This window comes from Labrus mixtus, chromosome 19 (genome assembly GCF_963584025.1).
Source record: "Labrus mixtus chromosome 19, fLabMix1.1, whole genome shotgun sequence".
Lineage (NCBI taxonomy): Eukaryota > Metazoa > Chordata > Actinopteri > Labriformes > Labridae > Labrus > Labrus mixtus.
In genome coordinates, this window is record NC_083630.1 from 13,855,408 (window position 1) to 13,999,586 (window position 144,179).

General features: G+C 40.9%; 3 protein-coding genes across 4 annotated transcripts in view; 1 reads left to right on the plus strand and 2 right to left on the minus strand.

Annotated features, from left to right (window-relative positions):
• The first annotated feature begins 562 nt into the window (after nucleotides 1-562).
• LOC132994572 (solute carrier organic anion transporter family member 5A1) lies at nucleotides 563-39,960 on the plus strand. The gene is made up of 10 exons (XM_061065009.1): nucleotides 563-635; nucleotides 1,126-2,558; nucleotides 22,010-22,142; nucleotides 22,261-22,478; nucleotides 27,880-28,044; nucleotides 31,666-31,864; nucleotides 35,199-35,358; nucleotides 36,178-36,419; nucleotides 36,560-36,624; nucleotides 38,046-39,960. Exons 2-10 carry the CDS (start codon nucleotides 1,601-1,603, stop codon nucleotides 38,501-38,503), a joined length of 2,598 nt encoding a protein of 865 aa, XP_060920992.1. The 5' UTR covers nucleotides 563-635; nucleotides 1,126-1,600; the 3' UTR covers nucleotides 38,504-39,960.
• Nucleotides 39,961-41,352: 1,392 nt separating this feature from the next.
• sulf1 (sulfatase 1) lies at nucleotides 41,353-76,178 on the minus strand. The gene is made up of 19 exons (XM_061065010.1): nucleotides 75,742-76,178; nucleotides 62,755-63,044; nucleotides 62,079-62,318; nucleotides 61,272-61,423; nucleotides 58,471-58,640; nucleotides 55,534-55,684; nucleotides 55,259-55,434; nucleotides 54,928-55,056; nucleotides 54,434-54,490; nucleotides 52,197-52,323; nucleotides 50,116-50,329; nucleotides 49,426-49,672; nucleotides 49,240-49,336; nucleotides 49,051-49,145; nucleotides 48,812-48,880; nucleotides 47,817-47,986; nucleotides 47,430-47,572; nucleotides 47,164-47,287; nucleotides 41,353-43,571 (listed from the first exon to the last, which is right to left on the minus strand). Exons 2-19 carry the CDS (start codon nucleotides 62,927-62,929, stop codon nucleotides 42,625-42,627), a joined length of 3,483 nt encoding a protein of 1,160 aa, XP_060920993.1. The 5' UTR covers nucleotides 62,930-63,044; nucleotides 75,742-76,178; the 3' UTR covers nucleotides 41,353-42,624.
• Nucleotides 76,179-119,727: 43,549 nt separating this feature from the next.
• Nucleotides 119,728-144,179, minus strand: part of c19h8orf34 (chromosome 19 C8orf34 homolog) — a 53,983-nt gene continuing 29,531 nt past the window's right edge. Inside the window, exons 8-15 of one of the 2 annotated variants that reach the window (XM_061064548.1) lie at nucleotides 143,183-143,309; nucleotides 139,415-139,500; nucleotides 139,220-139,293; nucleotides 130,597-130,723; nucleotides 125,972-126,462; nucleotides 123,760-123,856; nucleotides 121,127-121,165; nucleotides 119,728-120,305 (exon numbers count right to left, since the gene is read on the minus strand). In XM_061064548.1, coding sequence (XP_060920531.1) covers nucleotides 120,298-120,305; nucleotides 121,127-121,165; nucleotides 123,760-123,856; nucleotides 125,972-126,462; nucleotides 130,597-130,723; nucleotides 139,220-139,293; nucleotides 139,415-139,500; nucleotides 143,183-143,309 — 1,049 coding nt within the window. In that variant the 3' untranslated portion in view covers nucleotides 119,728-120,297. Of the gene's footprint in view, nucleotides 120,306-121,126; nucleotides 121,166-123,759; nucleotides 123,857-125,971; nucleotides 126,463-130,596; nucleotides 130,724-139,219; nucleotides 139,294-139,414; nucleotides 139,501-143,173; nucleotides 143,310-144,179 lie in introns of both variants that reach the window. The other variant, XM_061064547.1, reaches the window with a different exon arrangement.

The following is a 144,179-nucleotide window of genomic DNA, read 5'->3' on the forward strand; positions in this document are numbered from 1 at the left end:
TCTGTTCTCGCGTTAAGCCTCTGTGAACCATCACAGTTTTACATGTTGCAATTAGAAAGCTTAATAAACAGCTGATGCATGAAATGAACTACAAATCCCAACGTTATTTCCGTGAAAAACAAGTCCCCCCACGATATGCTGCGTTCGCGTTACCTTCTCCTTGTTGGGTTTTGTCTAGCAGCTGTAAAGTTGTGTTGAAGTGTTGGCGTATGTTTCTCTGTCGGTGAAAATACCTCCAAGGACCACCAAGACATATTTATTAACTTATTTAGGATTTTATACGTTCAAAAAATGAAATGGCACAGACCTACTTTGATTGACAGACGTTTACAGAGGGTGTTAAGCCTTGCTCTGTAATGCCATCAAGTATTTAAGGTATCGATTAAATTGCTTTATGCAATGCTTAATTGAATATTATGACACATGATTTCATATCATCGATGGATGTGACAAAATGACACACCGCAACTGCTCTTTTCCTACTTTATTTCAGCTGCGAACACATAATGTCGCAAATTTCCGACCGTTCCTGAACGCAGCGTTTGCCCACCAGCAGCAGCCATCCGCATCAAACAGATTTCATTCACTGAGTGGCCGCTCCGTAGAGAACAACAGGCTACCTCCCTCTGTCCTGTGTGAGTATGACAGCCCTCTGAACCTCCAGCCTTTCCTAGAAGTTATGTCAAATCACATTTGTTGCCGTTGTTAGTCGTTGCCGATACTTACTGTCGCTTAATTTGCGAAATGTCTCGAGCAGAACCGCTTTTATTGTTTTTTTTTTTCTAAACTCATGTCTGAGACGTTTGTGGACAGCGTGGTCTTTTGTTCTCTTGGTATAATTTTTCGTTTTGACAAAGGAGAGCTGGTTTTACTGTAGCATTATCCGCCGCGACAGTTTGACACCGGTGTGTTTGCTTTTCCGTGCAGGTTATATTTCTGTTGTGTTTTCTTTTGACTTGTAATTAAGCGACATTGAGTGAGCTGTTTAATTCAGGCTGGACATACATGGAATACCAGGAGTGAACATAATTACATTTGAATAAAGACATGGTCATTTTGAGAGTTGCTAGTTAGCGTTTAAACTTTCTAGTGGTTTAAATCATGTTTCCCTTTTTTTTCTCCTAGGATGCTGCACAGCTATGGGACAAAGGAAACCTTATGAATGAAGGTTGCTATCTAACAAAGAGCCATAAAATCTACTTAGGATCCTAAAATGATGCAGCACTGTATAGACAGCACCTCTTTGTTTTACGTCACCTGTTTTTAAGACATCTATTCTGTTTTTTAACTAACTCCACAGACATTAATCTGAAGCATTTCTTCTCGAAAGGCGTCACTATTCTGTATTCAGTTAAGTGTACTCAGTGGCTTGTAATCATAAGCTGATGAGTGTTGAGCTTTTAGAGATGCTTTTTCCGACAGAGCCAAGCTTCTGTTTATATGTGGAATAAAACATGCCCATAGCTAGAGGGGTTCAGTCCGCCCTGGTCCTACTTGCAGGGCAGAGTCTTTTCTCCACTCAGTCCTCATGTGGCACTAGTTTCTGACAGACCCCTCAGCACAGTCAGGAGTCGACAGGAGCTGCATCCTCAGCTTCACCATGACCTCCTCGGACAACTACGAAACGGGGAGCGACCTGTCCGAGTCTCTGGAGATCTGTGAACTCCAGGACCAGTACACGGATCCAGAAAACGGCTTCAAGTCCAAAAGCTTACCCATCCTCAACGGACCCTGTCAGCCGGATCAAAAGACTGCAGAACTCAGGCTCGTCGACACTGTCCACAGCAGTGTGGCCGTGCAGGAGAGCAGTGAGCTCCGGCCAAAAACCCCAGACTTCAGCCAGGCAGAGTCCCCCTCCTCCGGGACGGACTTCTCTCCGTCTGCCTCAAGCATAGTGGGGCTCAGCAGCTCTCTGCCTGTGGAGGGCCACAGAGCGTCTGGCTCTGGTGGCAAGAAACTGGGTTTCTCTCTCACCCGCCTTATCCGCATCCCAGCCAGAAAGTATGTGCGGGTTATCCTTAGCGACTCCCGCTGCTTTCTATTCTGCATGTGCTACCTGACTTTCATCCAGTCACTGATGGTTTCGGGCTACCTGAGCAGCGTCATCACCACCATTGAGAAGCGTTATAGCCTGCGCAGCTCTGAGTCTGGCCTTCTGGTCAGCTGCTTTGACATCGGCAGCTTGCTGGTGGTGGTCTTCATTTCGTACTTCGGCGGGAGAGGTCAGAGACCGCGGTGGCTGGCCGTCGGTGGCGTGATCATCGCTGTAGGGGCAGCGCTGTTTTCCCTACCACACTTCATCTCACCCCCATACCAGATCCAGGAGATGAACTCATCAGCGGGCCATGAAGGCCTCTGTCAAAGCGGTAACAGCAGCGGCCGAGATCTTGATGTAGCATCTTGCCCTCGAGATCAGGAGGGGAACGAGCACAACCTGTATGTGACTCTGTTCATCTGCGCCCAGATACTTGTGGGCATGGGGTCTACGCCAATCTACACCCTGGGGCCCACATACCTGGATGACAATGTGAAGAAAGAAAATGCATCCCTCTACCTGGGTAAGGCAATCTGTTTGCACTCATAGTTAAACAGAAGGCTAGGTAAAGGCAGGTGTAAACACTGTATTCAGATAATAATTGTGTTTTCCCCCCCGATGACAGACATTTCCAAAAATTGAAGGAATTATGTTACATCCTGAAAACAGTAGGGTGATTTAAAACAGTCCAGACACGCTGAATTAATTTGAATAAACACAAGACTGGCTGCTTAGCGTTGCATTAGTGTTTGACTGATACAGAGCTCTTGTGTTATTCTCTTAGTGGTGTCTAATGCAACGATGAATCCTTGCAGATTTGATTTAAATTAGAAATAGTGAATATTTTTGCACTTTATCAGAATTAGATGCATGTTTTGAGCCGGTTTGATCTTGCTGATATTTTTCTAGAAGGGTATTTGCACAAGTGTATACCCCACTTAGTTCAACAATGCACTCATCCCGTCCTGCTCTCTGTCCTTTTGATTTAATCTTCATGGCATGCAACCTCTGCACTCCATTGAAGTAAATACAGAGACTGCAAAGTCAACCGTGGGCCTGAAGCACATGTGAGGAGTGGGGGGGGGGGGGGCAGAAGCAGAACTGGGTTGCCGATGATTAATGGTCCTGTACTGTGTGTGTGTGTGTGTGTGTGTGTGTGTGTGTGTGTGTGTGTTAATACTGCTTTGTGTGTGTGTGATAATACTGCTTTGTGTGTGTGTGTGTGTGTGTGTGTGTGTGTGTAAGATAATACTGCTTTGTGTGTGTGTGCAGAAGGCTGGCAGCAGTACTGAAACTTGCTCTCATGTTAAGCCAGAAAAGCAGGTGTCTGTTGTGTTTGAGCGGTACCAGATTTTCCGTTTTATTCTGTCATAAATCATTTAAACTTTTCGGCACAGGTATCCTGTGATTAATGTGGTATGCCGGGGCTCTTCTGGCTTTAGTGTGATCGACTGGACATGCATACCACAAACTCTACATAGCTTGTAGAGGACTTCATGATTGCAGAAGTAATCCTGCCATCAGCATGTGGACTGAAGTTGGCGTATTGAGACACTGGGCACCCTTCAATATGGTGCAATGTCTTTCACAGGGGGTCAAATCAGTGTCCCTAAAAAAGAAAAGTGTCCCACTGATCTTCTTGTAGGTGACAGCTGATGATTATTTGCATCATAAAAAAAAGTCTATTGAGTGGTTAACTCATTGTTTACAGTATGAAATTAGAAAAGAAAACCAATCACTGTACCCGGGATTATCTTCACCTCGCCCTCTCTCTCTCTTTGTCCATATACCTTCATTTGAAGAGCAATGCACTATTTTGGACAATAAACAAAACAAAACATAGAGATGCTGACACCTGCCCTTGACCACACCATTACACAACCTATGGAGCATATTAGCTGCTTAGTCCTTTTGCTCTGAGCTCTGCTGCTCCTGAGACCCAGTATTGATCGGATCCCTGCGTCACAGGGAGCCAATGCAGCATAGCTATTGAACCTGCAAAAACAAGGCAATAACAGCAGTGTTTCCCCTAGATTTACAGCTTTGGGGTGTGTGGAGGGGGGGGACACGCCGACACAAACACTTGAAAGAATCTTGGTGTTCATGCGTTACTTTTAATGACAGCTGTCCTTTTCTATTGGAAAGGTATCCTTAAATGACTTCTTCCCCTGATTTCCCGACTCTATCCACTATCCTATCTCTACAATAAAGGCACAAAAAGCCCCCCAAAAAATCTAAGTTTTACTTGACCTTCAAGGGGGGCGGGCCTCCCCCCTAATATAATGGTAGAGGAAACACTGAACAGCCTTTAAAAAAAGACTTGCTGGGCCCTCACCGTGGAAAAGAACTCACAACCATCACTAGTGCTCTAAAGGCTCATTGAGTCATCACAGTCAAGACATCCACTTGTCCCGATATCCATCAGAAACTGTGTTTACCAGGCTGACCTTGATGGCTACTTTCAGAGGATTATCAGTTTCGTTCCAGCAGAGCACAGTTCGGGAAAACAGGAGACATGTTCAGACATGTCGGAGGCAGCAGATAAGTAGGAGAGGAAAGTCTTTGATTTACATTTCAGATAACCATGGTAACTGCACTTCATCTTTATTATCTACACGTTGGGGGACATTTTATCCGTGACATTCTCTGATGCAAGTTTAGGTACATGGTGCAAGAAACACATCTAAGTGAAGAAGTTGAGGTGGTGCTGGCCTTTTATGTTAGTTTAAAGGGATTCAGTCCTCAGGCATCAGGATTTGTTATTATTTAAGCAAGTGTAAGAATGAACATAGAAATGATTATTTTCATCTCATCCATAACCTCCTTCTTCTCTACAAGGACACAGATTGAGGCTATCACTGCACCCATTCACCCAGAAATCGTCAAAGCCATTTCCATCTATTCAAAAAAATAATTTGCTGAATATAGGCTACCTATTTCTCGAGGAGGTTTTCCCCCTACTCTTACCTTGAGGTGCCCCTCCCCCCATGAATCCATTAATGTAAACCCCATTTCAATTTAAATGGTCTCAGAAGGGAGGAGCTGCTATTGTTGGACAATGCAGTTTACACTGGGGTACTTCTGGTGCCCTTGGAGGGAGAGAAAGTGTGTGTGTATCTTTTTGTCAGGATGTTATGTTTGTGTATGCATGCATACACACAGTGGGCCATTCCCTCTGACCTGTCGCCCCATTTCCCAACTCTGGCCTCATGTCTCTATGGTAATGTAATGACAATGGCATCTAAAGTTTTACTCCCCTTGGGGTAAGGAAATTGTTAGATTAGGGTATACCCAATTTGGCTTTCAGGGTCTTTTTGAAGGTTTTTGTGGATTTGTATAACTTCTCCAGAGAGTTTTAAGACAAGAGCTGGCCCTCCAGAGCCCTAGTATCCAATGTGTGCACATTTCTCTCTAATTTTTCAGTCTTCCCACTCTTTCTGCTCTGACAGATTTACAGCATACCATTCTTGTCGTCTCTATGGTGAACGTTTGTCTGTGTCCTTCTCTGAAAGGCCTCTCCATCATATAAGGAGGTGGCTCATTGTTGCATCAAGTAACAATTAAGTGAAGGTTGACCTTTTTTTTGAAACTCTGCTAAGCTTATATCCTTTTTGTTGTCTCTGCTGGTTTCAAATGTCTCTAATAACTAACAATCTGTAACCATATCAGTCTGTTTTGGCAGCACAATGACCCACAGATCAAAATGATCAATAATTAGCATTCTCTTCGTTGAATTGTTGATCCATTCAAAGCTGTGGGCTGTTGACCTCTGTTTTATTTTTCTCTGATGGCCTCTGTGATTTACAGGCTAATGATGTTGAGAAGCTGTTATTGATGTGGGACGAATGTGGAGGTCAGCTCTGATTAGATCGCCGTCTGCTTGTCAACATTAGCTTCAAAAAATCCTGTGTTTTGCAAAAATACCTACATGGCATCTCTACTGCTATTATAATGACCTTTTTTTTTGTTCTGCTGGTATCAACAATACATCAGTCGGGGTCTATCATTGTAGTAAAGGTTCATTGATTCCTCCTGGCCTTCAGTCTCTTTCCTCTGCTTGAACCAGCTTTAAGTTCAAATGATTTGAAAACGAACATACTGCTCTGGTCTGTGTTATTAGTACTCAGGCATTATTAATATTTTGTTAAGAAACTTGTGAATCCTAAGAAATATAATACAGTTCCAAGTTGACACAGCGGCACTGTAGAGGACTGTTTATTTACCAGAGAGGAGGAATAGAGGAGGTGCTCAGTTCAGAAAGAGAGGAGCTTTAACACCCGCCGGGACAGATTGAACACTGGTCTTTTCTCCACACGCACATACACACACACACACACAGACACACACATTCATATGCTCGTGTAAGCACAAGGGTGTGCTCTCTGCTCTCTCCCCTTGACAAATTTAGAAAGAACAGTTGCTCTCAGTCTCTCGCCTAAATCGTGTTGGAAAAACACAGAAGTGAACAGAGTTCACAGTCCTCCCTCACTCTGTTTTTTATTTGTTGTGACCCGAGCAGCCGAGGCACGTCCTTTTCTATGCACGCTCAGTCTTATAATGTGTGTCCTCCTGCTCTGAAAGCCAATGTAGATTGTGCACACACAGACACAAACGTGCAAGGCCCCAGAGAACCCGCTCTCTATGCACGTCCAAGCTGCTAGATCATATTCCCCCCCCCCCCCCCCCACCCCCCCATCAGAGCCTGGCAAACGTATAGAAAGAAGACCTGTGCTGTTTCATCACTGTCCCCTTGGCTTGTTCTCAAGGAGGTTTTAGATATCGCGGCCCACTTTCCCAGTCGATCCTGTTGGCCACACAGACCCTCGGGGTTACTCAACAGCAGGTGACCTTTTTAGCAGTGGACTGCTCGGCTGCCAGCTCTTACTACTACTATTACTACTATGACTCCCCCTGTAAATAGCTGACCCCTCTGAGGATGTTCTTGTGCCACTAATGACTTATAACTCATTAGTTTTACAAAGCTGCACTCCTTATAGAAAAGTATCTCTTCCTTCACTATATGTAGAATGAGAAAGCTTGGTTGGTTGGTAAAATCATCAGGCAAACATTTGTTTCCTAAGGCAGAGGTCTCAACCACAGCAACTGTAGTTTAGTCATTGTTTTGACCTCAATGGCGATGGTCCGTGGCCATTTTTCAGAGTTGGGGCTTAGTTGTTTTGACAGTGTGGGAAGGTTCCTGGGGAAATGCCACAAGATGTTTTTGTGATACAGGAATGCTGAGAAATCTTTTGTTTCCAGCTATGTTGGGAAGGAATGGATATTTCCTTTGTCCTTGCAGGGTCTTTGGTCCACCAAATCCTCCTTGATCCCTGGCTCTTGTTTGTTTAGGACACAATTAAATAATGGCCTGAGATGGCTTTGAAGTTATTTAATTGTCCCGACATATAAATAATGTGGGGGGGGGGGGTTGTTACTTCTTATGTGTTTTGTATATTTAAACATTAATAATTGGCTAGGAGAATGTCTTTCTGATATTCTCACTGAGTGGGTCCGGTTGCATATTTGGCTACAAACAATGAATCATAATTATTGAACATCTTAAAGGTTTGCATGATTACCTGAGCAGTTTGTGCCGATTTGGAAAAATGACACCCATAAATGAATCAGTCACATCTTATTGATAATGTTTTGGTGTCACATCTTTATCTGCAAACAGCGTGGCATTTTCTCTGTCTAGATGGAAAGCTTCGAATACTTCTCATATCTATGCTGTAAAATCAGATGTTTCCCTGAAATGTTTGTGTGGCCAGTAACAAAAAAACATGAGGCCAATTTGTTCCAAATGTCCGTTGCCTTCATCTCAGCTGGCTGAAAGCACTTGAAAACCTGCAGCCTCTCTGTGCATTATCCCTGATTAAGCTAATCAACATTGTGGAAAAACATGCCCTTCCTTTTTTCCTGTTGTGTCCTGTCAGGAAATGAGCCGTCAATGATTATCAAATGTTTATCTGTTGCCAGGGGTACAGTATGTCCTGTGATGGCTATCAGCACTGGATGGATTCCTCAAAATGTAGGAAAGAGTTTCATTGGAATATCATTTCTGACCTGCGTCAATTCTGTTAATTCAGCATGTAACACACGTCAAGCTAAATAACATTCCCTTCTGTTCTTGTGTATATTATCTGCTCAGCACAGTGAGACCTTCAGATTTATTCTGCCTTAAGCTAGGAGTGTTTGCTTTAGAGATGAATAAATATCGCCCCTCATTCTAATTGCCCTCGGAGTAACGGACAGGCTATTGTTCTCCTTGACCCGTGTGCAGTAGACGGAGAACAAGGGAGGAAAGGCTGCTGGTGGGAGAAAAAGCTATTGGTATTTATTTAAATGTAAGAAATGTGTATCACAAAAAAGCTGTTTTATTGAGGACAGTTTTTTTGGTTGTGGTTATAAATACAACAATTAGGAAAGCAAATGCTGGACATCCAGACAATTAGGACATCAGAGAAACATTTGTTAGACAGCACCAGCCTTTTATGACAGTTTGTATCTGGTTTATTGCCATTTTTATCCCCTGAATTGTCCTTTCCTTACATTGCCCTTTTCCCTATCTGACCTTCAGTTGTTATTGCACTGTCCTGGCTGCACATATATAGCAGACCCATCTGTGTTGAGCCTCCAGGAGGAACAGGAGCACCCACTCTGAGGGAGATGGATGGCACTGAACATTTTCTGACCTCTCAGCTGCACACACATTTATGCACACAGGCCTGCAGATTGGGGCAAATTCTTGCTGTACCCATTCATCTGTGGGTCTTAGCGGGCTCTGTCATTCCAGTAAATGTAGCATTAAGCTGGTCGTACATTATATAATGCAGGCTAATAGGCATGTAACTGTAATACAGCTGATGGGGAGACAGATTTTGTTTCTTATATTTTTGGGTGGACTAAGCTGTCTAACAAATTGTTAGAAGTCCACAGCAGTATGAAGGTTATTCATAATAAAAGAAAAGTCTGCTGCTCCAGGGTAATTTTATAAGGCTTTGTTCAAACATCAGTTTATTTTGCACATTAGGGGCCCTAGTTGTTGCCAGCCCCTTTTAGGGTGTGTGAATGGTGACAGAGCAGCTGTTGAGATCCGGCTGGGTGCTTGCATTTGTGGCTGTCGCTGAGCATATGTGTGTATGTTTTGTGAGCACCTGCGGTTGGGGGTGGGTGAGAGTTGGGGCTCTGGGAGCTGTTGGCAGCAAGGAGAAGGCGGGGTTTCACGTTGCAGAAGCTGTAGTTAGTTTTCCTGCATGCATGCGGCGGTGGTATTAAAACATGTGCTTGTGTGAAGAGACTGCAGAGAAGTCTGACCCATTCACGTACAGAGTGACATCATACACTTCTGTCACAGTGTGTAGGAGGCGCCTCTGCTGCAGCACACTGAGTTCTTTTCTTACCTGCTACTAGAATGGTGTGAATGAAAGCTGGGCCCTCCATCCATGGTGTCCTGCCACAGTTATTATATTTTCATGAACTGTCATCTACATTAACTGTTTAGTTCACATAACGCTCAGCTTTTAAAATATATTACTTTAGCCTTTTATCCTTTCATCCATTTTTGCAGGTGCAAGCTTGTGGGAAAATAATACCGAAGCCCCATACTTCTGTCTCTAATGCATACACAGACATGCACACAGTCCCTAAGCATTATGTGGTTATACACCCAGCCCAGATGCTCCATTCATGACCACTTAGCAGCTGAAAGATTGTATACCAGCCTCTTGCATGCTGGAACATTATGCATAGACAAACACACTGACTTTGTGTGTTCGGGGCTACATTTAGGAGCGCTTCACTTGTGTGTATGTGTTTTGGCAAGAAGGAATGAAAGCAGCAAATACAAGGATTTCCATAGGATAGGTTTGGTAAAGTCAGAACTCCTTAATCAAAAATAGAAACATGGATACTCTGTTAATCCTTAACAAAAAACTATTTTCGATCAGCTATAATCACAGTCCAGACACCATATCTACACTGAGCATTGAAACATTAAGGCAAACTAAACTAGACACACATGAGAGCATGTGAACAGTGTGTTGTAGTTTCTACCGCTAACTAACTCTAAAAGGCGCTGGATATATTTGTTACATTCTGAATGTATATTCCTCATCTTCCTACACAAAATAACTTGCTTTGTTTGACAGTTGTTTGATAACAGAGTGCTCAATTTCTTACCTGGAAAGTCCTTTTCTTTGTCTGCCTTCTTAATCTCATGACTAATTCAAACAGCAATATGCTAACTTAACACAGGCCACAAAGTTGAGGGAAAACAGCAGAGACCACCTGTCCCTGCATGTTTCCCTTCTCTCTCAATCACTTTTTGCACACTTGCAAGTTAGGTAATTACCTGCACCTTTTCCCTCAATGTCTCAAGAGGTTTCACTGCCATAAATTACTAAGCAAAGCCCATTTCAATTATACATTTTAAGCATTTACTCTTGGATGTAGTATTAATTATATATTAACTCCTTTTATGTAGTGTGAATAGGAGTAAAAGTCACAAAGAAAGTTGGATTAGGAAGAAAATCCACACAAATATGATGAATAAGTCATTTAAGTAGAGAGCTAAAGGATTTACTTAATGTTATAGTGTGTGAAAGACTTCCGGGGAATATTAAAAAGTCTATTATGTGAAAGAGAAGAAGCACAAAGGAATTAGCACATTTCTCTTAGGCGCTGCCTTTGAATGACATCCCATCACTGAGCCAGTCAAAGAGAACTGTGTTGCTTTGATTGGCTTGTCACAAGGGGAGATTGCAAAGAGGACTCAGTGAAATAGATTTCAAACTGTCTAATAAATAACATTTTATAACACTGGAAAAGATGGCCAGAACTTCTCTCGTCCTTCTCCAACAAACTTGACTGACAACAAAGTGGGATTGCTTTGTGCACAGAAATACCTCCTGGGTTTTGGTGAAAGCCAAATTTAATAGAGCAATAACGTCAAATGTGAATCATCACTCATATCAACAGCCTTCAGTTTGAGTTCATTAAATAAAAAGTGGGAACTACGAACAGGGCTGTTAGCTGCAGGCTTTATCAGGTTTGCCTTATGATAGACTTTTACTGAGAACAATAAATGAGCCTTGGCTGAGCCTACAAGCAGTTCATTCACATACAGGCATTCAGACTTTAATGGAACAGTCTGAATAGGAGTTATAATAGGAGAATTTAAAAATGCAACTGAATGCAAACTTCAGGATGCAACGAGATCAAATGTGGAATGAATAAAGGTCAGCATCAAACAGAATGCCAAAATATTAAAAAACAAAACATTTTCAACATACAGTAAATTTGATTACAGTAGCCTTTTAATAAAGAACCCACACACAAGCCTATTTGATAACCTCTGCTTTTCTCTTAGCTCAGACTTTATGTTTTTTTATACCAGAGTGTTTGCCCACCTGACAGTGATGGATTTAGAGGCCTAGTTGCATTATAAAATTCAGCATTTGAAGAGCGAGCAGCTGAATAGTGACCCGATACGTTTCGCTGGCTGGGTTCTCCTTCCATCTCCGTTTTCCCAGTTGATTTTTTTTGTGACTTTGCTATTAAGATTTCTTTGAAGTCAGCCATACTCCCCAGTCCTTTTACCCTTGAAGTTCATCAGCAACAGCAGATATGCATTCTTTTGCTGTCAGTGCAGGCCCAGAAGCCTTAGGCCAGCATCGGAATCAGCGAAAAAAAAATGCTTGTTTGGTGTTGGCGTTAGGAACTGTGAGTCCTCTGACAATCACAAAGTTTTATATTAGGCCGCCCCCCTAATATAATGGTAGGGGAAACACTAAGCTTTAATAAAAATGTTATTGTGGTAAAAAAAACGTCATTACAAAACAGGACAAAAGTCCTTCCTTTTTGTTGTTACATGATGACAGAATTCATCTTAATTCTATGCAGCATCTTTACAAGATTTATGAATGGGATCTTCACCTGCCCTTTTTGTATCTCAACCCAGCATCATCAATCATGCACCACATCAGCAGCACATGATGCACATTATTTGGAGAGACAGAGGTCACTCTGCTGTACTGTAGGAGAGGGGGAGGGATGGGAAAGTCAGAGCTTGCTGATCAAATTCTTGGCACCCCTTGTGACCAGTCAGGTCGTTGCTTAAGGGGCTTATAACATGAATGCAAGAAGTTAAAGTGCTACCAAAGCCTGATGGGTGGCCTGAGGATTGATTTCAAAGTAAGAAATGCTTTGATGTAGCTGTTCGTTCGGTTCTCAGAAGTCACTTCTGTCTGATAAGTCCTTGTACCAGCCTGTACTGTCTGCACACAAGGATCAAAGTTGTGTTCTTAATCCATTAAGATATTCACCACATCCTGCATCTCTCTGTGTCTTGTACTCCACTGCATGATCTGAATTTCATTCCTATCGTAGCCTTTTACCACCCACTGTTCTGCCTGTGGGATGCCTGAACTGCATGTGCTCTCAAAGACTGCTACTGTACTCTTAAATCTTTTATGAATATGAGCATAGCAGACAGAGTACATGTCTGAGTAAATGGAACTCTTATCTCTCTGGTCCGTTGTGGTCTTTTTATTTTTTTTTAAATTGATCAATTGATTATTGATTGGAAATTATTTTATTGATAAATAATTTATCTTACTGAAAAACCATCTGTTAGAATATAGAGTTTGAACTTTGTCTACAACGAAGTTAAACTCTGAAGCTTTTTAGCTCTTATAAATTGAATTAAACTAAATATCTCAACTGATTTTAAAGTGTGATGGGGTGATATAGCGAAGCACGTGATTGAGGACGCCTAACTGTCAGCATGCTCAAAGACATGTTACTATGATGTATAGCAGTGGTCTGCTATAGAAGAATTGCCATATCTGACCAATCAGAATCAGGTGTTCAACCCAGCCTTGTAATAATCCAGTATGATTAAGCTGTTCTACAAAGTCAATCAAAATGAACACGCAAGAACAAGTTATTTATTTGTGAAATGCAACTAAATGTTATTCTTTTGAACTATTTTACATCAATATAGAGTAATAGAAGAGTAGTGTTTTTCTCCTTTGCAGTCTATCATGTTCACGCACAGTTTACTGCCAATTGTATGCAAACACATGCAGTGGCATATTTATAGACCTGCTGCTGAGGCTTTGCTCTGTTTGGGTGGCCAAACAGACTGGTATCGCTACACCAACTGCTGTGCCCCTGCAAAGTAAAATCTGCATGTTATTATCAAAGAGACAATATCTGCCAGCTCAAACACATGGCAGAAGAATCACTTCCTGACCTGTTTGTAACAGTTTGGCGCTGGACAGCTACCCAGTTTGTGTTGTGTTAACTAGCATGGTTGTTAAAGTAGACTTTATTTTGAGCTTGTTTGCAAATGGCTTCATAGGGATGAGTTGATATTTTAATTCAAATTACCAATCTCACAGATCTAATCATTAATCCCAATCCAACTGGCACAAATTATGTGTCTCACTGACTTGAACAGAGTTCAAACTACTGAGCGAGTTTGGTGAAGTCAATTTGGCCTCTGCAACATTTATGAATGTTTCAACCTGGTTCAATTCCTCCATCTCTGCTACCAACCAGTTTGTTGACTTTCCATTGCTTTTTTTTCTGCTTATGCCCCTTCACATCCTCTCTCTTGTTTTCACATCACTTCCTTCCAAAATTCTGTTCTTACTGTAGACGAAGCCATGGCACCAATAAAGACATTTGTTCCATTACTTACCTGAAGGTTATTGTAGGAACACGTCTAATCAATGCTTTTCTATGAACTGACTTTAGTGTTGGAATAAGTTGCTGTAACACTTTGCAGTGGGAGAAAAGATGATGACAGGCTGAACAATCATTTACCTAAGACTGCACAAAGGGGAATCGTTGGTACTTGAAAGAAAATGGTCTAACGTCTTTGCAATGAGAAAAGATAAAATTCTGGCCATGTAATACATATCACGGTGCGAGGGTTAGGATCTTGTTTAATGGCAATATATTACGATATTGTAAACAATGGCATACATGGTGTCCTTTGGCTTTTGAGGCTTCATAGGCCATAGTTCTTTGTGCTTTCCTTCAATTTGTGCTTACTTCTACAAAGTGAGAACTCAATCAATCATAATTTAAAGAGGCCCAATCACAATTTAAGTGATCTCTTTATGCTTTACATAAAGATATATACTGCACTGTACTACTACTTACAGTCTAAAGAGATTCCTCTGTCATTCACCTTTACATGTGAAATACTATTAAAAAAACGTAATGTTATTGAAAATCCATAAACTTAATCTGATAATACTCAAGTCAATCTGTATTTCTGTCCAAGTCAAATCGTGGCCATGTCTTTCTTTGACCCTGTGTTATGTATTGCACATCTCTTGCCAATCTGTTAGTTCAGTTAACTAGAGCAAACTAAATGCTCAAAGCAAATATAAAAACAATTGTTTTAAATCTGCAAAAACAATACAATTTAATGTGTGCTGGAAAACCAGTCTTTGAAATTATAGACGTTTTTCTTACAGGTTGTGTTGTGCACAGCTGCTCGTGTGTAAAGCTTCTCTTTCAGTTCATTAAATCCTTTCAGATAGATGATGGCAGCAGGACAGATATGTGGATAAATCTGTGCCGTGCCCGATTGCTTTAGCATTTTGCACGACCATCCTGTTTGTTTACCTTCATCAAATCAAATGGAAATAAAACCAAGCTGCTGCAGAATAACCCCACAAAACTGCAAACACATCAGGCTAGTCTGTTCTCTGCACGTTTATGCAAGAAACATTAGATAACTAGAATTCATTAATCCCCCTTTCTAAGTAAAATAATACATCTAAGTAACTCCTGTTTCATGATTAAAATGCATTACATGATACTGCTGCTGTACCACATTTACAGTTCTGACATTTTAAATTGTGAAATAAAGACGTTTTTCGGCTTTGCTTAGAAATGACGTGATACAATCTCTTCCGCAAATGTTTTTAATTGAATCTATATATGATTTGAATGTTAGAATCCAAAGTTATTCCCATGTCTGGTGCTGCATTTCACATCCAGCTGACCTCAATCACCAAACATCTTTAGGATTTCCTCAAGAAGGGCTCTTAACTTGTCAAGCTGTTGTTGCTTGTGTCACTGTGATTGGCTCGGCTATTTTAAGAGCTGAGAGACCAGCGATCTGACTGTTTAAATTTGTAATAATTAATCAACACAGTCGGGTCTGTATTCAAGCTCAACTTGCCCTTTTGCACTCTGCATTGCGACACATTAATATGATGCACCACAGCTTTGAGAATGAGAACATGATGCCACATGAAGGAGAGCTTTCCGCTGCGAATTGATTCAGAGAAAACATTCCTTTTGAAATAAAATGTAGCATTCTCATAGTGTGTGGCTTTTGCCTCAAACTCATGCATGTAAATGCAGTTTGTCTCACTGTCTGACACTCTGCTCGAGTCTGTATATATTTGTGAGTGTGTGTATGTGAGATAGAGAGAGAGGCCACAGTCCCCCTGCATGCCCTCGGGGTAAAACTGTAAGGTTAGGACTTGTAAGAAGACACTGCTTTGTCAGCAAGTCAACATGACAATGCCGTCATTCCCATGTTTCATTGTCTTTTTTTCTCCTCTTGTCTCTGGACGGGGGAAGGTCACATGATTGAATTGATCCCTCATACCACAGGGATACACCGAGTGCTGTCCCTCTCTATTTGTTCTCTTTCTAACTGCAGCAACCACATGGATCACCTGTCATACAGCTGTCACCTGAAGCCACTATTCCCAAAGCTCGTAAGACATTGAGCTTGACTGTATCATGCAGTAAATGTGATTGGGGAAAAAAAGCAGAAAAGCTTATTTTGATTATTTTCTGACATAAAACTGGTGTGGAAATCAGTTATTATTTCAAGTGAGAGTGTAGTGTGATGTCTTCTGCTGCATAATCTAACATGACAACATGGCTCTGGAGTTACACTGAAAAGAGAACCTGGAGGTGTCTTTTTAGAAATTAGACAGACAGCGTAACACATTGAATACAAATCCAATGTCGTTGTGGAGCTGCCTGCCATCCATTTCCAGCCTTGTTTGGAGGCTGATCGAGCTCTGTAGGCAAATAGCCAGGTGGAGAGCTACATAATTTATTGAAAGTAAGTCTCCAGCCAGAGAGCGGGAGCCAGGCCCATACCTCAGCAGCCTTTATTGCAAGACAGTGACAAAGAGAAACAAATCCCCAAATGAATAAAGGTTCATATGGGTGTGCACGTAAACATAACCAGCCTCGCACACACACATTTTGCACACATTTTAAATTATGTAGTTTGACTTTGCACATGTGATTACAGGATAGCCTGATTGTGATGATTCTTCTGTTGTGAGAGTAACAACGCCAACCTTTTCACCTCGCAGTGTTTTGACAAGGCGATGAAAGTGCTGCCCTGTGTTTTGTCCACGTAATTAAATCAAATCATTAATCTGTGGTAATGAGTTTGGCCACAGGGGAGCTGCTTCATTAGGGGCAATGTGCTTCCTCATCAGGTCCATTTTGCTGCGACTTCTCCTCCTCCATCCTCTGCAGCTCTGGATGCATCTCAGGGGTGAGGGGTGAGGAGAACAGAAGGTCAGAGGAGGGGGATGGGGATTGCAGATTCCATTTTATTGTTATGCTAGAATTTCCATTCACAGCCAAGGCAACTATGGAAGCAGCTCAGTGCTTTATATCACAGATGTGCATTTCTTCCATCAACTGAAAACATTTGGCTTTTATTCTACATTTTAAGTAATTATTGACCTTAAATGCTGCTTCAATGGGTCTTTTTCTTTTTTTACATGATAGGGTGTGGAATATCGTTGAGTTTTGGACTACTGGTCCAACTGTTAATCAATCAGACTTTATTTGTAGCACTTTTCATTGTAACACAAAGATCTGAGAACAAACAGCGTATATAAAACAATGTGATTAATTCCACATCACTATCCATGAAAAAACATATTTTCTTATGAATAAAGGACTTGATAAAAACGAGTGCTGAGGAACAGAAGAAACACACATCTGTGATGAGGAAACACAGGAGGTAGTATTAAAATGGTAAACTTCAGGAAAGAAAAATATAACACTTGAAGACAGTAGATTAAGATGATACACTGTAATATAAAAATAAAGAAATTAGTCAAACGGATTCTAAAACACAAACAGAAATCCAGAGGAAATGGAATAAGACATAATATAAATCAAATGTGCAGTAAATAAATGAGGTTATATAGAAGATACAATTACATTTAATTAAAGTTGGACTAAAAAAAGAAGGTCTTGAGTTTGCTTCAAAATGTTGGCATTTAATCTCTTAATTAATCTAAAGGCCTGTAGAAAGAGAAAAGGATCATTGACAATTATTTTAACATGAAAAAGAATAACACAATTTTCTCAAATACCTGTACAACAAAAAAAGTCACAAGTTGCAGCTATGAAATAAAGAAACAAGAAACAATACAAACCTCTCTAATAAAATGGGAGTATTAATCTTCTTGTAGTCATGTTTCTGTCACAAACCTTATCTGCTCTGTGCTCCCCTTCTTCGCTTTCACCCTCATTCATGTCTACTGATTGAGTCAGTGCAGCTCGTGAACACAGAGACTCTTACAGAGTGTGGAGGATGCAAAGTGGAGACAACAGTGCTGCACTGGTCCCTGAAGGTTAGATGTGAGAAGGGATGTTGCTGAGCAAGCTTTATCCCTGTGTTTCACAGCAGGATCAGTCACCACAGACTGCATCCTGCCTCCTCTCTTATCCCATCTCTCTGATTTTTTTTTCTTCTGTTCAATAACTCTCTCTCCCCCACCCCTCTGATGTTATTATGTTTCTTCCTACCTGATCTGTTTTTCTTGTCACCACTGCCTCTTTCACCCACTTTGTACGTTTGTTTCTGTCTTATGTGCCACCATATTGCCTTTTGTGTCCCGGATTATGTCCTAGTAAATCTCTCTCTTCCTCTGCCTGACATCGCTGCATTCATCCATCACAACTCCCTGTAGCTGAAAACGCTAAAGTAGGGTCAATGATGTACCGTTAACTCTCTCACCTTATCCATCCCTCATTGTTACCTTTGATGCCCTTGGACTTCCCCTGCCTCGTTATCACATGCAGGAATGTAAGTGTTCATGTGCGTTTACAAGAAGCAGTGCAGAGTGACCTTGGTTGACATTAAAGCCACCAAGCTTTAATTGATCCTTCTGATGCTTCTTGATTGGTTCTTTTTTTTTACCTCCTGGCTTGTGCAATCAACTTTTTCTCAAACCTCATTTATACATTATTGAAGATATTAGATTCTGATTGTAAAATGGTATCTTGCCCGCTCTGACTTCATCCTTAATTTAAATCTCCTCATGCATGTCTAATGCATATAACAAAGTCAGCACAAAATCACCACAACATATTGAAAGTCAGGCTGGATGGTTATGTAGCTGGTTGATTTGCTGACTTTGTATAACATAAGACGCAAAAGCCAATAACTGTAATAGAGAGCTCCTGATCCATTACCTCGGCACGTGTCGACGGCCATATGAGCCCTACAATGTTTCGTCCTTCACGTGCTGCTGGTAGAGGTCTATCGCGTAATTGAGAATAGTGAGCCTGTGGTGCGCCATGCGTTCCACATAGGCGTGCACCTCCTGTGCTCCGCTGACGTGTATCACCACAGCATGTTTGTTAGTGTGTGTGATGGAGCGCTGATGCTGTGCCAGCATATTCCTCAATCCGACAGCTCTTCCCCTGCCGCCCTTCAGCCCAGCCACAAGCCCTCCAATCCCCTCATCTCTGACTACCACGGCTTGGTGCCAAGCGGGCAGTGTAGGGCATTGAATCAGGCTCAGTTTATGACCCCCACTATGTCCTCCAACCAGGCAGAACGCTGTTAATGTGATGGATGGAGTGGCAAGGCTGGCGCTTACACAATCACCCAAGGGGGATAAAATATGGCCATTATTGCCTGGGTGCCTGGACAGAGGGGAGGATGGAGATTGGAGGGCAATCAAAGGACCAAACTTGATGGCCAACCTTTAGATTAGAAACTTTATTAATCCCCAGCAGGGAAACTCATTTGCCAGTGGTCAATTGGTACACAAAAACCAACAATATGGACAGTACAATTACAATTCACAACAAGTAAATAAATAACAAAGACCATTGAAACAGGACATCATTTCCAGCCATAAGAGGCTCTCTCTTGCCTTAAGAGAGAGCTGGATGCCCATGAGGTATCAAAGTGTGTTTAAATGATGGTGGGTTATGAGTGGGGCAAAGAAAGGGTCAGCAGTATTCAAAGTGAGGGGATGAGAATGATTCACGAATATATTTTCTTCATGTTGCAAAATGTCAATCTTTAATTTAGTTATAATTTGAGCTGGAAATCCTCTTGAAATAATGCAAAGGCTGACTCACAACTGATTCACACACTTGTCACGTCCATTCTTTTTTAGTGAATTATAAAGAACTCAAAGGTGCAGAACAATCTTTGGGTTACTCAACATTTCATTTGTAAGCTCAGTTCGAGTCAGACAGGTCTAAAGCTCAGTCAGGCAGGAGATGTGAATCTATAAACTCAGTCATCAAGGTCTAATTGCTGCTATGGCCATTCTTTATATTGCTGTCTATGTTCTGTACTTTATACATGCAGTGTATTCTGTTGTATATTATGTTGCAGTGTAGCACAAAGGTGTGATTCACTGTGAGATGTTTTTATTTTTGAGATGGAGATGGTAAGATAAGACCTCTCACTGTCCTTGCCAACTGAGTGTTTGTTTATGGTTTTATCCAGTTACATTGTGTTAACAGTTAGCCTGCTGTGTTGAATTGACTCTGTGGCAGGTAGGTTATGAGAAACGACGCAGGGAAAGAGATTAAAAAGATGAAATATGATACGCAAGGGAATGAGAGAAAGGCTGGAGAAGTGAAAGAAGGAAGGACACCTGCTTTAGGTGCTTAGAAAAGTGATTCATGTCTACTGCCAACGTTGAGTTATAGCTAAGAAATTGCCACAGACTTCAGGCTCATATACGTTTTATTTACATATCCAATTGCATTGCTCGATCTTAACAAATGCACGTGTGTGCAAAATCTTGCATGAAAAGTCCTTTAGCCGGAGTATTTGGAGCCAAGAGAATGGTCCATTGTGGTCTTGCATTTTGGTTTCATCTGTGTAAGCTTATGTGTGTGTGTGTGTGTGTCTGCATTAGGCTGATAAGAGGATTTATGAAGGGCCTTTTTTTTTCTCAAAGCAATATTTTTCACCCCTACCCACAATAGTTTTTCATTAAATGCCGTGATTTAATAAAGTATAGAAGTGAACATGCATATTTGTGCTGTATTGGCTGCATCCAGGGTGGAGGGGATGTGCAGACTCGCTCAAAGTGTTGTTGAGATGAAAATAAGAGGGCAGGAGAAGATGAGAGCCTCCCGGGATGTACAAATGCTAAATGCAAATTTTGGCTGAGTTGCTGAAACATTTGGTCGAACAGACGAAATGACTTTTTCAGCTTCCATTCTGACAAAACATACTTTGTTGACAGCGTGTGTGTGCATGGTGCATTTGTTATTTAACCTTGCAGAGTGTAAGTGTTCCTCTGAAATATCTCATATCTCCCCTGAGACCAATGTCATTTGGGAAACATAGCACACATGCTTCTGAACACAGACACATTCACACAAATGAACACACACTGCTTCTCATGGGTCTTAGGTCAGTCAAGAAACGGGACGCTTTACAATCTCAAATAGAGGAGCATGGTCTTGTTTCTCTACTGATTTGTTTTAGAAGAAGTTGATTCATTTCTTGGTTGAGGTAGTATCAGTCCGACCTACAAGTCCCTCTTTGTTTGATTTATCCCTGAAGGGCTAAGTAAAGATGACCTCTATCTCTTAAAGATCTTGCTGGCGGCAAAAAGATAACACTGGCTTTCCATAAAACGGCTTCACAGCTGGCAGCTTTCATATGTAAAAAAGACCAACAACTTCATGAACCAATAATCTTCACCATGACTCCTAAAAGTTTAGATTAAAAAACGCGGGGAAAATGGCATCTTCATTCGGGCCAATGCAGCTTTCATTTCAAAATTTCTGCTTCTTCCAAGTTTCTTATTACTTGGTATCCTTTTGTGTCATAAAAGTGGACTCAAAGGAAAATGAACAAAAGAGCACCCATTTTGCTGGGTGTCTCATTTGTGGGTGAAAAGTTTGTCATTCATGGAAACAATTGGATGCATATGCACACACACACAGACACACACACAACCATAATAAAGAGCTAATCCCTCCCCTCAGTCACACACACCCATGCACACACAAACCCTGGCAGCTTGCGGCAATGTTCCAGGTGTAATTATAGAAAGTTTTGGCCTCTGATTACAGCTGTAAAATGGCTTTGACTTGCGTCGCTGCTGGATGTCCGCGGGAGGTTTTTCCACTTGTCCAACTAAGGTTATCTAACTTTAATGAGTTTTTCCCTTCCTGTGGGGAAGTGACGGAGTGTGATTGGCTCACCTTTGTGACTGTCTGAGAGTCCCCAAGGGTTAATGTTTTGCACCCCTCACTCACTCTGAGGTTGGGCGAGTTGCAGACGTGCCCTCAGGTCAACGTGAGACCTTTTTTAAGGTCGAGTGTTACAGATGCTTCAAAAGCTGTGAGGAATGACCTCTGGGCTGCTGGAGAGTTACCACTGGTCTCAGTGCAGGTGTTGTGAATAAGGTGGGCGATGCATCAGTGGTAATGAACAGCTCCCTCAGGTCTCATTTAAACAGTCACAGGTTGTTACCTATGGGTTATTAACAGCTGTAATGAAGAAGGTGGAAAAGCTAACACTGTGAAACAAAGTGCAGCCTTCCTGTTTTTAAAATGAGCTAATAAAGGTGATATGCTCCAAAAACCCTGCAGTTTATTTCAAGTATTTGCAGTTAGAGCAGTTTTTAGACTGTTTGATGTTAGGAAGGTTTCTGAATGTTTCTCTCTCTGTGTCTCTTCCAGCCATCATGTATGTGATGGGAGCTCTGGGACCTGCAGCTGGCTATCTGCTGGGAGGCGTCCTCATTGGCTTCTACGTCGACCCCAAAACTGTAGTCAACATTGACCAGAGTGACCCTCGCTTTGTTGGGAACTGGTAAATATGCATTGTGTGACTTTATGACTGCCTGAGTCTTTCATGAATGTGTTCCTTCCTGTGAAGATCAATCTGTTCTGTTTTTACAGTTGTTTTGTTTGTTTTGTCTTCCTATCAGGTGGAGCGGCTTTCTCTTGTGCTCCGTAGCCATGCTCCTGGTCATCTTTCCCATGTTTGCCTTTCCCAAAAAGCTGCCTCCTCGCCACAAAAAGAGGAAAAAGAAAAAGATCGGCTCGCCTGGGGACGTGTCCAGTGACGATGAAATGATGAAGGAAAAGTCCAGTAGCAAAGGCCAGAATGTCTCCTCCTCCATGGGCTTCGGAAAGGACATCAAAGGTGAGGAAAAGTTCATATCTAGTGTGGACTCTTACATATTAGCTACATAAAGGAAATTGAGCAATTGATGTACAAATGGCTCTTAATCCAATCAATTAGCAGGATTAGTCATTGTATCTAATAGTGGGAGCTCCATTGAGATCTCCTTTAAAGATGTTATTGATTTGTGATGGAGGACTCTGTCCACACAGATGACTAATGAAGATGACAGTTCAGTGCAAACTTTGGCTGTTTGAGGGAATGTTAGGTTGTATTTACTTTTGTAAATGAAAAGCAAACATGGGCAAAGATCACACATTACTGCGGTCTTTTGAAAACTTAATTTTAGTAACTTTTACAAGGACACTTTATTTTTCATGCATGCTTGATGTCAAGCTGCTGTCTGTTGTACACCGGTGTCCATTTTCAGTGTCCTCTCTGAGCCAGGTTTATCAGGAAACTCCGGGTATTCCCTGGGAGAGCCCCCTGATTTCTGCTCCAGTATATCCTAGTTTCCTCTTTTCTGACTGAGAGAAAAATATCAGACAGCTCTCTCTCCCTCTCCCCCTCTCTTAAATGAGCTCTTGAGGGAACTCAGTCACGTTTCCACACACAGGAGTAGACAGACTCTGCAGTAGAGCAAATCTATAACAGACAGGGTAGCTCTCACTCGCTTAATTTTATGCAACATAACCAAAGTGAATTCTAAAATGGATTCAAATGAATGCATACTCATCGATGCGTGCTGATGTGCGTTCCCCAGACACGATTTTGTCTCAGACAGCAGAAAAAAAACCACTGTAACCATGAATGCAGTACAGCTTCTTCAGATCAATGGTAGCGCTCCTGCTGTTCTGCGTGTCCCAGCAGGATGTTTCAGGCTGTTGTGCAAACTCTGGCGAACTCTTCTTCAGTGTTTTTATCTGGGATGTGTTGTTGTTGCTGTGTGTGTCCTTCTATTGAGGAGGGTGCATTTGTCTGTAGCACAAATTCAGCACTTCCTGAAAGCATCACTGAAGTGGCTGTTTTCACTGAGCGTTTTGTTTCGCCTTTGAGATCATCAGCAAACAGAGAAATATGCTAACACACAATATCGTCAGTAATGGAATCAGACTAAAGCACTTTTCATTATGAAATGTTCCAGACCTCGGCCAACTGCTGTCGACTGCAATTCATGACTTTTTTTAGATTTAGCATTTTATCGAATTTAAAGTATAATAGATGATTAACTGCAGCCATATACTGTTTATCACTTGAATACTTCCCCAAAATATACAGAAAATTTAAACTTAATATATGGTGTCCTCAAAAGCAGGAAAAAAGTATTCACAGTTAAGATGACACAATACTCACTTCACAGTTTAATCCAAAACCAATGTTTAAATTTCAGAGAGTGATAGAAAGCACATTTAACACAAACATCAGGAAAGCAAAGGGCAGTGATTATTGACCAACCTTTACACTAGTGAATCTATAAATAACTTATTCACAAGGGGAATAAATTGGTGAAAAATATGTAAAGAAAATGCATTCTAAGGCAATCAATAACTGAACAGCCAAAGCCCCAAAGATATTCAGGTTACAGAAAAGATATAATATATCGAATAAGCAACTCCTCATACTGTGGATGAAAACCGATTTTTAAGATTTGTGAGTTTAAGTTTGTGATTAATTAAAATGTTCCATGGATGGACTTATTATTCAGCTCAATTTGAATGCTTTAATGTTTAAGGCTTGCTAGCTTTCACACTTCAGTGTTAGAAATACAGATTATTCCAGTTATTATGATATTATTACATGAAAATAAAAAAAGTATAAGCTCACAATGATCCCCTGGACACAAGTATTAACCATCTTCATGTATTTAAACACTGCTTGAAGCAGCTTTATCTATTTTGAAGATTTTACAAATACTATGCTGTTATCACCTCTCTGTGCTAAAAGATCGATGTTTCACTAAAGCAGATGGATGAAAGAATTTCTCCCAGTCATCAGCTAATCCCTCACAGCAAAAAAAATATAGCAAATGCAGCAACTAATGCAAGTCATTGGTCTGGTTGATTTAGGGAGCAGCTGCTGTAGATGCCAACAGGACCTCGCCATCTGTCCCCCCTCCAGACAAGATTACAGCCCACTCCCCAGGAATGAAACAATTAGCTTCACCTTTTTATTCATACCTTTGATCTCAGGTAACACTGGCAGATGCTAACAGTTTTCCCCACCCACAACAGGATCAGTTGAATTAGTACAGAAATGGCTATCCCCACGCCGAGGCGCTGGGTCATCCAATTAGGCTGACCGGCTTCATATTGAACTCCCCGTCAAAAGTCTGCGTAATCCACAGTTTCTGCCTTTTCTTTTGTTCTCTCTTTTTGTCTTTGGGATGCCTTTGTTTGAATCAAGTGAGACAAAAGAAGCCCAGACCCAGCCTGGAAAAGAACACTCCGGACCCAAACATATTAAACTCTGAGATGATGTGCTCAGTTAGACCAAATGTCCCTAGCAAATGTTAGATGTCTTAATTTTCAGCCAAATATGGACCTTTAACAGACCACACTGGCATGCAAAGAGAGTCAGACTGGACGATAAGAACAAAGAAAAGTCAAACTGATTTATAATGTTAGAGTTTAAGTGTCTTCAACACGAGCTTTGGTCACTCTTTCATTCCTTCATCCCACCGGTAGTGAAGGTCAAATGTAGCAATACTCTTTCAGTTTTTCTGAGACTAACTAGTCCCCAAAGTTCAAATTCATTAAATTTGAGATGTTTGATGGTTTTTCTGCACATCAATGACCTCACTCTTTAAGTCACTGATCATTATTTTAAATGGTAGGACCTTTGCAGAAGACAATGTTTAAAGTCTCATTTGGAGCTGGGTATGGTCAAGAACTCAATTCCATTTTGATTCTTTCTGCCACGATTCAATTCAATATTGATTAATATGCTTCTATGTTGATTCAATAATACACATAGATGACACTACCAGATGATTCATTAGAGTACCTTCTGATGTTTGTTAGATAATAATGTAACAGTTCAGAGATGTCGTTCCTGCAGCATGTCCACTGGTTCTCTTTAGGACATCATTAAAGCTGCCATAACTACATCAGCTGATCTTTAAAGGTAAACAATCAGCAGCTTGAATCGTTGGTCCCTGTGGACTGTGGAGAACCCCATTCTGTCAAACATGCACCTGGAATTTTACAGCCTCAGTGATTTGTGGTATGAAGGCTCTTGTGTGTTAAAACAACCCAGAGAACTGTGTTCTGCGGCTCAACCTTGCAAACTTTTAATGCAAACTTTTCAAGTGTAAGGACAATTAACAAAAACATTTCTACACTCATGTTTCATGTTTCTGCAATTGGCTGGATGATGGGAAAGGGCTTAAAGTTGAGATGTACATAATTGGGTGTCTAAATTTAGAAGATGAAAGCCGACCGATGGTGGGTTTTTAATATCTAATTCATTCTCAATTAACACCTCAGTTAGTCCTAGCCCTGTGTTCATACTTGTGCAGTTGGGATTATTAGCTCGGCAGACCCGCAGGTGTTTTATATCCCATTGTGGCAGTCTCTTTCAAACTTTGAGATTTCATATTATTGGTTGACATTTTATTCAGTACCCACAGTGCATGATGGGGGTCAGAAAGCTTGATGGTTTGGATTCTGTTGTAGAACATGGAAACATGGTTTTAGAATACATTTGGCACAGTAAAGCCTCCATGTGGTATTCACTTCTACCAGGTGTGATGGCAAAGTATCGAGGGATAAAGCTTTTTGTCTCTGCAAAACCCTTTAAATGTTTTACCAACAGTTTACATGTGGTACTTACAGATAGCCAGCTAAAGGTGTGATATTTGTGCCCCTGTTACGGCTCGTATAATATATGTGACGCACAGAGGTGGGACAAAGTTGTTCCATCAATGATCTGTCGGAGGTAGACGCAGAGTCGATGGGGCTGTGTGTGAATGTGAGTTTGAGTTTGTGTGTATGTGGAAGCTCGGGTTGTGTGTTTAAACACCGTTCCTCTTGCGCTTCTGCAACGCACTGTGAAACCTTTATTACGCGGTCGCAGAGGCATCATGTCAGTGTAAAGGTGTAATGACGTATTGTAATGACGTATGGTAATGACGCTGAAACTACATTTTGATGCTGTTGTGGAATCGCAGCGTGTGAACGGCAATGCAAAAGTAGTGCTATAACGTTGGCAGTTATTGGGACTGTGATAAATACAAATATAGATCCATCTGTTCAGATTTAATTAAAAACAAGTTTTAAATAATTTTATCCATAATATAGTGTTTTTTTCTTAATACTATAACACTTTTTTGTGCTCATATGATGAGTATGATTTAAATGTAATATATGTTGATACATATTGTCTTGTTTAAGATATCGCACATATAGGATCATAAACCCATGCTGTAATCACATACACTTTATTAAATCACAGTTTTGACAATACATAGACCCAAATTCCCAAAGTTTCTAATGGGTGAAAATGTAAAGGCAAATGGCCATGCAAAAGAGGCTGTTAAGCAGACATTGTTTGGTGTGAGTCATGATTCAGGACATAGTCTCAAGAGTTGCCATGACGGCAAGCATCTGTCCTGTTGATGTGCCTGTACGTGAAAAGCTTAGCTCTTAGTTGGAAAGCGTTCTTTACTGCATCTGACACCATTTAGTTACATCTGGGTTTTTATCTGTGGGGATTAATAAAGTTAAAAAGCTTCCGCAGACATATGCAAACTAAGTGCTGGAGTATAGAGATCTAACCGTTTCAGTTTGCCTAGTAACAGTTATGTACTTATAATCTCTTGAGCGTCAGGACGAGGTGGTGAACTGTATGATAATGAAACCACATGGAAAGCATCCTGAGGCCGAAAAACTTTTAGAGCATGTTCGATCTTGCTGTGATGAACTGAGGATGACATCATTCAAGCTGGCTTTACAGAGTTGCATTTGTTTCGGTCTCACATCAGAGACTCACATGATGCTCATACTTTACTGTACAGAAAACTTGCTGTTAGCTACAGGATTTTCTTGGTTTGTTTTCAGGCTACATTACAGGAGCATCTGTGTGTTTATGTTTTGTTGTTTGCTTCTGCATAGTTGCGTGAAACAATGTACTTGTTGTACTTATCCAAATCTAATGAGTCGAGGCTGAAGGCATGTTTGAGGGTGTTTGAGTGTACATGTGTTTCTGAGACACTTGAAGGTGGTGTTAAAAGTTCTCTTTTCTCACCTTTGGTTTTCATTCAACCGAACCAAAAGGTTTCTGTTGTTTCACATATTAAGCTTTTTCGAAATGATCGTTCTTCAAGTGAATCAGTCGAGTTCAGTTTGTGTTGGAGTCTGATTGTTTGTTAATTACAGCACACAGTAATAAAGATCTCTGTCATGTCTTTTTTCCCCCTCTTCAGACCTCCCTAAGGCAGCGCTGAGGATCCTCAGCAACATGACCTTCTTGTTTGTCAGTCTGTCCTACACGGCAGAGTGCGCCATCGTCACCGCCTTCATCACCTTCATCCCCAAGTTTATTGAGTCACAGTTTGGTATCCCCGCCTCAAATGCCAGCATTTACACCGGTAAGTCTTTGGATATTTTTGCGTTTGTCCTCTTTTATCGACCCTTTTGGTACTTCAGTATTTCCTTTTCTACGCAGGCATGTTTTTGCATTCTCTTGTGAAATGTGAAATGCAGTGATAAAGCTGTCATTTTACAAGATGATTGAACAGTGCAAAGATCTGTGATTACTGAGATCAATGAGGCACAACGGCCCACAGAAGAGACTCATTCAAATGTATTTCCCCAAACTGCAGCATTTATTGAAATATTATTTTGATCATATCAGACATTTACACACAAGTGAATAATGGTTTATTCGTCAATCTTTTTCTTCATTCTTTGGTTTTATTCTCTGGGACCTAGTCCTGAAATAAGACACATCCATGTGTACAATATGCACCATTGTTGTGCACCAGTTAAAGCTGCCGTGTAGTCTCACCTCTCCATGTGCTCACACGGTGATTCACAGTTGCAGAGCAGCGCGGTGATTCATGGAGAGTAGCTGACTTTCATTCAGTGATGATCTTTCATTACATCCTTGACTCTAACACACATGTCTCTGTGGACTGCTGGAAACACACTTCACCACATATGAAGGATGTACAATGAAAATGTCTGAGTCAGAACTACAAATACACAATACATAATCTAAAATGAGGAGTATTATTATATCAAGGGTACATGTTTTAACTCACTACATGTTGTGAAAGGGAAAAAAAGGTGTTGCATTATTGTGTGTCCAATTATTTCCAAGCTAACATATGGTCATCTCTAGACACACAAACACACACCCACACACACAATACCCTTGCCTCATCTCATCTGCCTGTTGCCAGGATACAAGGGTTAACGGCAAACGGGTGGTGCTGTTGCCATAGCTACCCAAAGGATGCCAAGCTGTTGGGATGTGATGATGGTTGGAGAGGAGCAGGAGAAGGAGCACAGAGCCTCCGACCTCAGGCAGACAGATGGACCATGTCAGTCAGTACATGTGACATTGTACGGACAGACTTCTGTCTTAATGAGTGCATGATTTTAGTTCAGATGTTTTCATTTTAGAAAGCATTTTTATCTCTTTGTTAGCATTTACTGATACAAATCAACTGGGAAGTGGTTTATCAAACCTAAAGTAAAGCAGAAAAAGATCAACTTACCTTACATTTAAATAACATTTTAAACAGAAAATTTAAAGATTTGCAGTCAGAGAAATTAAAAAAACAACACCCACATTTTCTGTTATTAAGCAGAAATAATGATCAACTGCTTTTGTGTGTGAAATGCTCCTAGCTAATTAAAAAAAGAGTAAAAACCAAAATATTTTAAATTTAGAATCATGTTATTATCTCTGTGAGGCTTGACTTTAAAACAGTATTCTTTGGATAAAATGTTAACATCATGCTTGTATATTAAACAGAAAGTACACACAAAAGACATCAGCTTCTGAAGTAGTATCTTTGTATGTATGACTATGTATGTCACTTTCCCAAAAGACAAAGTAATGCTTAAACTGCGCTCTGCTTTCTTAAACCTTCTCTTACCAGCCAGCAGTGACGGGTGATAACAGTTTGTTTTTAAGGTTCCAGCGCTGTTTGATACTCAAATCTCTTTAATATATATTACAGGTCCTTCCCTAACTTCCTGTTGTAAATGTGTGGAATTAAAAGCAATCTGCTAGCCAATTAATGAGAAATTCAAAACTATATTGACTATTTAACAATTAGCAAAATGACTGGTGTTAGGTTACTAGTAGGAGAATTATAGCACTACTGTGCTTTTCTCTTCAGCTCTATAGAACCTTGTAGCATTTTGCAGCAGCTTTGTTTTGTTCAGTCTCTTTTTTTGTATGCACCAGGAGACTGATCGTATAAAGCCCACAGTGCATTACCCCCAGCAGCAACTTCAACAAGACAGGCAGAAAAGTGGTCAAGCAGCTGGTGATCCCAGTAGAGCATTTAGTGGTTCAGTACTCCCCTCAGTCTTTGTATATAATGTTAGTGTTAAGCAACAGTATTAAAACAGGTTCACCTTAAAATATTGTGTCCACTGCTCCTATGGCCAAAAATCAGTTAAAGCAACTTCAAGTTATTTACCAGGTTTATACAAAAACAATAACAATGAAGCCCAGCCCTTATTACCAGTGGACCAGCTATGATAAACTTTGTGTTGAGATTGCAGAGGGAAAATGTGCTGTACAGTCGCTCAGAAAGAGATACATTTAATACTTATGGAAGTCACAAACGTGTAATGGATTAAACAATTATTCTGAAAATAGACATACTATATATATATATATATATATATATATATATATAAATGTAGAATAATTTAGGAAATGCAGCAATGAATGGTGGCTTTGTCTAACTGAATGGCAGCTGATTTTCAGAACAAAACATAAGCAAACAGCGTGCAAGTGTGTGTCAGGACCGGTTAAAGAGCCATCGCTGCTACATGCTCATTAGATGTTGATACAGAAATAGCACTGTAACATATCTCACACACCTCCCTCAGCTGGCACTTTCCCTGTGCTGCTGCTGCTGCTGCTCTCTGCCTGTGTGTCTGATTATTCAGTGGCTTTTCCAACCTCAGATACTACTCCTTTCAAACATGCACTCTCAAATTTTGTGTTTGTCCAAGGCTTTTCTCTACAAGCGGCAAGAGACAAACATTTTTAGAACAACTTTTACTTCCATTGCAGCTTCTCTCATTTAAGAGCTGTGCTGTAACAGATTAGCAATGACATGTGTCCATGCACATATTTATCCTATAAAAGAAATACTCCCTCACATTTATGCCAGCATTGCAATCCAGAAAAGATATGTGTAAATAATTTGTGTAGCATGAAATAGAGTGTGTGTGTATGTCACTTTGATATGATATCTGCTTTGGCAGTGTACATGTTTAATCCTGCAGAAAGCTCAAGGTTTTAGCACAGAAACATGCACTTACAGGATAATGTTTTGTTACAGCTGTCTGTTGCTCAGCTCTCACTGAGCATGCTCACAGACACTCCCTCTCCCTCTCTGACTTTCTCTTGGTATCTATGTTGCACACAATCACAAACATGCTTCCATTCAGATTATACAGATGACATCTCTCTGATCCTCTTTCTCTGATGACCCTTTGCCCTTGCCGGCATCATGCTCATTACATGTCATCGAGTACCTTTGGTCAGGCTGGAGGGTGGCCATGTGCAGCCTCCCTGGGCTCTATCTCCTGCACCATGACACTTCTTCTGTCTCCATGCTGTCAATTAGAGTAGCTCTAGTAGAGTGAGCGCACGTGTCACAGTCTGAACTGAACCACTGATGGCCTGCAGCGTAGCATGGTCACATTGATGCAGACAGGCATTTTCTTCTCCTTTTTTATATCAAGTTATTTATTCTTGCTTTGACATGTTAATCACATTCAGATACTTGTTTCATATTCTTGCAACTGTGTCCAACAAGACATCATAAACTCTCAAATTTAGAAGCGTGACATTCTAACATGTTCTTATTCCACAAAGTCAATCATGCTTTACTGTAATTAAATAGGTGTTGACATTTTCACGAAATAAATTAGCTGCTCTATTTCTATACTGTTTGCAACACCTCTTAATTTCTCTAACACATCCTTCCTCCATTCTTCGATCTCTCTCACAGGTTTGATCATCGTACCCAGTGCCGGGGTGGGCATTGTGCTGGGGGGCTACATCATCAAGAAGCTGAAGCTCGGCGCCAGAGAGTCGGCCAAGCTGGCCATGATCTGCAGCGGTGTGTCTCTGCTCTGCTTCTCCACACTCTTCATCGTCGGCTGTGAGAGCATCAACTTAGGAGGCATCAACATACCCTACACCACCGGGTAAGGACATGCAAATGTTTGCTCCTTGTTCCTACAGCCCCATATCAGTAGTCTGTCTGTCTTTTATATCTCCAATTTTTGGAGACCTGGACAAAATGTCCTCAATGTTTTGGTGGTTAAAGGTCACAGTCGCTTTGATCTTAAAATGTGATGATTCCATAACTCAAGATCACGTGGCAGAATGATAAATGGACAACATTTTTTTTAATCTATAGGAAACACGAGACAACTTTTCTTGCTTTTATCACCAAACTGTTCTTGTGAATGTAATAAAGCCATATCCCATATCTTTATGGGATATGGCTTTACCCATATCCAGACCTTTACGATCAGCCCTGTAGTTAAATGTCTGCAAGAAAAATCTCCCGCTGTGAGAGACGTTTTAAAAAATAGTGAGTGGGACTCAAGGACACACTTATTAAATTTGGTGGTCAAAGGGCAATATGATATGACTCAAGTCTATCCCATTTACTGGAACGCAAAATCTCTGGAACATCCTGGGGGAATTTTATTGTAACATCAGGTCTTGAGGCGCTGGTGGCCCAGTGGTTAGTTTGTGCACCCGGTGTACAGAGGCTGTAGTCCTTGAAGCGGGCGGCCCAGGTTCCAATTTGGCCAGTAGCTCCTTTCCTGCATGTCATCCCCCCGTCTCTCTCCCCCTAATTTACCACTCTCCTGTCCTGTCTCAAATAAAGGCATAAAAAGCCGGGAAAAAAAAATCATTATTTTAATATCTTCAATTTACGAATACCTCTCCCAGGCCATAGTACATCCTCTGTTATTCTTTGGTAAACACTCTGCTGTCATCGCTCTCATCATCCTCATTCGTTGTGGCGTGGTGTTTGAGAGAGAATGACTAATTAGCAACACAGGCATCTGCTCTCGTGGCTCCAGTGAATCATTCTGCCACCTCTATTTCTGAATCTGCATCTCGACTAAGCGTCAGCAGCCGAGTTCACGAACCGCCATCAGATGTGTCAGGCCTCACAGACAGAAATACAGAGCACAAACACACATGCACACCTTAAAGGCCCTGACACACCAAGGAGACCGTCGGCCATCGGTCAGCGGTCGTTGGGGGTAGGAATCTCTCTGATTGGCTGTTCAGTTAAGCGAAACAGGAGAGCCAGTGCACGAGAAGAAATACGGAAGGCACTAGTTCTTTGCCGTCTGCTTGGTGTGTCAGGGCCTTAATAAACACACACATAGACCCCGAAGCATTGAGGCACCATGAACTGACCTCATCACACTGCATGATGCTTTTTGAATTTGTTCATGAAATTGATTAAAAACTCAAGGATTACTTTTGCAAGCTCATACTTAATAGTACAAGATTGAAATACATACTTTAATATCACTCCCTGTTGTAGGCTGTATGAGCATGTCATGTGTTCTCTTTGATTCTCATTGGTCGCACACAGGTGAAGCTGCTAAATCTGTGTGAAATTGACTTTTCACATAACTACGTTAATCAAAGTGATTATTTGCCAAATAGTCGGTGTGCCCTTTAAAGCCACAGAGCTGACCCATTAACAACACAAGCCGCTGGGTAATAGAGGGGTCAACAAGACGTGTGAGTCGGCAGGGCTCCTCATTATGAACTGCACTGCTCACCGGTCACTGGTGGCACTCACATGAGGAATGTTTAGCTCAAACCCACCCTTTGTGTCACCCGTCTATACTCTCTCACACTAGTCTAGACGGAGCTGTCCCCCCCATAGACACATGAGAGACAATTTGACAAAAAAAAAAGAGGACTGGACAGACTTGAAATGTCTTTAATTTCCGAGCTAACATCACTTGATATAATGTTCCTGATAATCTGCAGAATTGTCTTTATGAAAAGCTCTGGCTGATTTCATTTTCCCGATGAAACTACCCAGTGATCAGAAATGGAAAACCACACCTCCTCAAAATACAATCTTTGTATTTGTTTTCTATTCAGTGTCTGCAGTGTTGAATCACATGAAGCTCTTCTGGATCTGTTTGTGTGCGGTGCTGCGAGCACAAAGAGGCCCGGCATCTGTAGGGTTTAACAAGGGACAGGCTTAAGTCTGAGAAAAAAAAGGGCATGTTCAATAAGTGCAGTGAAGTTACAAATCCAAAAGGGTTGATGCCTTTTTCTGCTAACAACACACACACTCTGTGTCTGTCCCTCACACAGAGTGTCTGGAATGTGACATGGTTATGACAGGCCCAATGGGACGTCCAATACAAAAAGAGATCACCTAAAGTTTTCTGTGAGAGATGATTGTTAACTGAAGTTTTTCTAATCTCCCATGTTTTGTAGGTTTTCATTTGCTTATGTAACAATGTATTCTTTGAAGAATATCAGTTGTTGGCATCAAAGAAACAAATTCTGACAAATGAAACAGTCAGATGGAGATGTCCTGTCAGTGTTAGTTTAGCGTGTCCGTGGCTTTTCCGCAGAGCTCAGAGCGAAGCCTCGCAGAGAAAACCCTCCACCCGCTCCACTGCTCCCGCTTCAGGCAAAGCAGAAGTCCAGTTTGGCTTATAGCAACTGTTCCCACACTGCCTGTCGAGCCGCTGGAGGTGCTACTTCCTCAGCCCCCCTCGTCTCCGTCATTCTATCATCACACATCACAGAGGTGGGGGGAGGGGTGGGGGCTGGATGGAAGTTTAAATGATGATGTGCTGCAGATGAATAATGAGACTACAGTAAGCGTTGTAGAGAAAAGTGGTAGCCTCTTTTGTACTGAAATTTGACCTCACATTAAATACACAATGTAACAGTTAAACTTCAATACTGTTAAAAAGCAACTACTAATACAACATTGATTTCTTTTTTTATTCCTCTAAACTTCATGCAGTGCTGCCATGCAGAAAGACGAGTCAGGACGAGACACACTGCTGACTTTTCTGCTGGAACTCGTTGGTCTTTCTAGAAATGTAGTATGAAAATGCAACATAGATACCATAAATCTGTTTTCAATATTAATTATTATTATAGTTATCTCCATTAACGTTATCCCACTTTAAAAACACAAAAGTGTAACAATGAGAAACTCAAATGTAGAAAAAGAATGAATGCTCCTACAGGTCTACAGATATTTAAAAGTTCTCGGTCTTTGACGCTAACTGGCTTAGCAGAGTGAAACAAAACAGTGTTGTGCATTTAAACATCCGACAGTTCTTAAAATGGAAACACGGTCTACTAATACGATTGGAGGCCCTGCTCTGTAATAAAAAGCACTAAACAGTACTTATACTATACAGGCTTCACAGTTCAGTTTTGTGGTAGTTTCTTGGAGTAAATATAAACAATGATGCATTCCCTGTTCTTAAAACATCTTTTGTGTGTCCACCTTTGCAGGCCGACCCTGACGATGACCCACAGAAACCTGACGGGCAGTTGTAACGTGAACTGTGGCTGCAGGATCCACGAGTACGCTCCGGTCTGCGGCTCTGATGGCATCACCTACTTTAACCCATGCCTGGCTGGATGCAGCGCTGTGGGCAACGACAGCACAGGGGTGAGCACACACACACACACACACACACACACACACACACAGTCATGTACCTGCTACACCGACAGCTTCATTGTTGTTCAGTCTGAAATATTTGCTATCAAGCCGTTTATACATTAAGTATATTATTATAAAGTTAACAAGAAAGGCTCAATAAATGTGAATTTGTTGAACTCAGTTGAAGGAGACATTAAATCTTAATGGACACACAAAGACCTGCTGCATACACACACACAAAGACATGGCCAATACACATTCTTCTCCCAAGAACAGGAAGTGTCGGACCCCTGCCACAATAGTAAATAGGAAATTATACTAACAAGAGGAAAGGAAATGTCTAGATTCTTAGTCTAGATCTGTGTAGAGCCCATTGTTGGTGCCACCCAGTCTGTGGGTGGCTAGATTATTAACAGTAGCTTCAGATTTGAGTAAATTAAAATGATTGATTGACTCAGTATCTGTGACAATTAATGACAGACAACAATTGATGCCAAATACTTTGATGAAAAATAGCTGAATTGGTGATTTCCAGCTGAAAAGTTTCTTGGTTCCTGCCTCTAAAATGTTAAGATATGCTGTGTTATGTCTTTTAGGACACTGATTGTTTTTGAACTGTTGGAGTAACAACAACAGGCCTCCCTTCTGGTTCTGGAAAATCGTGCTGAACATTTTCACAGCTTTCTAACATTTAATAGTCCAAACTATACCTACCTGCATGATTGCAATAATAACCACCAGATCATTTATAACCAAAATAATCCTTGGCTGCATTTCTAGAGGACTCCCATCTGATTGGAGAGTTTTTTTTGTTTTTTTTTACAGATCAGGAACTACACAGACTGCGGCTGTGTGCAGAGCAGACAGGTCATCACACCGTCCTCTGGCGGTCAGGTCAACCAGCTGCAGCTAGTCATCGTTAAAACCTACCTGAACGAGAATGGATACGCCGTGTCGGGGAAGTGCGACCGCACCTGTAACACTCTCATCCCTTTCCTCATCTTCCTCTTCATTGTCACTCTGATCACCGCCTGTGCCCAGCCCTCCGCCATCATCGTCACACTCAGGTATGAATCAGCTCATCTCTAAAGTATTACCTCTGGTTGTTTTTGTCTACTCTGCTATAAAGGTTGATTTATTTCCTCTGTCCTTTATTCGGATACAGTGCAGTGAATCTGTATCATTTACATTCTGTCTCTTCTCTCAGGTCTGTTGATGAACAGGAGAGGCCTTTTGCGCTTGGCATGCAGTTTGTGTTGCTCCGAACTCTTGGTAAGCTGCAGAATATTCAAAGCACTCTATGTGAATGATCAAGTAGAGTTTAGTCGTTTGCAGGTCTGGATAAGAATGGAAAAATGTGTTTTTGTTGCCATATTATGGCCCCATTCTCTTTGCTAAGACAAGATGATTTATATATTTAATTAGTGAATAGTAGAGTCGTGTCTCTAATCAAGCTATTATAGTCGAGGTTTTTCAGCTGGTCCATAACCCACAGGCTGTCATTTTCTCCCTGTTAACATCCTACAATTTGAAAGGTGAGCGGGGCTGCAGCTCTGTAGTGGACCTCTGTGAACTCTGGATAAGTGTAGAAAAGCCCTCAGGGTTAGTGAGCGCTGCTCTAACTTGCCTCTGCTCTGCTCCGTATGTCTGTGTGAACATAAAGCTGTCACTCTTCTTTAACCATCTCAACATGTGAGATCAGGGTCAGGAGAGAGAGAGTGCGTGCGTGCGTGCGTGCGTGCGTGCGTGCGTGCGTGCGTGCGTGCGTGCATGCTTTTACAGTTCGGTCTGAATAATGAGTAATCATTTTCTTTATCCAGTCTGATGCAATCCTGCAGCACAGCTCAGCAATACATTTTAAAAACCAGTTCATAAGGTTCTGTTTTTGTGGACTGAGATAGATTATGTTTAAACAAAGTATTTATCCCTCTCATGCTGTCTTTACTGGTCGAGTTGTAATGAATGTATTGATTTGAAATACATTCAAATAGTTTGTGAACTTTCAGTGGTTTACAGGAGTTCTGATCTTGGTGAAATAGTTCCACCTAGTGGTGGAATGTAAGTGCTGCATGCACTCAAATGCATTTAGTTTAGTATCTCTTCCAATGGCATTCTAGCCATAATTTTTGTACCTACTTGACTTTGCAGCAAGTAATCATGAAGTAAGTGCACTTCACTGTGAACTAACTGTTCTTAGTAAATAGAAAGGAAGCTTTGAAAATAATGATTTTTGTTTTTCTCCATGTACTTGCATCAAATGCAATGTTAAAAATAAAAATGCATACTTACTTCTACAATTAAATCTGCAGAACACCTTGTGTAAAACATGAATTATTTCTCTATCACATTAAACATTTCTGACTGAGGAGACGGCCTAGAACTAGAGTTTAGGAAGTGTAGAAAAAAACACTTTCTTTGTAATAAGGATTTAATAGATAAAATAAGCTCTCATAAAATGCTGAGAAAATAAGCCAATATTGCTGTTGCCTAACCTTTGCCCATTTTATATTTAGAATAATGCTTATAAACAAACTTAATATGATAAATGAATCTCATATTAAAATGATTTTCAGCACCTTTAAAGTTGTTTCTTCTGCAGCGAGAATACACTTGATCCTAAATATCAGTATAAAGTTTGGGATTTGGACTTAGTACAGGTCTTGTTAACCAGTTTGGTCTCTCTCCTCTTGCAGCCTACATCCCCACACCCATCTACTTCGGTGCTGTTATTGACACCACCTGCATGCTGTGGCAGCAGGACTGCGGTGTGCATGGCTCCTGCTGGGAGTACGACGTAACCTCCTTCCGATTTGTCTACTTTGGCCTGGCTGCCAGCCTCAAGTTCGTCGGCTTCATCTTCATCTTCCTCACCTGGTACTCTATTAAGCACAAGGAGGAGCGTACCGAGCGCTGGCGCCAGCACCTGCCTCCACTGGGCACCGTCAGCGAGCTCATCTGCCATGCCGGCGGCCAGAAGAGCCACGCACGCACCCGCTCCTGCCCCATCTTCATCCCGCCGCGGGCCGACCAACCAGCCGCCCTGCTGCTCACCCGCGGCCACAGTAGCCTCAGCTGCCCAGGCAATGCCCTCAAAGCAATAACCCCGCCTATCCTGTTGCCACATCACCACAGAGGCTCCGCCCATGTCTGAGAGCCACAAAGCCTGGGCTTCATCGTGACATGTGCCTTTCTGTTTGTGTTTCTGCACCACACAGTGTCTGCGCCGCACCAATCAGACACCTGGTTTGGCTTTAGCCTGCTCCTCAACTGACAGGAAGACACACAGGTGCGCCCACCTCACCTAAAGGGCTGCTCATTGTCGTTTATTATAACAGGAGGCTGACCGATGATCTTTTACTCTCAGCATATCATCAGCTGCAGCCACACAAACAGTCAGACCTCCACCTCAAGGTTCGGATGATGTAAAGACGTCACACGGTGCTACTGTTAGCGGGCAGGGCATTACAATCTCCTTACAGACATCTAAAGCACAAGTGACAAACCTGTACTATGCAAGATCCAATGTACAGCGCCTCCCTTCTCAGTACTGTACAGCTCTCTCTCTCTCTCTATACTAGATCTGAAGCTCTTCTGTCTTCCCTGCCTCATTCATTCAGACCAATGTGTTGTTGGCTAATTCATAATCCTGTTATTTTGTTGTTGTTCTGAGCGCTGAACATATCAGCCATCTCCTTGTTTTTTTTAGCCATTCCATCCATCTGATTTAGTCCTCTCACATCTTTATTCCCCTCACATATTTTCGTAACAGTGCCTCTCAGGCTGTCTCGGCCAGTCCAGTATACAAAGCTAGCTACCAGGTTACATGCTAGCTACCGAAAAAGCCAGTTACTGTTCTCTATGTGAGCGACGTCATTCTGCTTTGTTTCCCTCAGCTTTGTGTTGAGGGACAGACAAAGTTCCTTGCCTTGAAAGGTAAACATGTAGCTTAAAGCCCACAAGCACCAATGGTACAGTGTTAAACGACTTGTGAAAAGTCATGTCTTGTCAGGTAGCTAGATATCTTTATTTCGTTCTCATGAAACTTCTTTATTCATACAAAGAGTAACTAGAAACAGGAGAAGGTTTCATATCTCTGACCATGTGCTGAAGCTACTGTAAGTCCTAAACATGTGATTGTACTTGAACTGGAAACATAATGGAGATTCAGAACATGCAACAAAATTGTACTTTTTTTCTTAACAAATTTCACCCATTTTTAAATCTCTTCAAAGTAAAATTATTTGTATCTATTGTAACATTAAAAAAATAGAAAAGATGCATCATTTTGGCTTTGTGCAATGGCTTCTCCATTTGTATGGTCATTAGATGTAAATAGTAGTGATCTAGTAGATTAGACTTAAAGAAAAAAAAGATGATGCAGAAAGCATGCTCAACAACAGTGAACCAACTTTTATCAGTGAAACTAATGTGGCGCAGATTTTTCCATTTCTGGGTGTTTGGTGCCCTCTAGTGGACGGTGAGAAGATTGTGTGAAGGCCAGTGAATGTTGCTGTTTATCAGACCTACTGTGCTATGAGATTCTTGGTTAAAAGGTTAATATTTAAACTTAAACACTGCACTGAACTTAGCTTTTTTTTTTTTTTTTTTTTACAAAAATGACCTACTGTACACCACACTAAGATCTGTTTCTAACCAGCACAAATCTGAGAAGGGCAGATGTTTTACTAGATTTTTCTTATTTTCTTTTACCTTGGGCTCAAGTATTTTTTTGGTTGACCGCCATTTAAAGAGGCAGGGTTTGTTTTCAGAAAAATTTAATGGGTCGTAAGATGTCAAAAAAAAAGTATTAGATACACATTAGGTGCACACAAAGTCTTCAGTGGCACAGATTTTGAAACCAATTTGGTTTTTTTTGTCTAAAGTAATTTTATTTTATTTTATATTCCTTGGCTTTTAGTTAATGGAAGCAGTGAAAATATTTAAAAAGTGAATGCTTTTGGCCGAGATTCATGTTGTTCTGCCAGGTAAAGATGACTTAGTGGTAGCAGCAGTAACTGATTTAGTATTATTGTGACTTAGTACCTCAAATTGACATAATCATAAGTGATCATTGTGTAAATACTGACAAAGCAAATGAAGCGTATTATAGAGCTCACACAGTTAGGAGCATATTTATGAACTAACACCATGCCATAGTGGAGACAAATATAAAAATTAAGACTTCAAACTGCATTCAAATTTGTGTCGCGGTGCTTGAACAGTATTACTCTCGTGGGAAGGGTTGCATTTGCTTTATGTCGTGGGGGGGGGAGGGATATGGCAGTGCTTTTTATATATATATATATATATATATATATATTTCTGTCAGGAGGATGAACAAGTTTTTCTACCCATAATACCCTTCTTATCTCCACCTGTAATGACTCTGCCTGTCCCCTTACAGTCATATTTACCACAGCCTTCAAATACCAACGTGACAGTATTGATTTATCTTGTACAAATTTCAATATTATAAAGTGGTAGTGTATGAGATTATGGACTGATTCAATACAAATGAACATGTTTGTTTAAAAATGTGCTTGGATTAAAATTAAGTTCTGAGTTGATCAGCACAGATCAGAACCGTGCACTCCTGGTAGGTCAGGACAGAGAATCATGCAGTAATTCCACACGAGCATATCCACGGTAAAGGCAGGGATGTCTGCTCTGACTCTACTGTAAACCTGCTGCTCAGATGCCTGGATTACTGCTGACACTGACGACTTCAGTTTGACTGTACATTTTTGCTTTAACTTGTTCTCTTTCATCAGTATTTGAACTGAAAGTGAACAGAAGCTGCATTCTGAAAGTCGAGCTCTTATCGCTTTAGTTCTTCAGGAGCAGAAGTCTAATTGTTGGTTTGTGAACACTTGGTTTACAAATGCCTTGAATACTTGATATTTGTCATTAAAAACTGTAAAAAAAAAAAAAAAATGGAAATTAACTTGGCTGATTTAATGTTTTCCCTTCAAAGGATCAACATTTGAAACATCACTGGGGAGGTTGAAAGGTTTTATTTCTTAACAGCTTCATGGCTTTCCTGAAACCAAACTTTGTTTTAACACTTCTACACACACTGTTGAGAGAAAAGGGACAGCATCAGCTGAGTAGAACCAGTTTAACATGATAACCATCAGCAGAGATGAACAACTTGTAGAAATGTCACACATTTAGTTGTAAACGGTCATACCCAGAGCTGTGACGGTGTGATGTCAGACAGTATAACCATTTCAAAGGGAGTGTGCAGTTACATTGGCTGATTAGACAATGAGCCACATATTCTGTGGATTATAAAAGAACTACATCATACACCACATGATTAGCTGGTGACATTTCCCATTACAGTTACTCAATGAACATTTTCTAGAGCCCAGGTGATTTTGTAAACATTTGCTTGTAATTAGTACAGATACTTTTAGTAATGTTAGAAAAACTGGCTATGGTGACAAGCATGCGACTCTACAAAGTTGGAGCTGGTGCAGTGGTGCATTAATTCCCTGGAAAGACACAGAAATGCACATTTTTAATGTAGGAGAATAACTAAGAAGATGACTTAAAACCCATGATGACCCATGATTGTCCAAACATCTGATACTTTTAATGAAAGCAGATGGAAAGACAGGAAATAAAATGCTATAAAATATATCAAATAACAGATTTAAGAATAGCTTCTAATAAATAAGGTTTTGTTTGACTCGTGTGGATGTTTTTCACAAGTGACAAAGCAGTTGTTAAAGTTGAATAAAAAAAGAAAGAAAGTTGAAAGTAGGACACATTTCATCTCCACAAACAGCGGAGGGCCGAGCTAAAAGTGCAGGTCCAATGTTGACTTTGTTAATGTAAGTGATAAAACAGTGATTAGGTATCCTGTTGCCAGGCAGATTTATGATAATGGATTTTTTTTTTTTTTAAAGACTGGAGCATATCTAAAGCTAATGCTAACCATTCACACTCGTTTTTCATAAAAACATATCAAAAACATTATGGTGTGTTATCTGTGTGGGATTAACCATTTGTAATCTCAACACTCAAGTTTAGCTGCATTAAGGCTTTTCTTTTCTAAATATATATTTAAAAACATAACACTGTTTACTAATAAATGTAGGCACCTTTAAAAAAATAAACAATAATTTCAATACTCATTATACACCTCTGATTGAGGTGGCCTCACATGCCTTTGTTCTTGGCTAGTTCATCTCCCAATCACTGTGTCCCTGTGTCTCTATAGCGACCAGCAGCTCATTGGCTGGCTTGCCAGCGCCTGCGTCTGCCTCAGAGGGTCTGATTAGAGGGTTGAGGCAGAGAGCTGCCGCTTCCCTCATAGTCCAAGGTGAGGGGCAGTGTGGTCTGAGGCAGTGCCTGCAGTACATCACCCACACTCTGTGGGGTGCTGCTCTGTGAGGAGGGGGGGCTCCCAGGGGTGCTGGTCTGCACCTTGGGCCTCAGTGTCTGTGGGGAGAAAGGGAGGTAGCCTTGCGCCTTGAAAATGTCCTCCTCTTCTTCAAGGTCCAGGCCAAGACCGAGACCCTGAGGGCCCCCTTCCACTGCTGGCTGCAGCTGCAGGCTGTTGTGAGTGCGCAGCAGTGTGTCATGTCGCGTCTCCAGCTCAGTCAGCTCAGTCAGCCCATTCCCACTGAAGAAGTCTCCCTCGATCTCCTCCAGCTGCTGCGCCCACATGTCGCTTTGGAACAACAGCCCGTCTCTCCTTGGACCTTCTGATGATGCAGTGGCCAGTGACCCTGACATCGCAGACCCCCCAGGTCTTTCCCTTTGTCTCTCAGGAAGGTCGTTGACAGATTCCAGTTTCCATTCCAGTGTGGACCTGGGTGTGGGTGGTGCCGGCGGTCTTTTGCTGGGGGCGGGGGTGGTGGGGGGATCCTCTGTTGCCAGGCCTGGCCAGACGTTGATGGCTGAGGCAGACTCTTCACCACTGCCCTCTTCGAGGCCTCCACCCCCGGCCCCGGAGCCCAGCTCTGGCAGGGTGGAGTCGTCAGGGTCTTGGGTTCGGTTGAGTTTGTTTAAAACGTGACGCAGTGCAAATATAATATCTACATCCTTCTCAAAGTTTGCCCAATTGTCTGGGCTGGGGCTGTAGTCAGGCCTAAATTCATAAAGGCTTTCGTTCATGCTATACAGATCCTCCAGTCCCTGCCAGTTCACCTCCTCGTCCGTCAAGTTCGGCAGCTTAACCTTGTCGTCCGTCCCATATGGGCTGTGTGCTGCCAAACAGAGAGAAAGAAAAACTTTTAAGACGTGAAGTAGAAGAACAGGGAGCTCTTTTCAAGTTTATACTGAGACAGCATGCAGTCATGCCCAGCCTCCTGCTCCCACTACAGCAGCCAGCTGTGTGGGGTTTGATTCCCCAAGCAACACACACACACACACACACACACACACAAGCACACACACAAGCACACGCACAAGCACACTCACAAGCACACTCACACACACCCACACACAAAAGCTGCATTAGATAAACTAGATAAACACAGCAACCACACTAAGCTCAAGCCATGAGTAGTGCAAACACATGCTGCCTTAAAATTTCACAGCAGACAGACAGAAAAAAAAAACATTGAATGATCCATCATAGAAGTCTAACAAACTGAGCTGTACAAGAAAACATGATGGCACAGTTAATGAAAGGACTTGACTCGATCGAAATGCAAAGTCAGGCAACCTGGGAAAAAAAACTTAACAGGAGAAGGAACAACTATATATATAAAAAAACAAGAAGATGCTGAGGGGAAAAAGGAAAAGCTTGCTGCTGAATGGTGTATCCACAGAAAACAAAACAAAATGCTATCAGAAAAAGAGGCAAATTAAGGAAACTTGCAGCAAAAGGCTAAACCTGGATTCTGTTTCAAAATGGGGAAAGAAGCACAATTGCTATTTTAAGGTTCTGGTGAGATGAGCTTTCTTGTGTGTACTGCAGCTAGAGAATGGAGATGCTTGCATGTAGACTGAGGGACTCACAGGAAGGAGAGGCTTGGTCTCCTCTTTGACCACTTTCGGTGCTGCTGCTGCCTGGTAAGCAGGTGTCAGAGACAGAGGTCATTGGGAGGACAGAGAGGTCACAGCAACTCGTGCGTCCATTCTACCACAAGCTAATGGCCGTGAGCAAATGTATGAATGCTGTGACAGTGACACACTGGAGAACTGATGTGATGGTTTGTATATGAATGTAGCTGACATGGCATGGAGGGTGATAGTAAAGGAATCATTTTGACATTTTGAGAAATGTTCTTATTTGTTTTCTTTCTGAATGTGAACTACAGTCAACGTAGAGTTGGCTTAGCTTAGCATTTACATTTAAAGCACTGCTTAACAACGCAACTTGACTCCTTGGAAAAATGCAAATTGTCTTTTTTTTTTTTACACAACAGGTTATGAAGCAGAGTCAAGCTAGCTCATTTTCCCAATTCCAGTTTTATGCTAACCTAAGCAAAGCTAAGCTAACTGTCTCTGGCTGTAGCCCCACACATGTACTTAATGGATCAATAATAAGTTCACTAGCCTAATTCCACACTTTTTTCACAGTGGAGCCCGGCTAACTCTGTTCGCCTGCTTCAGGTATTTATGCTAAGCTAAGCTAATTTTCCCCTGAATGTAGCTCCATATGTGTACTGTATGGAACAATATGCCTGGAAGCAGGGGAAACAAGTAGCCTGATTCCCCTGTAAAAACACAAACACACCAAGGTTTATGAGCAAACTCAAATAAAAAACAAAACAGTCCAAGAGCCGATTTGATTACAAAGTTATTTTTCTACGCTAAGCTAAACTAATCAGCTGTTGTCCATTGAGCTTCTCATTAGACTCTTGGAGTCCAATACGAGTATTTCCATAATGTCAAACTTCTCCTTTATGCTTTCATGTAGAGTGTGATGTATGAATGAGGGGATGATACAGTATCATGCTTTGTCATACACGTGCATTCGATGCTAGGCTAAGTAGAAGCACATACTCAGCACCTCACTGAAGGACGTATTTAGCCATGCTATCGTAAGAATAGCTATGATACCAGTTGGAAGCTATATTTTGACTCAGGCAACTGCAAATATATGAAGCTTGTTGCAGAGACAATGTGGGCTGATGATTACATGTTCAAATAGCTGCAGACTGACATTACCGAGCAGTTTTAAGTGAAGACAAATACTGTGCACAGAGGTGATAAAAATCAAGCTGCTTTAATGAGAGAAAAAAATCATCTGTTATGCTTGTTAGCGTGTTCCCAGCATGCAGCCACAGATCAAGTGCCAGCACTCCATGGATGGATGGATGGATTAGTGGGTATGAGGCGAATTCGGCCCATGCAGGTGTTAAAGAAAAAAGCCACTGAAGAGAAACAAAAATTGGTGGATACCTGTGTGGCTCATAGCTTCCTCCTTCTTTACCTCCTGATCGGGAAAATAAAAGCAATCGATTGTTAATTCTTTGATTCAAGGAGATACGGGAGGGAGATAAAGAGATCATTCACACTGAAGATGTCTTCATGCACAGCTGCTACTCCCTAGGGACAAATGCGATTATTGGATGATCAGAATGAGGAGAAAAGAGATTTGAATGGTGGGTTTTCAAAATGGTGGATTGAGGGGATGAGGATCAGAATTGAGTGGCTTGTGTTGTGCAGAGTTTAACAGGGGTTTCCCCTTCAAAGTAAAATAAACAACCGCTATTATCACCTGACTGGATAACCTTGAGTCACACGCCATAAATAGAAGCAAGTTACAGCTAGATCCATGTCATGAGGCCAGTTAAAAATTTAATAATCTATTCCTCCAACAAAAACATCACTTGATGTAACCACAACAGCAATTTCATCGCTTCATGGAGCTGGCATCACACATGAGCGAGGGCAGTCAGTGCGAGTAAGAGATTTTAGGCTGCTACGTGACGTGTGTTGGCACCGCTTTGACAAGCCCGGTGTGCCAGCGTTGAAACACAATCAGTTTTCTCAGAGCAGCTTGGCCGCTCCAGTGCTCCACTCTCCAGCTGGTAATTACAGACATTAACTTTTTTTACCCTAAGGACATAAACCAACGCAGCCGGTTCATGCCACACACGAAAGCTTTGGTCATCGTCGCAATATGACTTATTAACCCCTTCCATCCTGCTCTGCAGGGTATATGTACTCTGGGAGGTTGTATGTGGTTGTAGTAAAAATACGTAACGGCTGATTTTAGCACTGATGCATGACAAGCAGAAATAAAACGACAGCCTCTATTACCTTGGTGACAGCACCCTCAAAATAATATCTCCAACACTCGATGAGTCACAGAGAGGATGAAGGCCAGGACGTACCAATGATACAGTACAGGGCCTCATTTTTATTGTAACATTAAATAACTGGAAACACTTGGTTTATGTAAAAGAGGAAGTGAGTGGACGTCCTGTTCTGGGAAAGAGAGTGCAGAGTGTGGAAAGAATACATTGAACAAACATCAACAAATGATTTAGAGTGATTCCTTGACCTCCACCGGAAATCTCAGCATACATTTCTGAGTGGATCATCCCCATACACATGCAGCATGCAGATATGTGCAAACACACACCACTGGGACTGAAACAGACTCACAACACAGCAGAAGAGTAGACTGGAATATATCAAGTATCAATATTGCTGCAGCTTCTCGTTTTTAGAACATTCATTATATTCAAATGTAATCCTCTCTTCTCTTCACTCTAACACTTCTGGGTGTAAATTCTGCTTCAGTCATTGTATGCATAACAACTTCCACTATACCCGGTGTAAACGTCCACATGAACCAACGCTTTAGGACAGGTGAAATATTAGCTCTTTCTTTTTTACCTGTATCCAAGCCTTTTGGGCGAGGGTTACACTGCTTGTAACCTTGACAACTCCTCATCTCCATGAGCTGGGCGTGGAGAGAGTTCAGCACCTCCCTATCCACTGCATACACGGCGTTGGTCAGCTGCACAAGCAACACAAAAAAATAGCACAATGAAGCATCAAGCATCACATTATATTTTTGTTTTAGCGTCACTATGTGTTGTTCCAGCTAGTTTTCTGACGCAGGGACACAGCTGAATGACTGCAGACAGATGTTCACACACCTGGTACGGGTCACTGTTGAGGTCAAAGTACTCCAGGAAGCCGGTGGAGAACTCGCAGAACAGTGTGTTGTGGGTCTCGTTGATGGTTCTCAGGCACCAGTAGGTGTTGTTGTTGGAGCTTGTGCAGGCACAGAATCCGCCCACTAGACAGTAACAGAGATTAATTGTAGTCAGTTACAATCTACAAGTGGTTTGACTGAGGTCGGTTGATTTGCAAGATGGATTCATAAAGAAATGGTAGAGGTAGACATTAGAAAAAGTAGCCTTAATGTGGTGAGTGAGTAAGAGTTGCCCACAGTTTTTGTAATAAAAATGTATTTTTCTACATTAAACAGGTCTCAAGGTCATTGTCTTGCGTTGTGGTGACCTTGGTGTGAGAATACATACATGACCAGAGGGGAGCAGTCTGCCAGTGGTCGTTGTTATGTGTGAAACAGGTGAGACCAGGAAGGCTGCAGTCGTCTCCCTTCCTCTGCCGCTTCTTCACCTTCCTCTCCTTTTTCCTCCTACGGATCTCGTTGTACAACTGCAAACGTCCGTCAATTTCCGCGGCCTCCCTGTCAGACGAAAAAAAAAGGTAAAAATGTTACAAACAAACTGCGCAACACAAAGATGACATCAGCCCACATCCCCTCCCTATTGCCAGCAACCACACAGTGGAAGATCTTGAGGGGACTTCCAGAAGGCATCACTGATGCCAGGGTATGACAGCCTGTTTACTTTCATGTTTAAGCTCTTACTTTGTCCAATTTTCTCTGGATGACATTCTAGCCACTGTCCCATCGTCCTCCATGTCTGAACACAGAACAGGCACTGAGAAAAAACAGCTGCTTTGTATTGGCATAATGTGTTCCCAATGTTTCCTGGTGCAAGTTGATCGCTTTGTTTGAGGGATTGACTGATTTCCCCTCTGTTGAGTCATTTTATCTTTCCATGCAACTCAATCACTTCCAGACCCCCCCCCCCCCCCCCCACCCACACACACACACACACACACACACACACACACACACACACGGTAAAGAATGGGATCCTGCAATACATCGGCTTTGTCATTTTTAGACCATTCAGGGACCAAATACTGAATTAAAAACGTGGAGACAAAATGCTTTTTTAAGAACTTGTTTGTGTTCAAGGGGAATAGTCACATCATAGTACAAACACAAACCACACACATGCTGGATTGGTCATCTTTGGACTACAAAGTTATCTGAATGAAGGTGTATTTTATATATACATGCAGTGACCATGCAAATCTTTACAGATGTTTGGCCAAATGACATCTAACACGGGCATCAGGCAAAGTCAGGATGAGTATTAATCTATAAAGAATGACACTAAATGGGGGAAAAACCATCATTCAAAGGGGAAGAATAACTCACTTAAACGGATGGAGTTGATCATTCCTGCTCTTCAACCTCTCTGCTTTTCTGTCCCCTTTGCTATAATAGCTGGTTTTATAAACAGAGAAAGAGACTAAGGACCAGACACAAATGCTTTTGGGCTTTGCATTTTGGGAAAGGGATTTGAATCAGGTGCAAAACATGTTCAGAATAATTACATTCTGTATGGAAAAAGCAGGAAAGAGAGACACTTGAAAGGTAAATTTGTAATGACTGACCCCTTCTTTCCACAGTCGCACTCGTCTGGTCGTGTCCTCTTCAGGTGGCCTCTAACTTCCCTGAGGTTTTTGATTTTGTCCTGAAGGGCTTCAATCTGCAATCAAATGTGCAACAAATATTAACAATGATCTTTTGTCTTGTATAACAAATCTTTGACGACCTAATAAAAGATTTGTGTGTTCACTCACCTCCTGGTCCACGTAGCTCTTATGGTCCTTCCAGGCTCTGGAGGACTGGTAGATCTCTCTTTCACAATGGATGCTGTCATTCATTAAGATAAAACACCTGAAACAGAAGGAGCACATGTCATTCACTGCTCCTTTGACCGACACACAGTATATATAGATGTGCGTCATTGTGCTAATCCCTCTTACTTGTGTGTAACTTTCACAGAGTTCGGGTATCCAACAGCGTTCGTGTCATCTGCAAGCATTTCTTCTGAAGCGTCATCAGTCCCTAAATCGAACTCCGGGTCCTCAGGGTTGTAGTGTCGCTTTGAGATGACGCGGCGGCGGACAGCTGACTGATCGTCCGCTTGAAGGTCGACATCATATATCTGACCCTCAAACTCCACAGACAGGGACCTGGCTTGCCGAGTGTGGACAAACCGTGGACGATAACCTACAAAACACATTTTTGTTGTCACATTTCTGGAGTTGCACTTTTTCCACACGCCACTAGAGGGCAACACACCACTCAGATCCAATAAACCTAATAAAGCACACACACAGGGAAACATCCACAGAACAAATTGCAGAACTTGTTGCAGGATGTTTGCTATTTCAATGCATCTGTCTCCCTTTAGAGCTTAAACAATCCATTACAGGAAATCTAGCCCTGAGCCTTTGCAGATTTCTTTTTCTCAAACTTGTATTGAGTGGCAGACATCAATACAACGTTATAAGTTAAGAAAGAAATCATTGCATTTGGACATGGCTCTTTACATGTGGATTGAGATATCTTAAATAATCCTACACACATGTACATACATTCCTCCATGACTTTACATGACTTTATACTAAAACAACATTAGATGAAGCAGTAACAGATTCATGTACACTCACGCTGGCCAGATGAGGAGGAGAACTGTCGGTGGGAGCGCCGGTCGGCCCTGGAGGGTTTAAAGGCAGCATCACTGCAGTCGCAGCCCCTCTCTCTGTTGTCGTAACTGCTGCGGGGCTTCAGGCTGCGGGCCCTCTTCCTGGAGCCTTCTTTTGACCCACCTTTACACTTCTGTATCCTCCACTTGCCTGTGATCTCCTCCACACAATGCCACTTCTGTCAACCAAAGCAGAGAGAACATTTCCACATGAGTTCTTTCTTCTCTCTTCAGCTTTCTCTCTTTAAATCTAATTTAAATGTGGAGATTACTACAAATTAGAACAAACCAAAAGTGTATTTGATGTGTATCTTTAACACAATCCCAGATGTTCCCTCAGCGTTTAGTTGATGAGTGTTCGAGATGTTAACAATCAGAATAACTTAATCTCAAACAAAGCCTCTATTTTGCTGTGACTTTAGAGTCTCCTTTTGAAACTAATGCCTTTGACAGATATATCAGGCAAATCTCCGCCTGAGGGAAAGAATGGCATCCAAAAGCAGCTGGACAGATAAACCAAAACGACCACATGAGATGAACTGGGCCTGTCTGGTGTCTAGAAAATAAAATAAAAAGGATACCCCTATCATTCTCACAGAGACCGAGTGCGTCATCAAACAAACACACACCCACCCACGTGCATATATCGTCTGTGTCTTTCTCAACATCCAGTCGCACAAGTTAAAGAAACTCCAGGCTGATTGATGTGAGTAGCAGCACTGGTTGGGCCTTGCTTAAATGGAAGAGACACATCTGCAGAGTGACGTGCAAATGATCAGCGGTGAGTGTGGGAATGAGGGTCCAAACAAAGAGCAATGTGGAAGATCCGGTTTCATTTGCCAGGCTCATATAGTGAGGAAGAGCTTACAGGCCCAGCAGAGACGTTATGTCAGCAGAGACAGAGAGATGTATTAAGACTCAGGGATGAAAACAATCTTCATCTTTCTTTATCCTTCTCTCTCGCCTTCTGTCCTGTGAGTCATTTCAAGCTACAACAGAACCAAAGCAGCAGCAGCAGGACTCCAGGGATAGATGAGAAACGAAGCAGGAGGTGGAGGGAGGGAGGGGGAGGTTGGTTAGAAGCAGACATGGCTGACCATGCAAGCTGAAACATGAGTGGGAAGTAAAAGAGCCAAAGTACCACACGTCACTCACACGCTCCCCAAAAACATACACATACACAGAGGTTTCGATGTCCCTGGTGAGTAAATCTGGTGAACCCACAACAAACTCACAGCGTTATCGCACCATCCATTTCCAAAGGACCACAGAAGCCTTGTTACAAAAAAACCCACAGAAGCTATGCTCTTAGAAGATCATTTTGGTCATATTTAAACCTTTAAGGCTTTTGAAAACAAAACGTCTTTCATTGTACCCGAAATCAGAATCAAGACAGAGATTCAGTATCCTTGTTGAAGAGCCCATTATTAACTCTTTCCGTGAAATGATTCAGTTTGAGCCACAGGTTTGGCTCACTGTGAGAGGGAGGTAAGCCGTCCTTTAAAAAGGCATAATATTCTCTGTAATCCCTGATAATGACCCCTGCTCTTCCTCTTTGCATGTAGATAACAGAGAAGAGAAGCTGGATGAACAGATTACAACTAAATGAAGATGAGACACTTGCATGTTCGTAAGCGTTAAGTGCAATCCTCTCTTCATGCTAAGCAATGGCATATTAGAAAAAAATAAGTTATTACAATTTGTACACGTCCACAGGGCACAGTTTAAAATGCATACACACTGAGTACACTGAACTGTATTTACATCAAACTACACTCACTCAGAACTTATCTCAACAAGAATTGCTCCATTGTCTTTTTAATTAGTGTAAGTAATGCACCACAAAACAGTGCTAAAGGGTCCACTCTTTAAATGGCTACTTTTCTTGTGGCTCTATGGAATAGTTAAGCAGGCAGCATGGAGGTCACTTCAACAGTGATACTCTTAAACATTTAAGAGAACTAAAGAAACCTCCCTTTGTGGATATCAAGGCTAACTCATCTGTGTTTTAAAAAAAAGATTTGCACATGGGTGTGTTTGTGTTACCTGTCCTGGCTGTTCACAGGGTGTCTGGAATTCGGCCTGCTGGCAGGTCTCTTTGACCTTCTTGTACTTGGGAAGGCTGTTGGTGTGCTGAGTACTCAGTGAGTCATCCTTCTTTCTCAGGATCTTTCTGCAGCACAAAAAAAAAAAAAAGAGGAAATACGCATCAACAAAAGGACATATTTAGAGAGCCAGCACACAAAGTATTACTAAACCTAAGGGAGCCAACATAAAGTTTTATACAATTTAAGAGTTTCCTGTTTTTTACTTTCTGTCACAGCTCATTCTGTGTGCTTCTCGTGGTCATGGCCAGTGAATGGATAAGTTATGTAGCATCTGTGGTGTGCCGGTGGGTCTGGGCACGGAGCTCGGCTCTGCGTCACACCAGTGCTCAGCTCCAGGCCAAGCTGTTTGACCTCGGCTTGGCATCACATTCAACTACCCTGCCCCCTTTCTCCTCCGCTACTACCACAAGGCCTGGCCGAGTCTGTGTTCAGGCCTTACCAGCCCCCCTTGTGTCCCCTTGCTCTATCCCTCACTTTCTGCCAACATGGCCTGGCTGCTCGCAACAAGCAGACAGAATGATGGCAACTGCGAAGTACAAAACAACCTGTCTCGTTTAAAAGAAGGCCTGTTGTCTTGTCCAGTCCTGTCTAGCACTCTAATTCAGGGGAAAACAGCCAATATTCACAAACTGGCTTGGCTGTAGGATTTAGCATTTAGCCAACTGTGATTAAAGAGCTAGCAGTTGTTGTCAGAGTCGCTCTCTGACGTCTGCGTTATGAAGAAGACTGGATTTACAAAGTAGTCAGTCCCATGTTATTCAGGCCCCAAGCCACAATACTGTAAGTTGCATGAGGAAACTGATATTAATCATGGGGAACATCACCTAACACGTGAGAAAACTACACAAAAACATCAGCTACTGTTTGTGTGTATGTCGAGGCTAATCTCAGCGTTTAGAGACAAGCGCACGAGCAGACAGCCTTTATAAACAGTGTGGATTAATGGAGGAATGGATTAAATGAGCTAAAGCCCCAACAGGTCAAAGGGCCACACTCTTTTCATTTCATACTCAGCGGTCCACAGAGCGGCCAGCTCTTCTGTTGCACAAACATAGCCCAGCAGGAAACCAATCTGCATGAGTAGCAGCAGAGCCAACTACTGCTTCTTTTCTACTCTCGTGTCTGCAGATGTTGACGCAGTCGCAAACGAGCAATATTAGTGGAAAGGAGATGGGACGGCCAAGATAGAAAAAGAAAAAAAAAAAGGACGGTGAGGGAATGATAGTTGGGGAAAAACAGCAGCTGTGTGGGAGAACATGACATACTGTACAATACAGTACCATTACACAAGCTGCCAGCACAATCTGGCCCCAACCAGTGTTACTCTTCCCTCCTCTTTCTACCGATGTCCTTATGTCCTCTACCTTTCCTTTTTTTAATGTTTTGTTCTTGCAAAAAAAGCCATATGGGAATATTTCTCTCCAAATCTTTAGGTTACCACAGCCAAACGTCTTAAATGAAAAAAACCTGGCTGACAGATTAGAGGTATCATCAACATGTTATCCGACAGCCGAGGAGAGGCTGAGTAAATAACTAACAAGGTTTTTGATAGCGTGCTGTATGCACTACAAGAAAACAGTCTAGGGGAAATAGTCAAGCATTGGCTATAGTGTGGCTGCTGCATTCCTCACTTCGGGAGCTAGTGACCTCTGACTGGATTGAGTCTTCTGGTCTTCCTCAAGTAACATCATCCTGAGCCTGACTAGCCTTTGTTTATTTAGCATGAGTCAATTTCCACCATGTTACTGAAAGTACTGTCTGTCTGTCTCAGGAAAAGAGGGCTAATACTGCCCAAAAGGTCTTGATATATCAAAGGCTCCTTGGAAGACAAAGATTGCTTGTTTTTCTTGTAAATGATCAAACGACCGTGTTTCACAATGTTTGGGCCTCTTGCATGAGCCGTCATAACTTGCCAACCGCTCTTCACCGCTTCACCTAACAGCATCACATTTTAAACCTCTTCCAGCGCTTTTTTATTTCCAGGCCGACTGCGGTCAGGAAACGTCTGTCAGATAACAAGAGAAGCAGCTGCGTTCTCTGGAAGAGGGAACATGCACTGAGCCTTGCACAGTTTGGTTCATCGAAATGTTTCGTCAGGTTTTTGTGACACTCGATGCTCTGCAATAGGCTGGATGTGTCTGTGGTGCGGAAAAGAAATATAGAGGTCCAGTTTACCCTCGCTCCACCAGGAATGTGTCCCTCCAGACTTTGGGTTTCCGGTTGGGTTTGAATCTATGAAAACAAAACGCACAACGTTAATAGAAACTCTAAGGCCTAAGCACCTATTTTCTTAAGAGAAAGATACATATTGAAAATGCTTTTTTACATGCTTGATAAAGAAAAATGATTTTGCATTCATTTTTTACATTGTCTTCTGATTGTGTTTGCTGGGGAAAGAAATGATTCAATCTGCAAACAAATTCTACAGGAAACCTTATTAGCAGAGCCTCGGTGAAGCTAAGCCAGAGACCCACAGCCAAGGAAAATCCACCAAATTGCCCTAAACCCACTTTGTGCTCAGCTGGAGTAAAACGCAATTATTTTGGCTCTGGAAATATGCATTTGCTCAATAATGGTAAATGAAAGGTACTGTTGCACATATCATGCACACTGTGCAATTACTGTACATAATATCCATGACAAGCATGCCATGATGGATCCATACAGACCTATTGCCAGTCCTTTCCTGTTCCAGCAGCTTAAGGATGGACTTTCCATCCATGTCTGGAGGCGTGTCCAGCCCGGCAATGTGGAGGATCGTGGGAGCTAGGTCTATGTTCAGAACCATATGAGGGTTTCTGCAGAAAAACAGGCACATAAGATTTAATTCTGGTGTACATTCAGTGATATCATATAACAAAGCCAAATAATCGAAACAAATTCAAATAACACTATACCCACTGACAGAAAAACATCAAGATACACCCAGTACAGATGACTGACCTTTTACAAAGTGGAGGCAATGTAATGTTATAAGCAAATGAAGTTGTTTGGACTTACACTGCCCCTGGCTCTATGTTTGGTCCTCTCAGGAAGAATGGCACTCGGATGTCAAAGTCATAAGGCATGGACTTGCCCTTGACCAATCCGAACTGACCAATGTGGTAACCGTGGTCAGCTGTATAGATGATGTAAGTATTGTCCAGCTCTCCAGTTTCTTCTAACATCTCATAAACCTGCGAGGTAAAATGACTGACAATGAGAACACAGGCAATGGATAACCCAGATATTTTCCAATGACTACATGCCCGTAAGAAACCTTAAAAGTCACTTGCCTTCTGCACTGAGTCATCCACAGACTGGAGTGTCTGCAGCCTCTTCCGATGGAGGAAGTTGGTGAACTCCATGTGGATGGGTTTCATGGGGCCTGTGTACTGCATGATCCAGTGTTTGTCCATATTTGGGGCATAGTTGTAGCTGGGGGTGCTAGGAGGGAAAAAGCGTCAGCGATAAGAGTCAGGAAAAATGTGGAGAAAAAAAAAAAACCTGCCTGCTTTTAGGATTTATAGGACATACATGTATACCATGCATCTGCCGAGATCGCAAAGAAGTGAGAGAATTTTTTATGGATGCACGTAACACCCCATTTCAGATGCCAAAAAACACCTGTCTGCTACTTCTCACAAACTACTGCTCAGTAACAGGTGCCACAGTTGTCCACTGCGCTCTAAACACGTCAATAGCTGCTCTGTCTGGTAAAGGAAATGTCCGAATACTCAGCAGCAGGCAGCATTGCTGTTTTTCCACACCTCTCTCCGGCCATCTCTCTCTTCACACAGAGACGAGAGTCTCCGTGCTCCGTGGCGCTCTTGGCACAGACAAGTCAGTTGAGGGTTGGCACATTTGAAAGAAAATAATATTCCCCAAAGTCAAGTTTGCAACAACTTTTGGATCAAAAAGTCAATATGTCTTGGTCATTTGAAATGAGGGATAACAAGAGTGGACAAAAAAGCAGCCTTGTTTGTGTTACAGCACACATGGCCTGTTCACCTGACTGCTGAAAAGGAAAGCACAACAATAGACAGTACGGTGAAGGATACAGTTATTATATCACAGAATAATACACTGTGAGTATACTTAAATATCCCCAGAATCTAAGGCAGATTTGTAGTCAGACACTCCCTTCTACAATACATTATTTTCTCCTAAGATAGCGTCTGAATCAGTTCATTTTCCTGTCCAAGCAACATCAGAAAAAGTATCAAGACTTAGATACTAAACGGAGACCTGCTATGGAAGCTGCTATGCTCTGATTGAGTGAGCTGCCTTATGCTCTCGTCTCCTTAGGCCTGCTTTGTGAGCAGGCTGAACTCTTCACCCACCTAGCCAGGCGGTCTAATAAGCCCCACAAAGGGACTAGTCTCTGGGCAATGGGCCACCAAGGTATGGGGCCCTGGGCACCAGGGAACCAGGAATGCAGAGGTCAGTAAAATCAAGCCAGTCCATAGGAGAGGTCACACCTGCCACCTGTCACACATAGGTCATGTTTTGTGGTATTAGCCCCGGATAACAGGAGCCCAGGGCCCACTGTTTTCCCAAGAATGCCTCCTGTCCTGACCTTACAAAACTTAGCATGGACATATCCCACATGAGGATTAGCAACATTCCCTGAAGCAACTTGTTGAGCTACGACCGGAATAACTTCTATTCACTCCCTGCTACAGAGAGACATGCCGCCGCAAAACCGCAGCACATCTACAGTGTTTAAAAATAAGTCAGGCGCTCCGCTTGGATCCAAGAGACACCTTCAGTGAGGAATGTTAATGACATTAACATCAAACCTCCCCTGCTATTGTTGCTGTCAAAAGTACAGACACCACATGATTTATGAGGCAGCTGCTCCTTCACTGCCACGACGCTTCTTCCCAACTCCGTGCATTGTGATTGAGAGGTATATTTCATCTGTTGTTTAGACAGATGCATGAAGATGATCAGACAACAACAATTTCCATAGGCAGGTTGGAAATGTAGAGAATTATCACATTTCAAAATGTAACTTTGCATAAATTCTATCTATAAAGAAAACAAGCTCTGCAACACCTCCCAATAAAAACTTTATTCATACGTGTTATGAAAATGTAAACTCAACAAGCACCAAAACAAACACCCTTTCATATCCATCATCCACCTGGGCCACCACAGTAACCAATCCACATAATCCACACACACTCAAACTACACAGAATCACTGGGGCAACCCCTTTAGTCACTCACAGGCCCTGGCTCCACCCCCACTCCCTGAAGGCTTGAGCTAAAAATAAATTAATAATGTCACAAAGGGTGTTCTGAGATGCACACAATGCATTCCAATCGACCCGAGAGCCTCGGGGAGAAAACTGATTGAAATGGACAGGAAGTCTTCTGTGAATTTTCACAGGAGGGGAGGGAAAGGGGAGATAGGCAAGGAATGAGAAAGCAAGAGATGACACCGGGAGACACAGGAGGAGAGGTAAACAGAGAGACAGAAGCAGAGATATAGAGATAGACAACAGAGCAGTGAAGCCGACAGACCGAGTGGAATGTTAAGTGGAAGGAAAGTAAGAGGAAGGAAGAGAGTAACACTAAAAACTGCTGATAAACAAACAAAAAGAGGAATATTCAGCAGAAAAAGCAGCCTTGTTGCTAAGAACGCTACATCTACCTCTCTAAAAACACCATAACTCCCCCCACCCAGCGGAATAGTGCACCCTTTGGAGCCTTGGCCCACCAAGAGAAGGCACGGGCACGTTTCCATGGAGCGACCCCGAGTATTGGAGTGCTGCCTCAACTTAGTGATGAGAGTTTAGGGAGGCCAATGTTGGCTTGGCATGAGCACAGTGCTCTGTTAAAAGAAGCCAACACTGATCTTCTTAATGGTACGTGCCCCACATTTTCTTGGATGATAAATCATTTTGATTTCACGCTTGCCAAGTCAGCGACCCCAGCAGCTTCTAAGCAACCTGTCATCACTGGGGATTGAGGGGCGTGAGCACTGTTATAATGTCAGGTACACCAAATCGTAAAATCCTTAATTGGATGTTAACACAAAAATTTCCATACTGGGGCAGATGAAAGCTGCAGGAATGTCTGGGTATGTAATTTATAAAACTGGGCCCTTAACATTAATTTTTTTATTTTTTTTTTACTTCACAGCGCTAAAAATTCCTCTGTGGGAACCCTGATGAGCATATGTGTTTGAGCATGTGCGATAATTTGAGTCTGCATTTAACTTACATGTGCTGTGAAGCATTTGGGAAGTGCTCAGCGTACTGTGGAGCCGAGTCCTCGGGGCCGTGTGGAGCAGCGTGACTGATGACCATCATCACAGGGCGGTGAGGGTAGACCCGCTTGGACATGCGGAAAAAGTTGATGCTGTCGTTGGTGATCAAATCTGTGAAATAGTCCTGGAAAAGAGAGCAAAAACCTCAAGTAAATGGGATTTATTAGGTGTTGCAGGTTTTAAAATCCCAGCTACAGAGGGTTAAAAAAAAGAGGGTGGAATTGGGGAACATGCTAAACAACATGAGCCTTGATAAAACTCGTTTGCAGTCCAATCACCGTGACATGTTGCCTACCCTTGTCCAGTCATTTTCAGATAAATGGAGAGTGGCCAGTGGGGATATGAACTGGGGCCATTGAGTACACTACATTACCAATCTGTCGAGTCAACAGCTGGCAGCTTGCCTGTGTGTGTAAATCAGAGTGTGTACTTGGTCTGTGTGTGTATGTGTATACAGTATACGGGCTGTTGCCTCATCAGTGGATCTCTGCACTATTGAATGTGACACCACTTGATGGTGAGAGGAGCCTGGTGCTCTAAAATGGTATGTTGTTATGACAGTTCCCACCGTCTGTACTTCACTCCAGGCTATCCGTTCTCTTTCTCCTATGTTAATTCACTTTACTTTGTCCCTTTTTTCTTTAAATGCGCTTTCCCTCCTTCTCGGTTATCCATACTGGGAAATGATGGAACACACAAATCACAAACAAAAAACCTCAAAATGTTTGAAGCCTCACGTATTAATGTGGAAACGAGCTGCAGGTCACTTACATAAAAGAGATGGAGAAGATGTAAGATTCCCGAGTTATGTTTTTAAATTCAAGTGACATTGGCAATGCTGAAAGAGCAAAAGTATTGCCTGCTTTAAAGACTCAGGAAATTTGAAAATCGTCACATCAAAGTAGCCACAGTCGTTGACATTTTATCACAATCTTTATTTCAGCCGTGTTGGAGACTTTTTTTTTTCTTCTTAAATATACAGTAGGTCACACCCTGAACTGAAATCTCAAAAGCATTTGCCAAGTTTCCAAAAGTAGACCAATCATTCTACCTGTAGTTTTGGCAAGCTGCTGTCTGGCATACAACATGCGGAAGGGAGTGCCAGGTTCAGAATGAAAGGGTAAAGGGTGATTTCCCTGAAATGTCAGAAGTGTGTCTGGCTGATTCATCCTGTCTCTATTATTAGGCTTTATAGTCCGGACAGCTTTAAAGGCCTGGCGGCTGTGCGTGCCAATGGAGGCTGGTGATTGCGCGCACATGGCAGAGCAAAGCAATGCCGCGCTTGTTTCCCTGTGTTAACTGGCTTTCCAAAAAACTGAGTCAATGCTGCTTAGGGGTCTGGGAGGTCGAAAGGAAGTGACAGTGTCATGGAGAATGCCTTGCCAGCAGCTATGAAATGGTCAAGGAGGTGAAGAGTATCACTTCTCCCACAACCTTTTGGAGATGATGAATACAGAGTGGCAATCAAAGAAATCCAACTCATTCACACATGGTTTGTTTCCAGAATGTTAAGTGTTAAGTTTAACACTAGCCTACATGGTTCGAACATCAAAGAAGCAGGGCGATTGTGGTTTGAAGGGCAAACTGCCTGATCTCAATACAGAGGAAAATTGAAGACAATTAAGTATAACATGTAATTGCTCAAGCAGGCTGCATTGTGCCGTGTAACTGTTGTAGTGGAATTAGACGGAAAAAACATGTGGATCCCATATTTTGCAATAAAAACTGACACAAAAAAGTATTCAACAAAACCTTAACCTCAGTGAACTCATCCTCCCACAGATGGAAAACCAGATGAGACTTAATTGAATGAAATCACTGAGTGAGTGCCTCATCTAATCTCAATGTCTTGCTGTGCCAGGGCCATTACATGTGGAGAACCATAAACTTCTCACCCTGTGTGAATCTAAAAAGAGGAGTTGTGTTTGCCCTAGTGGTGCCATGTTGATGGGTTTTGGCAGTAAATAGCAAATCGTGTGTCCATTTGGTTTTAAACCATAATCTGCTGACCAAGCCAATGTCATGTAAACACCTGGGCCTCAGCTTGTGAGTACTTTTACACCTTAGTCCAAGTTGGCAGGGGAGTAGCAGTCCAAACATTTGTTTGCACATCTTTTGGGCAGACAGTCTTGAAACTTGACATGTAGCCAAACTATAAACCCTGCTCATGGATTCCTTGTATGCCAAGGGAAAAGCTACCTTGGAAGATATTGGCATGGAGATGCAAAAACAAACTGACAGCTCTTGCAAAAACATTTGGGGAAGATTGATCACCCATGCCATCCAGAGCCACAAAAAGACAGTGTAACCACAGTGATTATCTCCAGTCAGACCATGGTAAAGTGAAATGTCTTCTCTTTTTTTTTAGTATGTTAATATAGCGCATAATCTTTGTGCAAAACTTCACAGTGAGTTGGGGGGGAGGGGGGGTAATATTTATCGCAGGCAATGTTTGCTTCTCATAAATACACTTTAACTTGAAAATGTCTAAATGTTGAGAAAAGGTGCGTCATAATAAAAGGATGCAGCAGAGTAGACGCCACCTCCAGTCAACTCATTCCCTTTAATTCTCAAATGAAAATTCCTGTCAGCTTGGATCACAACACCATGATAAGTGAAGTGCTCCGCTGTCTGTATTTAGAAGTGGAATGAAACCTGCAATTTGTCAGACGAAGTCTTTATATTAGGTCATAAAGGGAAAACAAATGAGGGACTGGAATAATGGTTCCCCTTTAGAAGTGATGGAAACAAATACCTTGGCATAATCAGCACCATGTTTCTCCTTGAAACCATTCCGACAGACAGTGTAATTATAAAAGCGGGAATTTTTTATCAATCCAAGCCATTCGCGCCACCCAGGTGGGATGTAGCTGCCATTGTACTCATTGAGGTACTTGCCGAAGAAGCCTACAGAAGAGAAGAAAAAGAAAAAGTATTTTCAGCATCTTTCATTTGTTCATATAAAACCTGTACCTGTAGAACTCTATTCTGTCCATCTGTGACTCTTTCTCTGTGTGACGCATAACTTTCTTGCTTGTTTCTTTCTCCCTGGCTTCACTGCAGAGAATTCTGGGATAGGCTGGGCAGGGAGCCAGGCTGTCCTAGGGAAGGCTAATTGCAGGCTAACGCATCAGCTCGAAAACCGCAGGCCACGCTGCAGCCCACAGGACCCCACTGAGCTGCCCTTTCCAACGCCTGCCCATCACTCTCACAGACACTGTCTGAGGGAACATGACAGCAACCTGGCAAGATCACTGTGTTTGCATTTCTCACAGCAGACAGCCAGGCAGGGTGGTGCAGAGTCTGGCTAACTGTATAAATTTGCACTGATCTAATATAGAGGGTCCAAAAGCACATTTGAACTTTTGGCGATTGACAGTATCTTGGAGAAAAAGTTACTTCGTACCAAATCAAAACTTTAAAACTTTCTCATTAAATAATGGGAAAAAACTTCACCAGCAATGCATTAGAGGTCTTAGTGGACTAAAAGCAAACCCTTACTCTGAATATCCTGCATAGGGAAGTGCTCCAAAAACTTGAGTGCATATCTTTGTTCACTAACCTGTCCTGTAGCCAGTGTTGTTGAGATAGACAGCGAATGAGCGAGGCTCGTGCTGAGCTTGCCAGGAAGGGGACGAGCAGTTCTCATTGTTGGTGTAAGTGTTGTGGTTGTGGACATACTTTCCCGTCAACATGGAGGAACGAGACGGGCAGCACATTGGCGTGCTGACAAAGGCGTTGGTAAAACTTGTGCCTCCATCTTCCATGATCTTACGAGTTTTATTCATTACCTGTAAAGAACCTGAGAAACCAGTTACAGAGGTCAGTATTTATTTGTTTTCATGCAGTCTCAACAGTATGAACATTTTTGAAACGAAGTCTTTTCCTGTGGACAAAGTATTCATTGATTTCCATGTGAATAAACACAGTTTGTTTATTTACATAACCAGACCTTTTCTTACTAAATTCTCTCTGAGTGGCAATTAATTATAATGCAGCAGTTAATAGGCCAGATGGCCATCCGGCTCTGGCTAATGGCTTGAATTTAATATTTAATGTGTAGAGAAAAGCCACGTAAGTCTTGTTGCAATGCCCTCAAAGACAAAGCAATTGATTAAACAGCATTAACTCAAGAGAGATTCACAAAAAATGTTTTTTTATAACAAAAAAAGAGCATAAAGGGCTTTGAAAAAGGGTCCCAGACATTCACAGAGGACAAGAGAGTGTGCCAGCCTTACCCAACTCCACATCCTGGTCGTCTGTCATGATGAGGATAATGTTTGGCCGGATGTTTCTGCGGTCCCTCTGGATGCGACCCCTCAGTCCCTGGGCCCTGGTGGTGATGAAGGCCCAGCTGCCTGGGGCCCAGTCCAGACACAACAGGGCCATCCAAGCCAGCCAACGCACCAGCATGGTGCTTGAGACGACAAGAGACAAGCTGGGTAGGTGGGAGGATAGGGACAGTCAGGAGAAGAGGTCCGGCCAGGCCACTTACTCACACCCGTGCAGCTCTCGCAGCTGTGGTTGGCTGTGAAGGAAACAAAAAGAGAAAAAACATGGAGATTTTAAATAAAGGAAAATGGGGTAACATAGAAATACATTTTTTTTTACAGTGGAATAGTAGAAAGACTGCATTAAGTTCTCAGAAAGATAGTCAGTGAAATCGAATATTCCCTCTAGAAAAATCTAAGCCTATTCACTTCAGAAACACTTTCTGCATCTTGTCACAAATCACACTCAAACAACAGTTAATACATTAACAGAGGAGCCAAAAAAGTTCCTTCCACACTTAAGCCCTTGATGGTCCACCACAAAAAACTTGCCCAACAGTTCAAACGTATGTTGCATCCTGGCTGAAACCTCGTAATTATTCTCCACTGAAAACAAAATCCCTCAACATAATTTCTTCTGACCCACAATTAAAACAAGAATCACAGCAACCCATAAAAAACATCAAGACTACAAAACAGCAGACAGGATCTAGAAATACTGCTCTTACCTCAGAGGATCCCTCCAGTCTCATTTTGTCTGGCCTTTTCTCATATTATCCCACTACTTTTTCTTGTGTTTTTTCACTCTCTCCCTCTGTATCCGATTACACACACACTCACACTCGGAAACTCTCTAACATTACTGGAGAGCTGTTGTTCAGCTCGCTGTGCCAAGACTGTGCCATTGGCTGCCTGCACTCAAAACCCACAGCCACTCTCCTGTTTCAGCCAATCGTGGCGCACCTTCCACCTGTCACTCAAAAGTCACCCCTGTTGAGTCAAGCGTGACAGAGGGCCAGTGGGGAGGATGGGACCACACTAGGGGGGGAAGGGGTTAGGGGGCACAGGAGGTGGAGAGAGGGTTCCGCTACATTAACCCCAGTGCCACTGTCGCCAATCACAGAGAACCACTGAGTCATTATAGCACTTTGCAGCCTCTTGCTCACTTACAAAGTCATGGTTGGTCAAAGGAGTCTGCAAATCCTGCAAATCCTTTTTTTCCTTTATACCAGGGACTGGTGTTTAATCTATACTAGTGCTTAGCCTAAGCGCTCCAAAATTAGAAGATAAATATTATGTTGATTATTATAATGTAAAAAAAGAAATACCATTTTAATTCAATATATTCCAAACATTAATCCATAAATCCACTGTATTCATCTACCGTTTAAATAGCATAACAATAGCCTGTAACAGAATGGCTTGTGGCTGTGAGATGAACTATGACGTTGGACAAAGAGTACTCCATCATGGCCTGTGAAAAAGGGCCTTATGGACAGCAGTCGTCCTGCTGAGTGGAACCTTACTGCTCGCTATTGTGAGTTAATGGCCTGAAAACAAATGGCAGGTCTATAACACCTGAGCCTGACAAACCCTACTGTGAAGCTCCACCCTCCGCTCATTTCCACAAAGGACAAGCGCCGGTTGGAAAGGGGTGTGAGCTGACACCTCAAATAAGTCATCATTTATTACGTCCGACTCATAACGGAAGGCACTTTGAATTGGACTCCAACAGATATGGGAATTTTAAGATCGATAATGATTATAAACTTAGTCACTAATAACTGATATGGAGGCTGATACTGTAAATTATTATGCTTGAATAAAAAAATACTTTTTCTCTTTGTGGGTTGTAAACTGATTGTGCGCCATTATATCTTTGCAAAGGTACTCAGGTACTTTTTTTTATTTATATAACTTAAAACTATGTTTATTTAAGACTAAAGTCTTTTTACAGATATTGTGAATTTATGAGGAGAGCTGATTGAAAAGGATGATAAAAGGGTTGCATGATGAAAAGCCAAGCTTAACATATTATATCATTGCCTCATATCTGACCTTACATAATATATGATAATTATTTTATTCTATATATTTGACTGTAATATGAAAGTGCACAAGTTCATGTCTGTAATCACTTGCTCTGATTGATGTGCTAAACATTTGACTGCACATAAGATACAACCACAACAACTCCCTCTCACAGCACATTGAAATGGCTAAAAAGGTGAGTGATGTTCTTTTCTCCGTGCTGAATTGATTATCTGGTGTTCCTCTAGTTAGAAGTTGTCTCCAATGGAGCTTCAGGCAAAGATTTAAGAGGACTTTGGTCCATCCTGCGTTTCAGATGAGCAGTGTCTGGGCCAGCCAACCCAGTCATCGTGACAGCCCTGTGCAAACATTGGCGCCGTTTGGACAAACACCCCTCCAGCGCAGGCTGGCAGAGTGCACAAAACCTCACAGTGAATTACGCACACAACACAAACTACAGTACAAACATATGGTGACACACAGAAACTCATCAGACGTTCACACACAAAGGCTTTCTCCCACAAAAAACATATTCTCCTACTGTGAGGGTCCAAGTCCTCCTACAAAAATGGGAACGCTTCCCGGGAACAATAGATGCAACCCAGATCTGGACAAAATTCAAAATTCTATTTCTGTCGAGCATTGGGAAACTTGAAATCAATTTTAAGCCAGTCAGCCAACTATTGTAATGTTAGCACCCAGCAAAAATTCAATTATGCATGGAAATCGTTCCCAGCAATAGCCTCTCCATGAGACTGAGAGAAATGAGAAAACACACAAGAAGTTTCATTGTGAAAACTGACACAAACCTTGTGGTGCTAACGTTGTTAGTTATAGTGGTATCAATAACTACACTGTCTTTACGGACTACAATGGCGATGATAATTTGAGTTGCCACACACAATCGCCAGTGGAATATGGTCTAAGTAACGCAGTATAAATTAGAAAGCTTTGCCAAACCTTCAGGTCACCTCTCATCCTAACTTACTTAGAAAAAAAAAAAGTTTCAAGTCATTTTCGTAAACCCTTTCATTGTGAATGAGTTTTTTATCTATACAATTGAGTGTGCTATAAGTAGAACAGGCTTCTTCTATACATCTGTGGATCAGACAACAGATCTTTATTCTTGGACATAGCCAGGGGACTAGGGAGCACATTGTTTCTCCTTCCTCACTGTTTTACAGGATTAGCACTAATGACCCTTAAATGAGCCTTTACTGTACTCATCATGGGTAAGATGTGGGAGGAATATTGGGGAGGGATGTGAGGAACGTTAAATGGCCCAGGGGTTCAAAGGACTGGAACAAAAAGACCACTATGGAGTTCAGACACACAGCTGCCAGATACACAAGATGTGTAATTTTCAGATTAATAGCCATCAACACTAGGGATGTTTAGCACACCTCAACACCCTAATAATCTTTCATGATAGTAACGTTTTTTCCTCCTTTACTTGCAGAGAAAAACTATTTCACTTACCCTCCTTTGGCACATGCAGCATTGCTCAGTGATTGGTATGGCTGCACAGACAGCTGTTCTTTGTGCACTGAGTAAAGCTGGACATAATAGAGTTGTTGCCTGTGTAACCATCCAGGGCAGTACTATATGGCTGGTTGGCACTTGTGCCCTCCAGTTAGGGCCTCAAACCACACACCCTGCTGCACCCTGACCCTCCTCTGACCCTAGTGGTAATATGACTTTGATGGTAGCTTGTTTCACCAAACCTCAGCAACCTGAGGCTACCCACACACAAGGGTTAAGAGAGAAAATTCGGAGGGAAGAGAAAATATGAACTGCAGGGGGTTCAGTACAGAGGAATGAAAGTTAAAAAAAAAAAAAAAAAAGTCTAGTAAACGCCTGCTTGTGATTGGCAGGTGTATTCATTTCATCAGACGAACAGCGTACATATGGCTTGGATTCTGTTCAGTCAGCATTGGCAGTCAATGCATTTATCACTAGTCACTTAAAAACAGGAGACGCACTGGGAAGATACATGAATTCTTTAGTAACTAGCATACTGAATGATAACTATGAATCCTTGATTACCTTAAAGCAGCATATTTGTCCTCTAATGCTTCTCTGTCCATACTGTCTGACCATGTGAAAGTGAACATGAAGAGTTTGGAGGTGAAGGGGTTTACCTTCCCCCAACAAGATGCAAGTCAAACCCAAAACAGATGCCAGTGAATCAGTCAATCATAAAGGGCCTTACTTTTAAGGACAATGGCCATTTCAAAGCAATTTAAAACCCCTCTTATTCCTGCCCACCCTCTCTCGCTATCGTTAAGGCAGCCAAGTCCCAGAGGAACAATAGCAAAGAGTGGGTATTAAAGTCTGATGGCATAGTTTGAATTCTGTAGGTTATTCTGTCTGTGAAAAAATAAGCTCAATATGTAGAGGACAAGGGCCTTTTACACCGAGGAGGGCCTGTGTCAGGGACCACATTGCACCCACCAAGACATGCCCGTCAGCCACACTGAGCAGGCCCGAAGGAGGGCTCTGTCACAGTGCACCCAGTATGTGAGTATGCTCTTGGAAAATGCTCAGAGCTTGATGTTTTCGGACTCTTAACTCCACAGATATGTTTGACCAAAATGACCAGATTGGTGTAGGATCTATAAAAATAAAAATAAAATCAAAGCAGGGCGGGAAGATCACTGGCTCTTTGTACTGTATCAACATGTTTATGGCAACACAAATCTTCACCTTGACAAGCACGTCCAGAATCTACTTTACAGCTATAAAAGTTCATATGTTAAAGCTTGGAATGATTCCCTTCACCTGGTATGTGGTGTGTTTGGGGTACAATGCAGGCTACTTTAATGAAGAAGAATGGGCTCGATTCAGTGAAATGTGAACCTGTAGCGAGTGCATGCACCGCTATTAGTGGAACCCCTCGTGTTTCTTTCAGACCTGGTAAGAGACCCTTTGTAGTGCCAAGGCTGCCAGGCCACCCCATCAATATTATGGATGCATCTTAATGTATAATTAAATGAATCCTGGACCAAAAGACTTCAAAGTGGGAATGGCTTGTGGGACACCAGGTGGTCTGTGGGAAACCATGAGGGGGTTTTTAAGAATCCTAAGAGGGAAATAATTAAAAAACAAGATAATTTCAGAAATGGGTGAAGCTGACTGCATATATTTGTTTGTGTGTGTGTGCGCATGCATGTGTGCTTCTGAGGCTAATATAGATAAGTGTCAAAAGTGGTAAAAATGACAAATGGGCCTAATCATAGGTTCATAATCTTACATATTTCCGCACTAAATTCACATATGTACATGTCATCACTTGTATTCTTTTAAGGAAGTTTGATTTTCAAGTTAAATCTATTTTTACAAGTGGAAAAGCAGATGTTGCATTCAAGAAGAGGGTGAGGAAAAGAGTGAGAGAAAAAGTGATAGGTAGGGAGAAAAGAGAGAAGGGAGAGAGTGAATGAAAGTAGAACCACTTATCTGATTTACAGTGTGATATCAAAACATGGAATCACAATTAGAGGATCAGCAGCCACAGTTATATGATATGGGTCTAAAGCCAATGCTTTCTTCTTGAATCTATTCAAAGCTATGAATGGAAAGCATTTGTGATAGACGATCTCAGATGAACAAAAATCATTTATATTCTTCCAGCCCACTCTCTTGTCAAAACCCACACTCCCATCAGAAACACACCATCAGGCTGTGGGAGATCCAAAGAAAGCCGAAGCGAGACCAGAACATCCTGGTTTCAACATATTGCTCACTCACGGGTGGCTTTCTTGTCTCTTTGACTTGTCAAATATAGCCCAGATAAATTATTCCTATTACCACAACAGAGAGCAACGGCAAATTGCTTCAATGGGTTTCCAGTGAGGTAATTGTCACAAATATAGATTGATTTCCTTTCCATGAAATCAGCAGCATGGTGGCAAAAGGAAAGAAGGAGAAAAAGACTGGGGACTGGGGATATCGTTGAGCGGTGAGAGGAACTTATTCAGGAACTCCTGAACCCAACAAACATACCCTCAGATGAGGAGGCAGAGTATGGTGACCCTATATCCTTGGCAGAGGTCACTAAGGTAGTCAAAAAGCTTCTCAGTAGCAGGGTGCTAGGTGTAGATGAGATTGAAGGCTCTGGACATTGTTGGGCTGTCGTGGCTGACGGACCTCTTCAGTGTCCCATGGAGGTCTGGGATAGTGCCTGTGGAATGGCACACCGGGGTGGTGGTTACAGGGGACAGGAGGATGTGCTCCAAATATCAGGGTCTCACACTATTCAGCTTTCTGTGGAAAGCTCATAACAGTTAGCTGGAAAGGAGGCTCCGGCTGATTGTCGAACCCTGGATACAGGAGGAACTATGCAGATTCCATCCTGGCTGTGGGACAGTGGACCAGCACTACAAGGCTTCTTGAGGGGCACAACAGTTTGCTGATCCAGTCTACATGTGATTTGTGAAGCTGCAGAAGGCTTACAATGGTGTCCTTGGAGGGGTCATGTGGTGGGTAGTCTGGGAATATGGGGTTCCAAGGCCGTGGGTTCTGAAGTCCCTGTATGAACAAAGTGAAATCTGTGTCTGCATTCTCAGCACAGAGAAAGACACATTCCCGGTGCGTGTTGTCCTCCGCCAGGGCTGTCCCTTGTCTCCAATTCTGTTTGTGATTTTCATGGACAGAATCTCAAGGCGCATTCAGGGGAGGAGAGTTTTCCAGTTTGGGGACCTCAGAAATTCATCTCTGCTTTTCTGAGGCCATGGTTCTTCTGCTGGAAACAGTGGTTTTCTCCATCCGGGTGTGGACTGAGTCCCTGCATCAAGTGAAGGAGTTCAAGTCTCTTAGGGTGTTGATCGCGACACGAGTGAGGGTAAAATGGAGCCCGAGACGGACAGACGGATTGGTGCAGCATCAACAGTACTGCGGGCGTTGTGGTGGACCTTTGTGGTGAAGAGGGAGCTGAGCATAAAGGCAAAGCTTTCCATTTACCAGTCAATCTAAATTCCAAACCTTACCTTTGGTCATGAGCTTTTGGTAGTAGCATCGACAAATGCACCACACGCCTGTATAACTTTGCTTGATTAACTCAGGGAAGCTATGATGAGGTAGAGCTCAATAGCTTAACCATTCACCATCCCACTTTAATAAAATAGAGTTTTGTTGACTTGTGAAACTGACTGGAGATAATTATGTTTAAGTCAATACAGGCAGAGTTGTGTTTAGCAGCAAAAAAAAGAAGAGAGAAAGGTAAACAGAATATCCTGGTTTCAAATACAACAAGTTCTGCTCTTCTGGGAAAAATTAACTTTTACGACATATTTCCAAACAGACAGATAATAAGATGACAGTAAACAGCTGAACTAAATATACATTTGAGAAGGAAAACAGTTTTTCTGTCAGTGAAGATGAAAAATATGTTTTAAACTCAACATACACCACTACTACTCCATGGCCCTCTCTAGGAATGCATATCCAATGATGTCTTGGTAGTCATTGGTCACTATCCAAGCTACCAGAATGATGCTTACTATCACAAAAAACATGCAGGCATTTTAAGAAAGCCAACGCTGATGTAAGTGAGTAAACTGAATGAGTATTTAACAAATAATTGGATTAAGAGCGTCTAAATTTCAGAGAACAAACCAATTACATTTTGAGAGATAAACAAGAAAAGGAATGAGGCAGATTCCTCCACAGGGTGACGTGGTAGCAGCTCAGTCAGCAGTGTAGTACTGCTGCTGGCGCATGAAACCAAACACCCTTAAAATGTGGAACATGTGTAGGCATATTCTCTGGGAATTATAGACAAACATAGACCATGAGAACCAGCCTGCGTGACCCTGGACGCCATAAACAAACTTCTCCATGGCTGTGACACACCAACATGATACCACTCATAAAAATGCATTTGTCTGATTGCACCTGTGCCTGTTCAGCACTCCTCTCTAACCAACGCCTCTGGGCGAGTGTGTGTGTGTTTGGAAATCATATACGCTGTATGAGCACTAATCATTCACTGAAAGAGTCAGAGCAAGAATCAGTCAGACTTCAACTCAGACGGACACGTAACCTGTAATTTGTACAAAGGGGAGCTCTCCTTTCCATTGCCTCTGGCTCAGTGTGAGGCTTTTCTAAAGCATGCAGTAACGTCATTTGTTATCCTGCCTGGCCAAAAATCAAGATCTTCCTGCATTGTACAATATCTAAATTAGGTTATCAACTAAAGATAGAATTAGTTTACAAAGAATAAAACAGGAAGCTTACTGCTCCAAATCCTTCCATGCCTTACGTTTGAGCCAAAGCTGAAGGAATGCAGTCGACACATCATCCCAGCATGTTCAAGAGACACCAGCTGAACTTGGTTGAACTCGCTGCAGGCGATTCAAGAAAAGCAAAGCGGAGATAATGCTGTCATGCAATGCTGGACCTTGTCGGTTTAAACAAAGTTGCTCAATCTTCAATACTTCAGCTCCTTAAATAACCAGCCATTCTGCATTCACACAGCAAAGCCACAAAGTGTTCAAGTAAGGGCAAACAGGACCACGGGCTACCAGTAGCACATGGTCAAGTCCACACATCTAAGTGTTTCTGCACACACACACACACACACGGGCAGAGAAGGGGAGCACTGGCAGAAGCTGAATGTGTTTGCCCGCTCCAGGGGAGAAGGGAAGAAAGGGAGCAGAAGAGCTGAAACAAACGCATGCTGGCTTCTATTAGTCGAGTTGTGGAGCGGGAAAAGAGGGGTGAGGAAATGTATTCATTCCCGCTGCCCCCCTTCATTCCCATCCCTCCAACCCTCCCACCCCATTATCTCCATTCTGGAAAAGCGGCGGATGAAAGGGACAACCCCCCAGTGGCAGCACTTCTCCCTCCAAACTTACGCCGACGCATTCTGACGGCTGCTTAATTGTACGTGATACAGGCAGGGCCCTTTCTCTTTCAAATCTAAAACAGATTGCTTCTCCCTGGGGAGGGGATTATTGGACAAGAGAGATGACAAAGCAGAGACAGTGCAGCACTCTGGGGGGTGGAGGATGGAGGGGGTAAGCTTGTGGATGGTGTGTATGTGTATACACGTTTTTCCTATGTTTCTCTTTTGTACATGCATGTGTCGCAAGAAGATTATGTTTGTGTCCATGTGTTTCAAATGCGAACACGTGTGGACAACAACCTAGAACGTGTGCAATAGCGCCAGCCTCTGATCATTGGATCTTTGTGTCCACTTCAAAGTACTTCTTAGGTCCTCTCTTTTTTTTTTTTTTATCACATGTTCACACCTCCCGCTCTCTTATCTTGGCCTCTTCTACTTTATCCCTGTTCCACTTTGCCCTTTGTGTCTCTCTTGACCCAGCTTTCTCTTTCCCCCTCTTAAGCCCATGCTGCATCTACGTGCAGTGACATTTAAACAAAAGCAGCTCTGGACATCACAGAAGAAGCATTACATCTCCTCTCTCACTTAGTTGCTTAAAGTATGCTGCAATGAATACAGCCCAAAAGGAGTCCCACATCATCTCTTGCACTATCTATTCTCTGGAGACAATGATAAGAACCTGGTCAGAGGTTATTCCTGGCTTTGCAAAACCTTTTCTTCTCAAAATACATCTTCTGTCTCCCAACTACTCATCAGGGTAGAAGCTCGAGAGAAGAAAAAAGCCGAAAAATAAAGCTAAGTATCGCATAAACATCTAGTTTGCTGCTCTCTTCATTGTGTGCAAGTGGATCCGAGGTTTGAGGATTTGGCATTCCTACTAAAGATGAGCTGACTGTGATGTTTGCATGCCCTGACCTTTACCACTCAAATGAGGGGGCTGAACAAACACATGAGGGTGCTATTGTGAGCTCCCCAACACACCCCCAAAAGAGATCACTGCAGTGGGTGTGTGTGCATCCTGATTTGCACGGCATATTTCCCTGGAGAAATGTTCCTTAAAAGTCAAGGACACATCTGAAGGCTTGCACCTAAGTGCATCGAAACACAGTGGAAGTGTTTGATCAGCGAGGACAACAAAGGAACTGAGAAAGTGGCTGACTCATCTAAAGATCGCCTTTCTAGATCCCACACAAATAAAGGCATGCCAAATACTCACTGTTCAAATACTGGTCATTTGCAGTGATAGGTCTGTGCAATCTACTCCAGCGCTACTATGCAATCAGGCGAGCGTGAGGAACACTATCATTAAGCTGAAGAGATAAACAAGTGCTGGAGGAGAGGGTGGTTTAGGAAATCTTTCTTAACATGTCACACACAAGAGAACACACACAATCTATGGAAAAGACAGAAAGAGATGCTATACAACCAGAGGGATCAAAGGCATGAAACCAACAATCTTCTCTTCAAAAGCAAAGATGCAGAAACATTCAGCAGAAGAATTTGTTGGAACTGTTGGCTTGTTCAGCTGTTCCATTTGATTGCAGTTTTCAGTATAGATGGATAGTGCATCATTCAACAGTTAGAGCTCAAATGTTCTCATTGAAACACTCATTGAATTTAAAGTCATATAAAAAAATCATCTTAAAGAATTAAAGTACTGGACACATATGGCACCTAGAATGAATGCATACTTGTAATCCCCTTTCTTACAGTATGAGTCTGCTATGAATGTTTTCGACCTTATTCATTAGTTGGCATGTAAGAAATCACCCTGGATGTCTGGGAAGTCTCTGATTCACTGTGGTTGGCATTTAAAAAAAAATAAACACACAGATAAGACGAATATTGTTAGTATAAATACTACTTCTTCCTCATCATACTTATCAGGAGACCAGATTACTTCATTTATTGCGTTCACACGCCCACACACACACACATTCACCACAGTACATTCAATGATGGCAGAGCTGCTACTGGAACAACGTTTGTCTTGGCGAGGGTCTACTCCCCAGAACCTAATTATTTGCAGCAGCTGCTCACGCTCTTGTTTGTAGCACAGTGAAGCTAAACTGTTTAAAGGATCTCCTTCTCTTCTGAGCTGGCAGACAGCGCTGAGTTCTAAAAAAAAAACGTCCCAAAGCTGCTTTGCTATGCTCTGGGTGCGGTAATCAAGATTGAATCGAAAATCTGCTGGGTGAAATGAAAGTGAAGGGAAGATTTATGGATCAGTCTTGTCAAACTGTGAGAGTCTAAAGGCAGGCCTCATCATTTTTTCTCCAGCTCCTCAATTCAGTAATACAAATTGGCACTTTCAATGTTTTGAAATGTAAGCCAGTCTGGCCACTGATCTTGCCTGGTACATACAAACCGCTTTGAAAAGAACCACAGCATATTTTTTTCCATTTCTAAAAACACGTTTCTTTGGACTAGCAGAACGGATGAAAACATTTGTCATACACACAGTAAATACAGTTGTAAGTCATTAATTTTTTCCCCTAAAGTAGATGAACTTTCATCGCAAATGTATACATGAAATGTACAAAATAGATTTTGAGAGAAAATTAAATTTGGTAAAAGGATATTTTGGAGCATGTTATTTGTATATGTGATGTTTCTCTGCTATGACTATCGATGACAGCCATTCTATTTGAACTGTTCCAGTGGGGCGCAGTGGTCAGTGCGTACCCCATGTATGGAGGCTATATAGTCCTCCAAGCAGGCGGCCAAGGTTCAGATCCAACCTGTGGCTCCTTTCCCGCCCGTCATTCCCCGCTCTCATTCCCTGATTTCCAACTCTATCCACTGTCCTATCTCTACAATAAAGCCATGAAAAGCCCCCCAAAAAATCTTTTTTTTTTTTAATGTTCCAGTTTCTAATATAAACTTCTCCCTCACTTCTCCCAAAAAACCTTTCAGCTGTTACCCTCATTGATCTTCTATTTAGTCAAATTCTCCACTGGCCTTAACGCAACAGTTGCCACAGCATGTTGGTGGTTGTGTTAATACTTGAAGAAACAAGCAGGAAGTGTAGCTGCGGCTGGTTTACCTAGGTAAACAGAAATCTACACAACAGCAGCTTTCACCCATACAACCACCTCTCTTCTCAGCCCGGCTGCTGTCCACACTGCCTTTCACAGCTGCACAATCTCCTTCGCAGACACCTCATACACACACACATACAGACACACATACTGTATACACCCACATGCAAAGTGCCTTAAGCTAGGCATAGGTACTATACATCATATTGCCACTCCACTGGCAAGTTTCCCTTCTCACTTGACTGGAGTTCAATGGCTGAAGTGAGGTATACAATCTGAGTCTCTGCCTCTCTTCTGAGCTCTGACAGTTTGTCCGGAAAACACTCTTCAGCAGCTCATCCATTTAGCATAAACTGACACATGGTGCCAGAAGTGCACTCTGAATAAGATTTATGTAGAAACTTATCCTGTCTGACTGAAGGGAGGGAATTTAAAATACTGCACTGAATTATGGAAGTGTACATAAAATGGGACTTCATTTGCAACTACAGCAGATGGCAGAGTAAATAAAGAAACTATTCATCATTGATGAAAACAGAATTAATCAGTCAGGAGAGACAATCAGAGAGAAATACAGAACTGATATTTGTTACCCATGTTGAGTACATAACTCTTAGGATGCCCTCACTGACACAGTTAATAATGCAGCATAGTGTTTTTGATTGACAGCAAACATTTTCAAAACTTAGCTCTCTTTCCACTCTCCACACATCCTGCATTCAGAGAGATAGAAATTAACAGATGGCTGCTTATGGATTGGGGAAAAATGACATTAATGGAATGTGCTGCTGTCTAATCCCCTGAGACTAAGGAATTTGCGATGGAGGGAATTCCTGTCATTCAGGGGAAAACTATGAAGTCCAGTACACAGAGCGACTGTAAAGGCAGCACAGACTCATTACACTTACAGACTCCCACTTTGACAGCCTGCTGCATCAAAAATTTACTGCAAATTGTGTAAACTAGGCACCAAGAGCAGTGGAGAAAAAGTGGTAAACAGAAGAAAAAAGGGCAAAAATAAACACATTGAGAAAGTACCTGAAAGGCAGGAGAGCAGAGTGCCGGTCGAGTGAGTGAGAGGCAAGGCAAGGATTGGTCTTCTGTGTTTGCTTCTCCTGTTTCTTGAGCAGTTCTCCCTTGTCCCTGTCTTGAAGCTGGATTTTGGGTTGAATAGTAGGGGGGACCACACAGCTCCTGGAAGACAACCTCTCTCCTCTAATCCTCTCTCCGATGTGATGACACTCTCTAACCTCGACCATCTGTTGAAACACGTCCTGAAGCAGTCAGCACCGCACTGTGTCAAGAACCCCACTCCCCTGCCCAATCACAGTCCGGCTGCTGGGTGGCTCCTTGCTGCCAGGAGGCAGGGACAAGGACACAGCACAGTGCTGAGGGAGACACACACACACACACATACACGCAGTCACACACATACACAGATACTCTACGAGATGGAAGCAAGAAAACTCCCAGTCATCGTAACCCGAGAGGCAGAGCAGGAGGAAGGGACGGGGAGAGTGAGAGGAGTGGAAAGAGAAGGAATGGGAGGGGAGAGAGGGTGAGGGAGAGCAAGAGTGGAGAGAGAGAGAGAGAGAGAGAGAGAGAGAGAGAGAGAGAGAGAGAGAGAGCATGCAGGAGTTGAGAGGGACAGAGAGAATGTTTGTGTGGCGGAAAGAAAAGAGATAAAAATAAGAAGATAAACTGAGATTGTGCTTTATATTCTGCTAATGTTACATAACATTTCTTTAGCAATTGCTAAAAACACACTGATACAGAAACTATTTTACCCTCTGTACCAGACCACTCTCCTCCTATTCCATCTGCAGCTGCTGAGTATGGGGTATAAAGAATCTAAACTAAAACAGCTATAAAATTCTGTATTGCCTTCATGGTGGGAATGCTGTTGGCACTAAACTGTTACATCTCCAGGCACAGAAGCACAGGCAGCAACCCTCACACCTTAGTGTGATAAATCCATACAGTCCCCCAGCTGCATTCCTGCCCTTCACCACCTATTGCCTTAAGTTAAAAAGGAGGGCAGAGGGGAAAGACACTAAAATTACAAAGCTCAGGAAAGAGGGAGACAGAAAAGGAAAGAAAAGAATCAGAGATAAGAAGGGTTACGGGTTTACGGCTTGATGGGAGCAGACTGATGGAGCTGACAATCACCATCGAAACTGTAACTGGTACGTTTCTGAAATGAATCAGACGACTTTCAACTCGTTCACACATAACACGGGGGGGCATTTGTTGAGAAAATCTGTCACATTAATCATTTTGTTCAACTACTGTCCTACTCACTGATCCATTAAAAAAAGGATTACAAGACCCTGATGATACTCAGCAGCTACTTCAAGGGCAGCCCTAATGAGCTGATGCCCATTTGATATCCGACAGCATCACAATGAGTTAATCAGAGGTGTGAAACGACAGAGGAAGGCTTCTAAGTGGGTCATTTACATTCAATAAGCAGCATCGACACCGTGGCCTGTTTCAAGTCTTTGATAATACAACTAAGTGTAAACATGTTAACAGACTGAGAGTAATGAAGAACATTGATTGTCTCCAAATGACTCTTAATCAATGGTAAAGTTTTCCCACATTAACATACTCAACTTTTAATGGGATAACTTCCTTTTATATAAAGCCATCTCATACTATTTGTTGTATCTTGAAATGATTTGTAAGTATGGGACCTGTCTTGTTAAATTTCAGAAATGTTATGCTGTAATGTGGCTGAGATCTCCCATGTGTATCATGTTTCCGTTTTAATTTGATTGCACCACAAACAACATCATAGAGATTTTCAGTGAGAGTCATGGTTATATTCCCTTCAGGTTTACAAATGAGGATATTGAATTAAACTAAACAAAGCTTATTTTCACCAGGGACACGTGAAACTTTCCCCAGCTTGGACTGATGTTTGCAACAGGGGCAGCGATGAGGGAGAAAAGAGAGCCTTAGGGGGAAAAGAGCTCAAATTAGATTAACTAAATTCACAAAGACTGTCCCCAGCCCCTCCTGCATGGCTACACACACCCCAACCCACACCTCGAAGCCCCAGCCCCCATTCTCACGGCCGAGAGGTTTCCAAAGGGCCTTCAGGCAGGCCAGGGGCGACCAAATCCCTGTGCTCTTTACTGGATTAAAGATTGCTGCCCCACTGGGGGAGAGGGTCTGTTTTTTTATAAGCTGAGCACATCTGTAAACATCATAAATCCACTGAGACAGAAAAGGTTATCAGGCTGCGTTTGTGTGAGGAAAACAAGTACCAGGCCTTTCCAGCAAAGACGCACCTAGAAACTTCTAAGAGTTAGAACTTGCTCATTCACCAATTGCAAACACACATCATTCGATTCACCGCTCTTTCCATTTTCACTTCTGCTGATGGACACAACAGCAACAAAAAGTGAGGGTGAAGGGAGGTCTATAAAATGGCCCCATCTTACAAATGACTGAATGACCTGCAGGAAGGCCAGTAGTTCTAGTCCCCCCCCCCCCCCCCTCCATCTTCACAAAGAATTCGACAAGACCATCATGTTGGATATCTGACTTTAAATAGCTTCAAGAAGGCCAGTTTAGTCAAATTTTAGACCTCTCTAATTTAACCTCAAAACAGGATAGTGTCATCATAACGCCTTTTCTCCCAGCTTCACTTTAAAAATTGATTTTCACATCTCCAAACCATATCCCCCCTTTTCCGTCCAGCTTTCCAACCATCAGTTGGGCCTGCAGGTGCAGGCAGAGGCCAGTGTTGGGGGGCTACTCGGTTCACTAGCCCCATTCAACTCTGGCTGAATGAGATACATAGGGGTGTCATTGCTGTGGTCCGCCCTCTGTGCCAGTATAGAGTGCAAGCTGGAGCTGGGGGGATACTGCCATGATGTGGAGGAAGGAAATCATAGGGGTGACTCTGGCTTAAGCTGCACAGTGTTTTTAAAAACCAAGCACATAGGTACTACCTTGCTGTCCATGCCCTGTAATAACATGCTGTAGATTTGTGTCAGCTGTTTAGGATTCCTTTGAGATCCTCAGGAGTCTATACATCAAGGACCAACTAATTAACCGCTAACACTGGGAGCAGAGCTTATAAGACAAATCTATTTTCTACCACTAAGCAAGGTGTGTTTGAGTTTGTACTCCACAGTGATGTTGTTTCTAGGGACTAGATTTGCTTCTGTCCAGTGGCTTCCCCAGGACCCCTTCCACTCCAGGAGGTAGAATCAGTGTCATGTTGAGTTCATGCCAGAGAGGCACGGATGGGAGCCTGGGATGCGTGGGATTCAGCAGGAAAGCACGAGAGGACACGCACAGTTGGTCATGAATATAAACGGCTACGAGGAGAAATGAAAGGCAGGAGAAGGAAGGACAGAGAGGATACAGGAATACAGTAGGGACAGAGGGGCAGCAGGGGTGAAGGAAAGTAGAAAAGAAAGTAAAGAATAGAGGAGGAGGAGGTGAGGGGGCTTCTGTGGTTCAGTGACAGCTGAACACGCAGCACACGCATGTGGAGGGAGCTCTCCTCACGCCACCCTCCTGCTGTGTCATGCATGTGCCCTTTTTCTTCTCCTATGTGATTTAACACGCATGAAAACAACAAGGCCATGCAGACATGGTAAGATCTGCCACAGTATCCTGAAGAAAGCAAATTGCCAGATCCCCCCAGGACAACCAATACTTATGGTGTAAATGCAGATTAACAACCTTATAAAAAGGTGCATCGCTATGAAATAAGGATTATAGTAAGTAGTATTTGTTTGCTAGAGTGCGCTATCTTCTGTTTTCTAACTTCGTTGTTTCTGTATAGGTGTTTTTTAAGCCTATAACCACTACTTGGGGGAGAGGGGGTTCATACATGATGATTATTTACGGCACGCTGAAGAAACAGCCTTTCTACAGTTTCCACAGCAAATCTTCAACATTTCAATGTTAGACGTTAAAGCCTGATGGGTTTAAAAACAACAACAACAACAACAACAACAACAACAAAAAACACAGGCTACGCCTGTTTTGGACAAGATGAGGAAAGAGATCAAATGTTTGATAACACTTTGTCGACAGGAGGCACCGAAAACAACACAAACTGAAGTTCCTCACAGGGGCTTTGACTACCAAATCTTTTTAGAGTTAGAGGTTTGGAGCTCAGTTACTTGAAACAGCTAAATTGAACTGTTACTACGGTGGCTGATAAGTGCAAAGCAAAATTACAAATGTGAGACAAATTTACATTTTGAAAAACCTTTTTACATTTTTAGAAAACAAAATGACAAAACCAAAACAGTTATACCAAGGAAAAAACACATTTACATTTTATAAAACAAATTTACAAACGATAGAATCTTGACAAAATGTGAATGTACCAAATGTCGGAAGTGACCCGGAAGTGATCGAGTGAGGGGTCATTTTGTTTGTTTTGTGGCGGTACATTCCCTTTCTGTCAAGATTCTGTCGTTTGTAAATTTGTTTGGGGACTGGTAAAAGTGTTCTGCCTCTTGTAAATTTGTCTCAGCGATTGTAAAAGTGTTTCACATCTTGTAAATTTGTTTTGTCCTTGGTAAGTGTTTTTGGTTTTGTAATTTTGTTTCATAAAATGTAAAAATGTAAATTTGTCTCACATTTTGTAAAAGTGTGTTTAACACTGTAATTTTGCTTTGCACTTCCCAGCCACCGTATGTTACCCTTATCTTTCTATTCACAATAATAGATTTTCTTTGGATGTTAACATGCTTTGTATGTTAGGAGCATTTGTAAGTAGTTCAACAAAACTCTCACTTGCATGGTAAATCAAAAGGATTTTTTTATTTTACTCAAAAGGTTAACAATGATCGCTACAATAAACATTAAGGCTGACACCTATATTTGAAAAGCTGTTGTCAAGCAGCTAACAGGTAGAGCTGCAGACCAAAGGGAATACACTAACACATCATGAACTCATTAACAGTAACCTGAGACCAAGTGTTGAGTGATGATGATAGGATTTAGAGGTCTGTTAATAATGACATCCACCAACAGACTTTGGTTGGATGCCAGATGTGCCAACACTTCAATGGCAGATGTTTACATGATGGTCAACCATGGTCACCAAACATCAGTGAGTAAAGACTGTTGGCATTTAGGGCAGAGTATTACCTCAAAATCCATTAGCTAACATGAAGTGACTATATTTTCATGAAAGAAACTTGTTCTTCCTCACTCCCCAAACCACAGTACACTTAATCTTAAAGTCTATGGATCTGAAGAAAATTACGAGTTAGATGTACGTTTCGAAATATCAAACAGATTGTTTTATTTGTAATGATAAAAAGGTGAAAAAAAACTTACCAACTTCCAGATATATAACTCAAGAATAATGCAGCCTATATTGGGTTATTCTTGGCATCAAAAGAAATGAAAGTGCACTCAGATTTTCCAAATAGATACTGTCAGCATATTGCTCAATCCATCTTCCAGAGGGATTTAAGAACACACAGAGACTCTTCATGAACAAGTCTTACACATTTTGTTGCAAATATTGGGCAGATCAATCTCCAAATCCATCTAAAAATATTTCAATTCAGTGGTCTCTGAAAACAGTAGCAGACCTCTTTTTCATCTTTTTTTTCCAAACTTCAAGTATGATTTATGTTAAGAGTAACAATCAACATAATGATAGTACATAGAACAAATCTGATAGACCACCCAGAGAGCTCTCTCAGAGCAGGATTTGGACCTTCTGAGAACTTCTACAAAAGTAGGGAAAAGATAGTGAGAGAAGCCAATCCTATCATGCTCATGATCTGGTGAATCACGGGATAACGGAAACCATTCGGGATAGCCTTAAGGTTCAGTAAATTGCTAAATGGCTGGGAACCAGTGCTGTAAGCAATGAGATAGATACAGCGGGGGAGATACTGATCGCTCTCCCTGGGTTCAAGGAAGAAGATGAAAGGCATTCTGCCAGATCAGACAATGGCGATCATGTAGTGACCAGGTACCACATGAAAAGCCCCAGGGAGCTTTAAGAGTGTAAAAGAACTGAATTCCGCTAGATGAATTTCCCAAACAAGTTGTTGTCTTTAGTCCATCCTGTCAGACAAGAGCAGCAGAAGCAAGAACATTAGATAAGGACACATAAGAAGAGGGTTCTGAGGATAAGAAAGACACAGTTATGGGGTCATAAAAGGAAAATGCCACTTGTTCTTACTTCTGCTGCATAAAGGTGGGCCTCTCTTTGATATTACCATTATCATACTTCATCAGAAGGGGAAAGATATACTTGTTCTTGAATAAGTTTAAACACATTCAGCGTTGTACTTTTGTTTCACCCAGTAGGATAGATGCCTTCATTTGGTGCTTGATTTGTAATATTAAAAAAAAAAGGTTGAGAGAAGTTGGACTGAAATTCACAAGTTAATCCCAATGTTATCATTATGTAAGATTAGCATTCAAAATAAACGCATCGCAAACACTGGAATTTATCTCAATGAATAACAAAACACATCTCATGTTAACGAGCAATGCTATCTCACTCTGCATGCATACGTCTTCCCTAGTAGATGAAGGTGTAATGGACATGTTTTTTTTCACATTATCCATGTGAATGTAACTTTCTTCACTTTCGGATTCAGACATGTTGCCGCTAAAATGCCAGTTTTAAGAGGCTCTGGGTAGGAAACTTTCACTTTTTTTACTGCATGTAATTACCTTTAAGTCTTCAGGTACTTTTTCAATTAGTAACCATATATCTTCCTGAGAGTTCCTGAGCTCTGTTGTCTTGTTCCTCTGGATCATTGCTGTGGACCGCCTGCTGCTGTAGAACTGTCAGGTTCCAACTACTACTATCATCATTATTTAAACTGATTTTATGTTCAATAACTTAATCCTGTAAATACTGTATTATTATGCTCCTCACCACTATATGCCAACCTTTAATGTATCTACTTCATATATTAACCATCTGTTACATAATTACACATTTATTATCATGTTTATCTCAGCATTTTTGCACTGCTCACCACTGCACTATTGTGCTCAACAAGAGTCTGGTTCAGCTCAAGGTTTTCTGCCTGTTGACACTCTGTTTGTAAAGTGTCGTTTGTTATGAATTGGCGCTTCACAGAAGAAGATTGACAGATAGATATTGTTGTGGCATCTGTTGGCCCAATAAGTTCTGACAAGATAAAATAGATTCAAAATAGATAAAGTTGTCGACTGGAAAATCATGTTATTGATGTATGCCCAGTTAAACAACACCTCCAAAAATGAGGAAGGCAAGCTGAGCAATGATCATGTCAAATTTTTGTGGCGGTAAATGTCCTTTTCCTATTTAATATTTAATTATTGAAGAAAATGTGCAAATTTGCATCCAAACACATGTTCTGTATATGAGGCGTTTTTAAACTGGATTTCTCTGGTTTAGAAAAAAAGAGAGCAATCTGGTGTATACGTAGACTGAAAAGAGGGAGTGATTCTGTAAATGAACTCTGTTTATCATGCCTATTATGAAATAAGATTTAGCCCCACCAGAATATGAACCCTTTGGTTGAACTTTCAAAAAACAAAAGGTATATTTAAATCTCAACAAAGAATGTTATTTTTGCCTCCATTAAGATTTATTAGAGATAAACCAAAAAAGGCATTGGTAAAGCATATCATTGACCCTGCAAGTAGAGTTCCTCTAAAGCCACAAATCAACCGACTCCGCACCACCAAACAATAACGCATTCAACAAATAATCATTTCCCTTCATAGCCTCTGACTCCACAGACTCCACTCAGTCTCTTGGGTAGCAAAAAACTGCTTCAAAAGTGTTTGTTTACACTGAAATGCTGTGCAAAAACAGGCCAACTCTTTGTTAACTTCTGAAAACAGTCCCAAAAGATATTGAAAGAAAGCAGTTATTGTTGTCATAAAGCCAGTGTCCAGCTCCTTCCTGTCCCGGAGGAGCTTTGGGAAGTTTCATTCTCACCAAGTGGTGCTCCGTTTCCGGAAGCCTGACTAATCCTCTCAGCAAAAAGGTGAAAGGCAGGGACAAGGAGAAAGGGGAGGGGGGGCTGTACGTTGGATGGAAGGTCTATGTACACTACAACATTCAAAATGCCTTGTTGAAAATAATCCTACAAAGCATGCTCCCAGTGGCCCGTTGAGAGTCTGAATTAGGATTTGCACAGGGCAGATAGGCTGTTCAATTATCTCCTCACACTGGCCCCAGGCCACGATAAGGACAAACTTAACTCCTCAACTGACAAAAGGGGATCAATAGGGCATATCACGCTGATTTTAGTGATAAATCGCCAAATAACAGCTCCACAGTGGATGATCTGTTCTGCTTCTAACAGCAAAAATAAGTGCAATCAGAAAGCAAAAATAACGAGGCACAAGAACTTAAATGACAAGCTAGACATCTGCGGAAGCACTGGTGTCCACATGGACATCTTGGTGTGCATACTACTTTAATTAGAATACAAACTATGTTTTTCTGTGCCCAGTGAGATGAAAACACACGGAAGTGGCAGCGGTTTTAACAGGGTGTTTGTTGGGTTCCTGCGAGACAGGAAGCACTTTGGCATTATGTGATTTGTGATTCGCACGCTGCTGGAAAAAGACTCCTTTTAATCTGTGCCCTGGACTCTGCTTCCTCTCTTTAGGAGGTAATCAGTTACACGAAGGGCTCATGCATACACGACTGCACAACTACTGGGATGTTTATGAGCCACTAGTCTCAGGTTTGTGGTCAACCTCGAGGTAATTAAAATGTTTTTTTTTGTCACAGAGAGAGTCAGAGCGACAGCATTCAGGACAGACGAGGAGCCAACAGGTGCAAATTCCAGTGATGCCTGCATGAGTTTAGACACTACTGTGTCTCTATAAACCTGGGCCAAGTGGCACGCTAACGGTGATGGCAAGCAGAGATGACTGACTGCTAGACCTGCTTTCATGCCCCACATCAACAAGAATTTTGTTTTACTTTGTGTGTTTGTGTATCTCACTTACACAGGAAGTGACAGAGCCAAAAAGGAAAAGGTGCAAATACATCGTTTCAGGTCGTGAACATTTTTAAATGGGATAGCCTCAAAATCATGGATGTTTTATCTATTATAATTACTATGACTTAATCGTATTTAACGGTAACACGCTCCCAGGTTTCCATTTCATGCTCACCCTGCACACTATGGAGTCTGGAAACATGTACCAGACAGCCCATCCCAGAGGAGAATACAGAGTCGGGGGCTGTGTGGGTGGGTGAGCAGTCATTTGAAGAAAACTCCATTTAATCCAATTAAGCACATCATTTCCTTTAGTACACAGGAATTGAATCAACTGTCAGAAAGCAGCCAAGTCAGAAAAAGTGAAAAGCGAGAAAGAGTGGACAGAGAAAGGGTAAGAAAAGGCTTTCTGTGTACTGTTCAGCTGCTGCAGCTAACTAAATGCAAACAAAGCTTCGGAGAAAGCGGCTTTAGATCTTTGCAAACATGGTGGGGCCTCCCATGCTCCACTTTGTAACTGTCCTGCTTGGCTGGCAATCAGCTCTTATGTTCAGGACCAGCCTTTAGCAGAGATGCCTTGACCAAGAGCCAAGCCTTTCATAGTGTGTGTGTGTGAGGGTGTGTGGGTGTGTGTACACGTGCTTGAATATGCATGAGCAGAGATGGGGCTCCTCTGCTGTTCTGCGAGCTGTTCTATAACTGGCATCATACTCACAAAGAAAAACAAAGAAAAGAGGGAGAGAAATGAGAGGGGCAATATGGACGTGTAGGCACATTCTCTATCTTATGTGACAGAGAGATATGTTGCATGTAGGTGGAATCACACCTGTAGCAACTTCTTCCTGTGCGTAACCTCTGTTAAGGAAGGTTCCCTTCTCTCTAAGATGACACTTATGAAGTTGTTTCAGTGAATATACTCCTGAAAAGAGAGGGGACATCAGAGGGCAGAAAAACAGTAAAGGAATTCTGAATATCCTCCTCGAAAGTGCTTATCTTCCCTCTTGGAGCACGGAATCTCAGCCACAATGAAGAGGCCAAAAAGGAAAGAAATATTTCAGAAACAAAAAAAGAAAAAAGGTTCAAGGTTTCCTAGAGTATCTTAAGATGGGAAAGATAGATACAAGGATCAATAAGTACAATCTGTGTTTTCAAATCACACTGCTCCTCATTGAATCCCTCCTGTTGATGTCTTCAAAGAGACCAACTGAAAACACTGCAGTGTGCTCTGGACACAATCCAAGGCTACAGGGGCAGAAATCTGATCAAAATGAAGTTAAACGTGAATTAAATGATCACAACCATTGCAACGAAGACAGATGGAAAAAGGATTTGAGAAAATCAAGGTTGGAGAAGAAGTTGGAAAATTAAGTGTAGGGGGAAAGAAATTGATGTATCAATAATAAACACATCTTTACCTCACAGTAGGATCAAGATGATTTAAGCTCTATCACTCATAGTAATAAAGATATACTTACCCATCAAGACTATACTGTAGGTATACCTAGCCTAAGCCCAGGCTTAAACTGTGAAAGGAGGTGCTCAGATTTTCTTTTTCTGGCAATCATATCCTAAAAAGAACCCCTTCTTCATTCCACATTCTTCATTTCCTGTTCCCGTCCGGGTCCAGATGGCCAACGGATCCAGCGGTCATCCGTTAAGGGGTGACTGAAGCCGGTGCAGCGCAGGATAAAGTTAGTGGGAGGTAGACGGATTTGTACCAGAACTGTGAGCGTCCAGCACTTTTTACCCATAAATCCTCCAGTGTAACTTTGCAAGAACCTGCAGCATTTTTATGTCAAAAATACCATCAAACTATCCCACTGACTAAATTCACATTGTAGGCCTAAAGCTCAATTTGGATTGGATCAGATACAATTTGTCTGGGGGCTGTTCACATTATTTTTTAAATGTGGCCTGTAGCCTCCAGTGTGAACTGGTCATCATCCTGAACTGACCTGCATGCACATAGGAACAACAACAAAGACGTCACACGCGGCTATAGAGTACAACACGCAGAACTGATGATCTACACCTCCCTACAGAAAAACAAAGTTCCATCCATTATTGTTATTGATGTAACGTCAGGAATACCGACGCTCCCAGTCAGCTGGAGTGTGAGCAGTCCCCTTTCCAACTTCTGTTTTTCTTGCATTGAACAACTCTATATTTCAGCATTTTATTATTGTCTAAGGGATTAGCTAGACGTGTAGTGTTAGACATTTCTGTTTACGTTACAGGATTGAATTAGCCTTTACATTTTTCTGAAACAGAATCTATTGCTTTCTGATAGGCTGTTTGGGGCAGCAGTGTATGAAATATTTTTTACTGACGCATAAAAAAAAAGAATAATTCAATTGAGGGTAAGGCCCGTGCCTGACAAACCCTACCAACTCGGGGGTCCTTGTTTCTAAAACAGCTCATGAACTCAACAATCCTGCAGCTGTACTCTGCATTTTGGCTTGATATGAATTATTAAAGGAACTGGGTTTTTTTTTTTGTCTCATTTTATGCGGTGATGGATGTGTTAGGCTTGGTGTCACACATGCTGAAACCGTACACTTGAGAAAGAAAAGGTATAAAACATGTTGAAGGCTTAATGGACCCCTTGAAACATACTGATCACCACGTGAGCTGCCGGTGAAATCAAAACTGTACGCTGACTGAATTAAAACAGTCGTAAACATCAGAGTCTATAGCTTAGATAAACATGCTTTGGTAATGAGAAACATCACAGCTGTGAAAGCGTTTTCAGCAGTTGTTTAATCCCATCCAGGTATAATAAGAGAAAAGCAGGCATAAAAAGTGTTGTTTTTGTTTTTTTACAGTCAGTGATAAAAACAGATATAAATAAGTAATACTTTATGCTTAAAAAAACAATGAGCCACAACAAGCAACAAAAGGCAATAACAAGATAGATAAACCATTTCATATTTTCCATTAATTAAAGGCTATACATGTATTAGCGTTTTTCATTTCTATTATTCTTTATCCCTATAATGTATTTTATGAATGTTTGTTGTACTTTTTGTTTTCCAGGTGTCCGTGAAGGTTTCAACAAGGAGTCTGAGAACATTAACATGAGGAGGATTATTTCTATTCCATGGCAATAACCACCATAGGAAGAGTGGATGATGAAGATGACAGCATGACAAAGATGAGGTGTTAAACTACTGGTAAAAGTGGCCAAAGTCATGCTCCAAACTTATTGACACGTCAGGTCAAATCCTTTTGTTTCGGGGGAAACAGGAACAGCAATTCATCTGAGCCACAAATATGTTGAGTCAAAAAGTTTGACAGAAACTATATAACGTGTTCTAAGCACTTTCCCACATCACTTGATCAAGTTTGCCATATGAACCCCATGCTCTTGGCGTCTTCTTTAATGACGTTTCACAATTGTGTTCCATGTCAAACAGCAAGTTGGTCTTCTTGCATCAGCAGCCAAATAGAAATCCCAACCTCAAGCTTTAAATCAGAGTCAAAGAAAACGAGGCTGCTGGCACCAAAAATGTAGAAATCTGGATCAGCAGGAAGTCAAAGGGCTTTCACTTTAATGTCTTTGCTACCACAATTAAGACTTCACAAATATATCCCGGAATATAAAACACTGTGCTCTCTGTTTGACTGACAAGGCCACTACACTCAAAATTACTCACAGGCACACAGCAGGCAGAGCCAGTGTTTGGTCGAGATATGTGTGTGGTGCCAGTGTGTTGAACACAAGCCAAACTTTTGGAGTGAATTGTCTAAGGCATGCAAGTCTTGGCCATGATTTAAGCCATCTAGAAAAGATCAGAAATGTAACTATTTATAACTACAAGTAGAACAAATAAGACCTGCAGTCAGGGAGATTATCCCTTATGATGTAGAGGCTTTGCGGCATTACTTAATGTACCACAACAAGTCGTGGAAGACCTGATCCACTCTGTTCCTCTTGGATAAAACTGACCCTGAACACATTATAATGTAGTCAGGGGGCTGGGGAAGGAACATGGCCTTTGACCTGGGCTGGAGATGTCAGAGAGGTCTGGGATTAGTAGGGTATGACACTTTAGTCATGGACTCTCACTTAATCCCCCTTGTATTGAAGAGATCTCTTCAGTACAAATGAAGTGGAGGAAAATGCTGTTGGATTATAAATTTCTGAGTGGACAACCGGTCAAGTTTAAGATTTTTTGGGGGGTTTTAATTCAAATTTATTTTGAGTGGCTTTCAAAAACAAATCTAGAACTGAAAAGTATAGGGGGAAAAAAATCTTGTTTCTGAATGTGTTGACAAGAAAATCTACAAAAATCTGCAACTATTCATCTCTCCAGATGTCCAGATGTCTATTTGCTCTGTAAGAAAAAACATGAAAAATTGGGGAATGAATTCTGTATCTGTCAACCTTACTGTCTCCAAAATGCAAACACGATTACCTTTAAAATAAAGGATTTTGTGAGTCTGATTCCCACCATTCTGCCTCTATACCTTCTACACAGATGATGAGGCTTAACAGAGGTATTACACCTGATAGGCTGTGTAAATGGGGCTACAGACAAAAGAGACCACCTTGCCATTGCTTTTAGATGTCAGCCTGTCTGAGACACACTACTTAAATAGGGAGGCAATAAACAACCATTAAATACAGTAGGGAACAAACGAAATCTGTAATGCAAAATCAAACATCTTTCCACCTCCTGACTCACCTCCTGGGTTAATTTGAAATATCTCTTAATAAAAACAGAACATCACCCTGTTTTGATTTGTTCTCCTCCTGCAAACATGCGGTGAGGCCCAACAGATAATAGCAGATAAAACAGATAAAGCAAAATCTTGAGCTTGGAGAAAAATTTGTTATCTGTTAACATGTTTAACTCCCCGAGGGAGGCAAACTTGCTCAGACTTAATGCACAACATATTGAAGTATTAAAGCTTCACATCCTCTTAATGTTAGCAACAGAACAACACAGCAGCAATCCCCACAATGTTCCCCTAATCCTCTCCGAAATGGGCCTCATCAATGGAAAAATCAGGCAATTCTTTTTTAATAAGAGGATGGTTTGAGAGAGTTCTAACCTAATCTTTGTAAATGTGCTGCAGAGACTCCGTGGAGCTGTGTTTTTTTGTCTCACATCAGAATCAGCTCTGGGCTCAGTCTTAAACACATACCAATCATTATTGGCAAGTTTGTTCTGGCCATCCATTGGATAGGAGAAGGTTATCAGATATCAGCCTTCAGTTTTGTGTGAACCAGGCCCTAAGGCAGTCCTTCTCTTAAAAAAATATAGGTCCTAACACAGACTTATCTGTTGCATATCACAGATCTGTAGAGAGTCCTGGGTAAGACTGACTGACTTCAAGACTCACGGTACAAAATTGATACTTCCTTAAGTACAACATAGTCTGTCTCTATGTTTTATGTCTGCATCAGCTCACCTTTTTAAATTGCTGTGTTTTAATGACTGCATTTATTCCTAGCTCGAAATAAAAACACATACAAAAAAACGTATCTACCATAAAAAGTAGAGGTCTTCACTGTTCCCTTGTGGGACAATAAAGAGAATCAGAACCAGAATCCCTAAGAATGGGTCACTTTCGGCTAAACAGTTAGAGATATAAGATATAACTGTTCATGAGAGACCAAAGCGATACTCCCACATTAATCTCCTGGGTTCACTGGTGTGTTGTGTCTTGGAGAGTTGAGAGGTCTGGAAGTAAAGGGAAGCTAAGGTTAAGCTCCAACTGCAAATAAATCAACCTCTACTCATATCCTCTTCTAACTCCTTTCCTTTCCTCAAAGACCTCCCAGATCCCCAGGCCCAGCAGGGCCACAAGGAGCTCTATCAAAACAACACTAAATTATCCCCACCCCTGGTCTAGATAAACAACTTTGCACAAGAAAAACATTACATCAAAAATCCGTATTGCCCACAAAAAAAATGCATTCTACAGTGCATCGCATGAGACTGCTGATAAGTTTAGATTAATTTTATGCTAATTAAATAATTTCACATTTGTTGCAATTTGCCTATTTTGGTTTTTGCTATTGTCCAAGGTGAAGAGCAGTTGTTTATAACGGGTTAAGTCAAACTAACTTTAAAGACCTGACGCTGTACTGTGAGTTCACAAGCGTACCACACTACTATTTTTAGTACTGTACTATGTTTTTGAGTCATTTCTTAAGCCTGATTTATACTTCTGTCTTGAATCTATATGCCTTCTGACTCTATATGAATTTATCAGCTCCAACTCCAACATATTCGGCTCTGTATAAGTCGTCACGGTTAAACAAGCAGAGAATGTGGTGGAACCGAAAACTGCCAAAATTACTACCATAAAAATGACACTGCCAACTAGCATTTGTTAGGTGGAGTTAGGCAGACTATTGCAGAGCTAAGCAAACATCAACGCACAAGTATGTAGTGCTCACTACGGAGCTACCAGAACTGAGACTTTTGGCCAGGTTAGAAACCATACTCTTATCTTAATCTAAATTAAAACAACTAATTTTAGAGATAGGAAAAAGCTATGTTACAGAAATAATTCTTTACTGATGGCTATGCAAAGCATACAACACAGTTTAATAGATGATGTACGTCGTTTGGACAGTGGATCCCATAGCGGGGGTTGGGACACAAACAAGAGGGGGGGGGGGGGGGGGGGGGGGCGCCGAGATGCCTTGGAAATGAATAAAAAATGTATTTTAAGTCAAACGTGAAAAGTGTTAACCAGTATTTGGATAGTCCTTTGGATAGTGCATGGGCGTGGCTGTGTGCTATTCCTCAACCACCTCCAGGGACAGAGGGGGTCTGCAGTCTCTTTTGAGGATTCTCTGGCTTAGGACACATAAGTATGTTCATGGTCTCTGACCCATCTAAATGTGTGGTGTGGCCACCATAGTATATTTACATGACTAAGCCGTCATATTTAAACATTACGGTAGTTCCTTAGTTTGTCCATTTCAAAATAAGCACTTTTTCCATATTCAAACATGAAAAGCAGATCTGTTCTATAAATGCCACTGCCTCATTAACAGAATAACATTAGGCTACAAGCACATGAATTATGCATCATGCCTTCTTCACAATTTTTTTTTTTTAAATATTAACACCCCAAGGCCAGGGAGGTTCAAGATATGCAGGTAAATACATGTGTGGGAATGTTTGCATTGATGAAAGTATGTAACTTTTCTCTTTGCGACAGTGATTTGTGATCATTTGTGTGTTTTAATGCAGAAGGTAAATAAGGACAACTATCTAGTGTTAAGCATATTATCTACAAAAGTCAAAATATCTCCTGAATTAAACCTAAAACTGTACTTCCATTTATCTGCTTTTTAAAAATTAATTTCAGTAAATGTGCATCTTGATCGAAGGTTGCATGTAAACTATTGCAGACCCTACTTCTGAAATAAATTACAATATAATGCAGTTTGTGGTCAACTTGTTACCAGACCCTCTCGACAAAGTAACCACATGTGGGCCACACAAGGGGGCAGATTACACATCCCATAAAACAATCAGGACCATTAATAGTTGTTTTCCACAGTTGCAAAGGACAATACAACATTTTATTTTCCGTTTTGGGCAATTTAGATCTCTTTTTATTCACCACCTTGTTTAGTTTATGTGCATCTATGTTCCCAGTGAGGTTGAGTGCCAATGTGGCATTGGTTGTTTGCAACTTGGAGCCCTGCTTGTAAGACCTCTCCCTCACCCAAAATCCCTTCCAATGAGAAGCAGACCTGACAAGGCATCAGTTGTGGTGTTACAGCTTTTAGTGATTTTGCTCTTAACCCCCAAAGGTTGTTTTGAAACCCTCCGGGGGGGCCTTGGAAAATGAAATGCAATTGCTGTGCTGGAAATCCTTTTCTCATCCCTGCATATTGGCCTGTTTAAGGGACAATCACAATGGGACACTTTCCTTGGTGGAGAAGCACAACTTACTTAGCTAAATTAGCCGTGTCTCATCTCTCACTACCTTCTGCTCTCATGGGGAAAATTAACTGTGCAAGGTGCTATGAAGGGTCTTGAAGGTCTGAAGAATTTTCTGGTCTCCTTTTTCCACGACTTGCATTCCTGCTTTAGGAGTGGAGGTTGGACAGACATGCCTGGATAGCCTTGGTCAACACCTCACTAGCAACAAACCATGTCTCAGCTTTTAGGTCCGTCTTTCACACTCCTTGAGGTGTGCAGCAGTATTTTCTGATGAGTCATATGATACACCTCACACAGGTCTGCTCACAAGTGCAGCCGACAATGTCACTCTATTAAGCATTGCATTTTCAAGAATTTGGAAGGAGGGGGCAAATTGTCCAGATGGCCCTAACTCAGCAGTAGCCTTATTAGCTTTCAAAATGTCCTGTCTCAGTCCTGAGTAACCATTTACCTGGGGCGGCTGGGCACTTCCCTTTTGATTTCTGCACAGTTGCTCTGATCTGTCAAGCAGAAAAATAACCAGAGGCTACTTCAAAGGCCAGGTTTCCTCACAGCGGCTGAGTCAAAAATGCTACCGCCTTCGTGCAAAGAAGTCAAAGCTAAAAGGCGTCTTTATATGAAAATTGCTTTCATTAAGATCACTGGAATCCTTTGAGGGTCAGTGGGAAGAAGAAAACACATGTTGACAAGCACAAACGTCTGCACCTTCTTATAAACATCAAAATCAATTCTTTTCACAATATATTTATGACAGGAGTTTTTTTTCTCCTGTAAGACATCACACAGGAGAGAAAAAAGCAGGCACTGAAAAATTAATGCATAAGTCTTAAAAGACCCCGGGTGATGAAGTTGCTACCTGAACAAGACCCTGATCTTTTGCCAGTAGTGGATGAAAGCATACCTTGTGCACTCAAATTTTATCTTAGGTGTTTTCTAGCATCTAGAAAGGGGTGGAATGTGGAAAAGGATTTTTTTTTCTTCTACTAATGTGAAGGTACAAACACTGCAGGAGAGAAACAAGAACTATCCTCACTCACTATCAAACACAACACAAGTTCCAAACAAAGTAATAGCCAGACACAGACATAGCAAAGTTCAAGTAATCTCTTATCTTGCCAAGTATCAAACCCTGTGCTGTAGCTTCTAACCATGACTTTGACAAGTAGCATTTTGATGCCGTTTGGTCTAGTTATGGAAACACTCCTCTACTAAGTGAAATGCTTTTTATAGGATAGTGCCATAAGGTAGGTGGGAGTGAGTGGAAATTGATGAGACGTCTTAACACCACATGAGGTAACGTCTTAGGTAATTTGACCACAATCATGTTTAAGCTCTTTTCCACGAGGTCCAGGTTAGATGCTTGGTCATCAAAAGCACACGGTGAGAGGGATTTAAACGCACAGCAGCAGGTCTTGTAGATAATAGGTTTCAGTTAGGTTAACCCTCCATCATAGCTTACTGAGCTCCATGTGGCTCAGTGTGCAGAAGAAGTAAAGAACTTTAAAGTCATCAGTCTGGGTCTCCGTGGATACTTTTTAGAGGATGGAGGGGTTATGAGTTTGGCTCGTGTTACCTGGCTCTGCTGGAAGTGACCTGAGCAGGACCTTCAGATTAAGGCACCATCTGGGAGCTGCAACCTGAGCCCAGGAGATGAAGAACAGGGGGACCTGGCCAGGAAACCACTTTTACTTATTTACAATGATATATAAGCACACATGTACATCAGCCTCTACTAGTATTCAGACTTAAACTGCTTTTAAAAAAAAAAGGTGCCATCTTGTTGCTCACAACCTGGATTTGGATTCAATTGATAAAGTTAGCCAGACCCTGTTATGCGTTAGATACCGGTACATAAACAACTTTAAATGATACCGCAAATTAAAGGAAGCCAACTGTTAAACTGTTATCAGTGTGTCCAACTCCAGTGAAAGACAAATTGTTTCATTGGTTCACAGACTGACTAAGTATATCCAAAAGTTATTCTTTTAATTGTGATTGATCAGAAGGTCACCTGATTATTCTGCCAATCAATATATGTTTTAACCTCAATATAAGTCTAGATTAGTATGATCTAACTGACACAAGATGCATCCTCAATTTGTGTTCCAGTTTGGTAGGACATAGAGGACACACTAAGTAATGTTCGATAAACAAAGCAAAATAGAAAAAACCTTCCAAACACATCCATTTCATAAGACAGCTGCAAAGGAGAGCGATGTGGCCATCAAAAACTTAAAAGGTAAGCTCATGCACAATATGTAACTTGCTATCAAACATTTATTGGCAACGTTACCGTCTGAGACCCGTTTGCCTGATGAAGTACTACCGAAACGTTGCCAAAAGTAGCTATAATTATCAATAATAAATGTTTTCTCTTATTAAATTATTTACTTTTTAAATAGGCCCATTCAATATATCATACTGAAAGAATGCTGAGCTAAGCCATTTTAAGTTTTTCAGTGTAGTCTGTGGAACCTGTAGAAGTCTTATTAATAATCACTCCATGAGGTGCATTTACTAAAAAAGATACCACCATTTCTCTGAATGCATGACTTCGACATATTGAGGGGGAACAGCTGTTAAAGAGGTGTCAACGCCTTCATGGTCCGTGCTTGAGCTATCTCAGAAGGCTCTGCAAGTAGCTCCCGACACGTACCAGGCGGGCAGCATAAACAGCTTTTCACCCTTATGTCAATATCATGCATTTAAAGAAAACGGCGGTATACCATTCAGGAAATGGAGATGACAGGACGTGTAGTTTCAATTAAAAAAGACTCTTAAATTCAAGAAAACAAGTAAGCGGTGGGGCTGGGTGTGGTCGGGCAGTGAGTCTCTATTCAGCTGGAAGGAAGTGTAGTGGGGCCACACAGCAAAGACGTACCAACAGAGCAATGAATACAGTACCTCAGCCATGTATATTTAAATCAGAGGTCAGCACAAGGGCAGGACAAAAATCCTAACATTTGCAAACAATCCAAGTTCATAAAAAATAATCTGCCTTTAAAAGCTTCAATTGCAACCCTCGATAGCATGCTCCCAATGAAGACTGAAGGCTAAAGCATCCACATTATGATAAATAGCTTCACATGACTGACATCCCCAGGTCAGGATGTGAAATACAGTAGGCATGGTATGCTTGTTTTCCGGCCCTTAGAAGTCGAGTGCATCTGCTGGACATTTTGCCAAGATAATATCACTGTTACAACAACAGTTAATGAGAACCAAACATTGTTCGATCTCATTCATGTGCTGTCTGATAGTTATGCAGTTCATTCATCTTTAATGAACAATGTCAGGGGGCTGGATGGATGCTGTACTTTCACCTCCGATTTCACAACTATTACCCAATTCCAGTTTGGCGTTGCCTTGTTGATGTTACACAGAGGTCTTCCAGTAGACTCTAGCTTCTTCAGCTCCACTTCTAAAAGTTCCATGTGATTCTCAAAAGGCTCCTTTAGGTCTCTGTGGTGGCAGGTCTAATCAGTGTGTTGCATACAGCAGCCAGTCAGAGGGCCAGAGAAAGGCCTGGTTTCCATCTAAGGAAAAAAATGGCTTTGGATGCAATCATCAGGATCCCTGTCCTGACAGATGACACACACTATTAGATCAATTCTTAGAAATAATTCATTTTCAAACAGGGCTTTCAAGTCTACATTAAAATGGTCCCTGTACAACAAATGTCAAAGCTAATAGCCCTTTTTTTCAAAGATCATATACAGAAAACATACTGCCTGTACTTTGGGAAATACCTCTAATGTAAGGCACAGGACACAGAATGAACACAAAGGGCCATAACTCAACTGAAAGCTTCAAAAGTAAGTTTCCCTTTATGTCACTGCTGTCACTCAAGACATATTTGCCTTAAAAAATTGGCGTTCCTGTCAAGAATCTGCCCACCCATCGGAGGCTCAAATAGGGCAGATGTCCAACCCAAGGACTTCTCTCCAGACAGCACAACGTGATTTGACTCCATCTCCCGTTTAAAGTGCTCGTTCTAATGACAGCCCTGTGCTCCACGCGTTGCAATAAGCACAGGCCTCACAGCTGCTGCGCTCAAACATGCTAACCAAAAACATGAGATCAGCATACCATCTGCTAGTTGTGTCTCCTCCAGACCATTAATCAAACTCCCTATCGCTGCATAGAAGATATTATTCCCACCACATCATTAAAGGCGCAGGGGCCCACATTTGTTTTATGTATGACATCACTGAGTAAGAGCCGTTAAACTTGAATGTGTTTGATGCGGTGAGAAGTATTTAGGGTTATCATCAATTAATTCATTAATTACTCACAATAGGATTAAGTTATGAAATAGTCGTTTCACTTAACACACTTCTGCAACTGAATGGATTTAACCCATTGTCAGGACAGGGAAACCATGTCTTAAATTGACTGCTAAGAAAACATGCTTAAGATTATTTAATGTCACAAAGACAGTATGGACTTCAAAAATGACATCCTTCATCTGTGACAAAACAAGAAAATGTAAATTCTCCCTAAAATGAAGTATCCCTCCTATTTGGGGTTTGGCAGAACCAACTAAAATTTATGTGGTTGGTACCGGATGAACCATCTTGACTTTGCCATGATGGAACACCAACATACTAATACCCCAAGCGATGCCTGTCGCTGCTGCATCCATTATGTGCCACCCCAGAAATCCACCACGAACCTCAGACCTCCAATGTGAGCTTGTGAAGGACTTTTATAGCAGCCTAGAAATGTTTTTTGCAATAAGATGTTTTGTAGTTCAAGGTTTAACATCATTTTCATTTAGTAATATGAGTAGTAAATATTCAGTTTTTTATATTATTGTGAAATAGATGCCAAAATGCAGTGTTAAGAAAGTCGTATGCATGGATGGGACATTTTATCATATGCCCTCAAGAATATTTTCTAAGAAAAGTGCCTTCATATTATTTCAATTAAAAGGAGACATTTGGTTGTAGCTTGGAGAGGGGGTAAGATATGGGCCACCAGCACATAAAACACCAAAATATAGGAAATACGGGACATATTTTTCCTTAGAGAGAACCACTGGATGTCAAAAGCAATAAATCAACAACCAACTTGCGTCCATCTGCTTCTTTGAACATGTCATGTATACAATTGGTGCATGACCACCCAGCAACTCGACTACACTAGGTCTAGAACTGAATGTAGTGACAAATAGTGATGAATATCTTGCGCAACTTTACAGGGTGTCTGGTTTATAACTTACAAATGGCCTGACAATGATTGTTTACACTGGACACCTCTGAGATAGATATACATGTTACTGCTTTTTAGTCTGTTTCCAAATCAAGCTTGTGTATTGATTTATGGCACTGAGTTTTAAGAAGAAGTAAAGAACTTTTTTCTGCCAGCAGCTGAAAAGAAGGGGCCTTTAGGATGAAGCTCTTTCAAAAGCAAAGTATTTTTTAAAAATCCAACCAGGAAATAAAGTACCTTTAGCTTAAGACAGTACAAAAGATAAAATAAAAGCATAGCAAATAACAGTTTACTGAGAAAATATTACTTAACTGTTAACCTTACCTGGGGAAAGCTTTAATATTAAGTTAAAATATTATGCACCATTAAACAAAATACTTTATTGGTTGAGAATGAATACTGAACACTAGAGCTTTTTGATCTTCTTTTCTTACATAGTTTTGCTTGAGTATGGATATTGTGTAACAGTGGACCAGTGCGTGTATGTATGACCTGCTGCTGGGTGTTGTTTGGCCAATTTTTAAGGGTCATTGTAGGTCAAAAATACCAGGGCTGATTTTTTGTCCCAGTCCAACCCTGGTTATACATGAGTAGCTATATGTGTTTATAAAATTAAAATAAGCAATAGAAATTACCTCTAAAACCAATAAATATTTGTGATTAATAAATGTTATCTCAATATTGATCAAAATAATTATTATCATTTTTGACAAAAATTGTGCAGGCCAAGTGACTATTGATTGGCTTTCTTTGAGAAATAACTTAAACTATTGGGATGGAACATGCACAAAAAGAAAAAACAGCAGTGTAACAAGTGAGTTAGAGAGTAAGATACAACAATAATATCAACATTTATATATATTTTTTTTATAAAAGAGTGAATATCACAGAAAGTGTTGCAGAAAAGTTCTCATGTGCCATTTAATAAAACATCTGTGATGGGAGAGAATAAACATTTGATCATCTCAATGACCCACCCATGTTCTCCATGAACAGATAGGACACTTCAAGCATACAAAAGAGATTGCCTACATCATATTCTTTGATAGTTATGCTTGCAGATAAAACTCAGCAACAAAATACTTTTAAACTTGCTGTTGCTCACATTATTTAATTTCTGTAACCAGAAGATTTTGATTAAAACGTGTATTTTAGAAGCAAAGGGCGTGCTCACAGTCTGGATGTTTGAGTGTTCTTTGGGAGCAATGTCCTTGAAGGCTTTTGTGGCTGTCCTGCTTCATGCTGCTTTATGAGACAGTACATGCTGTTGTCTTTATGCAGCTTGCCAAAGTTTTAACACCACTTTTGCTGTGATTCTCCAACTGTGCCTTTGAAAGCGGGAGCCAAAGTTGACGGTAATCCTGGGAGTAAAATACACGATAGGCACAAGCATCACTGAAGGGTGCAGGGAGTTTGGGGTGGGGTTGGAACAGTCACGTTGCATTTGTACCAGCTGTGCTGAACGTTAGCTCTAAATTTCCTTGTTCTTGTCAGTAAATCTCAAAATAAATGTTGACGAGTCCTCAAGTGTCTTGCTGTTCTGAAAGAAAGAAATTGCCTTTCATACCAAGGAGAGATGCTACAGGGTCTCAATGTAAAGAGGTAGTATTAGGAAACCAAAAAAAAAAAATCCCAGAGAGTACAGTAATTCCCAGCAACAAGCAAGTGGGAGACAGGCAGTAAACTAAAAGACTCTGTTAAGAACAACATAAATGAAAAACACCTGTTTCTCCAGGTTTGAAACAAGACCGCAACAGAAGAACAAAGTGGTGTGAGGGGAGTGCTTCTGAAAAGTGTGGTGTAAACTGAAAACTACTCCACTCTGCCATCTGAAAAGATCATTTGCTTCTTCTTCCTGCTCCCAAATTTACTGCCTCTATGACAATATGCTCTCTGTTTAATAAGGGCTTCAGAAACATCTGGATCTACTGACAGACATACAGCCGGTCCATAAGCAACTGACTATGTAGTGACTAAACTCTCTAGCCCTCGGATGGCATTTAAAAACATTGCATAGGACAGAGGTTATCCCCAAAAACATTATACAAAAGAAGATGGATATCTCTTCTCGGTCAGTCTTTCAAAACACAACTGCCTGCTAAGACTCATTTACTTGATTAGTGTCTAAAATGGATATGTTGTAGTGGTCATTTGATACAGAAAACTGATTTGTGTGAGAGATTCGATGACTGTAAGCCATCAGGAGAGTAAACTCATCATCATGCAAACATTATTCGACTAATGACTCATATTCTTTTGCAATAAAACAAAGAAGGAACTCTGTAAAATTGATCATAATTCATCAAAACTGGAGCTTATCAGAACCTTCTGGCCTTCAATTGATGATTTCCAAAAAAAGAGACCAAACCAGCCAACCAAAAATCAAACAAACAGTTGGCAAACTCCACCATTAAATCAGCTAAATTCAGAACACCCCAGTGAAGCATTGCCACCAGTTCCCTTATTTATGTGGACCATTCTGCACTAAAACAAACCATGATAATCTGATAAATAAATAAAAGGGATGGAAATTGAACACACCTTTCAATATATCCCCCCGTCCACCCTGACAGTTAATATGTCTCCGTCTCATATGTCCCATGCATAATTCCTGTGTAACGGAGAACAGGCCGCTGCACTTTAAATTGTTTATTTCTGTAGCCTTGGGATACATAAAGACTGCGACTAAATGATTGCCTGGCTAAAGAGGTACAGATTTACACCAGTTAGATGGACCCTGACAGACAATGAGAGAGAAAGACGCAGGCTTGAGGAACAAGCGTCTCCCCGAAGAATTGCTTTCTTTAAACTATAGTTTACAGCTGTCATACTGACATCAAAGTTGAAAGTATTTTTCTCATCCAGAGTTTGTCTATTTAAAACAATTAAAGTGCAACAAGCTAGTTTTTCAAAGGAGGACCGCTGCTGATGCCTAATTATTTCCTTGCGGCTAAAATAAAAAGCAACTCTAGCTGTGAACCAGTTGTGGTTTAACAGCCAAATAATAACAGCAAAGAGAGCTTTGGCCCTTACATTATAGTGATCTAATGACAGGATTACTTTATCCCATAGCAATGTAAGGAGTGCTGACGGACAGAGAGCCCTTAAGACCGTTTAATGCACTTTTAAAAACACGGGCGCTATAATAACAGTTGATAGCTTTCTCTTTGAATGACAGTATTTGTCTCAACAGGTGAGAGGCGACTGTGTCAAGTAGGCCTGTTAATATATCAAGTGACAATATTGTCTCATTATAATGGCTTTTAAAGACCTTATTATTAGTTAATGAATTTGGCAAAATATTTTTGGCAATCCCTTGATTTTTTCCCCCATTAGGTTTAAGTTTTTACTTTTCTTATACAATATCTCAGTTTTTACGAGATGGGTTGGCACACAGCTTTGGACAAACATAAACATGAATCACTGGATGTTGTATCTTTAAAACCTGACGATCTTGGAGATTTGCACCAGTTCATTGTTTTTTGACTTCCTTGGTGTTATGTGGAATTGGGCACCTCAGGCTGTCCCACCTTTCACTTCCCATCTCCCTGTGTGTCATCAGCCTTTTCATTTTTCCCAACCTGTCATCCACTACTGTCTGCCATCATTCCAGATGTTGACTAGTGTCATAGGGGGGGCTTCATAAATCCTTTTCATTCCCTGCCAGACATCACTCCATCTACTTTCCACTAGCTACACCTCCCCTGTCCCAGTCATCAAATCTCATTTAAACTGCCCCGTATCCCTATATCAGGACTTGCTGAGGCGGCATGTTTTCTTTTGGAAATGACTCATAAATTAGAGGAGCTCCCTGGCTGGCTGTGAATAAGCAAGACAAGCATACACAAGGGTCTCTGATTAGTGTGACTGGGAGAAAGGCCAAACAGGCCAAAGCTGCAGGACCCATTTAGGAACATCACTGACTTGAAAGAGGAAAGGAAAATATATTGATCACATGGCACTGGCTGGGTCATTCATAATAGCGGGGGAACAAGTAAGTCGACTTAAGGGATGGGTGAAATGTCTCCTAAATTCATATTTATGGATGAATAATTTAAAAAGTAATGTATCTGGATTCTATTTCACAAGAAATCTAAATCTCTAGACTCTAAAAGGATGCAATATGGGACTTCCATATTTCCCTTGGTTGCACAGCATGGAAAAGAAAAGGCTCTGTTTCAATAAGGGAAAAAAGGTTTTCATGTTTACAGTTTTCTAAAGTGAGAATGTTCTTATTTTTCCTATTCAAATTGTTATAAATAGAAACCACTTTGACTGCTAGTTGGATAACATAGACAACATTAACATTTAAATCAAATTTGCCAGGTAACTTTTCCATCTAGTTTTTTTCCTAATTGACCATAAACTGTAATAAGAAGCAAAAAGGAGACAAACAGCAAGAGCTTTCCTCTTCCAGAAATATCACTGTCATGCTTCTTCGTGCTCCAAGGCATGTTGTGGCTTTAGAGACAGGAAAGGAACAACAGATTTTCCTATACAAGTGAGAGTCACCATGGCCTTGACAGCAGTTAACTCACAATGACAATTAAACATTCAGGCGCAGTCCTCATTACCGCGAACACAGGAAAGAATGTCTACAGGGAAGAGTCTTTGTCATGAAGAAGAAGGCCAGACACTTTGATTTAAGGTTTTAAAACTAAGTCTGCCGATGATTCATACTAGCACTCAGGTTCTGGACTTGTATCAATGTTAAAAAGGTTGTCAAATTGAAGAGAACCAGGATGATACTCTGGTGCTTATCTAAGTGCTCAGAAGTTTATTGAGTGATGATTGCAGTGCATTAAGAGGAGCAGACCAGTCAAAGACTACTTTACTAGGAATACTAGGAATGTTCTGTTTATAGATTCTGTAAACACAGCTGCACTTTTTTTGAAAAAAAAGGTTGGTAACACTTTTTTAAAACATTTTCCAAAATTTAATTTATTGTGCTTTTTCATATAAAAACAAAACAACATACAGACATTAAGTATCTGAGCTTAAGACGGCACAAAGTGAACAAGGGTGCTTTCCCGCACAGACCAAAAACCAATACTCAGGTAAATAAAATGACATTCTGTTATGTAGCAAACTTAAGAGACTTAAACTAGTCTCTGCAGCATGACCTCAAATCACCAAGCGACGGAGAAAACATGCAAGCATAGGATGTCTAGGCTGAGAACTTAAAGGCTAATAAAGGTTCTTCAATTATGTCTTTAAACAGACACACTTAAAAGAGGAAATAACAGCCTGCAAAGGCAGACACCAATAACTCCAGGCATCTCCTGATTTTATCAGGACGACTCAGCTGCTCTACCTGGCCAGTGTCATCCGTCACTACAGAGCAGACGTTAAGAGGAACATGTTCACCTTGTTGTATATCTCTTTCTCTCTTTAACGTGCGCAAAGCATGTGTAAATGTTCAATTAAACAGGTCTGTTCACTTTATGTGACTGAATATAATTGTACATTTCCTTACAGCCGTTTGCATGTCAACAGAAGCATAAATAGGAGTTTTGTGAACTTGTTGCTGCTGAGTGGGTTATTAAGAACACAGAGGTATTTTCCACTCACACTTACAGCACTATTCCGGCTCAGACTAATTAAAACGTTTCATGGGGCTTAAGACATACCGATTGCATTTAGGTCTGCAGCTGTGAATGGACAAACATGATAAAAGTTTAACACATATTCAGAACTTCACAATGATCTTAAACCAAACTTTTATGAGTACAAATGAAACCTCAGCCTGTGCAGACAGTGATTCTGAGTCATGATGTGTTAGGACTTACGCCTTACAAAAGCAACCCTTGAGTAAAGAATATATCCTGCATTTTTCCATTTATGTTTCCCCGCAGGAGACAAGGGGATTTCAGTTGTAAGAGGAATCTGGGTTTATGAGTTCTCCCTAAGGATCCAAAGGGGCATAACAGTTTATTTTAGCACATTCTCCGGGGACTAACTTCTAAACTACTACTCAGACGCATATAAATCTAATTTTAGCACACACTGATCCAAAAACAAACAACACATTTAACACAAGGTACATAGGTGCCACACATTAGTGAGTCAATCAGCCTCAACAGGATGCCATCCATCTTCATGCTCAAGGTTTACACAGAACAAAAGCACACTCACTTAAACGTTCCTGGCTGTTCAACAAGGTATTCAAAACTTCAAGTCAAGCATGTTTCTCACATTATAAAATGAAGTCTTTTTTTCCAAGGATGCCTGTAGTGCAGACAGCAATAAAGAAAGATGCAGAACAGTCTGACCCTTAAAACAGAGCTATATTCAGTCTTGCTCATAGAAGTATTTCTGAATGGTCAGGTGACGTCTAGTTTTTCGGGACAAACTCTTTCAAAGCAGACAACAGCAGAAGCTCTGTTGAGGCTGTGTGTCTGAATGGCCCTGTGCCTCGTTCCCTAACAGGACAAAACATGGTGGAAGAGAACAGTAAAGCCCTGAGGAGAGGCCTGAGATGACCATGTTCTCACACAGACGAGCAGCTGCCCCTAAACTTCCTAAACTGTCCCCGTCAGGTCAGGTCTCCTCTTAGCTGCCAAAAAAAAAAAAAAAAAAACCTTGGGACACACTGACATTGCAATTAGCATTTTATAGTCTTGGGCTGTAAGAAAAGAGTCCAACAGAGAACAATGTAGGAGGTGAAGAGGGTGGGCAAGAGGAAGTGAGATACAGCAATGACAGTAATTGCTACATTTTTACAACAGTGTGAAGGACAGAGTGTAGTTAATCTAAACGGATACTAAAGGAGTCATTCAAAAAGGAATGTTACTGATCAGCTAAGGGTCAAGTAAACATGAAACAATCTGAAACTGAAGAAAATATGAAGACTAAAAACTAAAATGACTGAAGCTGATTTGTAGACTACTAAGGACGCCAAGATTGGACATGCAACAGGCCTGAAAGGTATTTTAACCAAGCCAAGCCAGGAAATATTTAATGACGTTTTTTTCATTCTGAACCTAATAGAAATCAAGCTGCTGCAGTACCAGAGCTGGAAGACCAAGAATGCATTGCAACCACTAGTCCCAGCGAAATCAAAGCAAACCACCTTACAGCAATATATACAGTGCACTCCTGCTGAGATTGACTGACCGCCAAAATATTCGGAGAGCTGTGGGAAAGAAAACTGAGTTGAGCTAGAGAGGAATGCCACTCAGGATTTCCCTGAAATATCCCACAAAGATGAGCAGAGCATGCTTATACAACAAAATTGTTGGGGCATTACTTTATGCCATGCCAGAAGTAGTTTTGATTGATTGATTGATTGATTGATTGATTTTGTGTCATGCACACAAAGTGCCCAACCCTCATGGGCTTATAAGACACCATAAAATTCAGTTCCAGTGGTTCACATTAACATATCATAACATTACAAAACGAGAAGGAAGAGTATCCCAAACTGAAGAATTCTCCTGCCCAAAGAGGTAAAATGATCTAAGAATAAGAAAGGGAGATTGTATGATTAAGGAATGAAGTTTGCATTTCAGTAATTTAAAGAATGCATTTAGTCTGCCTATTTGAAAAATAACATAATTGTATTTATTCAGGACACAAATGTTGTGTGTGAGGCCTTTACCACAAATTAATTTTACGAGCTTATGCATGCAGCACAGAAAAAAAAAGTCTTGAGGACGACTGTCAGACAGGAAATAGCAGAAATAACATCACCTAAGTGTAAGGTCATCAGGTCAGATTTCACAATTGAACATTTTAATGTTAAATGGCTTTACAGGAGGATCATCCCCTCCGATAAAACCAGATCAGATTTTGAAATCATAAAGAATGAACAGAAGACAAAGCTGGATACAGCATGTCTCAGTGTTACTTACTTTTCACCATTTAATCTTTGTTAAATTTGTTAACCCTGAATTCAGGATCATGATTATATCCAAAAGAAGAGAGGATAACATCTCTCGTGCAAAAGACAGAAAACAATTTCTACAGTAAACAAAAACACAAGTCAATCATGTGATAAGAGTCTTCTTAAAAAGACTTCATACAACAGAATGTGCACGTGATTACTCGTAAACAAAGTGTACAAATGTGGACAAAATATTCAATGAACAGCTGTCACAACATCTGTGGTGTTTCAGACTTGTAATATAATAAGAAATGTTATCTGCTGCCATATGGTAATAAAACTATAAACATATTACATACATCCAAAATATTATGAACTCAAAAACCAAACATGAAGTTATTAACTTTATTAGACAGCTTGTTCAGTAAACAGAACATACTTTATCAATACACAATTATGATTTTTACAGAACTATAAAAACATCATAAAAAGCTACAATATATCTGAAAGTAAAGCAGCAACAGAGAAAGCAGTTAAACTGGGACCTGACTTTCTGTTTTATTGCCACCACCTGTGTGTTCAGCTTAAAAATGTTGTACTCAAAAACACTGGGACAGAGGGAACCCTCAGCTGATCTGAGAAGGTGGTGCTTGTATAAATCTAAGAGGACAAGTCCCTGTTGATAACACCACACCCAGGGAGCTTTCCTCTCTGATGGGCCTGGAGGGTAAATAACAGCAGGACAGAGATCATTCTGACTGCAGCACTTCTCGACCATGAACACAAAAACGCACACTCATAGGCACACATACACACACACACACATGCAAGCACACACACGTTTCAAACCTGTGTTGTACTGCTACCCACCCGGTCTCCCATCCTCTTGAGATTCTCATCACTCTCCCCCGCACAATCTGACATCCTACATTTCACAAGCCTTGTAAACAAATACACCAAACGCTAACATTGCGTAACCCTTCTGGAAACCCGCGCTAAATGTCACCTCTGTCACACTTTTCGAGACAGAGACAAAAAAAATATGTAAATGCTCCTCGAGTTGTGATTCAAGATCCACAAAATTTGCTCATCATTCAATATATCTGTCAATGAATTTTCTTCCCCTTCACGCCCACATTCCCCTCTTCTTCACTTTCTTGGCCAACAGGTCCTTCCATCTGTTAGCCAGCTGGTGGAGAGGGGGGAGGATAGGAGGGGAAGGTTGGATAAGGAATGGACTGAGAGGGGAGGGGGTTAGCTCCACCCGGCGGTTTTCTACTCTCAACAGTCTAACTTTCTCCCTCTGACTGTAATGACTCTTCTGTGGGTCTCATTAGGGCCTGACCCAGCGCTGGGTTCACCTCCCTGCATGATGTCACATCCAGGCCACAGACATTTCTGTGTTGAATGCGGAGTGCTCTGACAAGTCACTGACATAATGTTGATCCTGAATGCATTATTGCTTTTGTGTAACCAGACAACGATGGCCAACAACAACAAGTTGAAAGAAATTGGATCTTGTCTGATTAAACTGCAGAAATAATGAGGAAAATACATCACCAGATAGTTTGGTTTCTAAATTCTAACTAGCTGTTCAAAAAAGAAAGAGTGCACACGCACACTTTGAAATTGAAATCTTTGAAATTGAAATTACTCTAATAGAAGCATCAAATCTCATTAGGCTCTTCTCCAACGCCAAAGTAAGCAACAGCGTCCAGCTGAATGGACGCCATTGAGCAAGGTCTGTGTGTCAAATTGTGTCAGTCATCAGTCGTTTTTTACTCCTCCTCCTCCTCCTCCTTTCTCCTCCTCTCCTCTGACAGGCAGGTTCAGAGTAGGTCTGAGGGTCGACAACATGTAACCTGACCCTGCCTTGAGCCCTTTCTTTCTCTTTCTAATGATCTTGGCGTCATTCCCATTCCCAATGTTGGTTTAACCTGATGTTAATGTGGCCATTCTGCACTTCTGAAACAAAGCTCTGTTCCACCAGGTCTAACACACATCAGACTCTGTCACCTCAGCTGTCAACTGTGGTTTTAAAGTAGCACTATCTTAATAAAGAAGTAATATATTCTTAAATCTCTGAAAATGTATGTTATTTCTTGTCACAGAGGAAAGACATAATAGCAGGCCACGCCTCTAATACCCTACGGACCTGAGTGTTTGCATAACTTCAGTGCCATTGGTTCTTGGAACTTTTTTGTTTTATTTATTATTTATTTATTTATACCAACTTCTCTTGCTAAAAAAACAAGGCCTGTGTAAGGTCTGCACATCCCAAGTAAGTCAAAAGTAGATGCCTATACTGAACGTGCACTGACGAAGTCAATAGAAAACATTTGATCTTGAAATGACAACCTTTCATAAGACAAAGTACAACTCCGTTTAGACACTGTAGAACTGAAAACATTTAAGCAACATAGCTACGCTGCGGATCAGCCTAACCTATAGAATATAATACACAGTAGGAATCGTACTGAATCATTGCTGTTTGCTCGTTCTGTCAAAGTATGTTACCAGCAGTTCCAGACCTGTATTGCCATGGAAACTTTGCTGACCTTTCACCCAAGGTCATGCGACACCTGTCAGCAAGTCACAACTGCACCCAAGGAATTAGAGAGAATCCTCACGTTGCATTAACTCGTTTACTGTAATCTTTTCAGAACCACTTCCTCTGTGCTTCAGGTGCATATATATATAGTAGACTTTACCAATATTACAACCTGTATCAGGAATGACTTTGATACAGCGTAAAATCATCGATTGGATAACAGCTCCTACAACAATATATTTGCTGACCTGATTCCTCATCTAGCCAAGAAACAACTTCTTCATACAAAATCTTTCATTATTTGACAGAGAAGATGATAGAGGGGCAATAAGTTCAAGCTTTTGAGATACTGACCATCAACATTTTCGAATCCTTAGATTTCTGTTATAGAGCATTTTAAAATAATGTTATTGGACCTTTACTGGAAGAGTACGTGGAGATGGCCAATACACAAGTTCATAAAAAAATTGGCCCTTGACCTGTGACCCTAGGAGTAAAGACATCTTGATAATCTAGCTTCTGGAGAAGTCGCCAATTATCTTAGCCCCATTTATGAGACAAGAAAAAAAAGGTAGACACCAGAGAAAGAAGATGAAGAAACAAAGGTAGGAGACGTGTTGATGTATTTATTTACTTGCACTTTTTTCTCTTAATAGCATTGAACGATTGAGAGATCAACAGACCAGTGATGCAAAATCTGTTTAAGCACTCTCATTCCTATTACAGCATGTAAAATTCAAATGAGGATACCTTCTGCATTAAGCCAAGAGCCATTTCTTGGAAGCACTTCTTGGAGATGAGCTTTTGTTTCCCTTTTAAAATGTGCTGCTGTTTTGTGATTCCCCCCATGGTTCTTTGCGAGAAAAGCAGAAGTACTCAGCATGGGGAGAAGCAACCCCAGATGATTTATTTAGACCAGGCTTTGAAGTTTTATGGAAGTACTGCTCAATGGAGCCTCAGAGGGCACGGCCCGGACGCGCCTGAGTTGCATTAGACAACTATGGTACAGACCACCATTTCATATCAATCCACCACATGGACATAAGCATGTTGTTGTTAAGTTTACGAGTATCTAAAAACATGTTTTCATTTCCAAAGTCAAAAAGAGAGAGTGACAGTGACAGCATGGGCCATTCACATTATATTGACCTCATCTCAACAAACACTCACATCCCCACACACAACTTCTGCTGCCTGTCTCTCACATCCTATTCAGCCCTTGTTGGGTAAAAGCCTTAAGTCTTCCCTCATTCAATAAGATGCCTGTCCATTCCAGCTGAGGTTTCCATGTCTCTCCAAACACAGAGAGGCTTGGTCAGAAGAAAAGTCCACCAGAGTGAAATCCCATCTGTGTCCTCATCCATTCTGCGGGTCTGGGCATGAGCAAACAGCTTGCTTTCACCACCCAGGCAACCCTTTTCACTTCACACTGGCAAAAACATTTGACTCTACACACACACACACACACACACACACAGACTGAATCAGGGTTCTTAACTGCAGACCCAACAGCCTCATGAATTGAGAGAGATAAACGTTTTAGAAGTCGCACATAGAACTTCCTGGTTCATTGTGAAGCTGGTTGCAAAGCTGTCTGAGAAGCCCCTTTTCCCCAACCGTGGAGTGATCTATTGACCAATGACCACAGTTCTTTGAAGAAGAAAAAAAGCCTTCAACTAGCCTTCAACTATGGCACAATGAGCATATATTTGATGTTTGCATATGGTAATCATTTTCCAGACATAGAGACTTGACTTTTTTGAAGAACATGAAAAACTCTTTAAACGGGGTTTAAAAAAACATTCAAGATCGGCTGATAAGCAACTATTAAAGAAAGTGTGGTCTAAAACTAATATTTTTGAATCTCAGTTATTCCTCTTCAAATATTTTGTTCAAAGCAAAAAGAGTTCTGAAAATCCTGCCAAGTGTTTATTTGCTGTAAAACCATCATATATTTTCAGCTGTTGAATTGACCCGGTCAAATTTTAATGGAACAGGTGCATAACTTTGTCAGTGGTCACTGGTCATTGGTTGTCAAGGCTGTTTTTAAATGCAAAGGCTGCTTCCTTCAAGGCATAATTCCTCTTTCACGTCACACAGACACAGAGAAATGCGATGGGAAAGTTGGCTCCTCAATTGGGAAGTTTGCTTGGACATACTGGACAAATATTTCTTTTGTGTGGTTGTCTCCTGGCCTCTGTTCGGCCCTGACAGCCACAGAAGAGGGAGTGAACAATCCACACTGCACTACATTATGGACTGGGTGGCTGCTCTGTCCGAGACAAATGGCTGTCTCACCAGCTGCCTGAAGTCTGTTTACACTTCACCACTAGCCTTAGGTATCAATTAGGTTTATGGGGGAAAGGAGGCTAATAGCATAGCACCGGCAGAATTCAGATTTTAAACCTTTTGTCGTATAAAGAATGGCCTTCACCTTACAAGAGAATGGCTGCACAAAGATGTCAAAAAGTCAAAAGTATAATAATACACTTTAACGTCATGCTACATATGAAACAACATACAGATAAAATTAGGTCCTCAAGAAATACATATGGAGTTCAAGAGCTAGTCAGTGATAACGTTCCATCCGAGAAACAAACCATTCAATCCTATTTTCATTCCAAGCAAAACTGTAGACCCTAAGACAACTTCAGATGACTTTTGCACCATATGGAGCTTTCTAAAAGAGTGGAAGGCTGTGTAATAGCACACCGACTGAAAGGACAAACAGCAGCCCAGACCACATGTTCCTGTAAATCAAACCTAGACTAGTCCTCTGCTCCAGTGTCTGACAACAAGCACTGAGGGCCAGGTGATACCATTATGGTCAATTCATAGCCACACAACCTGCTTAGCAAAGCACAGACACACAGATGTGGTATATCTGACCGGAAGCAGACTAAAAACAGAGATTTTCAAAATCTTGATACACACCTGGAATGTTTGGTTGACTACAAGTCTTTAAAATTGAACACCTTAGGGTTGTTAAGTAGATTTCCAGTCTTCGATTGACTATCCCAGGAGCAAAAATAACAACTAAATGCTACAATTATTTGAATGAAGCTACTTTTCATTTGGTAGATGTTTCTTGCCGTAATCTGTATTAGTGCATAAAAGCAAGCTAAAGCTCAGGTTAGTTTGTTAGTTAGGAACTGCAGTTAGTACTTCATTATCAATTTTATTCTTTTAAATCAACCTGACAATTATTTTATTTTCATAAATAATTTCATTACATACATTTTTTTTTTAAGCCTGATTTCCACAGGACTACATCTTTAAACAGAAGCTGTCTCTGGCAGAGATGTGAAACCGAAAGAGAGATTCTGAAAACTAAAGACTGCTGTGTTTTTTTTTTAAATCAGATATTCACATTTGAACCATTTAATTCTAAACCTGTCTGCTAAAAAGCTCTGGCTTCTGTTAGGAAAGTTCAATCTAAGCAAACAGATAACCTGTTTTCAAAATAGTCAGAAGCTAAAGAGTAGTGTTTCGGGGTGGACATCGTTACAGAATGCTCTGTAGCCTTCATTCTCAGTCTTTCAGACATGTGATTTATAACAACAGGAGATGAATGGCCAGAGCAAGCCCAGGGCTCAACATGAAGGATTCTTCCAAAAGTCATGTCATCAGAATCACTCCAGAAGGAGACCAAGTTATCCTCCTTCCGCAACACCATCTGTGCCCTCTTGTGGAGGGCTGTCACAGTTCAACAATCCTCACACGTCTTCACTCGTCTGATCTAAGGCAAAGACCACAGCTGCTTACAAGGTACATTTTTCAACACTCTTTCTGACCTTCTCCTCTGTTCTGGAGTGGCTCTTCTTTCTTTTCTCACTCAAAATTGTTGGCAAGTCCCGATACTTCTCAGCTTGGTGGAAATATATCAGAGAAACAAGCATCAGCCTCAAAACCCTCATTGTTTGGCCTGGACTTAAAAGACGATGAAACTTAAGCACACCAAGTCCAACCATGATCTAAACTGTCACTGAAATCATGGAGGAGCCCTAAAACTGCTTGGTTTTCAATGATTTCTAGTCGCTCCTTCCCATAGTATGAGATTGGCCAAAATGTGACATACTGTACATATCAAAGGCAATTTAAAGAAGGTCGAAGGGGACAATTTGATAGAAGACACAACAGAAGAAAAGAAGGCAATGGCTGTGATCTTGAAATAGTTCTCTGATAATAAAACAGTTTATGGCTCATATTTAGTTCCAGGACTGAATGATTTGATAACTGCCTCTTTTAGTTTGTTAACGCAAACTTAAGAAGTATATACTATGTGGATTCTCAGCCTAAGAGAGAGATTTTCAAAGGTTATAAAAGATCAAGTGTGAAGATCTGTCAGTGACTATACATTATAGACTTTCGAATGAAATAGGGTCTAAGACAAGGGCATATGCTCTCAATAAAAGCTCATAACATAGGTTTTATACACTCTATAGAGTCATAATGATGTTTCTAAAGTTTGAGAACCTAGTTGCTTTGGATACCAGAATGAAGTGTCACCCTCTTATCCAATAAATCCATTTTATTTTCATGTCTGCCCTTATGCTGACACCAATGAGATCATGATCCATAAAGTCTGCATGTGTGCCTTTAAGCTACAGAAAAAATCTGAAGACCCACACGTGCGAGTTACAGCATTTTACTGCAACATTTCCACTTCTCTACATCTTTGTGGTCCCTACTTAAAAGACCAAACACAGTGGGGCTGAAAAAAAGTTCCATAGCCGGGAGTTGAGGTAGACTACCTGCTGGGTAACCTTCTGACACAACATTTTCTTTTGATTCAACTTTGTTCCTGTGGTGTGAACAACCTGCTGAGGTTTCGGAGGTACTCAATTTGGATAAACAGTACATTTTAAACAGAACCTTTTGATTGAAAGAGCAAATAAAGATGGGAATTTCAGCTGTTCCTAGATTTGGTTGGGAACAAAAGCCAACTGGGACAACTTGTTAAGACATCCAATCACTTGGAGGACTATAGCCTCTGCACATAGGGTGCACGCACCAACCACTAGACCACCAGCACCCCCTCCATTCAGTCTTTGTTCAAAGTCGTCACGATGAACCCCAGAATATGGAAAGCATTTTTTACAGCCAGTTCAAAACACTGATGACTCACAGGCAGGATTTCACTCAAACTTTGCTGTAAAAAAAAAAAAAAAAAGGGGGAATTCATTGACTTTGTCTTAGAAAAATCATGACCCACTCCAACAACAAATATCCAACAACAAATATAACTTGTTGATATTCTGGTCAGTACAACCTGGCTGTAGCTCAAGGATCGTGACTCCTGAACAATGTTGCATCACACTGCTGGGAAATTGGGATCCAACTTTTGGCAGCAAGACACTTTGATGAGGGGAAACAACGTCATCTTGGTGATTGGGAAGGATGAGAACCAAAACATTTCCAATGTTACTCACACTGCATCTATTAATCTGTCTTCTACCATTACCTCTACGTTGCCCTACAAGCCAGTTATCCTTTAACCATCATCAACGATTTAAAGCTAATATAATGAGAAGTTGGAGCAAAAAGTAAGGCAACAAAATGCAACTTGCAAACTTAAGAGCATGATACACTTGAGAGGAAAGACCAGACGAGCTTCCAGCTGTCAAACTTCATCCGACGTTAGTACAGACACCTTCCTGTCTCCTGTTACAAGAGCTCCACAAGAGGGTTATTTAACTGAGTCGATCACGCAGCACCTCTCCTCCCTGCTGGCCAGTAAGACCATCATCGTTCAATCCTTCTCCACCCTGTTCCTACACGCTGTCCCCTGGAGCACTGATGAAACACAGACAAGAAGCCATTTATTGCCAAATCAAATTATTGAATATTATTCCTACCGCTTTCACAGTTATTGTTTTAAAAGTGTCAGAGCAGGTCAACTGGCTATTGAGATTCTGATAGTTGAAGTGTTTAAACATATATTTCAGTCAGAAGGGAAGCAAAGGAGCAGAGGTAGAGTATAATCGTTTAAGTCTTTAAGAACTCAATCAATGTTGTTTTATGGTGGTCGTTTGCATTGGTAGACATAATCAAGAAACAAAATGTGTCCAAAGTGATAAGCGTAATGTCAAAGTTTACCAAGATAATTAATCCTCAGGACAATTACACAGCTGCTGTAAATTTGCCAAATTAACTTTAATACTGCAAATCAAACCTGACATTTCATGATTTCATTTCACCATCTTCCCACAAATATTTATCTCCTCCCTTCCCCATAGGCAGACAGTGACAAGACAATGCTTTCACTGGAATATGAATCCAATTAGCATTTGGTGGGAGAACTGATGTTGGTTTTGTTTTCTCTGATCATGTTTGAAGGCAACTCACATAGATGAGTAAACACATGGTCTGTGCAGCATCTGGATTAAGATAACTTTCACAAAAGAAATCAGCTATCTACTTGATTAATATTCTATTTTGCATGACAACTAACAGTTAGCACTGAGGCTCCACAGATACATTGTATGCAGCCATCACAGCAGCATCCTCTGGATGAAAGCTTTGATAAACTTGCCAAAGTACCAACAAGTGTGCTGGCAGACAATTACAATTAAACTGCTTGAGATTGTGTAATAAATCACAGCTTGAGTAAAAAGCCATGTGTAGCCTGAATAAATTCACTTCAATTTTCTATAAAAAAAGAGCAGGTTTTTGAAGGAAATGTAGGCCCTTTTGGAGCATAGGATAAAAGAAAATTGGATGTTCGACAAAAAGTAGTTTGACAAATTGATTGAATTACGATTGCTTTCTTTTCCATGCCACACTATTTTGTTTTGATCCATTTGAAAAATAGGAATGAAAGGCATTCAAACAAATGAACGCAAACTTTTCCAAAACATGCACCACCAGACCAAGAATATATCCTCGATTTTCAAACAATAATAAGATTAATATGCACGCAAAGACTCCCTGGACCAAAAGACAAGTTTTAGGTCTGGATGAGTAATTTGACCCAGGTCTAAGCCTCACCCACCACAACGCCCACCAATGTGTAACAGACATACAGCCCAGTCTTAGAAAATATCCCCGTGCATCTGGAGTAGTTACCACATGACAGTTGGGGAGAAGAACCAGGAATTAGTCTGTGAGAAAGACAAGCAAGATACATTCAGGACAGATCAGTATATTGTTCTCCTACGCTGAGGTCTCAGACTTGGAAATTTAAGTGAGGACTATTCTCGAGACTCATGAGCCATCTGTGACTTTTGCAAAGATTTGACAGAAAATCCTCACAATCAGCCAGAGATCACAACGGGATTCCTGTTTATCCATCCATTATGTAATCCTTCTGGATTTCCTTTACAACCCCTTGGAACAACATTAAATACATGATGTTCCAAAGGATCATAGAAGTATTTGTTGATCCAAGAAGTGATCTTTTTCTTTCAAACACAACACACCACACAGGAGAAGCCATTTCCGTGTCATTTATCATAAAAAGTTTGGACTGACATGATAATCCATATGGAAAAGCATTAATGCCTGTTCTACTATATCATGTGAAGCTGAAAATTGGAAAGCCAATAAACTGCCATAGTAAACAGCTGGAAAGTTTCAGAAAACTATCTGAGTAGAAACAACATTGCACTTGTACAGACAGTATGTCCATCACTTCACAAGTCTTGCCAAACCTAACAGACTCTACTAACCACACAATGAAGGATATTTTCTTAATTACAATGTTGGGGTTAGGATGGTCAAGGACTATTATCATTGTGCAGCCGCAGTTTTTAACAGTTTATGATTTAATCCTGAAGAGATTTAACACAAAAAAATAAATAAAAGCAAAACTAATCCACTGTTCATCATGGATTTTCACAACATTAATACATGTTGGGTTTTCAAGATGTTATCACAACATAGCTAAAAATGCCATATTCATCACCAACAAAATTTATGTCAAGTTATTATTGCAGGCTACTGGTCTTTTGTTGCTTAATAATAGCAACATGGGCTAAGGAAAAGCTCTGCAATAAAATATATCTTAAACTAGTTTACCTTACATTGTCCGCTATCTTGGAACTTGACTGCCTCTGGTGTTCATCTTAAAAAAAATGTCACTGCTGTTATTTGATAAACTGAACAATTTGTGCGTTCTCTTAACGACATTACAAGCATTTTTTTTTTTTTAAATGTAAGTGCCTACCAATTCAAGCATCTAGACCAGTGGTGTCCAAACTTTTTTTCTTGCGGGCCAAAATTGGTGTGTTAGAATCGCTCGCGGGCCACAGGTTTTGTTTTTTAAAATATAGTTGAAAACATAGTCAGGCTTTGTAGATCAGAATCAAAAGGCTCGCTAAAGAAACCCTTTAATAAAAGGAAATCAAATATTTTGATTTCTTCGTTCTACTTTATTTGTTTTTTTTTCTCAGAATCAAGCCTGTAACGTGGTTAATTTTTTTGGAAAAGCTTTCTGCATTTAGCTCAGGTCATTAAATGGTTAAACAACAGTCCGCTTGTTTGCAAAAACTTTGCATACGTTTTTTTTCATAGTTTACAAAAAAATGTGGAAAATAGTAAAAGCTGTAGATTTAAAAAAAAAAACAAAAAAAAAAAAACATACATGTTACTGAATATTTTCTATTTTAGGAATATTGTTCAGCCCTTGTTAACATGAAAAAGAAAAATAAGATAATGTGCCAATCTTAATCTAAATCTTCTGATTCTTCATTTGAAGTCACGGGCCGCAAAAAAAATCCCCTCAAGGGCCGCAAATGGCCCTCGGGCCGCACTTTGGACACCCCTGATCTAGACTGACGAGCGACTGACCGTGTTGTGTCAAACTAGCCATGAAGTCACTGGTGTTTCTGTTGAGAAACAACAGCAACAAACTAAGCTTAGAACAAGCTCAGTAAACAGTAAACCTTACTACATGTGTGGTTAACTGTGCCTGGTTCATAAAACAAATTCACATTTAAAACCAAATAACAAAATAAAAATAAATAAATATAGCTTAACTATCTTACCGGTACCTTTAAAACGTCCCTTCTGGTCTCTCGAAACTTGAACGTAGATGTCCTTTACAGGTATGTTAAACAATTTCCGCAGGTAACATTTGATTAATCTAATTATTCAACTTTCTCCTCCAAAGAAAATTCGAGAAAACCCTTGCGAAGCCAAAACTCGCTACTTTTCTCAGGATTTGGCATGTAAATTATCTAAGAAGACTTTAGACGGTGTACTGGTGAAGTTTGTTCCCCCGTCAAGTGATGTTTCCTGAACCTGCACGCCTCTCGGTTCACAACACTTAATATGGCAACCGGAAGTTAAAAGTTATCAAATATGAACTGAAATTTTTTTTTGGACTGCTAAATGCAGATAATTATTATCCTCTTACTAAACAAGAAGAATAACAAAAAAAAAATAGTAGGCCTACAAACAGAATGACAGTCTGCGGTAGTACTGAATAAAATACAGGTTTATTATTGAAAACACATACATCTACAATTCTGCACGCTTTGCTTAAGGTGTGCACTGGCAAAGAACACTGCACAATAACTTTGTAGTTGTGTCATATAACTCCACTACCTTGGACTCTGACAGAGTCCCTGCAATATTGGAGGAAAAACAACTGTTAATCAACCCTGTTCAAATATTCAGAAATATAAACTGAATGTTTATCATCAATCAACTTTTTTATTTTTATTTAAACTTTATTTAACTTTAAAAACATGATGATGTTAGGTATCATATTAGGGCTATTTGCAACTTTGATGTTTTATTGTTAAACACGAGTTCCCCAATATCTATTGGTTTAACAATATATTAAATTAGGATTGGAGTAATGGTACACCCATCATTCAAGTGGTGCAGAACAGTTCTGTGCCAACTGTGCAAATTAAAAATTGAGATTGCCTACACCGTCAACAACATATGACGCAGGTAGAACTTAGTTTATTTTTGCTTTAGCGCAGCAGTGGATTTTTACACTACAAAGTGATGTATTTCAGTGTTGCAAAACTCCAGCTTGGCGTCAGAAAACATAACAGAGAAACACTTAAACTTTCATGTTGACAGACTTGGAGAAGTTTACAGCTAAAGAAGAGAGGAGAAACGGGATGTTCACTTCAATGAACATAGAAAACTAAATCCAGATTGTAGATTATGTTTTAGATTACCATGAAAAGCAGCCACACAAACCTCCCTGGTAGCTTTGCTGGATAGTTCTCACAAAAATGGTTTAGAAGGGAGCGTCTACTTTATCATATACAGTGTAGTGGTAATAGCTATTTATTCAGATAGCTTTTTTTCTTGATATAAAAATGTTGGCTTTTTCAGTTCATGCAGGGAATGACGTTGACTTTATATGCCTTCAAAGCATACCTCTCTTCCACCATAGATTTATTTGTGCTGTACATCCGGGTAAATCCCAGCCTCTTCAGTTGTAAATTAAGACCTGGGTCAGTCTGTTGGCCATTGATGGTGGTCCGGATCTCCCAGTAAGTATGGTGATGTCTGCCACAATTCCTGGGTGGCCCCTGCAGTAGCTCGAATGTGCCTGGTGTACAAAGTATTCACAGTATACATTCTTTAAGAAGATGTAAGAGGTTTCATACTCCAGAGATTTTGAAGTAACTTTCTGATTTCCATTTTTTTAATTAAATGACAAATCTCTCTTGTCAAATATATATGCTTATTCAATTATTCTCAACATTTGATAAAGTAACAGTCAAGAAGAGGTATCAGTATTTGCCCGTGCATTCTATCTTAATGAGCTGTGACATACTGAGACATTCACAGATACACAGAGGGAGGGAAGGCAACAGATCACTGTCTTTGTGTGACATCTGTGGCAGTAATTCAAGTCTTCATCTCACAAACGGCCTCTTATATCCCATAGCTCCTCTGGCCTTGATATTTTGCTGACATAAGATATGAAAGCGTGCAGGAGACACATGAACTCAGAGAAAATATTGAGAGTATAAACTGAGTTAGATTGCAAATGATGTAGAACAAGAACAGATGGCAAATCAGTCCTCGACGACAAAGCGAAAACGGAAAGTGAAATATGAAAATTGTAATTTCCGCCTTCTGACAGGAAAATATTGTTCATAGTGCTATCAAGATAAAATCAAGGCACCGCTGTGACTCCTCAATTCTTCCACATATCTTTTAAAACCACATCCCTTTGCAATGAGCACATGACGTGCAGAAATAAGCGAGACATTAACCCACTAAGCATGTTTTACAGGATGGGGTTTTAAATGATTAGTGTTTTCACACATCCTTTTAAAGGAATTACCATAAAAGAAATGAAGGGTTGAGTAGTAGTTGACCACATCCAGTGAGACAGACTGAAGGGTTGGTGGATACCATACCACAAAACTCAGCAAGGTTCCGATGAAGGGATCGTCAGACAGCGTCAGGCTGCCGGGTGTGTCCATGGTGTGTGTGTGTGTCTGTAGAGCTGACATTGCCTGTGTAACACTCAGACAACCACAGTTTAGCCAACGTATGCTCAGTCAAGCACAGGAGCAATGTAGTCAACAGCACGTGTCACGCAAAGTTAAATGCATTGAGGAGACTGGATTCATGGTTATTGTGTTCAGTCATTTAAATAAGTACTTAGGAGTGTTATGTTTGCAATTAAACATTCTTGAGGAACACAAAAAAGGAAGCATATTAGTCAAGAAACATTAGTGACAAAAAATTAATCAGGACATTGGCATTAACTTATTTTTAATTGATTGAACACATTCCTTGTTTCCCCTGCACAACTTGCTTATTTGCTATTTTAAAAACACATTTTTACTGGTGCATATCAATAAATGCTCTCTTAATGTGAATATGCACTAGACCTTGAAAAGAGTCTGTCAACAACAAAATGCATCTGTTTGTTGACTCCACATGGAAGTACAATAGCATGCTATAGAGCAAACAAAAATAAATGTTATATTTCATACTCTGAAGTATTAATGTTTTATACTTTGTGATAGAGTTACAGTAGAATGTCTTATGAAACATCTGTGAAAAAGTATACAATCTTTTTCTTTTCATTCATATGAAGTATAAAAATAATTGTCTCTGTACACATATATCCAAAAATGTCCAGTGGTTTGCATAATAGTTTGATTGGATCGATGTCTCTGGTCTTCATCACTATAGACCTATGAGAAATGAGACGACAAAACATCAGTCTCCTAGAAACCAAAATCAGACACATTTAACCGCTTATAAGAAAAATAACTGGGCAATAACCCTTGAAGCAGCCATTTAATATTCGAACATGTCATGCAAAAACATGAGGTGGAAAATGAGGCCTGGTGCTGCCTAGTTATGGTTCCAACCACCATATTTCACAATTACTTCTAGGAGACCAGTGATTGGGGTGGTTTAAACAACGAGCTTTGAGTTTGGTTGCCGTGGCGATAGTCTGGCCACTCTGATAGCCAAGTAGCAGCAGCCACTGCTGTCAGATCTCCCTCCAGACGGGCACGCTGACGCTGGGAACTGTGGGCACCTCCAGAGCCACAAGAAGGAGAGCCGCAGACGACCTCAAACCAGACAGACTTTCTCCTTCTCCTTAATGTTGATGCTCAGAGTGGATTCTGTCTGCTGCGTGTAAACTCAGAACCCAAAGTGACTTAATGGAACAGGGCAACAGCGTCCCTGTCTCCACACATGGCCGGCCTCAACCAATCACACTTCAGAGCTGCTGTGCCCTCCATTTAGCCTGTGCGCGTAATTGAATGGACCATAAATGAAGGTGGAGGCTGCTACAGTAAGTCACCCAATGATAATTATTTGGATAACGTGTTGTGGCTCTACGATTGAGGTCATTGACAGACATTGTGGCTCTCTAAACTTAAGGCAGTTGCTTACAATGTTAAATGTGGTGTCTGGTGACCAAAATGATACATCATATTCCAAGGTGAGTCTGTCTGTACGGGGTTTAGTCCGTTAACCCTTTATGACTTCAGATTCTTACCTGAAAACACAGATCTTTTATTGGCATCTCGAGCACCACCTGTGAATAAAGTAAGACAAAATGTATCATGTAGGGTAGCATCATTTCCTCTGTGAAAAATATATCTACAGTTTTACAAACTGAACAACGTGACACAGCTCTAATATATATGTTTATTAAAAATAAATCAAAGGCCTACAGCTCTTTTTGATGCTTCATTATTTGTTAAGAATTCAAAAACAATACATAATGAGATAAAAATTGAGCTTTAGCGCTTCTTCTAGGCAGATTTCGTCAACTTTGGAAAGAGCAGAGCCAGCCGTTTTTCAGCTTCCAGTCTTAATGCTAAGCTAGGCAAACTAGCTTTAGCTTTAAACAGATCAAAGGGAGGTGTAGTGTATTGGTCTTGGAGTATATATCTGCAATGACTATTTTACACTAGTATATTAATAAGAAAAATCTCTTTAAAAGCAAAACAATATAAAAACCTACTGTATAAGCCATCCTGAAACGTGTATACTGCAGTATGCTAATGTATCCCACAAGGCTATGTTGAATTCACTAGTGGTGCTGAGAGGGAGAGCTAAAGCCGTTAGGAACAAAAGGGGTTAGGAGTGAGAAAAAGGACAGACATCTTTCATCTCCATTGTGGTGAGTGCGGTTGTCGCGTTGTGGAAGTTTACCGAATAACAGGAAATAGCTATGTATTTTTCTCCCATTATTCAGCTCTCACCATACACTTGGCGCCCACTCAGACACATCTGCTGTGATACTGGGAGGAGGGTGTGACTGCCCTATTAAAGTGGGACCCGTATTCATTCATACCCATAGACACACATGCAAATACCGGTACCTGTACAGACCAGACACCCAAAGAAAAACATTTTATGCGCAAACATGTTGACATTCCTGTTCTTTACAAGTTTAAATAGCTGTAAAATAAATGTAAATGTTTCAGGTTGTTGCTTTTCTTCTTGCCTGAAGTAATTGGAAACCCTCTAAGGAAGTAGACTGTGGACGATTTCTCTGGTTGTTACTCTATTCATCTGTTTGTGTATGACAGTTTTTTTTTTAGAAAAGACCGGCTTCCAATATGTTATTCAATCATAATATTTTATAGGTCAAAAAGAAGTTGGATGTGTGAGGGGGGGGGGGGGGGGGGGGCGCTCTCTGAAAACAATATTCAATGTTTTATCCTGACTAATACAATCACTCGCACATTTAATACACACACTCCCACATGCTCAAAGACATATAAACCAGATTTCAGCTCACAGTCCTGTGAGCCCTCTCTCACGCCAGAAAGTGCTTTGTCACGTCTTGTGGCTCTTAGGTTTCTTTTTTCTCTGTCATTTTTTTCTCTCCCTGTATCTGAGCCACCTCCAATTCAATGTGTGGCTTTTATCTTCTCTCAACATGCTATTACCACTGCCAAGGTTTAGAGCAGCCCCCCAGGGGCTATTAGGAAATTGTATCCATTTATTTTGAAAGATACACATTTGGCAAAACAACGATCCTCTAGAGGAACTTGTCAGAAGAGTTATATTTCCATGTGACAAACATTTTCCATCTTTCACTTGTGTTAACTGGAATTCTTTTGTCATAACGTCAATAAAATCCGTCTTTTAAGGTCCCACATGCACTTGATTTTCCGTTTGAGTAGCTGGTCCTGATGCTTTGTTTACTGAGAAAACATGGCAAGTTAATTTGTGAACATTTCTGAATTCTTAGCATGCATCATTTTTGGATTTACAAATTAACTTCAGAGCTTCTTGCTCTAGTAGGGATGGGAACAATATTAGTCATGCCAGTTAGACATTTAAAATGGAAAAATATCAACATTTTGAAGACCCTATCTCTAGGTAATCAAATTATTCAATCATGCCATTGGATTCTCGGAGCCTGATTTTGCCTTCACGGGGGGAAAAAAATAATGATTTTGATTTGTTCATCCTCTTGAATAACAGCAGTAGGGCTCTTAAAAAGTAAAAAAAAAAAATGTTTACTGTTTGCAGACTAATATTAATACATTACATTTTATTTTTGTTAAAATAAATTCTCACAAGTTTCACCATATGTTAACCAACGTTTAGAGAGCTTGAAATAGTCCATATTTATACATGCTCATTTGATTTATGAAGCCAAACATTAAAGTCTGATGGAATTCTGTCATATTCACAGCCAAAGTCATAGTCTGTATTGTATCTCAGCCACATCACTATTATCAGGTTTATGGCATATGAGCATGAAATATTCATATCAATTGACTGGATTCTTGACAGAAATATATATTCATGATGCCAGGAAAGAAAACTGTACACCCCCGCCCCCCCACCAATGAAACCCCCCAGAATTTCACCCAACTGTGAGATGTGGAAATCTCTGTCAGGCTCTGTGCTTCATCCTAAAAGTTTACAAGAAATTCTTGCACATTAATCGTCACTTTTTATAGATCTATAGCTATTAAGCTATTAAATGCTGTGGTGACTCATTTTTGTAAACTGAGGGGAGGAAAACATTGGACTCTGTCAAATAAGTAAATTAAATTACACTGAGAAGCTTCTAGAAATGACTTGCAAAGGTGCTGAGTAGTAAATGTACAATTTAAAAACAATCAGACACACGTGGGAGGACGACTAAGGTAGATCACTCACTCTTATCCTGTTCAGGAGGCTCCAGGATGTCACTGTCTGTGTCACTGGGAATATGCCAAGGCTGTCTGATGGCCTGTAACTGCTGGTAAAACTCATCCTGGTGTAGAAAAAAACAACATAACAGAGCAGGACTGTTAGCAGACTGTAACTCATACTCTGAAGTAAGAAAATATGTATGATGGGATAGGATAGACTTCAATCAGTTTGTTAGAAAGCCTGTCAATTAAAACATACTGTCCCTTTAAAAAGACTGCAGATCTAAGGAAAACATATACAGAACTATGCACTCAACCCAGCTACAAGGTGTCATTTAGTAGTTTGACACTTCAAACATCGGCTCTGAAAAGATTTCAAATGAAGATATTGTGAAAATCAGGCCTGATGCGGATAAAAAAACAATTTAGTCAATTCTGCCGTTATCTTCATTACCTCTATGCATCATGTCTTGGTTCTCAAATAAGCATTGTGATTAAATGTGTTTCAACTCTTGATAGTAGTTCCTCCCCTTGAAATGTCACTGGAACATGTCTTAAAAACTATACAGTGCTGATCTTTTCCAGATATGCTGTTTCACTCCCACATTTCTAACTTGTTCTTTTCTGTTTGACCATGAAAAGTAATCAGAGTTTGTCTTACAGGTGATTTCTTTCCCCAGGTAAAATAAAACCTCTGCTCTGAATCAGTTAGGTATACTATCTTCCAGCAATTAAATTGATGCGTAACAACAGAAACACATCAACTACGCCACATCATTTGACAATTGCCAGATGCTTGACACTGATGTTCAACAGATACATCGAAGCATACCTAATCAAAATGTTTTCTTCATCCTGTTTAAGTCTTTTATAGAATAAAAAGTGGCCCTCTGCAAAATGAGCTTTGTTCAAATATCACACTTAAACCCATAAACTGAAACTGAAGCCTATGACATGGTACATGTTTAATAAAAGTCCTGTTTCTTTAAAAAAATAAAAAGTTCTTCTAAGTATTTTTTAATGTGCTCTCTGTACAGGTCTCCTTTTAGCCCTTCTCTATTTGACCAGCTGGTACCAATAAAAGCAGACTGGGTGCACTGGTATCTTGGATAATCTCACTAGGTGTCAACTAAAATAATTGTCAAAGAGTATAGAGAGGGGCTCCAAAAATCCTGCCTACTGTTAATAAGGCCTTCTCATATTTAACAGCGTCCCTGTTAAGTAAATCATGAAAGGACTACAAGAAAGAAATCCCATTGAACGTACGCCTTTTATGCCAGACTTCTTTTTCCACAATGAAAAGACACTACTGTACAGACCTCCATGACTCTCCACTAAACCCCACATGAAGCCTATGTGAGTTAGTGTTCTGGTGTGTACATGTGTGATATTGTGTGTTCTGGTGTCATAATGTTTCTGTGTAAAGGGTCTCATGTGTTCTACAGCCAACTTTTACTTGGGCATTGAGCCTCTTTAACACTCACAAGTTCACGCTCACCAAAGTGAAACATTCCAATAAAGTTGGAGTGATTTTGTGGTCCCGAGATTTTGTAGACCCAAAGCTTATGACAATTTCACTCTGTGTGTTTAAAACTGTGCTCTTCACTTGATCTGTTTCATTACCGGATGAATCTTGTATCAGAAACATCTAATAGCTTGAAGTCATAGCATGACTATAAGGAATTCCTTGCTACTTAAAGTAAAACACAAGCATGTAACGAGATGTTCTTTCTGGCTGGAAGGTAAATGAAGAACAATACAATGTGTATTTCATTAAACCAACTATTAAATTAAAATTATTAAGAAAGCTACACAATGTATCAAAGCCATAAATTCATAGCAGTTGCTAATGTAAGCTAGCCAGTAGCACTAGCTAATCATTTGTTGAACACTACTGTTTTTTTTTCCTACTTAGCTCTAGGTACATAATATCAAATATGTTGCAATACCTAAGAATTTTGGCTAAATCAAATTTTTGTCTGACTCCCTACGGTAAAACATTTGCAAACCTGGACTACAACAGTACAATAACATCACAGCATCTGTTCTGCTCACAGAGGGTGATGTCAGGGAAATCCTGGTGATGTGTTTTACGGTGAAAGATAATCATCTGACACTCTCCCCAACCTTTTTCCTTTCATTTGAAATAAAAATTTTAGATCTTTTTCTTTTGGTGTCATTGCTCGTCATCGTTGCTTGTCACCAACAGAGCCAAACCTCTCAGTTTTGGATCTCACCTCAGACAAATAGGCCCGTAGGCTAGCACCAAGGGTGTCAGTAGTGCTCAGTCCAGGAGGGGTGAGCAGCGGGCGGGGAAGCACGGGCTGACATGTGGGTGTCACCGGGCGGCTCCGGGACCTCCTGAAGGTCACCTCTTTATGAGATCCAGGGTTAAAGGTGGAGCGTGTCAGTAAACTATTTGGAGTCAGTGGCCTGCTGGGCGTTCTGGGGGTTTGAGTCCGGCTACTGGGGTTGCTGGGAGATTGAGACCGACCCATGACCAGGGAGGTTGACTTGGGGCTGAGCAAAGGGAGGCCCACACCGAAGGGTTTGCCTGAGAGGCTCCCGGCAGGAGACTGAGGTCTAGACAGCAGGCTGGGGAGAGGAAGTGTGTCGGGTAGTGTTCTGTGGCGTAGCGGTGAGTGGAGCAGGCTGCTGTGCGAATTATTGGTGCTCCGAGTGGTCATCTTCCCAACTTCTGCCAGCTTGGCCAAGTCCTTTTCAACCTCTGGAGGGAAAGAAAAGAGGAAAAATGACAAAAGTCAAGACTTCAGAAGCACAAAATCTAGTTAATCGGATGAAGTTTTCTTCATTTGAAGCGGCACATTTAAATGGGATTGTTCAAGCTCTTTTTATATCTTTAATGACTGCAACAAAAGAATGACTTTGGTTGACTCTGGTAGATGAGAAAGCTTCCAAGTAAGAGTCAGATTGATTCTTTATTACATATTCAGAGGCTCTGCTATGAGGTTAGCATACGTCTTACAAGACTGATGATTCACAAACTTTACCGAGCATTAAAGTGGGAGAGACAGCTTGATTTAATCCTTCTTCTGGGCAATGATGACAATATTTATAGACCCTGTGAGTTGTGGGGAATCCAGCTTCCTGTTTTAGAAAAGGTTCCAAGTTGACATACAACAGAGAGTGGTTAATTTTTTTTTTTTTTTAAAAAGCCTCTTCCTGACAAACACACTTTTGTTTGGTAGTCTCAAAAACATTTAGATTTGTGAAAAAAGTGCTAACGTCTGCATTCAACATCTGGGTGACTTTTTCCATGTCTTGTGCTTTTATTTGAGATCCTGGCAATGAAGATTCAACAAACGAGTCTGGGAGTTATCATTTGAAGGGGATATTTTTGGAAAACTGTATACGTGTGACGTTACATAAATAACAAGAAGCATGAAAAGTATTTCACAACACTTTCCTTAACTTGTTTTTGAGCTCAGCTCTCTTCATACACAAACAAAAAATTTTCCACTTAGAAATGTGAAGCACATGCACCTATTCATTGACAAATATCCTTGAAGTATTTCAAGTACTAAACGTCTGCCGTACTACCCTAAACTCAACTTTAGGACAGCTGGTATAAAATCTACTCCAGACTGTTTTGTATACAATCCAGCAGGGTTCCAATACATTTCATTTTTCTGACATGCGTAATTATATTGCTGTTTCTGTGCTTAATCAGCTCTGAGTGCATGGAGGTGAAACTTTATAACGAGAAACAATGCAGAGCTCGTACTGTTAGTGCTCGACGACCTGCTTGTGTACAGCATGACATTGTGTCTGTGTTGCTTTAACCCTTTCACCTTCAACACATGCTACCTCTTTAAATCATATGAAGGAAAAACTTTAAATACAGCTTGGCCTTTTAAATGAAAGTTGAAGGATAATTAACTTTGTGGGGTGTTCAGGGCATATCATGACATCAGCTTGTGTCCATGGGAGGACTGTAGTATGTCACACTTAGGCTGCAACCTGAGTAAAGCCAAGTGCAAAAGACTGCTGATCATCAAGTGTCCACTTAAGGGCTGGCTCCAAAAAGACAAGTCATATTTAAATGCCCAGTTTTACAGCAGAAATAAATATGTTATCAACCTGGTGCAAAACAATTTGGTGTTTCTATAGCTCATTTCTTTATTGGTACTCACTCAGTAGGGAGTGTTTTTTTAATAACTCATCAGCTTTGATCATATTAAAGGCAAAGAGTTCATACATTTGCATAAGAAGGAGCATAAGGACGAGGAGCTATTAGGTTCAGTGTTTCCCCTACCATTATATTGCCCCCCCCCAAACGCCCCCCTTGAAGGTCAAGTAATTTTTATTTTTTTAAGATTTGTTTTTGGGCTTTTTGTGCCTTTACTGTAGAGATAGGATAGTGGATAGAGTCCGTAATCAGGGAAAGAAGTCATTTAAGGATACCTTTCCAATAGAAAAGGACAGCTGTCATTAAAAGTAACACATGAACACCAAGATTCCTTCAAGTGTTTGTGTCGGCGTGTGTCCCCCCCACACCCCCAACACTGTAAACCTAGGGGAAACACTGAGGTTGATATACTGCAGTTGTGAAAAATTCTGTTTATTTGATGGATAGCCCCTTGAGATGAACCATCTCGGGGTACAAAATGAACAGCATGAACTGATGAACTGTAGCACGAACAGCTACAGTAGATGGTGACCATCATACCTGCTGGGGGGGGGTGCAATAAATAAACAGAATAAATTGACGAAACTGAACTTCCAAATATGATGATTTTCCATTTAAAGCCCTTAACCACCCACGCCACTACCGATGTTATCATCACAACATAAACAGGATATGTTCGTTAGCAATCTGTTCCCATACAGTTGATATTTCCATCTCAAATTATTTACCGGTAAGATGATAAACACCACATGTGTTTGTTGTGAAAGTCTTTCTCCTTTTACGTAGATGGTGCTCTAGTCATGATTTTACTGTAAACGAGTCACGACCCTCCCTCTTCCTGCCATTTATGAGCAGCCTGTCACATACAGCTTAACTTCTTAAATTCTCTCTTATAAGGAAAAGAAAAACGTTAAGCCAATCTCACAGACACTGATGTAAAAAGACAGCTCCTTGAGTTCAAAGAGGTAGCATCAAAATCCATATGCTATGAACCTTTGATAAGGTTTCATCCAACCTTTAAGTAATACGATGTGGAAAAAAGAAAGACTTGGAGAAAATAAGACGGAGGAAAGGAGACAAGAAGAAATAGAAACAGATCTCATCTATTAGTCTTTGATCAAGCAGAGGTTGCACGTGTTCAGAGAGTACAAAACCACAGCACGCTATGCAGGCATTCAGAGCACATGCAAGCGTTATCATGCCCCTCCTCTAAAAATAAACAAAGCGCTGCTAATGACATATCACTTGTCTGTGTTTGATTCTCAGGCTCACAGCAATCAAATATACTGCCTGCCTGACTAAATTAAAGATTGTCCTTGGGTTGAACAATTAATTCCGTCAAGTCTTGGTACGATCCGCTGTGTGTGCTTAGACCTTCAGTCTCTAAATCGGGGAAACTCTGGAAACTCTACACGTTTATTTATTTAAGCAAAAGCCTTAATTTACCACTAATGCATTGAGCAGTTTGGCATGTTGGAATAAATGGAAAAATGGGGTTCAAATTCCCCATTACTAATATTGCAACAGTGTAGAAAATCTTACAACAGAAACGCTTTTAAATGCAACTGTTTTTTTCTTAATAAAAATAATGAGCAAATATTGATTTGAAAAGAAACTAAGATCTATTTTATCTCAGAAACTTACAAAGGGTGATTTCCACACCACATGATTGGAGTAACAATATAATATCTAAAGCTCGACTTTTGCACCTAACATGGAAAGTATTAGCGGCTAATAAAGACTTGAAAGAGTCAAATTAGCTCGTTGTACAGCTTCACTGAATTGCCTGGTGGGAGCCCTTGGTCTTAATATTCAGTAACTCAGCGTAAAACGACTAGAGATTAATGCCATCTGAGGACCTCTGGGGCTACACTTGCGTGTGCTGTTAACACAAATTGTCCTCTTATGGTGCCTCTGAAGCATCGGCAGATGAGCAGAAAAGATGAGAGAAGCTGGGAACACAGTGAGAAGTTCAATGAGTAGGATTAATATGCTTCAAATAAGTCTGGTATGTGAGGGAGTGCATGAGGCCTTTAAACACAAAGTGGGAGGACAGGCATACACAAACAAGTGGGTGACACATGGTAAATGGCAATGTGCCCTCTGGCCTCCACTCCAGGCTTTCATCTGATATACAAGTGGATATCATTTGATCCTCATGACAACAAAAGCAGTCTTTGAGTCACCCGGCGTCACTAATATCAAAGACGAGCATGATCTACATTAGGTATCAAGCATTTCCAAAAGGCCACACAAATTCCATTTCGTCAGCCAAATCATTCAAAGTCTGATCTTGTCCAAATGACTCAGCAGAGCTTGAGTTATTAATTGGACCTGTCAAAGCTGGATTTGACAGGAATTACTGGCATGTTAGAAATATTTGAATTCTTTTTCAGTTTTTAGACAAATTTTAGGAGGCAGATCTGTTTTTAATTAAGCAGGAACGTTCTTTGGGGAAAAACACACAGGGAATTCTTTAACCCAGTTCTCCCCCTCCCAGTCTTCACAAGTGCTGCGTCAAACCATTCCTAAAGGACAAGTCTGTAGATGAAACAGTGTGTGTGATTGACATTGTGTATGTGTAATGTAGTGTGTTATTGCAAATAAAGATGGTATCTGATTTAGCCGTATTCTTCATCCTTAAAGCCACTAATAAAAACAGAAACACATATGGATCAACACATATTCATGCAAACCAAACAAACAGCCTACCAGCGAGCTGTTTGCCCATGTTCTCCAGCTCTTTAGAAAAGAGGGAGTCGCCCAGTAGCAGGCTCGTCTGCCCAACAGAGCTCCCACCTCGCACAGCCTTCAGATCAGCCTCCCAGACAGCCTGACGCTAGTTAGCATGGAGAACAGAGGAGAGAGAAAGTCATATTAGACGACAAACCCTTCAATTAACTCTTTATATAATTTTCTGCCATTGCTGGAAATATCCGAGCCATATCTGCTGGAAAAAAAAAAAGGGGCCAATTATTATTTTTATGGGCTTTAGAAAAACACAAGAAACCACAGCAAGTGTAGATGAAAGCAGAGAGCGTGCAGTGAGCTCTGTTAAGTGAATGCTGAACGCTAGACTGTCAGTAGTGGTTCAGAGCATTTTTGTGTAACTATCAGTAAATCTATAGGAGTTTGTACGTACATTAGTCGGCTGGCAAATAGCCTGACAGCAGCAAATATCAACCAGAATGTAGGACAATAAATCTGCCAGTTGGGATCGTTTTCTAGGAGTATGGGACATTGGTATTATCAAAGAATAACAATAAAATAAATACTTGAAAAAGACAGATTGGATCACTTAGTGGCTATTTTGACCCGTTTCATCATTACCTCTTTCCAGCTCACTGTATAATTTGGACAGAGACCTGTTAGGCAGACTCAGGTTGCCAAGTCCTGTGATGGCGGAGTGCCTAATCCTACACTTTATTCCTTTGATGGCACACAAGTGGCCAGAGGAGCTGTTAAGCCAATGGACCAGGCTCACATGAGATTCAAGCACAGGTGAGAAATAAAACCTGTCAGCCATAATTCCACACCCTGTACGTTTGGTTTACACTAGATAAGTTATGATACCTCTGATGCCAGCACTTACATCACCCGATGCGCTAAGCACTTAATGAGAGACAGAGTTCGCTTGACAAAGTGCTGACACAGAGTACAGCTCTGGGAGATCTGGTGATATACATCCAGTGTAGTCCTCCAACAGCACTTAAAGATAAACCTGGGATATAACAGGGTACTTATTTTATGCTTTGCCAGATTCAAAGTGGGCTTAACAGTCTGTTTCTGCAAAAGAGGTATGATGAAAAACAAGTTAAGTTGCTGTATTCTGATAAATGATGGAACATGATTCCTCGGGTCTATATCATTGATCACTGCTCCTGTCTGAGGCGTTCTGTGGCAGCAGAACCTCAGCACCACAAGCCAGTCCTTAATTATAGTCCTCATAAAACAGCGAGGCAGGCTGAACATTAGAACTGAACCCTCTCCCCAACTTTAGGGCTTGCTCTTTGTTGGTGTCTCCCCCTAAATCCAACAGCATGACATCATCTTGTCTGTCTTTTTTTCTCTGGGTCTTCTCAGCTCCTACAGCGAGGCCACCAACAGATTCATGGTTTAAGTTATCAAAATGCACACTATCCATCTTTATTGTGCTCTTAGTCATTGCATTAAAAAGTAGGGGTTGGAATAGCAGGGTTACTCCTGATATAAAACAATACGATATGAAATACAGAGCTGACCGTTTGGATAATATCCTGATACAGCCCTTAATAATACGCCTAAAAGGGCATTTTATACAGCCATCTATATTCTTCGGTTAATTAGATATTGTGTTGTATTATTAAATGATTTTCCTTAAATAAAGCAAATGTGACCGTATCAGGATGTTTCGCTGTATCAGGATATTATCTAATGTTCAGCCATGTATAGCCATTCATATCATATTGTATGAGTAACCCTGCTATTCCAACCCCTCCTCTATGATGTAATGAATAACCGTATAGTATAGATAATCAGAACGCATTATGAAAACTCTAAGTGCAGGATTAATGTAACTGCATTTTGGTGTTTCACCCGTTATCACGCTTCATCTATTCACTTCTTTTCACTGCTGCTGTCTGACATCATCCTGCTGTCAAGGTCTTCTTTGGCCAATTGAGCTCTTCTGTTCACATTACCTCCAGAATTAGTTTGAATATAAATATCGATAACACAACTAAGGACAAAAATGTAATGCCATTATTAGTCCCACCCCTCTTTTAAACTGTTGAATAAGTGGGCAAGAACTTCATTGGTATGTCCCAGTTTTGCATCATAAGACCGGTTGATAAATGAGGATTCACTGCCTGACATTTATTTTGCTGCTGACCTTCAGCTCCTCTATCCACTGCAGCAAAGACTGAACTTTAATCAGGGCCAATATATCATGGAGACCGAGGCTAAAGCTGCTGCTGCTGTGCAGTCATATGGTCAGACAAACAAACCGGATACTCTGAGTCTGCAAGCAATTCACCTCCCGCGATAGCATCAGTAAATAAACAGACATTAGCATCCAAATATGAGTGTTGTGAGTAAGTTTGGTGAGGGTACACAAATTTAGAAAGTGACCTGGCAGACGTCAACATAAACAGCGTATCAAAATAGCACACACAAATCATGTGGAGAACAGCAAGGCTCTGCAGTAAATCAATCAATGCATACAAATAAACAATAATGAGATTTATTACACACTGACATGACAGGAGGATGTGATGAGAATGGATTCACAATAGTTTACAACAGCTATTGTCCTTATCAGCAACAACATATGACATGAATAAAAACTGCTCTCCCTTTGTTTGGATGCTTGGATCATTGTTTTAATCTTCACAGACAAAGAGATGAGAGGTAATGCCTTTTCATCTCATAAATAAAGAGTTGCTATGATTTTACAATGACTTATGAGTATATTAATGTCAGTGGTGTAGAACCCAAGTTGTATAATCTCCCTCCCAGAATGACAAAACAAAATGAGAGAAGAGAAGAGGGAAAAACCCTCTGGTGATGCTTTTTGCCTGACTAACAAACAAGGGTCTTGCTTCTTGCCCAAATTGATTCCATGTTGAGAGCAAACAAGACAGAAAGAAAAGAGAGAGTGGAGAGGGAGGGAGGGAGAGATTGGAAGTCTAGAGTTCAATATTTTATAGCCTGCATGTGTGCAGCTATACGTGTGTGGTCAGCAATAATCACCACAATCTGGGGATAGGTCCAACATTGCCCCCCGTACTACAAGAGCTGTTGGGGTTGTGAGCATGCAGTCACAGACCTCAGACATGGCTGGGCTGAGTTGGAGGTTTGAGGCTTTGCAAAGTACTATTGATTGACTTTCTTATAGTGGTTAGGAAGAGAAGCACGTAGACTAAAACACATTACACACACACAGGACTGTGTGTATATGTACAACACATAGACAGACACAGATGTGAACAACTTTACTTTAATTTTTAAGGCCTTAAGTCTAGAAATCAGGACTTTGTTTACTAAAACACACCATAATGTTTTGATGATTTATTGTCTGCAGCGACCATCTAAAAATGAACCTTCATCTCTGTTAGATTAAACTCTCTGCCTTTTGGTTGTACAACTCTTAAATCAATAATTTAAGCACTTCCAATAGGAATGAGTGTGATTAAAACAGATCGAGACTGCTACATATACAGTATCTTCATATCTTCACCTTGATGAATACTGCATGACTACCTGCTTGACTCCATTATGTGGCTGAAGCATCTATAATGTGAAATATCAGCAGGAAAGAATGAATTTCATTAAAGAAAGGTGAAGGATGAGTAGGATGTCTGAGTGAAACATGGAACATTCAGGCAGATGTGAGCTCCTCTGCATGAGGGTTTGATCTGCACATGTGTGAGAGGGAACATTGTGTGTTGAAGCGCCGAGTTATTTTTATTCTAATCAAACAAAAATGTTTTTCATTTAACCGATTACAAAGCCTTCAAACATACAAGGAGGAATCATGTCTTATCAGTTCATACGTAAAGGCTTTGGGGAATGTTGAAGATGTTGTGAGGGATATGAGGGACATGGGGGGGGGGGGGGGGGGGGTATGCCTTCAATGACATGCGGGAAAGGTCTGATTTTAACACAGCACCCCACAAAGGAGAATTTTTGATACGATTTGATATTTCTTTGTCTACCTTTTCTGTTAAATCAAATCTTCAAAGTGGTTGATCCATTAAAATTATTATCATTATTATTATTTTTTTTTTTTAAGATTTATTTTTGGGCTTTTTGTGCCTTTAATGGAGAGATGGGACAGTGGATAGGGTCAGAAATCAGGGAGAGATAGAGTGGGGAATGACATGTGGGAAAGGAGCCACAAGCTGGATTCAAACCTGGGCTGCCCACTTGGAGGACTTCAGCCTCCATACATGGGGTACGCACACTAACCACTGCGCCACTGCGCCACCAGCACCCCATTAAAATTCACTTTAACATGATCTACAGTATTCTTTTTCTAGAGACCTGATCTTGCAGTAGAAGCGACTTCCTTGGTAGCTCTCTTAGCTGTGGGAGTCGATGGGATATATGAGAGTAGTAACATTTCACTTTTAATGAGTTCCTGTTGTTTTGGCTCACAGAAGGAACTCCTAATGAATTTTATGGACTGTATACAGAGCTCACAGGCTCACCAGTTAGCATTGCCAAATGTAAACAGGATATTGTCAATAACATAGTTAGACCTTTATCCAAGCATTACTCATGCAGGTTGTATGACATAGTGTCTAACTCTGTCATAAAGCAACAACAAACAGAGAAAATAAGAACAGTTATGTAACAAGAGGAGTTCAAGAGGGATTGAAAAACACGGTTGGGCTAATAAGGATTATGTGCAGGAAAATATAATGTTCAATAAGTCGGTGTTTAATGGCAGCGTTTTGAAAGATAAACAAAGGCTGCATGGCCAACAGTAAAGTCATGTCATCACAGTAACAAATGCCTTCTAACTTGATGCAATATTTAGCAGAGCTCCCCAAATCGGTGTTGGGATTTACGTTTATGTTGTACTAAATATAATAATTTGTCGACGTTTATTCTCATACCAAAAGTGGACATCTTCCAGGACACATTCTCTAAAGTTTTCTACATAATGTCAAACTGAATTGTAGTGGTGCAATAGATCACAAATCACACGGTTCAGATTGGATCACGGATTTGTGTCAGAGATCGGATCGGCCAGAAGTAAAAAAATATTTTTAAAATAGAGCTTTTCCAATTCTTATGACTGTAACTGCATTTTAACAGAACTATTTGTTACGCTTCGACTAAGTAGGTCTACATCAACATAAACAACAAACAGAAATCCTTCTTTGAAAAACTAGTTTTCTGTGATCTACAGAAACACTTTTTCTTGTATTAGCTTTGACAAAGTTTAACATATTAAATGTATACAGCGTTCCTGGGGGGTGATCCAAACGGATCATGTATCAACTGTTATCCATTGCACCACTATGGAATGGGTTTATTCTTGTTTTTGTAAATGGTTATTAAATTGGCCATCCTATAAAGTAAATATTATTGACATTAATGTGAAACATTAACACATTTAGTGAGAGATTATGGGATTTTAAACAGGCATTTGTACCATAACAACAGAATTGCCAAATATTTCTATCTGGAGAAAAATAACTTGACATGAAATGTCATACTCCAAACAAACTGAATAAACACACAGCTCATTTGTTTTCAACAATGACAACACATTTAACAACAATAACTCATGGAATAGCACGCAGACAATTGATTGGAAAAATTTTGTAACGTCAAATCTAAAGTCACAAAAAGCTGCTTAGATGATAACCATGTCTGTGGAAACCCTTCATGTAGTGGAGGGCTAACTTGAGTCAAATATAGAGGCTAAACAGTGTATCTGCTGAAATACTGACAACATTCCCCTTGAAAAATAAACATACCATCACATTGGATCTGCCTTGTATCTTACTGTACATATGGCATTGCATCATACCAATTATCACGATTCTACTGTAAAAAAGAACACTTTTCCCTGACATGTTTTATGTGGGTAACACCCATACAACACATCACTGAACCCTCACAAGAGAACCTGGAAGAACAGGCTGCAGGGTGTGCTCTGAGGATAGATTTAGGAAAGTATTTGTCTTTATGGGGCAATTATCACCTAAAGGAGCTGGCAGGGAAGGGGCCCTGTCGGACTAATAATGATAACCATTAACAGTGTTTACTTTTCAACATCGCCAACTTTTACTGCCCAAACATGAGCAATGTACGAACCAAGGCAAACTTAATTTAACGACGGCCATGCATGATGAAATGTGCTAAAAATAAAATATGACCTCAAAATTTCTAAAACAAGAAAAAAGTTACACAAGTCCTGTTCTCAAAATTAACCAACCATTGAGAAACAATTGGAAATGTTTCGATCATTGCAAAGAACACTTATAAAGGTTTTGCATTTTGGACATATATTAAATAATGAGTTTATGAACACAATCAAGTTTTTCTTATATTTTTGCAATATGTCAGTAAAGCATTACAGTTTTTTTTCCCATACAGAAAGTGATTGTGGCCCACGAGCCCCTGACAGACCAGTTCAATTAAGTTGCATTTGTTATTATTAAGTTATTATACATTCAAAAACTACTTTAGCTACAGTAAACGACAGAAGATATTTTCACTTGAGCTTCCAATATGGGGGACATTAGTACCTCTCTTAAGTGTGTCAGACAGATCAAGAGTAAGGGGAGAGAATGAGTGTTCAGTCTACTGCTATTTGGTAACTGCAAAATTTGAGCTCCAGATGGACGTGAAGGTCAGACGTTTAGATGAAATGTAATTCAGGTAGAAACCTAACCAATTCTCAAAGACAGATTTGTAGTTAAACATATCTTTTTATCTAAAACATTTCAATCAATTATCAGCTCCCATCCCCCTGACCAACCGTAACTCCAACTCTAACCAACTTGCCAAACTGAAGTTTAAATCTACACCTGTGTTTGCCACAGAATGCCTGTGTATTGGAAAAATGATTTAAAGGAAACATTAGTCATAAACAACATAACATGTATATGTACGCCTAATGTGAACAGGAGGTTACATACCAACCATTAACAGAACCAAAACCCTGTATCAAGCTTTCTGCTCTCTGCATAGCATGTGACAGTAAACTGACTCTGCTTGCTACAGCAAAACTGTGGAGGCATCCAATCCAATGGGGCTGGCTGTGCACTCTGAGAGATAGAAGAAAAATATGTATGTACACCAAATTTAACAAAATTCCATCCTGGTGTTCCCGAGATATCCGGCTCACAAGAATGGAAGGATGTAATGATAAGAAATTGCGTTTGATGACAGCAATATGTCATATTGAAGTTGGACTTTGTGGTTAAAAAAGGAGTTAAGATCATTCTTTCGTCCTTTAATATATTCATGTAAAATGTTGTCATAGAAAGATAGTTCACTTTTATAGTAGGCCTATGAATTCTTAGCGGTCAGAATGTTTTTGACCATCAGATTGTCATCAGTCCTTCCCATAGACTCTATAAAAAGATGGACGGCATGACAGCTCCCCAAAAATGAAGCCCAAACATGTGGCGCTCTCCCTACTGCCTGTCTGCATTATAGGCCATAAGCTCTCCTCGATGTAAACAGATGGGACAGGGGTTAAACTATGAAATCCAAAAACATGTCCATTATATTTTCTCAGATGTGGTTTCTGTCTTTAAAGTTGTCTCATTTATGTCAATTGTCCATTTTCTGAGAAGTTTATAGTTTCAATTCATCATTTGATGACATAAAAAGGGGGTATTATGGCTTCACTTTGTACAACAAGAGGAGATGGAGCCGTGTTGTCTATCATAATATAAAGTCAGCGATTCACACTGTAGACCCAGTGGACTGCTGTTTGTGCAAGAGATTGCCTGTTGGTGTTCCTGAGATATGTTTTTTTCTTTTCAAAATAAATGTGTGTGCAGATTAATGCCCTGAACACAGTGAGTAGTAATAAAAATGAGAAATACTACGGCAGGTCGTTGTTAAAAAGGTACACTAACTCTCTTATTTCTGCTCAGTGAATTTTGCATGATTCTTCAGTCTTTGATTCAACAGCGCTTTTGGTCTTTAAAGTCTGCTCCCAGTTAGTCTGCAGCCGCTCTGCATCTGCTTCACACACGTAGCAATGTCTTGGCTCCAAACCTCTTTCTTTAAAATGCAGTAAAAAGTTGTGTCCAACACTTAGATTGGTCAATTATGAAAGAAGGAATTGGGCTTTTTAGGAGCTAATTATTCAGAAGGTAGCGGCGTCTAAGCCGAACGCTTTATTAACAGCATGTGAGTGTCTGCCTGTGCGTAAAGCTGGTGTGTGCCACATTAGGTCTCTTTAGATTTCTCCCCTGAAGCATGTGTAGTTATCACGCAAGCCTCGTCTGTCCAACAAAACTCCCATAGCCCGTAAATATTTAGGTCTATTGTATAAAACTTCTAAATCAGCCTCGATTGTTATTGTGTCACTTGATATTCTTTTCATTTATACCTTTTGGATCGCACACAATCACCCTGAGAGGGGAGCAAAGTGATACAGGGAGGCTTTCTGATTGGGGTATCACTTGTTCTGTTGTGTAAGATGAAATACCCGCAGAAAAGGGATCACTTTTGCGCGGTTCTTGTTCTACAAACCGAAGGCTTGAGGTGCTTTTTTTTCCTCGCTCTCTCTCGGACAATAGAAGCTGAGCACATGAGAATTGATGGCTGTAAAATGATCTTAATTGTTGGGGGAGGGATATACAGGGAGGAAACTTACAGAGGATGACACTTGAGACAAGGCCTCGCATTCCTGCAGCCGTCCTGCCACCGTGTCCATCCCGGGCAATGGAGCTGCACCACATGACGCACACAAACAGAAACAATTTAGACAGAGAAGCATGTGAGACTGCAAACATTAAAAAGCCACACACAAAATAACCTGCTGAATATTGAGGTGTTTTGTGCAACTTACAAGAGATGTCAGGTACAGCTTGTTCAGATATGTGGGTTCTGTGCTCGTCTTCAGGTCTGCCGTCTGATAGACTATCGCCCTGCAACCTGGAGACAACACGTAACACATAAACACTAGTGTACAGGCCTGCCATTTGGTGGACTTAAATAATCTCTGAATTTTTCCCGCCACAACACTGAAATGCATGTTTGGAAATTGAATCCCAGATTACACTAAGACAATCTAGTCTGGATCAGTCTGAGGTGATGAGACAAAGAGGAAGTGTTTAGTGGGTTTATGATCTCTCCTGCAAAATCTGGCATTATTGAAAAAAAGAAAAAAAGGATATGAGGGTGAGTTTAAGAGCACAAATCTCTTTCCTCTCTTCTCTCTCTTTCTCCTAACAGCTGGAAATAACGAAACGTATTCATTAAGGGACACATTGTGCATGGATCAAATAGTACGCAGAAGGTTGTTGTTGTTTGAAGGCAGCTTCAGTTGCAGCTTTTTTGCAGGGCAGATTCCAGGTACTAAAGCATTTATGTTTTCCTGCAATAGAAAAGTAAACTGGGGGAAAAGACAAATAATGCACATGCTATGATATAAGAAATGAAGCACAGAATTAATTTCCTCCTTAAAACTCCTTATTTACTGCAAGTATGCACCACTGCATGTTTTTTTTTTTTTTTTTTTAATGTAATCTGTGAAACTATTAGCTGAAGAAAAAGAAAAGCGATCTTTGCTTTTTATGGTGCACGACATTCTGTGTCAGCTGCAGGGCCTCTTCTCTTCTACCTCTGCAATGAGGGTAAAAGTATTATAAGCTTTTAAAAAGTGTATTCTATAACTTTACTTTTTTACATCCTTCTCTTTGTGTCTTACATATTTTAATTGTCTTTAAAAGGCAATTAAAAAGGATCTAAGATGACAATAAAAATGCCTTCCCATTCTCTTAACAAAGGCTACTCAACTACAAGGCCTGACTAAAATTCTACATTCCTGGTATGAAAACAATTTATTGAATAAGAATTACAAGCCCAATGAGGCTTGTGGAGATCTATCCATTTCCTTGGGACACATCGGCAACTCCACTGGACTGTGCCCGAGATCTGTGATGCGTTTGCAAACGGGAGTTTTGGTGGCAGCAGTTAAAAGAACCAATCTGGAGCGTTAAGGAGGTGGGTGAGAGCCCGAGAGAAAGAGACATGCCCACATCACACAGGCCACACGGCCCTTTACACCTCAACCAACCAGCAGAGAGCCAGAGGAAGCAGCGTGTTTCCTGACCTGCTGCTGCTGGTTAAGAGCCACACAGGAGGACTTGACTGTTTGGTGGTGAGGATGGGAGAGGGGGGGAGGGACAGTGGCAGAGGTCAAATGTTGGCAAGAATTACAGTTTGAGAATAAAAAGTGAGCCTGCTATTTAAGGCTTAATGGAAATAAACTGTGCATCTTAACAAAAAATGATTCCTGATCTAAAACATTTCACAAATTAGGCAGACTTTGACGCTGGTTATGCAATAGAATTGAATAACCTGAGAAATCTACTTGTCGCCTTCACGCTGTGGGTTTGAAAGTAGGTGTCACCTCTCCATGACTTTGGGTGGTGCAGAGTTAAGCCAAGTGGTTCGGTCTTGTTTGACAGCCTAGGCCTTTGGATGGAATGAAGTGTGCATGCTTACTAAGAGAAGTGTAATGCAGAGAGTGATCGACCTCCCTGACCCATAAAAGCTCATGTGCTGAAGCTGAGGGATGATGGGTATGTGAGGAATGAGCAGCCCAACTTTGGTCACTGTTCAAAGTTACACACAGAGCCAAGGGTTGCTCTTCTAGGAGGTTCTGTAATAAAATAAATAATTCACCCAGTACTGTGAGGCCTCAATTTACACACTACTAACTTAAACAAAAATCACTGTAAGTTAAAACTACAGCCTGTGTTCAGAGTTAAACCGGTGCAGTAGTGATGTCTGCAGGTGTGAAACACAAGGACACTAAGTGGGCCACATATGTTAGTGTTCTGAGGAGTCAGTTTAGAAGTTGGCCCCTTTTAGCCATGTTTGAAATGTGTTTCTGGTAACCCCTTCCAGTCAGTGTTAATACACACAGTATGAAGGCTTTGGAAGGACCTCCACTCCTTGAACTCAACCTTTACTATCTGCTGTTTATGGAGGCAATGTTTGCGTATGCGTGCAAGGCCATGCAAGTACGGTTTTTACGTGTGTCCATGAATCTGCATGAACTCCTGCTAAACTCCTGAAGCAGAATCAAAGCATAACATGTGTGCTACGACTCCAACTTGGTGATCTGTTTATGGCCCTAAAACTCACCAAAAAATGATGACAAATGACCACCACTCCTTCGCCAATAAAACTTGGGAAGGACTTTGTGGTCAGGTTAAAGAGGACAAAACAAGAATTTGGACTGGACCAGAGAAAGAGAGGAAGACAAAGAAGGAGAACAGATGTCTAACATTTCAGTCACGTAAAAAAACTCAGAAGCCAAAAATCAACTCCAGATACAGATGCTGCCTTCCTCTTCTGCTGATTGGATGAGTGGACTCAATGATAAGTCCAAGGTATAAACTATATGCTTAAAAACATCCAAGTGATAAACTGCAAACAAAAATACACTGATACCATTCATCCTCCTGCAGAGCCTCTGACAACATCCCACAGCCTGTGTGTGGAGAGAAGCTGATAAGCGGAATGAATGAAAGAAGAGAAGGAAACAAACAAATTCCAAAGCCCAAACAGAGGAGGCTGTGCAGGCATATGTAAGTCTGGCGTCGCATCGAACTGATACCATTTTATCTTTGACTGGCATCAGAGAAGAAGTCCTGCCCACACCTGTCTGTGGTATCACACCCAACGCTCAGAAATGTGAGCAGCAGACTGAGGCTGGGGGTCAGGGGGGGACAGGAAATCTGTCACAAGAGAAAACTGTGATAAAAAGAGAGGGTGATAATGGAGACGATGATCCGTGTGCAGGCTGACCTGTGAAAACAAGCAACACTGGCATGCACTTCAGATATGCTGTTCAGAGATGTTCTTCTGTAGTGAAGGTTGAGGTTTGATATTTCCCATACAGATGCAGAACAAGTGGGAAGGGGAGCGGAAGGAGGGGCACAAGAAGGAGTCAAGGAAAACATTTTTTGATAACGCTTTAAAAAAAATAAATGCTACACTGTTGCTGTCAACATTTTGCTTGCAGTCATTTGGTTTAAAGATTGAGGGCAGGGGGTCGACATTTCCAGAGAGTTACAAGAGAACATCATTACAACTCTTTCAAGTAAATATGAAGCTATAGCCAGCAGCTGGTTAGCCAAGTTTAGCTTAGCACAAAGAGTGAAAAACACAGGTTTTGTTACCTTTAAGACAAAGCCAGACTACCATCTGAAACTCATTAATTACCATGTTCAATCTACTTGAGAAATCCAAAGGGAAAAAATGTAAGAGTAAAATTGATTGGATTTAGATTTAAGAAAGGAAGTGTTTCTTGGCCTGGTGTCTCGTCATAATTAAAGACTTCAGGAAGTTTTTACCTTTCGATCTTCTCGAGCCGCATGTGGCTCTTTTGTGTGATCTTGTGGCTCTTTTAAGTCCTACTTGAACAAAAAAAAAATATTCTTTAAATAGTGAGTAATACATTTTAAAACTTGATCAGCTAGAAACCAAAAATAAAACGTCTCAAAATGTTTATTTGTGTAAGAATAAAATGGCTTGACAGATAAAACATAATCTCTTTTCATACCACCAGATAAGAGACTGTGAAAACATTTACCTGGCACACCTGGAGCAGATGTTGAGTGTAACTTTGGCCTGTGGTTCAGGCTGGTAGGAGCTGCGTCCCTGGCTGAACTTGCTGCCGGATGGAGCCAAGCCCGTCACACCCTCCATCCGCAGGTCATCCAGGTCCTCTGGGGAGGACAGAATGGCAGACAGAGGAAGGAGAAAGAAACCAAGGAAACAAGAGAGAGAAAAGGGCTGTCATTAATCATACTTTGGTCTCTGTGTTGTCATGATGATGCTCAGTGATGACAGTCTGCTAAGAGCCAGGGAGCGAGCAAAGCACATCACAATAAATAAACTTTCTCACTGCTGAGCTCCCTCACACGCACAAGGGGGGAAAAAAAGTTGCATCATCAACAAAACGTTCTGTGTAACAGGGAAAGATGTGGAGGAGTTGACGACAGCGCCACAGAAAGAGAAAGAGAAAGGGGACATTAACAAGTGGAAGGCAAAGAGACTTAAAAACAATGACGCCAGCAAGTGAAAAATGAGCGGCAAGTAGGAGACAGAGAGCCGGAAAGTTTGGTTTTGTGTGATCTCTCCATGTGTCCCTGATCACAAAGACACACACAAAGACCCTTTGACTTTAAAGAAGTCTTAATGTGTCAAACATGGCGGTATAACTTCAGGTTCTCTCTTCATACACACCTGCTGCAGTTCATGTGAAGCTATGCTTAGATAACAGGTGCCGGTTCAGAGCGTGTTTAATAAACTGTCTTTTTGTCTTCATTTTCGAGGAAATCTGCTTTATCTTAAAAAACAGCTGTTCCCTATTTGAATGAAATCCTCTCCACATGGTGGAATTGAATTTGAACATTTGGATGAGACACAAGACTAAACAGGGACATCAGCTATCATATCAGAGTCAATACTTTTTCATCCAGGAACATGTTTCCTTCATAGACTCTGGACTAGCATGATAAGGAAGTTCAGTGTAATCCATGAAAATTCATGAAAGACTAACAGGCTAATATATCTGTTGTTGTAGCAAAGTGGCA

Excerpts from the sequence above, each read along its gene's own strand:
- LOC132994572 (XM_061065009.1), top strand. The coding sequence starts at position 1,601 with ATGACCTCCTCGGACAACTACGAAACGGGGAGCGACCTGTCCGAGTCT. Across the intron at positions 31,865-35,198 it reads AACATACCCTACACCACCGG|GCCGACCCTGACGATGACCC; the intron begins GTAAGGACATGC and ends CCACCTTTGCAG. Across the intron at positions 35,359-36,177 it reads TGGGCAACGACAGCACAGGG|ATCAGGAACTACACAGACTG; the intron begins GTGAGCACACAC and ends TTTTTTTTACAG.
- sulf1 (XM_061065010.1), bottom strand. The coding sequence starts at position 62,929 with ATGCTGGTGCGTTGGCTGGCTTGGATGGCCCTGTTGTGTCTGGACTGG. Across the intron at positions 58,641-61,271 it reads ATGGTGCTGATTATGCCAAG|GACTATTTCACAGATTTGAT; the intron begins GTATTTGTTTCC and ends TCTCTTTTCCAG. Across the intron at positions 52,324-54,433 it reads ACATTCCTGGTGGAGCGAGG|AAAGATCCTGAGAAAGAAGG; the intron begins GTAAACTGGACC and ends TTTGTGCTGCAG.